General features: G+C 31.9%; 19 protein-coding genes and 1 pseudogene across 22 annotated transcripts; 7 read left to right on the top strand and 13 right to left on the bottom strand.

Moving 5' to 3' along the window:
• The first annotated feature begins 1,643 nt into the window (after window positions 1-1,643).
• LOC126657287 (uncharacterized) lies at window positions 1,644-2,933 on the top strand. Its single transcript, XM_056106485.1, has 2 exons — window positions 1,644-2,285; window positions 2,365-2,933. Exons 1-2 carry the CDS (start codon window positions 1,704-1,706, stop codon window positions 2,839-2,841), a joined length of 1,059 nt encoding a protein of 352 aa, XP_055962460.1. The 5' UTR covers window positions 1,644-1,703; the 3' UTR covers window positions 2,842-2,933.
• Window positions 2,934-9,339: 6,406 nt separating this feature from the next.
• LOC126655626 (ultraviolet-B receptor UVR8) lies at window positions 9,340-13,147 on the bottom strand. 2 transcript variants are annotated; one of them, XM_050349867.2, is made up of 7 exons: window positions 12,899-13,145; window positions 12,264-12,303; window positions 11,857-12,143; window positions 11,411-11,760; window positions 10,899-11,300; window positions 10,277-10,688; window positions 9,340-9,873 (listed from the first exon to the last, which is right to left on the bottom strand). In XM_050349867.2, the coding sequence occupies exons 3-7, from the start codon at window positions 12,085-12,087 to the stop codon at window positions 9,631-9,633; spliced, it is 1,638 nt and encodes a 545-aa protein (XP_050205824.1). In that variant the 5' UTR covers window positions 12,088-12,143; window positions 12,264-12,303; window positions 12,899-13,145; the 3' UTR covers window positions 9,340-9,630. The 2 variants fall into 2 exon arrangements, with proteins under 2 accessions (XP_050205824.1, XP_050205825.1); XM_050349868.2 differs by lacking the exon at window positions 9,340-9,873 and adding an exon at window positions 9,930-9,965 and having other exon boundaries at window positions 12,899-13,147.
• A 5,655-nt stretch (window positions 13,148-18,802) lies between these two features.
• LOC126655912 (ALBINO3-like protein 1, chloroplastic) lies at window positions 18,803-24,554 on the bottom strand. The gene is made up of 11 exons (XM_050350281.2): window positions 23,969-24,554; window positions 23,506-23,616; window positions 23,352-23,426; window positions 23,102-23,162; window positions 22,557-22,630; window positions 22,336-22,440; window positions 21,876-21,983; window positions 20,705-20,808; window positions 20,372-20,587; window positions 20,018-20,294; window positions 18,803-19,291 (listed from the first exon to the last, which is right to left on the bottom strand). The coding sequence occupies exons 1-11, from the start codon at window positions 24,326-24,328 to the stop codon at window positions 19,208-19,210; spliced, it is 1,575 nt and encodes a 524-aa protein (XP_050206238.1). The 5' UTR covers window positions 24,329-24,554; the 3' UTR covers window positions 18,803-19,207.
• Window positions 24,555-27,064: 2,510 nt separating this feature from the next.
• LOC126657475 (photosystem II core complex proteins psbY, chloroplastic) lies at window positions 27,065-27,927 on the top strand. Its single transcript, XM_050352169.1, has one exon. The coding sequence runs from the start codon at window positions 27,080-27,082 to the stop codon at window positions 27,821-27,823; it is 744 nt and encodes a 247-aa protein (XP_050208126.1). The 5' UTR covers window positions 27,065-27,079; the 3' UTR covers window positions 27,824-27,927.
• Window positions 27,928-30,160: 2,233 nt separating this feature from the next.
• Window positions 30,161-31,137, top strand: LOC126656236 (uncharacterized). Its single transcript, XM_050350749.2, has one exon. The coding sequence runs from the start codon at window positions 30,272-30,274 to the stop codon at window positions 31,001-31,003; it is 732 nt and encodes a 243-aa protein (XP_050206706.1). The 5' UTR covers window positions 30,161-30,271; the 3' UTR covers window positions 31,004-31,137.
• A 4,193-nt stretch (window positions 31,138-35,330) lies between these two features.
• On the bottom strand, window positions 35,331-40,587 carry LOC126655433 (uncharacterized). The gene is made up of 6 exons (XM_050349620.2): window positions 40,362-40,587; window positions 40,177-40,244; window positions 38,430-40,077; window positions 36,342-38,105; window positions 36,114-36,168; window positions 35,331-35,680 (listed from the first exon to the last, which is right to left on the bottom strand). The coding sequence occupies exons 1-6, from the start codon at window positions 40,474-40,476 to the stop codon at window positions 35,539-35,541; spliced, it is 3,792 nt and encodes a 1,263-aa protein (XP_050205577.1). The 5' UTR covers window positions 40,477-40,587; the 3' UTR covers window positions 35,331-35,538.
• Window positions 40,588-43,244: 2,657 nt separating this feature from the next.
• Window positions 43,245-46,482, bottom strand: LOC126656118 (very-long-chain 3-oxoacyl-CoA reductase 1-like). The gene is made up of 3 exons (XM_050350603.2): window positions 45,576-46,482; window positions 45,006-45,075; window positions 43,245-43,700 (listed from the first exon to the last, which is right to left on the bottom strand). The coding sequence occupies exons 1-3, from the start codon at window positions 46,211-46,213 to the stop codon at window positions 43,446-43,448; spliced, it is 963 nt and encodes a 320-aa protein (XP_050206560.1). The 5' UTR covers window positions 46,214-46,482; the 3' UTR covers window positions 43,245-43,445.
• A 2,724-nt stretch (window positions 46,483-49,206) lies between these two features.
• On the bottom strand, window positions 49,207-51,934 carry LOC126657617 (very-long-chain 3-oxoacyl-CoA reductase 1-like). Its single transcript, XM_050352326.1, has 3 exons — window positions 51,215-51,934; window positions 49,902-49,971; window positions 49,207-49,728 (listed from the first exon to the last, which is right to left on the bottom strand). Exons 1-3 carry the CDS (start codon window positions 51,832-51,834, stop codon window positions 49,462-49,464), a joined length of 957 nt encoding a protein of 318 aa, XP_050208283.1. The 5' UTR covers window positions 51,835-51,934; the 3' UTR covers window positions 49,207-49,461.
• Window positions 51,935-53,351: 1,417 nt separating this feature from the next.
• On the bottom strand, window positions 53,352-57,393 carry LOC126654814 (very-long-chain 3-oxoacyl-CoA reductase-like protein At1g24470). Its single transcript, XM_050348813.2, has 3 exons — window positions 56,705-57,393; window positions 54,839-54,908; window positions 53,352-53,778 (listed from the first exon to the last, which is right to left on the bottom strand). Exons 1-3 carry the CDS (start codon window positions 57,349-57,351, stop codon window positions 53,536-53,538), a joined length of 960 nt encoding a protein of 319 aa, XP_050204770.1. The 5' UTR covers window positions 57,352-57,393; the 3' UTR covers window positions 53,352-53,535.
• Window positions 57,394-60,705: 3,312 nt separating this feature from the next.
• On the bottom strand, window positions 60,706-64,653 carry LOC126656329 (regulator of G-protein signaling 1). Its single transcript, XM_050350874.2, has 11 exons — window positions 64,337-64,653; window positions 63,476-63,596; window positions 63,306-63,369; window positions 63,127-63,211; window positions 62,900-62,973; window positions 62,562-62,753; window positions 62,342-62,430; window positions 62,005-62,243; window positions 61,612-61,736; window positions 61,378-61,499; window positions 60,706-61,234 (listed from the first exon to the last, which is right to left on the bottom strand). Exons 1-11 carry the CDS (start codon window positions 64,417-64,419, stop codon window positions 61,010-61,012), a joined length of 1,419 nt encoding a protein of 472 aa, XP_050206831.1. The 5' UTR covers window positions 64,420-64,653; the 3' UTR covers window positions 60,706-61,009.
• Window positions 64,654-69,433: 4,780 nt separating this feature from the next.
• On the top strand, window positions 69,434-70,907 carry LOC126657286 (mitogen-activated protein kinase kinase 9-like; annotated as a pseudogene).
• Window positions 70,908-71,285: 378 nt separating this feature from the next.
• LOC126655940 (uncharacterized) lies at window positions 71,286-73,687 on the bottom strand. The gene is made up of 7 exons (XM_050350349.2): window positions 73,538-73,687; window positions 73,241-73,465; window positions 72,533-72,593; window positions 72,261-72,385; window positions 71,894-71,956; window positions 71,683-71,807; window positions 71,286-71,535 (listed from the first exon to the last, which is right to left on the bottom strand). Exons 1-7 carry the CDS (start codon window positions 73,625-73,627, stop codon window positions 71,391-71,393), a joined length of 834 nt encoding a protein of 277 aa, XP_050206306.1. The 5' UTR covers window positions 73,628-73,687; the 3' UTR covers window positions 71,286-71,390.
• Window positions 73,688-74,505: 818 nt separating this feature from the next.
• On the bottom strand, window positions 74,506-81,783 carry LOC126655928 (trans-Golgi network-localized SYP41-interacting protein 1). Its single transcript, XM_050350311.2, has 8 exons — window positions 81,525-81,783; window positions 81,189-81,350; window positions 77,286-81,116; window positions 76,414-77,203; window positions 75,685-76,337; window positions 75,092-75,239; window positions 74,919-75,000; window positions 74,506-74,827 (listed from the first exon to the last, which is right to left on the bottom strand). The coding sequence occupies exons 1-8, from the start codon at window positions 81,633-81,635 to the stop codon at window positions 74,725-74,727; spliced, it is 5,880 nt and encodes a 1,959-aa protein (XP_050206268.1). The 5' UTR covers window positions 81,636-81,783; the 3' UTR covers window positions 74,506-74,724.
• Window positions 81,784-89,201: 7,418 nt separating this feature from the next.
• LOC126655930 (uncharacterized) lies at window positions 89,202-92,201 on the top strand. The gene is made up of 2 exons (XM_050350313.2): window positions 89,202-91,154; window positions 91,458-92,201. The coding sequence occupies exons 1-2, from the start codon at window positions 89,253-89,255 to the stop codon at window positions 91,968-91,970; spliced, it is 2,415 nt and encodes an 804-aa protein (XP_050206270.1). The 5' UTR covers window positions 89,202-89,252; the 3' UTR covers window positions 91,971-92,201.
• A 1,072-nt stretch (window positions 92,202-93,273) lies between these two features.
• On the bottom strand, window positions 93,274-95,420 carry LOC126655942 (E3 ubiquitin-protein ligase AIRP2-like). 2 transcript variants are annotated; one of them, XM_050350354.2, is made up of 5 exons: window positions 95,190-95,420; window positions 94,349-94,511; window positions 94,172-94,241; window positions 93,834-94,059; window positions 93,274-93,721 (listed from the first exon to the last, which is right to left on the bottom strand). In XM_050350354.2, the coding sequence occupies exons 1-5, from the start codon at window positions 95,276-95,278 to the stop codon at window positions 93,511-93,513; spliced, it is 759 nt and encodes a 252-aa protein (XP_050206311.1). In that variant the 5' UTR covers window positions 95,279-95,420; the 3' UTR covers window positions 93,274-93,510. The 2 variants fall into 2 exon arrangements, with proteins under 2 accessions (XP_050206311.1, XP_050206312.1); XM_050350355.2 differs by having other exon boundaries at window positions 94,172-94,238; window positions 95,190-95,418.
• A 5,721-nt stretch (window positions 95,421-101,141) lies between these two features.
• Window positions 101,142-107,362, bottom strand: LOC126655929 (probable LRR receptor-like serine/threonine-protein kinase At1g67720). The gene is made up of 15 exons (XM_050350312.2): window positions 107,198-107,362; window positions 106,581-107,118; window positions 105,604-106,115; window positions 105,388-105,517; window positions 105,210-105,281; window positions 104,926-104,994; window positions 104,760-104,831; window positions 104,580-104,648; window positions 104,083-104,255; window positions 103,442-103,695; window positions 102,800-102,926; window positions 102,649-102,714; window positions 102,192-102,378; window positions 101,977-102,109; window positions 101,142-101,654 (listed from the first exon to the last, which is right to left on the bottom strand). Exons 1-15 carry the CDS (start codon window positions 107,268-107,270, stop codon window positions 101,328-101,330), a joined length of 2,802 nt encoding a protein of 933 aa, XP_050206269.1. The 5' UTR covers window positions 107,271-107,362; the 3' UTR covers window positions 101,142-101,327.
• A 5,020-nt stretch (window positions 107,363-112,382) lies between these two features.
• On the top strand, window positions 112,383-115,089 carry LOC126655941 (E3 ubiquitin-protein ligase AIRP2-like). Of its 2 annotated transcripts, none has more exons than XM_050350350.1 (5): window positions 112,383-112,741; window positions 113,471-113,633; window positions 113,709-113,775; window positions 113,873-114,107; window positions 114,412-115,089. In XM_050350350.1, the coding sequence occupies exons 1-5, from the start codon at window positions 112,650-112,652 to the stop codon at window positions 114,617-114,619; spliced, it is 765 nt and encodes a 254-aa protein (XP_050206307.1). In that variant the 5' UTR covers window positions 112,383-112,649; the 3' UTR covers window positions 114,620-115,089. The 2 variants fall into 2 exon arrangements, with proteins under 2 accessions (XP_050206307.1, XP_050206310.1); XM_050350353.2 differs by having other exon boundaries at window positions 112,658-112,741; window positions 113,476-113,633.
• A 10,255-nt stretch (window positions 115,090-125,344) lies between these two features.
• LOC126655934 (two-component response regulator ARR11) lies at window positions 125,345-129,493 on the top strand. Its single transcript, XM_050350341.2, has 5 exons — window positions 125,345-125,735; window positions 127,184-127,336; window positions 127,487-127,870; window positions 128,052-128,128; window positions 128,239-129,493. Exons 1-5 carry the CDS (start codon window positions 125,606-125,608, stop codon window positions 129,232-129,234), a joined length of 1,740 nt encoding a protein of 579 aa, XP_050206298.1. The 5' UTR covers window positions 125,345-125,605; the 3' UTR covers window positions 129,235-129,493.
• Window positions 129,494-129,676: 183 nt separating this feature from the next.
• LOC126655936 (protein WVD2-like 7) lies at window positions 129,677-133,381 on the bottom strand. The gene is made up of 8 exons (XM_050350343.2): window positions 132,722-133,381; window positions 131,632-132,222; window positions 131,271-131,552; window positions 131,101-131,162; window positions 130,938-131,012; window positions 130,495-130,597; window positions 130,337-130,408; window positions 129,677-130,246 (listed from the first exon to the last, which is right to left on the bottom strand). The coding sequence occupies exons 1-8, from the start codon at window positions 132,788-132,790 to the stop codon at window positions 130,028-130,030; spliced, it is 1,473 nt and encodes a 490-aa protein (XP_050206300.1). The 5' UTR covers window positions 132,791-133,381; the 3' UTR covers window positions 129,677-130,027.
• Window positions 133,382-134,518: 1,137 nt separating this feature from the next.
• On the bottom strand, window positions 134,519-135,852 carry LOC126655943 (small heat shock protein, chloroplastic-like). The gene is made up of 2 exons (XM_050350356.2): window positions 135,441-135,852; window positions 134,519-135,046 (listed from the first exon to the last, which is right to left on the bottom strand). The coding sequence occupies exons 1-2, from the start codon at window positions 135,703-135,705 to the stop codon at window positions 134,577-134,579; spliced, it is 735 nt and encodes a 244-aa protein (XP_050206313.1). The 5' UTR covers window positions 135,706-135,852; the 3' UTR covers window positions 134,519-134,576.
• Between the last annotated feature and the right edge of the window lie 4,102 nt (window positions 135,853-139,954).

The following is a 139,954-nucleotide window of genomic DNA, read 5'->3' as shown; positions in this document are numbered from 1 at the left end:
CTAGTAGAGTTGTATTAGGCAGGTGAATCCTACTTTGTAGGGATTCGGCCGTATCGTAGAGATTCTCCTGATTTGTCGGGATTTACCTTAATCTGATAAGAGTCCTATTTAGGAACGTCTTCCTAAATAGTCTTATCTTCCTAAAGTAGAGTTTATCCTTCCATATGTAGTGTTTGTGTCCAAATAGGACAAGATTTCCATATTTAGTCGTTTACCCGAATCCCGGGCCTGAGCGCTCTTGGCGGATCATGTGGGATTCGGTCTTTATTAGCGTGTTACCGAATCTTAGAGATTCGGCATCTCCTTCATACCTTTTCAGTCTTCAGGGGGAGTCCGGCGTCACCTGAGAGTAGATCTCCTGCAACTCGGCTCCATTATACTTACAGTAGGATTCGGTATCCATCATTAGCCCCCCCGCAAGTGAGCTGAAGTAGTTTGGCATTTATGCCTTAGTGGATTTTGGCTCTTTTGGAGCTGAGTTCTCTTATAAGGGCGAGTCGTTTTGTATTCCGGGCGAGTCGTTTCATATGTTTGTGGGTGACGTTTCTTCTTTAGTAAGATTCTGTGTTGCCACGTGTCGGCATTTAATGATTTCAACGGTTAATGATTCAAAAGCGTTTTGTATTTAATCTCTTTGTATTTCTTCTTTTCCCTCTTACTTACTTTTCGAATTTACTCTTATTTCTTGTAGCTTTTCCCTTTTCGTTCTTCGTTTGATCATTTGATTCTCCGTGACTTGTTTTCTCCAGATTTTTCAGGTATGTTTTCTTTCGTTGTTTGGATGTTAATATGGCTTTCTTCTTTGTATATATTCTTCATGGTTTATATTCTGGAAATTCCTTTTCTGTACTTGGTGTTCTTCGATGTGTTCTTCAACGTGTTCTTCAATATATTTTTTGTTTGATCCTTATTTTGTGTTTATGTTTGTGATTTCCTGTTCTAGGATGCCTCTTAGTCGAGTGGAAGATGCATGCGCTGCTATGGCTTTTACCCGATCAAAGCTTCGTAGGGATGAAGTCTTAGATATCTATTTTAAGTATAGTTTTCCTTTCGATTATAGGGTAATATTACTCGGTGCCGATATGGCTGCGTCCGATTCTCCGGGATCTTCTTGTAGGGCGGTTCTCTTCGAAGAGCAATTTGCTGCTGGTCTTAGGTTTCCTTTAGATTCATTTTTAGTAGAAGTGTGTAGGGATTTAAAGGTTGCTCTGGGGCAACTTTACCCTGGTACGATTAGAGTAGTGCTTGCCTTTTCGGAGGCATGTAGGCTCCGGGGCTGTGCCCCTTCTCTCAAAGTGTTATATCATTTTGTAGACTTTAGGAAGTGTGATGGCTGCTTCGTTTTCGCCCTTGGTAGAGAAGGGCGATCTCGTATTTATCTTCCTTGCCTAACCAGTCGCTGGCGGAGGCGTTTCTTTATTGTCTACCATAAATTTGCTTTTCTTCATTTTTCGGATGGTTTTTCTTCTCATCCAGTTCGGAGCTGTTCTTCTCCTTTAAGTTTATCCGAGTCAAAACTTGCTTTCGACATATCTTCCTGTAGTGTTGAATCGCGTCCTATTTTAGATGTCTTGGTCAATAGTCATCTTCGGCGTCGATGGCTTCCTTTGGAGGATCCTCCTCGAGGCTCTGCGGATCTTTGCTACTCTTTTGTTCAAGGTATATTAGTTTGCTTAAGTTCTTTTTAATGTTTCTTTTGTAGGATGTCTTCTTCTTCTGACGATTTCCTTTCCGGATTTCAAGTAGATTTGGACGTTCCGATGGGTGGTCCTGACGTTCCTATTGCCAACATTATTCCTGGCGACATTGACGTGGATGGGGCTCCTGTTGATGTTCCCATAGCTCCTGCCGAGATGGCGTTGCCTGAGATTATTATTGTAGATGATGATGATGGATCGGCTGATCCAGTAGGTGACGAGGCGGTTCCGTCACTACTTCCCCCTCTATCATCATCTATCGTCTCGGGGGGAGTTGGGGGTGTGGCCTCAGAGGGGCCTGTTGTTGCTGATTCGGGAGAGATTTCTCTAGGTCGAGACCCGGATTCTCCGTCTAGAAAAAGACGTCGAGTTGGCGATGGTTCTCCAACAAGGGAGAGTTTTCCTGGAAGCTCTTCTTCTGCTCCAGACTTGGTTCAGTGGGTCGAAGGTCAGGATCCTGCCAGTTTGCTGAATCCGAGAGTGCTAGCGGAATATATCCGGACTTTGGCGATTCCTGCTGATGTCACGTGGTTTTGTGGTAGGCCGGGTCAAGAGCTTTCCGATCTGGCTTGTTTTCATGGTTTCTCTGTAAGTGCTTTCTTTCTTGAATATTATATGTTTTTTGTATTCAATTGTTTCCTTATTTGTTTATTTTCGGTGCTTGTAGGCTCTTCAATCTGTTCTGGTATTGAACGACCGCCGACAGTGTGCCGAGGAGGAGGTTGAGCGTCTGTCCTCTCTTTTGGCGACTTCCGAGTCTGAAAGAGCCAAATTGAAGGCTTCTTTGGAAGAGCATGATTCCCTTCTGGCGCAGCTTAAGGCGCAGGATGCGATTAATGATCGCCAAGTTAAAGTGATCGAGAAGAAAACTGATGACTTGACTCAAGAGATTGAGGAGCTCATTCGAATCAATTCCCTCGTTGGTGGGGAGAGGGACAGTCTAAGATCGGAGGTTGAGAGTCTTCATATCCGTCTGCTAGATACGAAAGCTTTTTACTCTGCTTTGATAAGCGAGTATCGTCTTGCGATTGGGAGGAAGCTTCTAGAGCAAAATCCTGATATTGATCTTTCTGGGGTTAACGGGTTGGATCCCCAAGCCATCGCTCGTGATCTTCTTGTCAAGATGTCTAAAGACCGTGTCTAGTAGTTTATCTTTTGATTGTATTTGCTGATGTACTAATTTTGCTTTTTGTAATTCGCAATTTATGAATATATTTTCTTCGTGTTTCTTCGAAATGTGCTTTCGCCTTATTTTTATGTACTTGTCTTGCCTCGAGGGTTATTCTAAACCCTGTTCTTGGCGTTGCTTTTTGTAGAGTTAATCTAAACTCTTTTTTTTTTTTTTTGTTTCGAGTTAATCTAAACTCTTTTTTGGCGATTTGCCTTTTCTGAGTTAATCTAAACTCATTTTTAGCCTTTTGTGGCGATTTGCCTGGTTCGGCGATTTTGCTTTGAGTTAATTTAAACTCCTTTTCTTGGCTCTTAGCCTTTCGTGGCGATTTGCCTAGTTCGGCGATTTTGCCTTGAGTTAATTTAAACTCATTTTCTTGGCTTTTAGCTTTTCTTGAATTTGATCTTTAATTTATTTTTTCTTCTTTCGTCTTTGATTTAATCATTCGTGGCTGTTCTTGATTTTTATTTCTTTATTGGTTCGTCTGGCTAATCAGATGGTAGCGAAATTGAATTTTTATTGATAAAAAGATGGCATACAAAACATTAAAGATAGATTTGACGCCATCTGGTAAGACGGAAAGTCGTTACCGATGATGGGTCTTTTTTCATTCCTATTCTTCCTTCTTTTCGGTCTTGTTTTCTTGGAGATCCACCACTGACTCGTCATAGCACTTCTTGGCTATTCCTTGGTCTCCTCTCAGCGTCACTACTCCCTTTTCGGTTGGTACTTTCATTGCCAACGCTCTTATGCTGGTTACTGCTGCCGAATCATGGAGGAAAGGCCTTCCTAGGATGGCATTGTATGTCAGTTCCATGTCCACTATGTTGAATAGTGACATGATTTTCTTATTTATTCCTCTTTCTGGGCCGATTATTACTTCCAAGGTGACTGCTCCCAGTGGAGTGATGGAGGGGCCGCCGAGTCCTGATAGCGGAATTGGGACTCGGCGTAGCCTTGACGCTGTTCCTCCCAGCATTTTGTATGCTGCGTTTGTCATCAGGTTTACCGCGCTTCCTTCGTCGATTAGGATCCGCTCCATGTTCCAATTTTCAATGATGGTAGTCACTACCAAAGCATCGTTGTGGGGTGCTTTGACGTGTTCATAATCTTCTACATCGAAGATCACTGGCGGCATGTGAGTTTCTCGTATGTTCATTACTTCCTTCCTTTGCTTCCTCCTGATCGTGGAGCTGCTATGCCCTCCTCCGTTAATCATGTGTATGGTTCCCAGAATTTTGGATGGGCGCTCGTCTTCCTTTTCTTTCGGCTTGTCTTCTCTATTTCTTTTTTCTCCCTTGTCATTGCTCTTCTCTTTTCGGGCCACAAATTTCCTCAGCTCGCCTGTGTCGATCATTCTTTCGATCTCGACCTTCAAGTCCCTGCAGGTATCCGTTTCATGTCCGTAATCGTCGTGAAATTTGCAGTACTTTCTAGTGTCTCTTATCTCTGCTTTCATCTTTGGTGGCCATACCACGTTTTTGACGTTTTCTTTGATCCACATGAGGACATTGGTTCGGCTGGTGTTTAGCGGAGTGAAGTTATTCTCGTCATCTCTGGGATCGTATCTCGATTCATATCTTGTCTGGGGGGCGAATCGTCTGCTTTCTTCGGGTCTTCCTCTCCTGTCATCAGGTTTGGACTTGGTTTTTTCTCTGGATCTCTCTTTCGATTCTTTTCCTTTTGCTTCCTTTCCGCGAATCGCCCTTCGCCCTTCGTCTAACTCGAAGTATTTCTGGGCTATGCCCATTAGGTTCGAGAAAGTTGTGGGTTTATTGACTAGCAACTTGTCCACCAGCTTTCCGAATCGCGTCCCTTCTCGCAATGCTTCTGTCGCCATATCGACGTTCAGGTTGTCTATCTTCATAGCTTGCTTGTTGAATCGTTCGATGTAGCTCCGCAGGGTTTCTCCTTCTTCTTGGATGCAGGCTCTCAGGATACTGGTAGTGGTTTTAGCTGGGATGTTTGTGAGATATCTGTTAAGGAACTCTGTTGAAAGCGAAGCGAAGCTTTTGATCGAGCCCGGTTTTAATTTGTTATACCATCTCTGGGCTGTGCCCGTGAGTGTGGTAGGGAAAACCCTGCAGAGGATGGCGTCTGATACGCTGAGTAGCCCCATGGTCGCTGTGAACCTAGAGGTATGGTCTCGGGGGTCTCCTTCCCCATTGAAAATTGGCAGGATCGGCAACTTCATGCTGTGCGGGATAGTTTCCTCCATGATCTCGGGCGAGAGTGGTGATCCTTTCAACCTGAGGTCGTCTATATCCAATTCTTCAGATTTTAGTTTTTTGAGCGCTTTGGCGATCTTCTCTTCTAAATCTTCTTCCACCACATATGTGGCTTTGCTTTTTTGGGGTGTCTCTGACGATTCGCCCTCTCCTTCTTGGTGTTTTTTCTTAGTTTGCTCTTTCCCTGCATCTCTTTCCTGTCGCTTACTCCTTGGCGGGGCGTCTTCTTTTTCCTTCTCCCTTCGTTCGTCTCTTTTTGAATTCAGACCGCTCCGGGCGTCCTCCTGGTTGTGCTCGTTTCTGGGTGTCTCCGGTGATTCCTCGTTAGATTTGTCTCCGTTCGGACTTTCCTCGTTGCTGGTTCTATTTTCTCGCTGGTTTCTTGCTTCGTTTCTTTCTCCGTTCCCTCTGGTTCGGGGTTCCTTGCTTTTATTGTTTTCTGCCCTTGCCTCTCGTCGGCCTGGGTTTGCATTTTCTGTTCTTTCTCTTCTTCTGGGAGCTGTAGGGCTGAAGTTTTCCCTTAGGATTTTCATAGTTTCTTCGTGCCTGTCGTTTGTTCTTTTGGCTTCGCTAGCCAATCTGTCAAGATTTGCCTGTACAGATTCCAGTATCTTCTTCAGCATTTCGTTGTGTGAATCTTGTGCTGCTGCATTTGGTGCTCGTTCTTCAGTGCCTAGATTGAAAGCAATTGGGATGCTTCCTCTTATCGGATTAGTTTGGTACTGGGGTGTTGAGAAAGAGGGCCCTCCGGTGTTGCTTTTTTCCCCGGAGTTGTGAAGCCCATCTTCCGTCACGTTGATTATCTCCGGAGTGCTTTTTGGGTCCATTGGTTGTTTGTCTTTCAGGTTTACTCTTTCAGAAGTCATCTTCTTCAATGAGATTTGTTTTTGAGTTCAGAAAAGCTCCTTCTTTTGAAGTTTAGTTAAGCTTTTCCCACAGACGGCGCCAATTGATGGAGTCTGCCTTCTGAACCGGTGAGTGAACCTGCAAAACAGGGTAGAAGCTAACCGGACGGTGGTTGTCCGATTAACTCTCCGATGCTAAAGTCAGTTTAGAGCTTTGAGCAGCGTTTTGAGTATATGAATGTAATTGTGATTCTAGGCATACCTCGTGCTCCTTTTATAGTAGACGAATATACCTAGTAGAGTTGTATTAGGCAGGTGAATCCTACTTTGTAGGGATTCGGCCGTATCGTAGAGATTCTCCTGATTTGTCGGGATTTACCTTAATCTGATAAGAGTCCTATTTAGGAACGTCTTCCTAAATAGTCTTATCTTCCTAAAGTAGAGTTTATCCTTCCATATGTAGTGTTTGTGTCCAAATAGGACAAGATTTCCATATTTAGTCGTTTACCCGAATCCCGGGCCTGACGCGCTCTTGGCGGATCATGTGGGATTCGGTCTTTATTAGCGTGTTACCGAATCTTAGAGATTCGGCATCTCCTTCATACCTTTTCAGTCTTCAGGGGGAGTCCGGCGTCACCTGAGAGTAGATCTCCTGCAACTCGGCTCCATTATACTTACAGTAGGATTCGGTATCCATCAATAAGTATTTCAACTTTTTTTCATACTAAATTTTATGTTGACATGTTGTTGATTTGTTGTTGATTTATTGTTAACATTCTGTTGATAAGTATTTCAACTCTTTTTCATATTTAATTTTATGTTGACACGTTGTTGACATAATGTTGATAACATGTTGATTTTTCAATCATTGAAAGAAAAATAAAGTTTAGTCTTAATTTGTTGTGTTGATGAGCTGTTGAAATGCTATTGATAATATGTTGATTGTTTATGACTTAAATCAATCAATGTTCTCATTTTACAAACATCTTGACAAAATTAGCATTAATTGTTGATATCGTGTTGACATTATGTTGATAACTTGTTAATATGATAGTAGTAATTCTACTAAAAAACAACAAATGTACAAAATATTTAAAATAAATGAACCAGATAAAGAAATTATCAGAGTAAGCAATTAAAATAATATAAAAAAACAACAACAATAATTCAAATGAAAAAATAAAATTATTCTTACATATAAAAATAAAAATATATTAAATATACACCAACACAATAGTTCACAAAATATTAAAAGTTTATTTCACAGACAATATTATCTTATTTGTCAATGTTGAAATAAAAACAATCAGTTGATATCAACATAATATCAACATAAAATCAACAACGCTGTAACATTACAAAAATTCAGCAATCAATCATCATCAACAAATCGTTATGCAGAAAAAAAAACGCAGAAATGCAAAAAAATGCAGAAATAACAGAATTTTATTATATAAAATCACAAAATTATTCTATATAGGCTTAATTACTTAAAAACCACCCACCTTGAACTTTTTTTTCGTTTATACCCTGACCTAGGAAAAAGTTCATTTATACCCTGACGTATGTGTTTATGTTTCACCTCTACCCCGAGGCACTAAATTAACCTCTTTTTATTTAAAAAAAAGTTTAAAATAGTCCTTCATTTGGAGAAAAATCCATTTCTAATTAATCTCTAATTAGTTTAGGTTAGAAATGAAGAACTATTTTAAACTTTTTTCTTAATGAAAAGAGGTTAATTTAGTTCCTCGGGGTAGAGATGAAACATAAATACATACGTCAGGGTATAAATGAATTTTTTCCTAGGTCAGGGTATAAACGAAAAAAAAGTTCAAGGTGGGTGGTTTTTAAGTAATTAAGCCTTCTATATAACATGAAATAAGTATTAGATTCTTTAAAGATACTCTTTATACATGTTTAATGGTGAATAAACAGTAAAAGATAAACAAATTACAGATCTGAAAATGAAAAAAAAAATTTCAGATCTAAAATTAAAAAGATAAAAGAAAGATGGCGCGGCGAGAGAAAGGCACAACGACGGAGGCGAAACGGCGGAGGCGAAACGGCGAAGGCAGAGGCGGCAGAACGGCGGAGGCGAAACGGCGGAAGCGAAGGAGCAAAAATCGTGAAAATTCTCTTTCACAGCTCAAAAAAAATCGTGTAGAAGAATAATAATTGAGAGAAATAAGAAAAATCGTATAAAAGAAAAGAATTTAAAGTAGAAGTTATTAAAGTAAGAAAATGAGGTAGGTAAAGTAAAAATTTGGATTGGGCCGTATAAAAGAAAAGAGTGGCCGATTTCCTGTATTTCATATAAAAAGCCCAATTTAGAATGAGTTACTTACAGAATTTCTATCAGGCTTTGTATAGGCTAAGGGCCAAGGCTTAATGTCATGCTTTTAAGATCTGAACCAGACCAGTCAGTTTAACCGGTTCGATCGAAAATCCGGATTTCTGGTTTTGTTGGTCTTTAAAATTTTAAATATAGTTCAACCTCTTTAAATCCAAAAACTTATAAAAACTGAAAAAATTTAAAAAGATTAAACTACAAAAATTGTACAAAATCTAAAATAAAACTGATGAATTTGTTTAAACTCATTACTTAATTCACTTCTCAATTGCATTTAATTATCACTGTAAAAATTGGATTCAAATTCTGGAACATGAGCGAATCAATCTTACCCAGTGGCATTAGAATTCAAATTCTTTTCTGAGGCACTCATGAACAAACATTGAAATAGATTTCAATACTAATTAACTCATAGTGTTCGAAAGGTAAAACTGTCACATTGACTCTTTCTTAGATGAAGGCCACATTGACCTTTTCTTAGACGAATGCGAGACATCTAGAGATTCTTATATATATATATATATATATTATATCAAAATTGATAACGTATTAGGGGCAAAGCAACATCAAAAATTTGAAATTTAATTAAGTTAACATTAGAACAAATTACATTGAAGTCCCTGAAATATACCATAATTAACAGTTTAATACTTCTTGTTTCAAAAGTCTACTTAATGGTCCCTCGGTTTTAATTTCATTAACTAAAAGACTTCCGTTAATTTGAGGGACTAAATAATTCAACGAAACTAAAACCGAGGGACCAAATCATTTAAGAATGAGGTACCAAATCGTTTGATAATATTAAAAATGAGGGATCAAACCGTTCACGAAATAGAAAGTTAGGTACCAAATCGTTTGAAAGTAAATGTTAAAATTAGCTGAGAGGCCTAATAGTTAACAGAATTGAAACTGAAGGACCATTAAGTAAACTTTTAAAACAAGAAATACCAAACTGTTAATTATGGATACCTAACCTTAAAGTAATTTGCTCTTAACATTATAAGATTGGAAAAGGGCGGAAAAGCAGCAGTCAGTCTAGGTCAGAACATCAAACTAATAAAAATTAGCATAAATAAGTTATTAAAAAACCTTCACAAATGTTAAAAAACTATTAACAACTTAACTTGTTGAGAATCAAGCTCTAAACCTAGACATTTTTCTTTTAAATATTGAAATCATCTGCTGCAGCAGATAATAAGAGCTTGGATCCTTCACCACTACCTAAAAGCTTAAATCTTCACAAATGCTTTCTGATTCTGTTTCTTCTATGTACAATGCAAATCTAGACACCAACTGTAGAGTGTAATGCAAGTAACTTGGTATGCAAGTTAGCCTAAGGCTAACTTAGGTCAATATCGACCTTTTCCGGGTTCCCTCTTTCAGTTTGGTTGTTGACAAGTTCTATTCCGAGCTGTCCTTTGTCTCCGGCGCCGAATGCGTAAAGTTTTCCAGTTTCGGTAAGTGCAAATGTATGAGCATTCCAGTATATTGAATTTGTCAGACTCATCTGCACGACTCGCTCATTCACCTCTTTTAGTGATGTTACGAGTTGTGGACTCAGTACATTAGCATGCCTATTTCCCTGACGAAGAAACAAACACACTTTTTTATCAGTTTCTCTTGTTGTGCTCATGCCCCACCTATGTTGCACGCTCAAAGCTCAAACAGAAAACACTGAAACGAGAAACATTTCAACAGCAAAACGATATTGTTTATAAGAATTAGTTATAGATATAAGTTTTGGAATTTCATTATGTTTCTGAAAACGGAAATGGAACGCCCAAATGTTGGACTCAGACAGTTTTGTGCAATAGAGGCTTCAATAGATAGAAGGATAGCAAACTCATGTTAGAGGAAAGTATGTGATGCCAATATAGATTAGCTTAGTAGTTTTCACAAAATTAATGCATCAATTTTCTAATTTGATTTTGAAATTTTATAAAATACTCATTTAAGCCACCGAATTAGGCAGGAGAAAGCCAGACCTGTCCATCCGCATTAGCAGCAGCAGCAGCAGCAGCGGCAGCATTATTATGTCCAAGACTAGCTGATTCACCGCAACCAAATGAGTACACATCACCCTGATCAGAAACTACAAAGGTGGTGTAATCCCCTGTAGAAACATGTACAGCTTTAATATTACTCAACGCTTCCACCACCTGAGGAACCGTCTCACACTCTTCATTCCCGTGACCTAAGCATCCGTAACGTCCCCAACCCCATGTGCAAACCCGTCCATCACGCCCTACAACAGCTGCATGCCACGCACCAGCTGCCACCACAGTAGGCTGAAGGTTTAAATGTTGAAGTTGTTCTATTACTCGAGGATACTTCTCGTCAGTTCTCGACCCATGCCCCAGCTTCCCACCCAATCCGCAACCAACAGAGTATACGGTCCTGAAATGCATTAAAAGAAAAGAGTGTAGCATAGATCAGTAACAGCAATATTATCAATAATACTGAAAATGAATCCATAAAATAAAGTTGCCAACTTCTCCAAATTTTAAGATAAAATACTGCATTCATCAATGCAAACATTTTTTTCCTTCTATATTTTCCAATCTAACCGATAAACTTGTTTCAGTGTATAGAGATTAAGCAACTCACATGCCACTAGGTTGACAGGCAAGAGCAAGAAGGTAACAGTATCCAGCTGCAATCTGTACCACCGGAATATTTTCAAGTGCCCCCAACAAAGGATGAGGTTCCACGTCATTTGGCTCAGTCTGATGACCGAGTTTTCCATCACTGCCCCATGAAAATGTGTAAACCCTGCCTTCTCTGGAAAGTACAGCGGTGAAGAAATTTCCTATTGCAGCTTGCACAACAAATATATTTTTCAAAGACTCGACCAGTTGTGGAACTGTAACCAGTTTAGTTCCTTGAACTCCATACTCAGCTTCGCCGAATGAGTCTTTTCCAAAGGCATACACCCGTCCAGCATCACTAATTAGCATTGTTCTTCCGGGCCCAGCAGCTGCTTGAATAATTCGAATGCCTTGCAGGGATCTGCAACATAGCGAAGTTCCATTAACTTCACGACAAGACAAAGTATCTTCATTTGTGCTTTTTCCTGCATTCACAATATCCGTCTTAGGTAATGATCACAGAATAGCAACCTGATTTGTCGAGGTCGCCATTCCTCTTCAGTGGTTCCATGACCAAGTTGACCTGAGCTATTAGAGCCAAAAGTGTAAACCGCTCCCTTTGATGTCACAGCAATACTATGACCAGGTCCTGCTATAGCCTGAGATTTCTCCCTCCGAGAACACGCTTCTCCAGCCAGCAAAAATCTCAGGACTAGCTTCCACGAGCCCCCACATTTTTGTTTCAAATCTCGACGTTCTTCCAGAGTCATTGGCTTAAAAATGGCTCTCTGTATGCACATATCCAGAGCTGCAAGCTCTGCTATGGACAATTCATAATCAGGGGTAAAGTTTGCAGGCTGCCTAAAGAACGAACACGTCGCCTGCAATAGCCACATTCAAATCAAATCAGCAGCATTATCAATTCTAACAATAAAAACTCGTTTCATGATAAATGATAATGTCCAAAAGTAACTTGCCTCTAGACTTGCAAGATCTTGAGGATCCAAATTACTCGTAGTGAGTACATGAAGTACAATGGAAGGATTTGCAGCTAAGGGAAACTCTCCAGGAGTGGAGTCCCCGAAACAATGCCGTTGATTTCGCTGAAATGTTGGTACCGTAGCAGCAACAACAATGGTAGTAATGGGCTGGTCAGTTGCTATGTTATGGTATTGAATACTCGAGGTTCCACTCGTCGTGGCATCCATGGGCACTGCTATGCTATTGCAGTGCCCAAACTCGGCAGCGAAAATTAGCTAAGTTGCTGAATAGTTCATCCAAAAACAACAAATCAAATACTCGAAATCCGTCTCTATGATCATCTACTATAACTAACACCTATAACATTGCCACTAGTCTCAAGTTACAACTAATGTAAATATACCTTAAATTATGCACTAATCACCAAGCCTCCATTCTCAAACCTACAAGTGAAGACAACACACTCTCATAAAAACAAGAAAAACAAAATACACCAAAACAATTAAAATCATCAGAATTTAAGCTTGGCTAAAGCAAATTTAGATCATCCAATCAAATTGGACAACAAATGGCAATAAATTGAAACACCAAACTGATAAATAATCAACAAAATTTGGATATAAAATGAAACAATCTAACTTTGAACAGAAGAATACTATTCTTGGATTAAAGGATATTCCACAACTAAAAAGCAAACAATTCCAAAATCAAAAATATAAACTTCTGCTCAAAGAATACTTTTTTTTTTCCTTTTTGACCAAACCAAACATCAAAAACCATTGATCAAATCAAACCCAAGAAAACAGAGGAATATGAATATCACCAAACATTAAAAAAAAAACAAGAAAAATCTCATCTTTTCAAATACCCAGATCAAAATTCAACACATGATTAACAAAAAGTACACTTCTTGATCAAAAAAACCATTAAAAAAAACTAAAAAAATTCAACAAACATGGTTAAACAACTTGATCATCTCAATCTCATCAATTTATACATTAAGATCATGAAATTAATTATTTAAGGAGGGGAGATTACACAAAACAAAACCACAGGGTTGATCAAAGCCAATCTTCATGAGTTCTTGAGACCAAATAAATATAAAAAATTTGGATCAAAATTACAGAAACAGAGAGAGAAAAAGAAGAGGTGTCTGTGTATGCTTAGCTTTATAGCTATACGTTTTTGTGAAAAGATGAGGTGTCTTTCTCTTGAGTGTTAAAAGAGAGATTAAATTGTACTAAAATTTTATTTAAAATTTTTAAGATTAGAGAAGAGATTAGCGTAAGAGAGATGAAGTCTTGGACGTAAGTTTCATTAAATTTCTTCCTCTGGTTAACTTACCGTAGCTTGTGGTTCTACGATAACTAAGGCTATCAATTTCCTTTATCTTTTATTTTTAAAAATATAGTATAAGTTATTTGGTTTAATATTTTTTGTATGTAGCGATTTAAGCACGACATTTAAAATGTTGCATCATACATCTCATCTTTTCAGACGTGTATTAGCCCCTAGCTCCTTTCGGCGTCGTTTTGATACATATTTTAAACTTGTATATTTTTTTAAAAATGACTACGGACTACACAATGTCAATTGAAAAGTTAGAATGTGTCATGACACGTTTTAAACATTGTGTTTAAATATCTACAAATATAAAGGTCGGAATTTAATTTATAAGTAACTCAAAAATATATTGAATGTTAAATCAAAAAATATTATTGAATAAGTAAAAAATATGTATAATAATCCAACAAAGTAATTGTTAAATATAAATTGATTTTAATATCACTTTAATTTTGGTATTACAATAGCTTCAACAAATACTAAAAAATTGGGTGCGAAAGATTTCTGTTTTATGAAAAAGACTAGTATTTAAATTTTGAAAAGTTGATATTATATTTTCAAATATTTGTTCAAACTTTTTAAAATTCGAATGATATCAATGACTCTTAATTTTAAATTTAATCAAATCGATTAAATGATAATATATTAATAATTAATTAACATATGTATGGTTGTTGAAATGAAATGCATACAAATTACTATTCTATAATTTTTTTATTGAATTGTTATTATTTATTTGAATATAAACTAAAACAATGAATAATAGTTTCATACGAAATAACTATTATTTTATAAAACAAATATAATTTTCAAAGTTTAATTGATTGAGCTATAATTACAACTGATAATTATTATTGATATTTGATAGTTGGTCGTTGTATGAATTAACTATACTTTTCTTTATGTATTCTTCATTAATCATAATATGCAATACTTGAATAAAATTGCAATAAAAATCATGAATTTAAGGCGTTTTGCAATTCCAATTGAATTTTTCTTAACTCTGTATAATTTTTTTATCTAAAAGTTGCAAAATATTAGTAGCTTATATTTTCAATTATAACAATTAAAACTCGCGTTAAAATTATAAATGATGCTAAATTTCATAATTTATTGTGCAATTAATCATAATATTTACATTATACTTTCAGCAATAGATATTTAACTATCTTATATTCGTATTTTCAATAAAAATATTTTTGATTATAGAAATTTTCACTAGACTTTATTCACAGTATTTTATGTGAATATAATCAATCACATTATAACACATAAATAAAAATGATAGCAATCATGTAATTTAGTCACTTAAAACCTTTATACATTTAAAAATGTATTATAATATGATAATTATATTAGTTAAATTATTAGTTAAATAATTTAATAGAACTTAAGAATGAGTTTTAGAGGGGTAACTTAAGAATTGGTTACAACTATGAAAACTCCAACAAAACCTTGAAAGGTGCATTATTGTTTTTAAAATGCCATTTCAAGGCACTGTCGAAGGCTACAAATATGAGTAACAAAGCTTCCATGGGACCATATTTCCATTGAGGTTCATCATATTTCATTTCTTTTATCGACGCCACTGTGAGAGTTCGCCAAGATAATTAATGGCGGAATTAGAAAATAAAAGAGAGGTCGAAAGAGAAATAACCGAAGACTGTCTAATAAAAATATATAAAATAATTATAAATAATATTAAAAAGAGTAATTTAATATTTAAAGAGACGGTTCGTCCATCGTACTTTATAATTAAGTCCTTCGTAAATACCCATAAGTCTTTTTGTCATCAATAAATTAGCATACAAGTTGAAGGGGCAAATTGTCAATTTAGGGAACAATTAGCTTACAAGTTGAGTGTAACTAAAAGTATTGAAACTCAAGGATGATAAATAAAAGTACATAGATTTAATATTAAAAAATTAATATGTACATAATATATATTTTTTAAAAAATATTTTTATCTTTAGTAATTATTAATATATACGAACTGACACAAATTCAATTACACCAAGTTCGAATTTAAATTCGAGTGTGTTATAAAAGTTCGACCTCGAGTTCGAATGTGCTTGAATTTGGCATTTGAGCCATATGAGATCAAACTCAAATTTGACTAGATCAATAAGAAATGATTATTAAAAAAAAAAATCACATTTGATGTATTTAGTTTTTTTCCACATTAAAATTTAAAAGTCAATCAAATATATACACACATATTTTACAATGTAAATGTTAATATAAAAATAAATAAATAAATTTTTATTTATATAAGAGACTCGTTTAGACTCACAAGCTTCTTTAATTGATTTTTTTGCTAGAAATAAAACTCAAATAGCTCGAGCTCAAATCCGGTTCAAGTTTTTTAAGTCGATTTCAATTTTTCTTTTTGTGTTCATCTCAAGCTATTAGGAAATAGCCAGACTCATCTGCACCATATTGGTATTATGTGAAATACTAATATAGAATCTATCTAATTTTTTAAAATTGATTTAATTATGTCTATATGATGTTTTTTTTTTTTTAAAGTTGTCGATTGAGATGATACATGATTCAAAAAATAAGTTATAGAAATTTTCAGCGAGTTGGTCAAATTCAAATATATTTACTTTTATAAAGTTTAAATTAATTTTCAAAAAATTAAAAGGTTTGACTTTTTGGCACCAATAAACCAATTTATATTATTTATTTTTTAGATTTAAATATACTTAATTTTATAAAGTACAAAATGATTTAATAAATAATTTTATAAATAAATCAAATATCAACATATTTTTTTAAAAATTAATTTAACCAAACTTATCATCATCATCAGAGAAAATATTGGAAGTTGGTGTGAACTTGTTATCAATGTGCCATGAATTAATGGAACAAATGCAACTTTCCAAAGCTGGCATGTGTTCAAGTAAACAAATCTTTTATTACTGACTTCTTTGAAAGACATCATGCCTAAAAAACTATTACCTCTAAGTAGTTTATGTAATTCAAATAACATAATTAAAACATTTCTAATGATTTTAGAGATGTAATTACAAGTTTACTCATTCAAGGGTTGTGGCTAATTTGTCCTCATCCTCAAACCAGGGGCGGATTCAGGGGGGGGTCGAAGAGGGTCGTCTGACCCTCTTCGCCGAAAAAAATAAAAAAAAAACAATTTTTTCGTATAGGGGCGGTTATAACCGCCCCTAAAAACCGCCCCTATAAGTGATAGGGGGTGGTTTTTGCTCTTGTAGGGGCGGTTAAAACCGCCCCTACAAATAATAATTATTAATTTTTTACTGTTTTTACCCTTATTTTATATCTCTAAGTGACCGAACTCAAAAATTTCGACCCTCCTGACTTGGACTTCTGGTTCCGCCCCTGCCTCAAACTAATTACTTATTTAAATTCATAATGAAAAATAAGTTTTCATTTTAAAAAATATAATTGATAATAAATTAATTAATTGCACAAATACATGTTGTTTCTCAATTGGTCCAAACAATATAAATATTGGTAATGGCCTATCTTTGGGACTTTGAAACAATAATAAAAGATTGGCTATGGAGTCAGTCTCATCATACATTATTTGCAATATTTGTGATTTTTCCATTAAATAAACTAGGCTTGAAATGGACTAGGCTCATGTGCTTCCATATAAAACTTTGTATTTGATTTATTTTGTGGCGAAATTTAAAAAAAATATTTAGAATATGTATATCGATAAATAATATTGTAGACACTCATTCTTAAACACTTGAATAAAAAATGACGTTAAAGAGTTTTATGATGATACCAAAAAATAAATCCTACTTAATTTATTTTTTGACGAAATTAAAAAGAAAATACTTAATATATGTATATCGATAAATAATATCAAAATAAATATTTATTGGAAAACTACAATTGCTCTTAAATTTTTTGACACTATCTGCCGTCGTCAGACAACGCCTGCTGCTGTCATATCATTACTATCTCGTTTTTCAGTAAAATTATGAATTAAATATGAAAAATTAAAAATATCACTTTAAAGTGATAAAATAGGAAATATAATTTTTCAAACATCTTATACTACCATCCAAATTATTAGGCCTAACAATTAAGTCAGTAATTTATATCACTTTAATATCTCACTAATCACAAGTTTAGTTAAAAGACAATATTTATTAAAAAAATTCCAACAAGATGATAAGAGAGAATAGTTTCATTGGATTCCATTTCTTTTCTAACGAGCCATAGCTCAGATAATGCCATGACCCAATTTGCCAATATTTTAATTGGTGGCTTATAATTATCAATTTTAAAATTAAATTTCATAAATTTGCAAACTCTAATGAGAAATTGTTCAGACATATTTAAAGTATCAATACCAGGTAATGATTTTCCATTAATAATTAAGTAGTAGTAACAAATAAACCAAGCATAATCATTAATCAAGTATGTGTTCCAACAATTGAAGAACAAAAGTACAATTCAGATCTCAGTTTTAAAATTCTTTGTAAATTAGTCCCATTATTGCAGACAAAGGAAACAACACATATGATCAATTTTTTATTTTATTTTAAATTAGACTCTAAAATCATTTTTTGAGTTTAAACGTCTAAAAAAAGAAGAATCACCAATCAACAAAGACACCATCCATGTGTCGGGTAGGCAGATTTTCCCAAAATTTGTAAGCAAAATATGCATTTCTTATTACTATTAGGTAAAATACTAGTATTAAATTCGATTTAACTCGACTCAATTATATGTATATAATCTTTAAAAATAAGATTGATATTGTAAATAAATAATACCTATAAGAAAATTTGATCAAAACTCGATTAGACTAGCGAGTCTATCAGAAAATAAACTTATCATTATAAAATATTTATTACATATACAATTATATATATAATTTTATTTTTTTGAATTATTTCTTAAATGTATAAATGCGTGTTAATATATTATTATTTCAAAAAGGGCTAATACCATAAAAATTCACCAACTTTATACGTTTTCTCAATCTAATCACGTTCTTTAAAACTTCTCATAAAAATACACCAATTTTTTTTTTCAAATTCATTCACGGTGCTGACGTGTCACTCATTCATTCATTGGTTAAAAATGTCACGTCAGCACCGTGTAGGAATTTAGAAAAAATAAATAAAAATTGGTAATATTTTTATGAATTTTTTAAAAAACATGTAAACTTGGTAAATTTTTATTTACCCTTTTTAAAACGGTCTAGGTTTCAAATGCCTGTATAAATGCGCATTAATATATAGTAACATATATACATAATTCTATTTATTATTTCTTGACCATTTCTTAACTTTTTTTGAAACTTAAAAGAGGTTTCTTGTAAGAGGATCTTAAAGTCATGATCCTTGGATGATTATTAACCTTATAATTAGAACTAAAAATTAAAAAATAAATTAAGATTGAAAATTTTAAAAGATAAGGATATAAATAAAATGAAATCGAAATGGGATAATATATTTGAATGGTTAAACCTTATTATTTTACTAGTCAGTCCAGTAATGGAGTTTGAACTTTTTGGACTTTAATTTCGGCTCTCACTTTAATCAATTGAATCAACATACAGATGCTACTTAAAATATTACGAGTTGCAACGTGTACGCCAAGAAATTCCAGGTATTTTCATCTGTGCAAAATTCTCTGTATAATATAACAATATTTGAAACTTTTGCATTATAAAATAAATATATTTGAGTCACAAATTGTGACATTGGCTCACTAGCAATTCATTATATTTTTCGGAAACTTTTACTGCCTATCAGCTTCTCGAGATTTAAGAGAATATGTAACAGCCATTGATACGAATGTAACAGCCATTGATACGAACAAATACCGACCTGATTTATAATTCATACTTGGCATTCGTGAAGGTTGTTTGCGCTTGTACGCTTTCTGGGCTAAAACGCTGACAAAGGTTGCTCTCCGCAGTCAACGTAACAGATATGTGTTCATGCCGGTTAAGTCTTGTTAACTTGGAATAAAAGTAATCACTACACCATGTATTCACTCTCTTCTGACTTGATGTGTTTCTTCTTCAGTAAGTTTGCTGTCTGTTGTAGTCAAACTACCATGAACTTCAACTTTTACCTGATGGTTATAATTGGCAATATGCCACAAGTAGTAAAAAAATGAGTAAGAGAAACTTTTTGATATTATATTAAACAAAATTATAAACATATACTGCAAGGTATCTAATCTAAAGAAAGAAGGAAAAAGTTCGGAGAAATCTCAGTGACCTATAATTTTATGGTTAATGAAAAGTAGCCTATGTTACACGAGAAATTTATCGAATCCTACATTTCACCATTTCATTTCCGTTTCTGAAAACGCTTCGTGAGAGACTAAAATTTTATATCTATAACCTATTTTCTAAACTATCTTCCGTTTCAATTTTTTACTGTTTTCACGTCAACATAGCAACTAACTAGTGTAAAGAAAGAACTTGCGACTTATGAATACATGATATGTGCAGTGCATGATACCACCTATATTTACTGAAATTTATTCAAAAAAAAAAAAACATTTTAATACACCCAAGATGCAATTTTTACCAATAGCGAAGAAACTGAGCTTCCTGTTGTGTGTTTATGTTTATGTCTCACAACACCACCATATGGATATTCAAGAAAAAGAAGACTCTAATTAGTTTTACCTTCTCACCAACCAATTAACAGAAGAACAGAACAAAAAAGTTGCAAATATCTATGCATAAAGCAAAGCAAGATTTACGAATTCAAAGTGCAGTAGAAGATTTCTGACAAAAAGGCTTCTAAAAATACGAAGGTCATGCCTGTTCAAGATCCAAGGATATACCTTTGGTTTATTTTCATAGGACCGCTCTTCATCCCTCTCAGAGGCCTCCTCAGGACTAGAAACTTCACCATTTACAATATCTTCGGTGGTGGACGAATCATGAACAGCTCTCGCGGACCTTTCATCAACTATGCCAGGAGTGGTAGGTATACTAGTTCCGTTCTCCCTCTCTGACACATTTTGTAGACTACCATTTGCTGCAGTCCCTTCAGCGTTCCTCTTCTCTTCTTCTCTTTGTTGTTTTCTTCTAGCCTCTTGCTCCTTTAGCTGTTTAAATCTGAAGAAATGGATTAATTTAGAACAAAAACAACAGCGATTGGTGGGAAATAAGGCAAATTGGTTACAGTGAAGAACCTTTCACCAGGACGCGATCCTTCTGGAGTCGAAATTTCAACTTGCACAGCCTTAGTTTCTATAGCATCTGATACGACAACAGACTTCTTCGTAGACTCTAATTCAGAGAGAGACTTCTGAACACGAAGTTGGTCTCCTTGGCTTACAGGATTTTTTGCACCCCCCAACTTTTGAAGCCATATTTGTTGTGCTGAGCTCAATATGTTATTTGTTAACCTGCAAGATATTAAGAAAGTTATAGAAAATTATAGGGAGAAAAATAATGTCGAAAACAGATTCTCTAAGAGTCTCAAAGAATATGTTGCTATAATAGAAGGCGTTGCATCATCTTACCAGTAGAGGCTTAAACCAGAGGGAACTGAAAGAGCAAAATAACCAATCATTAATGGAAGGAACTGTGTTATAGCTTGAGAACTCTTCATGTTTGGGTCATTACTCTGCAAGTGATAACATGTTTTAATAGATGAACAATAAATGAGTTATGGCACTATCATATTATAAAGGCTTATCCCCTTAAAAACCCCTCACCTTTTACCCCCAATTCGTTTTCACCCTCACATTGCAAAACCACCAAATATACCCAAATTACGACCTTTCACTTTCAATTGCACCCTCAAGCATTAAATTGATCTCTTTTCACTTCAAAAAATAGGTTTATTTTTGTTTTAAATAAACTTTTAAGTCCTATTTTAAAATATATGCTAAAATAAGTATTGATTTGAACATTTTTCAAGTGAAAAGAGGTCAATTTGATACTTGAGGGTGCAATTGAAAGTGAAAGGTCGTAATTTGGATATATTTGGTGGTTTTACAACGTGAGGGTGCAAACGAATTGGGGATAAAAGGTGGGGGGATTTTAAGGGGATAAGCCTATTATAAATACCAAAAATTACACCACTATCCAAACTTCTCAAGCGAAAAAAAAAAAGACTCAAACACCAGTTACACCACAGCCTTTAAATGATATGTCTATTTCTTCCTAAAAATGTTAGGAGTCCTTAGGATTTAGCTAGTAGGTTGGACATGTACCGTACAAATTCCTTAATACAGACAAAAGAAACATGGCAGTCAAGACACAGTGGCTTGATCGTATGTAGAGAATGTTCTGTTTTCATGTCAATGTTGACACCACTTTCTTGGATTTTATATTAAAAAGAAAAAATAAAGAGAATAAAGGAATGAAAATGTATCTTTCTTAGGTATAGTTCTCATGATAATATTAACTCGAGTCACATAGGAAAGCAGACAGCAAAAATCTTTGGACATATCACTGATGGTTGTACTACATTTACTGTGAATGAACACAGTTGGGTATTACCAGGAAATAAATTGCGTAAAAGGTGAGAATTCATGGCCTTGGGTGATGTAAGGCACATATCCCTAAATAGAGCACAACTGGAAGAATATGGTGTTTTCAACTCGGTAAATTATCTGGTGCAGCAATCAAGTAAGCTATGTAGTTTAAATGTTTACACTCAAATTCTACACTTGGAAAATTACTGACCTGTGATGATTGCATAATTTGGACGGAGACGTATTGCGAGACAACCAGCAACACAGGTAAGACAAGGTATGCAAAGGTATCAGACCATCCAAGCGGTGGATGTCCATCCTGAGGAGAAGGCAAAAAAGCAACCAAACATGAATTATATATGTCCACATAGAAAAATATCATTGGAATAAAAAGTTTAAGAGAAGGGGAAGTCTGGAAGAAAGAACCACAATTGACATAGTAGAGATATCTAAACAAAGAATTGAAAATAGAGATAACAAACAAAAAAAACAGACGATGCAAACTGCAGGACACATTGGGATAAACAAATTTGGTTACATGCAAACATCGCTGGTTCAGCTTCTCCTTATAGTTTATCGCAACATGGAGCTTGCACAATGACCATGTAATCTTTACAGATTTCATATTTCTACCATAGAGAAACAGTTCATAATCTTAACAAGGCACTCACAACGAAAGGGAAAAGCCAAGAAACGCCGCCGCCGCTTTGACGAGCAGCAATAGTAGTTGGACCAGCAAGGGAGGGTATCCAAAAGAAGCCTTCAGTAAGAAGTCCCTAGTATCAGAAACAGAGAATCATTTAGAAGGTGGAAATAAACAAATAAAAAATAATACCGTAAAGCCAAAAACAAAAGAAATTAAACATAAATGAGAAAATAACGTGAATGCTACCTCATCTGCTACATTTGAAAGGGCTCTATATAGTCCAATCCATACAGGTATTGTAGCAAGAGTGGGCAAGCAACCTAGCAAAAAAAGTTTAAAGATATAAAGGAGAGTGCAACAAGATAGAAGAGCTTAAGATCACGTGGTTCAGCAAGTATATACTTATTATATAAATTGTAGTAAATGAAAAAACTGGCATTAGCTCCCTATAAGAGAGTTTTCTGTTATGCCTAAGGTCTGTCTTTTTTGGTATAAAAGAGGAGGCAAAAGCCTAATGAGTCTTTTAGGTGGGCTCATGCCATCAAAAACTTGAAACCATCTAAAATAAGATTTTCTTACACGAACAGTTGCTTATGCAACGAAGAGAGCCAAAAATTATATGAACATAAATTATAAAAGCTTCATTTGTCTATCAAGTAACCAATATTATTATTCGCACAAATGACTAATGGAACTTGAAGAGACTCAATTCAACTCGGCAAAAGCCAAGGTGATGTCTCTGCAACTTACATCATCCATTGAAATTGAAAATGACCACGCAACAGAAATACCTGCAAACGGGTTTATGCCAGCTACTTTATATAAACGTGCTGTCTCCAGCTGAATTTTCTCCTGCCAGCGAAAACATGTATTGAACTTTGTCAATTAAATGGAACAAGCTCAAAAGCTAGAACTGCTACTAGTTTCATACCAACTCAACCTAACAAGGTATAATTCATAACTTACATCCAAAAATCAATAGAGTACTGAACTTGATTCATCTAAAATCAAGCCAAAAGGAAAAGAAAAAAAAACAATTACCTGATCTCCCGCGTAGCGTTTCTGAATAGCTTTTATCTGGGGCTGTATAGACCGCATTGCCATTCCAGATTCTACCTGTGGAAAACAAATTTTCAAAAGAAACACAAAACCTATAGAAAAGAATTCACAATTTCACTTGAATATAAACGCAAACCTGCTTCTTAGTCAAAGGAAAAGTGGCAGCTTTAACTAGAATAGTTAACAGAATAATTGCAAATCCATAAGCATATGGAACATGTAATCTAGTCAACCCACTCTCCAAAACCTGAAACAGAATTAAAAAACACAAACTCTTACAACTCATCAAGCAATAAAAACTAAAAAAATAAATTAAAATCTATGTAGCACAGACACTTTATACAACCAAACATGTCCCGTTTCAGAAACGTTAACACTTTAGACGTTTTAGACACGAAACTTCAATTTTCACAATCAACTTGCCCCTTTTCAAAAATGTTTTGGACCCTTGACGTTTTAACATTCCGGACACGTTTCAAATAAGAAACTTCAATTTTCACAAATAAAGTGTCCCGTTTCGGAAACACGAAATTTCATATACATATAAAAACTTTAAAATAACACCATTTCGCGTGTCCCAGTGTCCGTAAAATCGTTACCTTTAACACAGTTTCCATGTAATTGGCAATACCAGAAAACCAATCATTATTAGTCTGCTTAGTAGTAGTATCAATTGCATCAGAATTAGCAACAGCAGCATCAGCAATAGTGTAAAAAACACTCTCAGCTTTACTAAACAAATCTTGAATCAACCCTTCATCCGGTTCAGGAAAAAACCCAGGTTTGAACCCAAAACGAGCAACACAACCCGACCCACGAAGAAATGGCTTGTGGATAGTTGAAAAGTAACTGAATTTAGGCCTTAGAAGAAGTGGGTTAACGGTATTATTGACATTAATTCTGTTGTAAGAAGGTGAGAGGATGAGGTTTGGTAAAGAAGATGATAGAGAAGTAACCATTTCTGAATATATTTTTTCTGTTGCTGTTAAACAATAAAATTGAACAAACCCTAGAATTTGGAATTGTTCTGAGTGTTCGTTAGCGTAACAGTGTTTGCTTAATTGAGTGATTGTTGGTCCTGATTGAGTGGAAATTGGAGAAGAAACAAGAAATTGAGAGTTCTTCTGTGTTTGTGATTTGAGATAATTTGGGGGGTGGATGACGAATTTGACCTACTCTACTTTTTTTTTTATCAACTCTAAAAAAAAAACATGATTTTATTATCACGTGGCCGTTTGATAGTCTAAAACCCAAAAAGGAACAAAGGGTCATTTCAACCCCTCATGTTGGCACTAAATATTAAAAATGTCAATAGTAGGAAAATCGGATAAAACAATTTACAACTATAGCAAACCGTTTTAAAAACTTTCCTCTGACACAAAAAGAAATCGAGTTTCATAATAAGTCATAATTTACTCTACTTAATTATAATTAAATTCTAATTAACTAAATTAAAATAGACCTTTTTAGACTTTTTAATGATTAAAACAAATTAGATTAGGACCATTTTGTGGTTTTCGATTAATTATAATTAAACTCTAATTAATCTCGATTAAAACAATAATAAATATAATTAAATTATAATTAAACTTACTTATCCATAAATTTAATTAAACTCCCTTTAACTAATCCTAATTTTATATCTAGTTAAATTCACTCTCTTTTCATCCCTAACCGCCAACCGTCGGCAGCAGTTGTCTGGGTACTAACCTAGATGAAGAAGGTGGTAGATTTTTTATTTTTGATAGTGGACGACAGCAAAAAAAATAGTTGAGAGGAGGAGAAACGAGGGTTGTGAAGGAAGATTTAATAGAAAAAGTATAATAATACTTTTAATATTTTTGAAACAATTGATGTGATATTAAAACTTTTAAAATTATAAAAGAATAATTGATGATTATAATTTTTAAGTGTTAGTTTGAAGAATAAAATAAATTTAAAGAGCCTTTTTCATTTTAGTTTTTATACTAATTGGAGAGTGTGACGAGAGTGGAGAAGGACGTCGGAAGAGAGTATTTGAAACGGTTTGCCATAGTTGTAGGGTTTTTTTGTCCAATTGTTCTCCTATTAACCTTTTTAATACTTGGTGTCAATATGGGGGTTGAAATGATCCTTTGTTCCATAAAAGGAATATCCAGTCTATGATGTTTTGGACAGGAAGCTATTTGCCTAATTGTACTCTTCTGAGTCTGCTATGTCATTACTAGTTATAAAATGGTTGAAATATCAATTTATTGTGATTAATTTTAATATTAATTTTTTACTAATTAATCTCTAAAATTTGTCAATCTAAAAATACTGTTACATATTGAACTTACAATGATTATTCAAAAAAATTAGATATATTCATGTGTCTAGATATCCCGCTTAGCCGCCCATGCCTGTTCTTTTACCTAAACTTGAACAATATATTTCATCTTCAGTTCGGTTCGAGCTGAAATTCGTAAAAGTCTGAATAGGGGAAATTAGACTTTTATTTTTATATAACTGTTCATATAAACTTGAAAAAATTCGGTAGGAACCCATATTTATATAGTGTAAGGGTCGGTTTTTAATCGCAAATATAAAATCTCAAATGAAATTCGAGTTAGACTTGAACTTACATTAAAAATTACAAAATCCGGCTGGTCCAGCCAAAACCCGACCCATAAAAAGATCCATGTAGTATGTACAATTTGGAAGAGGCTCTAACTTGGGCTGCCATCTTCCACTAGGATGCTAGCTAGGCCTCTCTATAGGCTGTAGCATTTTCCAAACTTTGAACCCAATTGGGCTGCTATCTCATAGCCTAAATCGATGGGCTCTCATGTGCAAAAGACTACTAGAAAAATAGCTAAAAATAGTTCAATTTTTTTTTATCATAGGTAAAGATCAATTACTATAATTTCTAAGTTAGTATGTTCGTAGTACAATTTTTTTGGATTAACCACCGGAAATCCTCCATATTAACAATCCATGAACACATATAGGTCTCAATTAGGCCATCCAAATTAGAGTTTATAATATTAAACACGAAAAAATTACGCCGCGTATGTTTTTTTTTAAATTTTTTTTCAACATTATGACTTTTTGCTATTGCAGAAATATATTTTTTAATTTTCTTTTATAAAAAAATCATCTATCAATAATCTATTAAAAAAAATTAGAATGTATTTTTATAAACATTTAGTTGAAATAGATATTTTTGTAAAAAGCCTATTAACATCGATAATCATCCAAGATTAACAATCTTAGTTAAAGATTAGATGAGCTCAACCAAATAATTGAAGCCATTGAACTACTTTTTCCCATATGATACCATTTAATTAAGGCTTAGTAGCGTAAAAAAAATCACAAATTTTAACGTGTTTTGCAAATTTAACACAAACTTTTAATTTTGGTAAATTAATACATTAATTTTTGATTTTTTGCAATTTTAGCACCGATCAATTTTCTTTTAGAAAAATAGAGAAAAATGATGATGTGTGTACCTGAATAACCACTGTTCCAGCGTTCACAACAGTATTTGTCTGACGGAAAATTGCTCGGTGCTAAAATTGCAAAAAAAATCAAAAGTTGATGTATTAATTTGTTAAAATTGAAAGTTTATATTAAATTTACAAAACACGCTGAAATTTATGATTGTTTACGCCATAAAGCATTTAATTAACGCTAAGGAATGAACTTTAGTTGAAATAACATGATAAGAAATTGGAGGTAGGGTATGAAATATGAGGTCCAAAAACCTTACCATTTCCAATATTTGGATAAGAGAGAAATCTAGTAACATAATTCCATTGGACCTCATTCACTTCACCATCTTTTTGTCTTACCAATTTCTCAAACTCTCACTCACAATCCAAGAAAATCAAGCTCTAAACAAATCAACAATCAAGAAAAACATGGCAGCAACAATGGCCACAATGGCAATTCTCAACACTAAATGCTTAACCAACAGAAACATCAACAACAAACAATCCCCACCCACAAAACCAGTCTCCCTCGCCCCATTAATCAAACCGCTCAAACTCGACCAAACCCAAGTTCTAACCGGCACAGCAATGGCCGGAGCAATCTTCTCTACTCTAAGCTCATGTGATCCAGCTTTTGCAGCTCAACAGCTAGCGGACATCGCCGAGGGTGACAACCGTGGACTAGCGCTTCTTCTACCGTTGATTCCGGCCATTGCATGGGTTCTATATAACATACTTCAACCGGCACTTAACCAGATAAACAAAATGAGACAGACTAAGGGTGTCATCGTTGGGCTCGGGCTCGGCGGGTTGGCCGCCACGGGGATGATGGCGGCGGCACCGGAGGCGTCCGCGGTTGAGCAGATTGCGGTGGTTGGTGAGGCGGTGAGTGATAATAGGGGTCAGCTTTTGTTGATTGTTGTAACGCCCGCGATTCTTTGGGTTCTTTATAATATTCTACAACCGGCTTTGAACCAAATCAATAAGATGAGATCTGGATGATTTATTTGTGAGTGATATAATCGAATTTGGTGTGATTGATTATGGTAGAAATTTACTTGTAATTGCACCTTACTATGGTAATTAAATGAAACTCTTTATTTTGATGTGTTGATTTTTGTAATGTAATTTTTAATTTTTGATTTTGTTTTATGCATGTAAGTTTATATGTGGTTGTAGATATCCTATCATCCGTAAAATACTGTAGTCGAAAAATCAGAAAACGCATCCGAATATTTTAATTGTGGTTGCATATATCCTAATTGAATTTATAAGTTTATTGCAAATCTATATATCATGTAAGAATTAGTTCAAAGTACCATGATCCATACAAGAGATTTAGATGTAATGTGAAAATGCAAACTAGAGTTTCATAAAATTTTAGATAGACAAGTGATATTTAGCCTATCTTTTTTAACTCATTTCATTGTATTGCTTTAAGTGACAGTAAAAGAGTGAGAGAATTAATTTTTTATTTTGAGAAGAGAAGAATGATTATATAATACTAATAAATATGTCAAATAATTTTATATAATAAGATTATAATAATATTATAATAATGTTATAGTAAAATTATTAATTTTTAAATACTGAAAGTAAAAATATAAAATTGGAAAAACGTAAAGTGCTTTGTTTTTCTTTTCCATGTTAAGGTAAAAATACAAATATTTTTATTTTTTAGGTAAATATATAAACTTCCAAATGTAAAATTGATAAATATTGTCGACATTAAGATGAGTTTTTGAATTTTTTTCCAATACGGTTATGAGTAACACGCCAGCAATTGATGGTTATTTCTAACTTGTTGAACGGAAGGGGTAATTTGTTTTATTTTCAAACAAAGAGGTGTAATTGTTTTCAAAATAGTTAATTTAAGGTTAAGATATATTTCAGTGAAAACTACGAGTGCTTTTGTGTACTTTTTGCCAACACAATTTTGTTTTTTCTGTTAATTAATAATTCAATGAAACAATACCTAAAATGATATAAAAAGGAATATACCTCACAGTTTTTAGGATGCAAACATTAACAATACCTCACATTTTAAATTATTTTCTACCAATTTATACAATTTATCCTCCATTTCTAAAAGGGAGTAGAATTAGAATAAGAATGAGGAATATAAAATGTAAATGGGAAGCATTCTTAAAAGCTAATCCACTCAAATAGCAACTGTGATTTGGATATGTTCTCATTGACTTTTTGTAATTGCTCAATTAAGCTTTTTCTTTTCTTTTTATTGTGAGGTGGTCTTATTAATCACTTGTTTATCATTTTTAAAATAAAGTAATTAATCTTTTCTTTGCAATTGCACCAACTTAAACTTTATCAATCCTTATCGATTTCTTTTTCCAAACCAGGTTTACTCTAATCTATGCACATAAAATAATCAATCTAATCCATAAAACTATCATGCATTAATTTAACTGTGTTGCCTTTTTTTTAATAATTAATTTCAAATCCGAACTGAAATTATACTTAATTTTTTTAGGTAAAATAATTTCATTAATGCTTACTTTATAGAATAAAATATTTTATATTTCAGATTATAAAAATATAGTGGATTTAAATTGAAGATTGTGTTGCAATTTGCAAATAGATATATTTAAATTGGGAGTCGAATATAATTATTGTAAATATTGACGGATCACATTATCACATAGTTTTTTTTTAAATATATTTTGTTTGGTTAAAAATATATTTATTATTTTGGCTAAAATTATATTGCCTTTTCTAATACTAAATTTTATCTTCAATATTAATTAAATTACAACTACTTTTTAGCCTTATTATTGACTAGAAAATTTTAATTTGGAATATGAGTATTTATGAATTTTCATATTTTCTATGATAATTTAGTATAGATACATTAGAAATTATCATACGTACATAGCTATATTTCGTTGTAGTTTGTATATCTTTCAATTAAGATTTTTTTTATGATTATTTTGTTTTGTACAAAATTAATCTTATTTTGTTTAATTATCATGGTCGGATGAAGTTTTATCACATTCATCCAATGGCAAAACACATAAAGTAAGCTAAAAATAAAATAATGATTGCCTTTTCCTTTAAATTATTTTTATGCATTTATGCATAGAGTTTCTAATCTTACCTTTTATTTAAAACAACCCCCCAATATTAATATATTAGCATTGCAATTACCGTCATCTAACTCCAAAAACATTACTACTATATTGATTATACAATTGGTATATCTCATAACAAACAACACTACCTAGTTTCACTCCACGTGGCACATAAACCTACCACATGTCGTTCCACCATTGGCTCAACAAAACAAAGTGTCCCCTATTTTTCTCCACTTGTACTTCCATGCAATCAAATTCAAACCCAATACCCAAATTTCCTCTCTTTCTCTCTCTACAAAACTCAATTCTAGAGAGAGAAACCCTACATTTCATGCAAAACACAAAATATTAAGACATTATGAAACCAACAAAACCACCAATTCTCAAATATTTTCTCATATCCCTTTTCTTTTTCCTCCCATTTCTTCTCTTTTTCTACAAAACCACCACCCCACCACCGCACAACCACCGTGATCCCACCGCCGGTTTAACAATCCGACCAGGCTACAAAACCTACGAATCATACATACAACGTCAACTAAACAAAACCCTAAATCCAAAACTAAGACAAACTTGGCTCACACGTGACTGGGATCGTAAAGTTACCGTTTTCACACAATTTTTCCAAGATTTCAAACAGAAAAAACTTCTTTTTAACGACTCAAAATCTTTAAGCATCGGAGCGCGCGTCGGACAAGAAGTTGAAGCTCTAAAACGCGCCGGAGTTCTCGACGCCGTCGGTATTGATCTTGTGCCGTACCCACCGTTGGTTATTAAAGGTGACTTTCATCATCAACCGTTCGATGATGAGACTTTTGATTTTGAGTTTTCGAATGTGTTTGATCATGCTTTGTATCCACGTAAATTTGTCCGTGAGATTGAACGGACGTTGAGGCCCGGTGGAGTCTGTGTTTTACACGTGGCGGTTGATAGACGGTCTGATAAATACTCTGCTAATGATTTGTTTAGCGTTGAACCGTTGATCGAGTTGTTTGAGAATTCGGAGCTGGTTTATGTCCGGAAAGTTGACGGGTTCGGGTTGGATACGGAGGTCGTGTTTAGAAAGAAGAAGAAGAAAGGTGGAGGGTGATACATTTAACGGTCCAAATTTTATTTTCATTTTTTGATACATTATAGTTTTAATTTGTGATATTTAGTAAAATAGTTAAATCATTTACGTGTATTATGATTAATGTTAAATTTGGTGGATTATATCTTTTTTAATTTAAATATTTAAATGAAAATTGACTCTTCCCCACATTGTTAAAATAATCAACAAAATGTGATAATCAAAGTTTTAAACTTTATAGCATTTGTATAATTGTATTTATGTAAATAACTAATTATTTTTAAAGATCTACGTACACATATGTTATTATTAAATGAAAGTTGAATCTGGTATTTCAACAATCGAACTGCTATGCTATTGATTTACGGCTTAACTGTTTCAACTCGTACATGAAACAAAAACACATTTATACAATATTAATAATATCAAATAACTAGATAATTTTAAAATTTAAATATATATACATAATATTACAATTAGCGAATGAATTGAAAATTAATAAATAGATCATATTCTAGTAAATAAAAATCAAATGATTTTTAGGTTTAGCTGATTCAATAATTTCAATTTTTTAAATTTTTTATTTACACTACCACATAAGTCACTTTCAGCAACACTAGAAAAGCAACACATTCAATACCGTTGCAATAGTATATATAAGGCAACACAAATGTTACAGTTAAAAACTGTTGCAAAGAAATTAATAAAATTCAAAAAATTACAATATAAGACAACACATATAGAAAACTATTGCATCAGCTTTAGAAAATGCAATAATTTGACTGAATCCAGCAACATTTTTAAACTGTTGCATTTTATTATTTCATACCAAATTATATTTTTAATTATATTTTAAAATCCTAATAAATAATAAACTACTCACTATTGTAATAAAATTTTAAAATCAGGTAAAGTTTCATCGATATTTTCTGATTTTGATAAGTAAATATTATGATAATTTTTTCATAATGCATCACCAATATTTTTTGATATAAAATTGCTGAATTAATCTAAGAAAATATAACAGTCTAAATAAATATAGCAACGCTTGTCATATTACTGTCTTAGCTTAAATACATAATTTTTCTTAAAAAATGGACACATATTTCAACTTACTGTATTAATTTATGGTTATTATAGATAACACTCATAAAGTTTTCAATATCATGCTTTTAAAGTTATAGCAGAGTCGCAAATCGAGTCGCAATGATTCTTAGTAAACGTTAATTTTCTCCAATCTTTTTATAGATTCTAAAATTATCGGGAATAGATTTGCAAGTTTTATTTTGTGCTCTCCTTTTCTCTCTTCTAGGGTTTCAGCAGCAGCAACAACCGTCATCCACCTCCTCCGCCTTTGCCGCTGTGAAATTATCATCGCTGTCGTACTTCAACTGAGCAGGTGATTCAGCTCTCGCGGTTGCCGATCATCTAAACTCAACTATTTTTTTTTTATTGCAGAGTCTTGATGCTCTGCTGAGGAGGAAGGTCCATTGCAATTCCAACACCGGTTTCGCTGCTCTTAGAAGGTGAGCTTGATTTCTCAAGAACAATTATATCACATGCGGATGAAATTCCCGTTAGGCTTCCTTCTATCATTAATTATATATAATTTTTAGGTTTTAATTATTTGATTTTCATTTCAATTTTGATATTGAATACGATTTCGATCTCTGGTGAGTTTTACAATTATATTCTTATTTTTTATTTAAATTGCAACGCTTTTATTTGTATTACAATAGTATAAAAAAACTGTTGCAATAGCTATCAAAACCTATTGCAGCGGCCGCAAATGTAGCGGATTGAAAAGCGTTGCAGTAGACCTAAGGCATCAGTTTTTGTACATACAGCAACACTTGTTCAGTGTTACTGAAAGTGACTTATGTGGTAGTGTTAGAAAAGATTGAAATATATATTTAATTTTTTAAGGAAGAACCAAATTGACCTGAAATCAAATTTGCGATCAAACTGACTGAATCGACAAATCTGATTAAGTTTTTTTTTTCCAAAGATTGCTGGATCAATTAAAAAGAATATTTCAGCGTTATAATTGATAGTGTAAATAATGCTCTTTGAGCCTTAGAAATTTGAGGATTTAATTGAATGAAAAAAATGAACAATTACATTTCTGAAAGTGCTCAAAATATGTAGATAAGCTTGCAAAAGTTGAAAAACTAGAGTCAAATCAAGAATATAAGTATGTCAAGTTGATTCAACAACATAACATCATCAAGTGGAAAGCATCATTAAATTTTTGACAATCAAGAAATTTGTTAATTGCAGGAAATGGAATTTGGAATCCAAGAAGGTTGGAATTTGCCACAGTAAAGGCACAAATGAAAAGAACGGATTTGAGGAAATAAAACAATTACCTAGGCTAGAGAAATTCTTAAATAAATCCAGTCTACCGCGTTATTCGTATACTAAATTAAATATATTGTAATACTTTATTAAAATAATATTAAAATTATAATAAATGTATTCAGATTTTAATGATGATATTATAATTTTGCAATCATTTTATTTTAATAAAGTATTATAATGTGATTGGTTTAATTTATGGATAACGTGATAGACTCATCTATCTAAGAGTTTCTCGCTAGGCTGTTATGCACTTCTAATGGGTCCCAAAGAATTAGGAATTACGTATAACAAATTTATAAGAGTTTTAAGTGAGATTAACGTAAAGCAAACGGAATAAAGTATAACTAGTTTGCCTCGTATGAGCAGAAGACACTAGTTTTCTGTTTCTGGCTTTTGCCAGCTCTTCTGTTAACAAAAAAAAAAAGAGTGGATGAATTAAAAGTTGGAATTTAAGATATATACTTTTGGAGGTGGATTTGACGAATTAAATGATGCCACGTAAGGAGGGACAATGAAGGTGGTATAAAATGCAGGATTAAATAGCATTTTCCTTATTTTATTTTAGTTTAGTTATGAAATTTAAAATTTTTTTAGTTATCATATTTTAATTTTTTTTCATGAGAAATTTTTTCAGTAAAAAATACTTATATGGCAGCTGAATTTTGCCACATGACAATCGGATTTTGTTTTGTTTTTGTTTTTTGAAAATTTGTTATGTTTTTGTAATTTCATTTTAGAGTAGATTTTTAGGTAAAGTTATGCATATATGACAAATTTTAAACAAAGAAAATTCGGCTTCCGTAAGCATTTTTGGTCGGAAAATCTCATGTTGGAAAAGATAATAATGTAAAGTATGATAACTAAATAAAAATAAATAAACTTTAGTAACAAAAATAAAATAAAATGCAATATAGACATTCTCAAAATCAATTATCAATAAACTAAATTCATTTAACTATTTAGAATTTTGACACAAAAAATTTGACATCATAGAGAACTTATGAAATGAATTTTTGGCATAGAAAGGTCAAATTTTATATTAATAAAATCAGTCGAAGATTCTAATTGATAGAAATAAATTATTATTTAATTGCTTAACTTATTTTTTTAATCCAAAAACAAATAATAAATATATTAAAATTTATTATTCTATAAATACTTATTACTATAAAACAAAAATACAATCTAATAGATTAATTTATTTTAAATAAATAATTATTATATACTTGTATACTTATATATATATATATATATATATATATATATATATATATATATATATATATATATAAACTAAACTAAAATGAAAATAAATCAATTAAATTCAACTCTTTCTATATTATTAAGTTTTTTTCTCAAAGGCTATATTATTAAGTTGATTTATTAAAAGATACATCATTTATTATAAAAAGGCTTAATGGCGTAAAAAAATCATAAACTTTAGCGTGTTTTGCAAATTTAACATAAACTTTCAATTTTGGCAAATTAATACACAAACTTTTGATTTTTTGCAATTTTAGCACCGATCAATTTTTCTTCAAAAAAAATAGAGAAAAATGATGATGTGGACGTCGGAATACTGGTTATTCCGGTGTACACATCAGTATTTTTTTGAAGGAAAATTGATCGGTGCTAAAATTGCCAAAAATCAAAAGTTTGTGTATTAATTTGCCAAAATTGAAAGTTTATGTTAAATTTGCAAAACACGCTTAAGTTTGTGATTTTTTACGCAATTAAGCCTTATAAAAATTGTAAACTTTTTATTACAAATTCATTTTTACGATTTTTTGCTAAAGTTTCATTTTTTTTAACTTTTTTATGAAAAATCATTTCACAAGACTACGTATGATGTCGGATAAAGTTCAAAACAACACAATGACACATTAGTGTCAAAGTTCAAAACAACATATTAGTTAAATGAACTTATCCCAAATAAATTATAATCTAATGGCTAAACATATTAATTACATTCATTCTTACTCAGATCTCGGAAAAAAAAAACATTCACTTCAGTTTCGATACGTAGTTTTCTGTGTGATGAATCATTAGGTATACACAAACCGATAAAACTAATGAAATAGAACCATTAAGGGCTATTAACAAAAATTTGCAACATCACATAATGCCCAAAAAAGATCCAACAAAAGAGAAGTCCTGGATATATATAGACTCAAACAAGTAAAATTACAAGATGATCAAGGGTTCGCTTGACTATCAGGGACAACTTCAGCAGCTTGGCTTTCCGTCTCCTCCAGTTGCGAAAGGGTAGCCGTTATCTTAGCCTTCTTGTATCTGCTTGAACTTCTAAGAATTGCATCCAATGCCATACCTGAAATCCTGTTTTCATCAAAAGAAAGATCCAAGTTTAGAGAAAGACAGACTGATTTCACCAAAATCGAATTACTCTCTCTCTTTTACTGAACCAACTGAATTAACCAAAGCCAAATTAACCGAGTTAAAAACAGACTGATTTAAGCAAAATCGAATTACTTTCTCTCTTTAACTGAATCAACTGAATTAACCAAAGCCAAATTAACCGAGTTCTTAAAAAACAAACTTGAAATGATCGAATTAGTTGGTTAATTTGGTTTAAGCTATTTTTTCCCTAATGGAAGCAGAATGAAGTTGAACATCCAAAAGAAATTAGCATATGCACTTGGTTTTTCTTCTACTATTTAGAAGCTAATAAATAAGAGGCACCTAAAATCTAAATAGATACTGGTGTTAATTAATAATAAGAAACAAAATCTTCCGTCTCTGCCTCACTTACAATGGCATCGTTGGAGTTTTTCCACCTTCATGCTTCCGTTTCCAGCTGTTCAACCCTGATGCAAATTTCAATTGAAACAAAAGCTCAGAGCACATTGTCATCGCGAACAACAAGATGACTAAAATGAAACAAATTAATATTAATGCTGCAGATTCAATCATTTGTAATCCGTTCACATGTGAATGCTTTCCTTGAAGAAAAAATAATAAAAGAATTTCAGGGATTTACCATTTTGAGTTAAGTTAGATTCTGCATTACTTTCTCCATCTGAGTAGTCAGAAGACAATGATTTATCTGATGGAGTTCTTGTGCTATCTGAATTATCATCTTTATTTGAAAAAGCCTCATCATCTTTCTTCAATATTGAACCAGATACTCCTGTTAAGCTATCCTTGTGTTGTGCATTATTCACAACTTCCCCAGTCGAAGTTCTTTTGCTATTCATGCGATTGTTGTCTTCATTGGGAGTCCCGTTGACTCTTTTACTTAGAGGACTTGCGTCTTTTGAACTTTCCAAGCTAGGATTTAATGCAGCTCTTTTACTATTTGCATGAGAAATGGTACTGGATGGCTTGACAGCAACAGATTGTCTAGCTTTATCAGACTTGCTAAATGGTGGAGTTTTTACCACGCCGTCAGAAACTTTTGAAGGCCTTGCTTCAACCTTATAACTCTCATTTAAACTCTGTGAGCTTTGCAAATCAAGTGAAGTACTGTGAGAATTGGGATCAAGCTTCTTTTTCTTCTTCTTAGCTTTAATCTTACCATCTACTTCCTTAGCTTTAGTTGCGCTATCAGCCAGCACCTCACCAGAACTAACATTTTCGTGGTTATGTTGGCCAGGCACAAAATAATTTTTAAAGTTGATCTCATTGCTTTCAGTTTCCAGATTATCATCTGCATGGCCATTTTCAGAGGGATTCTTATTGACCACAGCTTCAAGACCCTCATTGTTGCTTTTCATTTTATGTTGTTGATCATTAGATGAATATTCTGCCTCCCTTGTGTTATTATCAGCCGATGGCGCAGAAACAATATTACCAGTGTTATTTTTCGATTCTGGAAGGTTGGAAATCCGCTTCTTCTTAATTTTCTTTTTTGATTTTCCATCCATGTTTTCACCACTAACTTCAACTTGTCCGAACTGCTTCACTGAGTCCACTGCATTCTGTATATGTTGTTGATCATTAGATGAATTTTCTGCCTGCCTTGTGTTATTATCAGCTGATGGCGCAGAAACAACATTACCAGCAACCTTGGTGTCATTTTCCCATTCTGGAAGATTGGAAATCCGCTTCTTCTTAGTTTTCTTTTTTGACTTTCCGTCCATGTTTTGACCACTAACTTCAACTTGTCCAACCTGCTGCACTGATTCCACTGTATTCTGTATGATATCATCGATTTCCTTTGCAGTAACCAAAAGAGATGCACTTGTTTCCATTTCTGATACTACTTTCCCCCCTTTCATAGGTACATTATTTTCGCCTTTATTAAGGTTGCCGCCATTGTTATTTACATTGGAATCATGAGGCTCCATGGGAGATGTGCCACTACCGTCATTGTGTTCTACAACAGATACAGATGGTTTTTCGCTCAACTCGTTTGTCTTTTTGGATTTCTTTCTTTTCTTTGATGATTTTAAAGGAGACATAATTTCACCAGCTTCAGCCAATTTAGGACTGACAAGTACTTTAGCTGCTGAGGCTAAGTCATCCAGGACAGGTGAAATGTTCAGCGCTAAATTTTGTTCTTCAACTCCATTCTTGTGATTAACAGCTGCATTTTGATCATCTCCGAGGATATCATTCTCATTCCTGGAAATCTCAACTGCTTTCTCTGTGTTATCAGATTCTCTGACTTCAAGATGTACTGCATTAGTGGAAGGGCAATCTTCTGAAACTTTCATACTTTTGGAATCTGATTTAACTGCTAATCTAGAGGCATCGCATCTACTATCCACATTGCTAGCATCTAGGTTGCCGAGATCAGTATCTACACATGATTACATGAGCATCAGAAAACTGTTTTCAAGTCCTCTATTTGCTTTCTTTATCAACTAGGGGAAGAGGTAGAAAAGAAAAAGAAAATACTGAAAGGAAGAAAATACTAAGGCTATGTTCGGTTCTCGGAATATAATACATATGGGATTACTCTACAAAAGTTGCAGAATAGTAATTCCAGAGAATTACCAATACTTATTTAAATATCAGTCAAAGCACGGAATAACAATTATATTCCTTAACGATTCTATGAACCAAACATAGCCTTAAAGAGAGAAACAATTACATACAGATTTGTAGGCCAAATATCACTCACCTTGATTAAATGTATCTGTTGGTTTCTTCTTTTTCTTCTTCCCATTGCTTGAACCTGCAGACAGCAAATGAACATCCTCTGGAATTTCAGTTGAACTGCTCAAACTGGGATTTCTATTGTCCTGTTTGGCCAGTAGAGAATGCTCAGAGGCTGCCAATGGCTCAACCATTTCCTTATTTGATTCAGCAATCAAAGCTCCATTGTTCTTCAATGGATCTTCTTTACCATCTTTTCGCTCTTTAACTTTACGTCTTTTCTTTGTCACAGGCTCTGATTGCATATTATCTTCAACTAATTTATCACATTGAGTATTAATGTCACTTCTTAATTTCTCACTTTTAAGTTCGACATGCTTTTCTAACACAGCAGTCACTTCAGCACTTGCAACGACAGTCTCTTGCACTACACCACTTGACTCGTCAATATTACTTCTATCATCCTGTTTGCCCAGTAGAGAATGCTCAGAGGCGTCCAGTAGCTCAACCATCTCCTTATTTGATTCAGCAATCAAAGCTCCATTGTTCTTCAATGAATCTTCTTTACCATCTTTGCGCTTTTTAATTTTACGTTTTTTCTTTGCTACAGGCTCTGATTGCATATTATCTTCAACTGATTTATCACATTGCGTGTTAACATCACTTCCCAATTTATCACTTTCAAGTTCGACATGCTTTTCTAACACAGCGGTCACTTCAGCACTTGCAACTGCAGTCTCTTGCACTACAACATTTGACCCGTCAATATTATTTTTATCGTACTGTTTGGGCTGTAGAGAATGCTCAGAGGCTGCCAGTAGCTCAACCATATCCTCATTTGGTTCAGCAATCAAAGCTCCATTGCTTTTCAATAAACCTTCCTTACCATCTTTGTGCTTTTTAATTTTACGCTTTTTCTTCGCCATAGGTTCAGATTGCAAATTTTCTTCAACTGATTTATCACATTGCATATTAACATCACTTCTCAATTTATCACTTTCAAGTTCGACAGGCTTTTCTAACACAACAGTCCCTTCAGTACTTGCAACAGCAGTCTCTTGCACTGCACCACTTGAGTCACCAATAGTATTTCTATTTTCGGTTGCTTCATCACATGAAACCACAGACACAACAATCTCTTGCTGTGATACATTTTTATCAGAATCAGGTACTAAAGCATCCTCTTTCAAACCAAGGTCATTCTTAGCATATTTAACTTTCTTTTCACTCTTACGTTTTTTCTTAGTACGAGATCTAGAATCTAAACCTATTTCCGCCGGTGCATCACCCTGCACATCATCACTAATCTCATCCCTAGCATTCCTTTTCCTACCTCCAATAGGACCCTCAATTTCATTTTCCTTATCACAATTATCGACATCCAAAGGTTTAACATTGCCATTGTTTCCGCCGCTACATTCAACACCAATCTCCACAATCTCTAAACCACGGTTTCCATGAACAACATCCAAATCCGAACTTAACCGGTCATCAAAAAACGAAATTGCTTTCAGTTTCAAAGGGCGGTTATAACCAACATCATCAACATCATGCTCCTCCTTTACACTACTAGAAACATCAGCTGTTACAAACCAACATTTATCTATGCCATGAAAAACACTCGTTGCCAGCATTTTATCCGATAATTGATAAAAACAACCTTTTCTCTTCACCTAAAGTTCAAAAACATATACATCAAGAAAATGACAGAAAATTGTAAAAATGAAAACTAATCATAAAATTTAACCTAACAAAAGCACAAAACAATTTACCTTCAATGCATGGATTTTTATATCCCCAAATTTAGGAAAACCCGATGAATGTTCTTGAATTATTCTCTCTGCATAATTAACACGAAATTAACATTTAAATATAATTAATCAGAGTCAATTTTCAAACTGAAAACTAAAAACTTGAGCGTAAGATTACAGAATTAACAGAAATTATTAGAAATTACCTTTAAGATCGGAAACGGTGTCGGACGGGGAGATGAAGGTGGCGAAATGAGTGTTGAGGCTTGTGTCGATGAAAACGGAACAACACGACGTCGTTTCACTTTCCGGCTTCCCCATTCTATAGATATTGGTAACGCTGTTATTAGGGTTTTAGATTCAGGGTTTAGTTTCTTTTCTTTTTATTGTATTTCCATGGCGGCAGTGTGTGGTTATGAGAGGGAATGTGAAAAGATAAACTTATGAAACGACACCGCTGCGGTTTTACTTTTTACATCATACTAATATTTATTAAATAGTAGAAAATAATCTTATATTTGAAAAATATTTAGTAGAATTTACTTAAATTAAATGGCACTTTATATTTAATAAAGTCTTAGAAAATTAACTAATAACTTTCTATATTACAAAACCTTAATTATTTATATTATTTATTATATGTTTTTTATTTTATATCACTCAATTTTATTTATGTATTAATTAGTATTAAGATTCTTTTATTTTTAATACTACTATTTAATAATATAAGCATTTAAATTAATTACTAAACATATATTTTGTATAATATATTCATTATTAATTGATTCTGATACTTTGCCAATTAGATTAACAATAAAAAGAGGTTATTATAAATAAACTCTTAAGTAAGTTATAGATCTATTGAAATTAAATTCCTAATTAATTTTATCTCTCTTTATTAGAATTAGAAATATCATACTTTTTAATATTTATAAATATTTGTTATATTTAAATTACATAAATAACCTGGACAAGAAAGATATTATAAAAGATTACCAAATTTTATATTTTACTTAAAAATGGATACTAACTTACGTGACGTATGAGTCGATTGCTCACAAAAGGAATTTTCTTTACATATTCTAATTCAAATGGTCACATCAAATCGAAACATATCTTTTAAATTAAAAAATTAAAGTTTAGCGACTTTTAGAAAACTAGTTTTGCACTACGTGCTACGCACGTGGCTCGTAATGTGACTTGTCATTTTAATTAAATTTGATATAATTATATCAATTTAATATATTTATAACCAACATTAGTCAGAATTGTTAAAAATAAATAATATTTATTAATTTATTATTCGTTGAAATTAATTGATTTTAATAATATTTATTTATAATTTATAGTACCATATATTTTACATATACCTAACATTAAATTAGTTATACTTTTTTTGAATTATAAATTATTTTTATGAAATGGAATTCAATTCCTTATTTACACAGAACTCTATTTTTAATAATGAAATAATTATATTTTAATTTTATTCTTAATTAGTAGTCTGGAGTAATAGCTATTAAATTTTATTTTAGATTATTAATTAATGAATAAATTTAAAAGAATTCTTAGGAAAAGGGATTATAATTTTTAATTCCGTAAATCAATTTAGTCACGATGATTTTATACTTAGGGGGTGTTTGGTTCAGCTTTTTGGTGGAGCTTTTAGCTTTTGCTTTTCAAAAAGCTCCACCAAAGCGTTTGGTGAGAAATTTTTCAGAGCTTTTAGGAGCTTTTTGAACCTCCAACAGCTGCTGTTTGAAAAGCTCCATTTTGGAGCTTTTTGCCAACAGCTGCTAGCTGTTTCATTATTTAGACAAAATTACCCCTATTAGAATATATCGTTTTTTTATATATAAAATTATTTAATTTATTTTTAAATACTCTAATCATTTATAAATTATATAAAATTATTTTATTTATATTAAAACAAATATAATTTAATAACTTTTTAAAAAATTTATTATAAATTTATCAAAAAAATGTCTAAATAAATTTAAACTAAATATTGCTTCTTATAAAAAAATAATTATTAATACTTTTAATAAATAATATATGATATAATATATTCATAATTTAATAAATAAAAACAAAAATTATGCCCTTTACAGTCATTTTATATATAAACAATTACAGCTAATTAAATCTTACCAAACACTTATGGTCTATCAGCTATCAGCTAACAACCAACAGCGAACAGCTATCAGCAACAGCTAACACCCACCAGCTACAAGAAACAGCTGAACCAAACAGGCCCTTATACATAATTTTACATAAAAACAATTGCAAAAAATCGTTATAAAATCTTTAAACTCCTGGTCAACTTCAAGTTAAATTTCAATTGACTTCAAATTAAACTCTTTATTTATAAAAGACATTTAGTTGTAAGAAATTTTAAACTCAAAATTAAACACCACCTTATATATTCATATAAAATATTAAACGTCAAATAAAACATACTACTTAATCATATGTTTCCTATGCAAATAACAACTTTTAAATTAATATTTTTTTAATAATTCAATTATATCAAAATAAAACTCTACCTAAGAAAGTGGCAAATTAATTTCTTTATATGATTATAAATAATAGGTATATATAACAAGGATGAGCTTTAATGGAGTGCAATTAGTATTTAGTAGTATTTACTTGTGCCACACAAGATTGATGATGCCGAGGAATATATTTTTTAGATCCTGGAGAATTGAGAAAGGAGGGCAAGAAACCTTCTTTTTTTAGGAGGAGCATTTGTAGAAAATAAATAGAAAACGTAGTGAATTAAAATCAAATTCACAATCTCCTTATTCTAACAGTATTTTATTCTTTATTAATTACTAATTTAATTAGGATAAGTAATGACCATAAAACCAATTATTAATATAAATTTTAAAGGATTATTTCGTAAATTTGCCTGTCCCCCCCATCCGTGCTTTTATATATAGTATAGATAAATAAAGGTTCGGCACCATTTATGGAGTTGCTTTATTCTCACACATGTTTCTAACAAATGAAGAATGAATGATCTCCATGAAGTTTGGAGACATACAAAAAGCATGAATAGTAAGAATTTGTTAAAGAAACAACAATCATTACTGAAATTAGGCCTATCTTATGCATGTAGTCTCAAGATTTAAACAATTTTATCACAAATTTCACATAATCTGCAACTTTTCGCCAACATGCAAAAGGGCTACAAAAGATGAAAAATAAGATGCTAAAATGCTAAAAATCTTGCAAGAAAGATGATGAAAAAGATTAAATTAAAGCAACAGTTTCGGAATCCTAATAGTTTACTCCTTTTTCCTAGAATCTTTCTGTTGTCCTCTCTTTCGGATCCCGAGGCAAAACTTAAATCGCCAAGCATCGAAAGCAGATTCCGGCAATAAGGATACCAAGCCCCATAGAAGGGAATGGGGCCAGTAAGGTGTGCAGCGTGGTTCATAGCCTATCCAGCGTAAACCTGCCCGCGCATACCCATCTGTAGATGGAACGAAGAACGAAGATCTCTTTATTGATGCCATCTTTGTGGCGACATAGAGCGGAACCTAGATCAAACAAATTTCAATCCGTTAGCAGAAGATTTATGGTGCTTAAACCCAACTTATGATAATACCACAAATCAGTGCTTTGGATAATTACCCACATCAACAAACTACACATAAGAAACAATGCACATAACTTTTGTTTATATAGCACAGAAATGGAAACATCAAAACGAAAACGCCGAAATGAAAAACAGCGAATAATATTTTTTACAAGAATGGATAATAAATATAGAGTTTCGGAGTTTCAAAGCATCTTAGAAAACGTAATGAAGAGCTGAAATATACGATTCGAGAAGTTTCTGTAAAACGTAGACCTTTATATCAATGTCCTTTTCAGAGTAAAATTTGTCTGGTGAAATTGTCAACCAAATTACATGCAAGTGGATAAAGAAGTCAAATAAGTTAACAACCACAAGTCATTTTGTAGGACCAATAATTTTTTCAAACACTCAAACCATTACTGAAACACAATAAGCAATGCGTGTATGAAGGAATTATTTAAGTTGTGCAACATACATATCTTGTGAATATATCATGCATTGACTAATTACAAATGATAAAAGATATCCTCTAGCTAACAACCACTTTATTTATAGCAATTCCAGTCGTTCGTGCATTGCAATAGCGTAACGAAAAATTTCACTCTAAAAGTTCCTAATAAGAAAATAATTTTGATTAGGCCAACTTTCTCTTGTTACTAAAGAAACATATGTTGGGTTCAAACAGAGAAAAGGTAAGATATTCACCACCTATGGCAAGTTATGTTCCACAGAAATGAAAACGTTGGTACAAAAACTATTGAAACGGAAAATGGTAAAATTAATTTTTTTCTTCACTTTAATGAGTTATAAATGTAAACCGAGTTTCACAATCGTTTTCAAAAACGGAAACGAAATGCTAAAACCTAAGTCTCGACAAGTTTCTGTACAATATAGACGGCAAGTTATTCTTAGAATTTGGAAGCACACAAAACTGCCTATTTCTATCAACCAATGGTTCAAGCAGTTGACATCTAATCTATCGAGGTTATCTTTCAACAGAGATCGATCCTACTAATAATTTCTATTTATTGCATCATCATTTTGCACGAAACAATGCTATTTTCTCCAACATCTTTGGCACGCAGAACATATTATTATCTGCTTCTCTAAATAATGATGTGATTTTGTTTCAAAATTCCCATGTAAACAGCAAATATGAACACTCAGTTAGATATTAACTCAGCTAACCCATAACATCTTATCACTTCCACCCAAATTTTATTCCAATGCTAAAAGGATAACTATATTTCAGAATTAAGATTACCTGACATTGCACGTCAATCCCACTGTTCTTGTATTCAACATAAAGGCATCTAGAGAACTGATCAATATACCTGATAACAACCAAAACAAAATGAATCATCTTAGAACATCAAAAAAGAAACAACATTACAGTTAGGTAGCACAGACACTTCATTCAATCAATGTGTCCCGTCTCAGAGACGTGCCGGACACTTGAAGTTTCCGAAACGTGCAAGACGCTTGAGTTCTCCCGGAATCGTGCAGGACACTTGAGGTCCCGGAATCGTGCAGGACACTTGAGGTCCCGGAAACGTGCCGGACACTTTACCGTTCGGGAAACGTGCCGGACACTTGACATTCCGGAAACGTGCCGGACACTTGACGTTCCGGAAACGTGCCGGACACTTGATGTTTTGGACACGGAATTTCATTTTTTACATCGGAAACGTGTCAAATACTAGACATTTCGGACACGGAACTTTTACGTCGGAAATCTAAAAATAATCCCGTATTCCCGTGCTACCTAGAATCAAACTCTCAATGAAATCCCTCAAATATCACGAAAAACGAACAACTAAACTGAATGGCTTACGCTTTTGTAGCAGCATAAACAGCATAAAGAGGATCGGAAGGAATAACAATAGCAGCACCAGACCCAATATTAACAACCGCTCCCTTCTTCCTCTTCAACATACCCGGCAAAACAGCTCGAGTAACCTTAGTAGTTCCCTCAACATTAACCTTAATCAAATTCCTCAACAAACCCTCATCAACTTCATGAAAGAATCTCGCATAAGGATACGAAACCCCGACATTATTAATCAAAACACCAACATCTAACTCCCCAATTGTCTCCTTAATCCTCTCAACACCCTCATCAATCTCCCCACTAAAATCAACCACAACTGATTTAATCTGGACATTCCCATGTTTAGACATAATCGAATCAGACACATCTTTAAGCTTGTCCGGATTCCGACCGACTAGAACCAAATTCAAACCCTTTTTAGCCAATTGGAAAGCGAAAGCTTTGCCAATACCGTCGGTTGGACCGGTTATAAGAGCCCAAGATCCGTATTTCTTCAGATTCTTGGCGGGTCTGAGGAAATTAACGTAGACCCAGTTGAGTAAAGTGAAGAAGAGTTTCAAAAGTTGTAATGAACCTAAAGAAAACAGTACGAGAAACCATACGGGTTGAGATTTAAGATTGTCGAAAAAACAGAGCTCCATTTTAATTTTTGAGATGTTGGTTTTGGGTGGGAGGATTAAGTAAAAGAAGCCAATAAATATGAAGTGAAAACAGAGGATGAGATTTGAGAAAGGTCGGCAGAGACAGTTGAGAGATGGGATTAAATAATTAAAATGGATCTGAAAGAGAAATGGTAGCTAAGTAGATGAGCTGAAAACCACCTTATTTAACTACTAAATTGATGACTGGCAGCCATTTATAGCACAACGTGAGGGCATCCCTCTCTGCTCTGCTGATTTCTATTTTCATAGTCTTATTTTACTGTGGAGATGCTCTCCTAAATTAAATAAAGTCTAAAATTAAAACCGTATTCATATAGCCATTTAATATTGGCTTAATTACTTAAAAACCACTCACCTTGAACTTTTTTTTTCGTTTATACCCTTACCTAGGAAAACATTCATTTATATCCTGACGTATGTATTTATGTTTCACCTCTACCCCGAGACACTAAGTTAACCTCTTTTCATTAAGAAAAAAGTTTAAAATAGTTCTTCATTTTTAACCTAAACTAATTAGAGATTAATTAGAAATGAATTTTTTTCTAAATAAAGGACTAATTAAACTTTTTTTTAAATGAAAAGAGATTAATTTAGTGCCTCGGAGTAGCGGTAAAATATAAACGCATACGTCAGAGTATAAATGAACTTTTTCCTAGGTCAGGGTATAAACGAAAAAAAAATTCAAGGTGGGTGGTTTTTAAATAATTAAACCTTTAATATTTGAAATTAAAATTTTAGCTCCACAAAAAAATTGATAAGTATGAAAGAATAAAAACATCTCATTGTATATCAAAAAATTATTAATAATTTATTTTGTCTTTTCTTTTGACATGTTTTAGATTATGTTAATAGTTTTAGTTATTTTTTTTAGTAAATACTTCAATAGATGGAATTTTTTTCTCTATTTGCTTTAATGTTAAAAGTTTTTTTTTGTCCTGGCCAAAGTTTTTTTGATTTTTTATTTACTGTGAAGATTTTTTTGGTCCAATCAAGATCTTTTTGAAGTTTTTTTAGTTTACATGTCAAAAATTTCATAATTTAATTAAAAAAATTTAACTAAAGAAAAGAATGAAGATTTTTTTTATCAATGTTTAGTTTGATGTTTTGTTTAATATTTAGTTTGATAATTGTTGATGCTATATTTGTCTTTTGGATTCCTCTTGTAGACGGTTTTGAAAAGTATAGAACTTCAATGGATAACTGACTATGGATCTAGTCGAATGAGATAAAAGTCAAAACACTCGCACTAACATAATGTTGTTCATCGTTATGCTCCGAAATGACACTTAGGGTCCGTTTGGTTCAAGGTTGGGAATGGGAATCGGAATGGGAATGGGAATGGGAAGGAATGGGAATGGGAATGATTGTTTTCATTTTTTGTTTGGTTCAAATTAGTGTAGGAATGGGAATGAATAAAGTTTAATAAAAAAATTATTTATTATTTATTAAAAAATACTTTTTTTATTTTTTTTAAATATTTTTTTATATAAAAAAATAAAAATATTTTAAAAAAAATTAAAAAATATTTAAAAAAAATTAAAAAATTATTTTAAAAAAAAATTTAAAAAAATTTTAAAACAATAAAAAATTATTTTCGAAAAAATAAAAAAAATATTTTCGAATTTAAAAAAATTATTTTTAAAAAAAATTAAAAAATTATTTTTAAAAAAAATTAAAAATTATTTTAAAAAAAAAATTATTTAAAAAATATTAAAAAAATAATTTTAAAAAATATAAAAAAACGTTTTTTTTATTATTTTAAGTATAATTTTTTTAAATAAATATTTTAAAATAATTTTTTTAATAATTATATATTTATTATTTATTATTAAAATATTTGTAAAATTTTGATTCCCATTCCCAAAAGTTCATTCCCATGGGGTAAGGGGGGAATGGGTGATTCCCATTGAGGGGGTAATCACATTCCCATTCCCTAGTACAATTTGACAAAACAAACATAAACAATGGGAATCATTCCCATACCCATTCCCATTCCCCCCTTTTTATGGCGAACCAAACGGCCCCTTAATTCTTTTTATTCCGATTAATTATTTATTTGTATTCACAATTATTTTTTAGATTTAAAATTTAAAGATCATATATTTACATTTTGTTATATGACTTTTATATTATAATTTAATCTATTTCAGTGAATTTTATCAGAATTCAAATAAAAAAAGTATACTAGCCTTATAACACAAAGAATATATTAAAAATATATAGATTTTAAATTCTAGTCTACATACAGATTAGATTGTTATTTTAAACTAAATCATATTAAAGTTATTTTAATTTAATAAAATAATTTAAAGAAATTGGTTTGAAAATCCAATTTTAATTTCAATTTTTGATGTACTTTCAACAAATAGTTGACCAAAATAATAAATAGTCAGACTTTAAAATGATATTATATTAATTAGTATCTATATAAACATGTAATTTTATTTAGAGCAAATTACTTTAAGGCCCCTCACGTTTGTCATAATTCACAGTTTGGTACATCTTGTTTGAAAATCAAACGATTTGGTACCACAGTTTTGAGTTTTTAAACTATAAGGCCCTTCTGTTAGTTCCGTCAATAATTCGATATTTACTTTCAAAAGATTTGGTACCTCAGTTTCAATTACGCAAACGATTTGATACCTCACATTTAATTATTTTAACGATTTGGTACCTCATTTTCAAACGTTTGCAAATGATTTGGTACCTCACGTTTCATTCCGTTAAAGATTTGGTACCTATATTTAACAGAAGAGCCTTATACTTTATAAAATCAAAACTGAGGTACCAAATCGTTTGATTTTCAAACAAGAGATACCAAACTGTGAATTATGACAAACATGAGGGACCTTAGAATAATTTGCTCTTTAATCATAAAGTAGTCTATATATATATATATATATATATATATATATATATATATATTAATATGTATTAATTTAAGTAATTTTAGCTCAAAATAAAAATCAAACTGAATTAAAAATTGATACTTTATATAAATATTTGATGCTATTTTATTTTTCATTCTACTTTATTTCACATCAGGTACAAAATAATTTCTTTGAGACCTACTATAGGAGTATAGATATGATCAACCATTAAGATTGCATGATCAATCTTGGAAACCAGATAGCTGTAAATACCAATATTTTTTTCATCAACTTCACTTGCTAACATAAGGTAGTATTTGCAGAAACCCTAAAGCACATTCCACCCTGCCACTGTGATTACATGTTCTCTGTTTTAGCTCTTCTTTGTTCCTTCTCCATGGCCTTCTTGCGCAGACCGAGATAGTACCGGAAAAGAGACCGATCTATTAGACTTTCCGGCAATGCTTGCAATATCAACCACTGCACAGAATGTGACCAAAAGGGTGTGCATAATTTCTCATACCCAATCCATCTTAGGCTTGCTTTTGCATACATCTTAGGGGACGCGACAAACAAATTAGATTTCCTCATCCTTGTCATTTTCGTCGCCACAAATAGCGGAATCTGGAAAAAACGGAAAAGATATTGTATCAGCAAAAATCCTGTCAAAGGGAAACACTACTTCTAGTGTTTGCTATTAGGGGCATGCACCAATTTTTTTGTTTTCAAAACCGAACATAACCAAAATTTGTCAACTTGGTTAGGTTTTTGCACACTTCTATAGAGTAGAGCTTTACCTGACACTGAATGTCAATTCCCTGCTGCTTGTACTCTAAATTGATGCATTTTGAGAACATTGCTAGGTACCTGATACAAATATGGTAAAAGCATACATTCATTATTCCAATTCCAAACTCATCCATGTTGAAATGAAGACCACTTTGATCTCCATTGGCCTAATCGTTAAGTGTAAAGGTTCAAATCTTTTGCTATAAAATGCGTTTAAAAGGGAAAATGCTACCGGAAAGAGTAGAAGGACAGATGGAAATAACCGGTGACTGGTGGCTAGAGGGCGGCTATCTACTGTATCCCCTTGGTTTTGCCCGTATGAGTATGTGTATGTTCATACACTTATCAATTAAATCAATAAATGAAGCATTTTCTTCCTGATCTGGCTTGGTAAATATATTAAGCAACCCAGAGGAACAAAAAAAAAAGGCTGATTTCTAACACAGTGAAACCCCCTATTTCTCATGTATGTATACTATACTACCTTCTCCGGCTCAAAATTGATCACCGGTTAAACCAAGGTGGTTGCAACCACATAGCACACAGGCTAGGACCACTGGCTAAAGAATGAAATGAACTCGTTGAAGTGAAGATAGGATTGGAGCTGGAAGCGAAAAAGACTACTTAAAAACAGCTACCTAACTTGATCAACACAATTTTAGGGTGTGCATTCGGTTCAAACTGAACCTAAACAAATTTACAAGAATGTAACGAAAATTAAACCAAACCAAACCAATAGGTTCGGTTGATTATTTTTAGTTCGATTCAAATTCAATTTCGTTTGGCATGCACTAAAACTTAACTAAATGTCCAAAACCAAATTAAACCGGAAAACCAAAATACTTTTATAATGTCAAACACAACAAAACCAAATTTAGTACTTCAATTTAGTTCAATTTTTGCACACTCCTATTTTTAATAATGGTTGAACAATAATTCATTTCTCTCAATATGAATCTAAATCGGATTAATTGCAAATTAATACACGAACTTTACTCTATTAGAACACAAACTTTGAAATTTGGCAATTACCACGCCAATTTTCATTTTTTTGGCAAATTGGTACAGACCAATCATGCAACAACCACGGTATACTAATTTGCCAAAAAATGAAAGTTGATGTAATAATTATCAAATTTTAAAGTTCGTATTTTAATTACAAATTAGGATAAAGTTCGTGTATTAATTTGTAATTAACCCATCTAAACCAGTACTAATAAACAACATTTTAACTAAAAGGGTATAATCGTTAACAAAATTTTAAGGGTATAATTGTTAACAAAACTTTAACTAAAAGGGTATAATTGAACAGAAAACATACGCTTTAGTAGCAGCATAAATCGCATTCAACGGATAGCTAGGAATAATCACAGACGAACCCGACCCGATATTAACAATTGCACCCTTCTTCTTCCTCAACATCGCCGGAATCACCCCTCTGGTAACCCAAGTCGCCGCCTCCGAATTAACCCTAATCACACTCTCCATCAACTCCAAATCCACCTCATGAAAAAATCTCCCATACGGGTACGCTAATCCCGCATTATTAATCAAAATCCCAATGTCCAACCCTTCAATCCCAGTTTTAATCGCATTTTCAATCTCTTCTCCGCTCGTTTTCGCAAGATCAAGAACGATTGTTTTGATTAGGGTTTGATTATATTTTTCTTGAATTTCGGTTGTGGTGGACTCAAGTTTTGTCGGGTTTCGACCCACTAAAATTAAATTGAGACCCGTTGATGCCAGTTCGAATGCGAGGGCTTTGCCGATCCCGTCGGTGGAACCGGTGACGATTGCCCAGGATCCGTATTGTTTTTTGAGATTCTTGGGCGGTCTCAAGAACATGACCCAGACCCATTTCAAGAATGTGAAGATTTGTTTGGTTACGGAGATGAAACCTAGGGAAGTTGCAGCTACTAAGAAGAAATATTGAAGCTCCATTGGAGTGAGAAATGTGTGAGTTTAATTAGCAAGTCAATGAGCAAATCAATTTCTTTTAATACTATTTGGAATTTTGGATTAACCAATTTTAAGGTCCCTTAATTTTATGGATTTTATTTATCCGGTCCTTAAATTATTTTAATATTTTTTATTCTTATCTTGTCTTTCAACTTAGCGAAACGAATTTTCAAGTCCCTGAATGATAAAAACGATGTTGTTTCGTTATTTTCGAAAATGCAAACTGATGCAAATTTTTCGCTAAATTTAAAGACCAGATAAAAATAAAAAATAATTTAAAGACCAGATAAACAAAACAAGTATAATTTAAAAACCTGAAAATGAGTTTTTTCTTAATATTTCAGCGTCTCATGATAAATTTAAGCTAATGATTGTAACAATTTAAAAATTAATAATTATTTTTATTTTATTTTATTAATTGTCCGTATTGATACTCATTTTTAGTGTCTTCAATAAATATACATGTATTTCATTTTATTTGTATAATATTAAAAACCTTTTAAAGTTAGTAACTTTTAATTCATTGAATCACATGATAAATAAATAATTTTATTATTTGACTATAAATAATATCATCTTAATTTTAAAATTAGACTAAATTTATGAAAATAAAAGACTTTGTTAAATTATAAAAATAAAAGTCCAAATTATTAATATATGGGAGGGACTGCCCAATTATTATTTACTGCATCACTTAACAATAGGGTGTAATCGAGTCAGCGTTAAGTTAAAATATCACTGAGCTCGATTCGACTTGAATGTAAAATCTAAAGCTCGAAATTCGATTCAAATTCTATCGAACTTTATTTTAGAAGTTTAATTTCAAATAATTAGAATGTTTATAACCAGAGTTCGAATTCATGAAAATAATTGAAATTTAAGTTCGACTCAATTTAATTACCTGCATAAATTTAAATAAAATTTTAAAATATTAATAAAGATATTATTAAAAATCTATAAAATAACAAAAGGTAAAAAATGTAAGAATATAAAACAATAATTTTTTAATTAAATCTTGATTAGATATATGAACTTATCAAACTAGCGCATGATGCGGTCAGGTATAATATACTCAACTTCTTCTTTAGTAAGTAGGTTCACTTACAACATCTGGTGCTGCCCTCGCGGGTACGTTCCTCTCTGGGTCGGTCTGCTCTAATAGAAGTGAACGGACTCACATGGAAAATCGGATGAGTTTTCGCCGAGCTAATCGCTTTAGTCTATAGTCTATCTTTCCTATCCGCTTCTCGCTATTTTAATTTAAACTCGACTCAATAAGTGACTCGAGTTTATAAAAACAAATTTAAAGAAAAAAATAAGTGCACTTTCTTTTAAAGTTGCATGCAATTAAGGCAGAAAAAGATGCGCAGCATCTTGCAATAATGTGGGAAACGTGAATGTACATGTAAGTTTGTTGACAGCCTAATCCCCGAAGAAAAGGTGATTTGTATTAACACCAATCAGTTAAACTATATCATAACGAATATAAAACATATAAATACAATAATTTAATGTTTATTTAAATAGCTCAAATATATTTAGTTCAGCTTCAGCTTGATATTCGTAGGTTTAACTTAGGCTTTCAAATATATGTACATAACATAATACATGATGCAAAGCACAAACAAAGCATCTAGCTAGCTAGGGCAAGCCAAATGATTTTTTTTTTTCTAATTCTAATTTCTAAATGGTGGAATTTCTTCGGGCGAGGCCGATGGAGAGACGCCACGAATCAAGAAGAGACTCGGGAAGAAGACGGGCGAAGAACCATTGAAGAGAATGAGGCCAGTAAGGAGTGCACCTTGGTTCATAGCCTATGTGATGAATTGCAGCTTTTGCATAATCTTGAGGTGATGCTATAAACAAGGACGATCTTTCTATCGATGCTACTCTTGATGTCATGTTCGTAACAACGTATAGCGGCACCTGATCCATTCTTGTAACCCATCAGTATATATAATTCTCGATAATTTTTTATCTAGGTCGGATTTATAAAAGACGTATATGATCGACCAATTAAATTTTATATCCTTTTTAATTGATTGGATCGTGCAATTTTTATGAATCCAGAACCCGGTTTGAATAAGATCTCCTTATAATTCTCACCACTCAGTATTTCATTTTTCTATCTAGATCTGATTTATATTCAATCAGATGTTAAAAAAAGGAAATTAAAGCTTATGAAAATTTATGTAAAAAAATTAATGTTTAGTTGGTTAAGTCCATGCACCAATATATCTATGTAAATTTAAGGCCAAACCCATATAGAGGTCCCTGTACTTTACACTTTTTTTCTGTAGGTCCTTATACTTCATTTTTGTATTATCTGGTCCCTCTATTTACCTATTTTTAATTTTCAGGTCCTTTGTAAGTTTTTTCCAGTCCCTCTACGTACAATTTTTGTTTCCTCCAGTCCCTCTACTTACAATTTTTGTTTTCTCCAGCCACACAAAAAGACCAGAAAAAACTCATGAAGGACTTGAAAATCAAAAATAGATAAGTAGAGGGACCAAATAATAAAAAAATGAAGTATAAGGACCTACGGAAAAAAAAGTGTAAAGTACAGGGACCTCTATATGAGTTAAGCCTAAATTTAATTACTAAAATCTTTCATTATAATGAGTTGCTTTCTTTTCTTTATCATTAGCTTTTTAAAATGTATATAAATAAATCTAGTTCGATCACTTTCTGAATCAAGATAGTGAATATTTTGAAAGAGTTGTAAATAAAGAATCAGTATGAACAATGGCATATTCCGAAAATTTTATCGAGAGAACGAACTATAATGAAAAATTTAATCAATAATTTCATACTAATCAGGGAGCTAGGAATTTATAACTAAAACTACTTTTTAAGAAATTTGCGTTTTCAATCAATTCCGACCAGAGCGGGCGCATGAGCCCGAGTACGAGTGACTCCACCACTGGGTACAGATAAGAAGATTAAACAATATATAAAATGGATGGAAATAGCAAAATATATATACCTGGCATTGTACATCAATCCCACAGCTTTTGTATTCCACATACAAACATCTTGATAGTTGATCGATATATCTGCATTATTACAAGTAAATTTGAAAGAAAAAGAGGTAAAAAGGTTATAATATGCATTTTATAACTGTAAAATTTAGATTTAAAATTTTACAAAATGGTTAATGAACTATAGTCTTTTTATAAAACGGTTGAATTTTAAAAGTTACAAAACGGATATCGAACTACTCTTTTTACAGTTACTAAATTGTAAAAACTTATAAAATAATAATCGAACTATGACTTTTTGTATAAAATGGTTACTAACTTGCTGATGTAGACACCGACTTATTGATGTGGACAAGAAAAAAATGTACGGTCAAGCAACAAGCCGATAACCTTTTTATAAAAGAAATAATAGTTCACTAACTGTTTTGCAAAAAATTATAGTCCGGTAACCATTTTATAATTGGATAATTGTTTTATAAAAAAATTGTAGTTCGATAATAATTTTATAACTTTTCTAATAGTTCGGTAATTATTTTATAAAAATTCGATAATTTATAACCGTAAAGATATTTAATCCGTAAATTTAAAATGTCTTTCTTCTCTCTTTTATAATCGTGATTATCCATGAATTATTATTTAACGCATTTTTAACAATATATATAAAGAGTAATTTTCTTTTATTGTATGCATTTTTGAAACACATATATAAGCTTAACCATTCAAAACTACTCAATTTTTTGATTTTTTTTTTATTTGTGGCCTAAATATCAAAAATATTAAATATTTTTTAATAATTAAGCCCGGATATGTGTATATGTATAGTACATTATACTATATTTTTTTAACTTAAAGTATTTTTTATTTAATTCATATGGAATAAATCTAGGCAATATTAAAGATAAAGGCGCGAAACTATCTGAACACTGGAAACAGGTAAATTAATTACGAATAAAGGGTCAACGCGCTCCCTGAACTTGTGACACGGGGTCATCTAACTCAATTTATATTTTTTTGAACAAATAACCCCAAAACTCTTCATTTTTGGGTCAAATAACCTCATAATTTATATTTTTATTTAAAAAAACAGATTTAGGATAATTTTATCACAACAATTAGGGAAGTATCTAATTACTTTTTTGCATTACTCACCTTCGATTTGTATTTTACGCGTTTTAAAAATATAATTATGGATTATTTGACCCGAAAATGAAGAGTTTTTGGGTTATTTGTTTAAAAAAGTACAAATTGGATTATATGGTCACATGACACAAGTTTAGAAAGTGCGTTGAGCCTTTGTTCAACTAATTACTGAAAAGTATAAGTGTGCAATAATAAAGAATTTAATTTTTTGAAGTGCATGTAATGTTATTGGGGTTAGTTTCATCAGCTACAGGCATTTAATATGAGTCCATCATCGCCTTGAAATTTGTTATTCCCTTTTCCCAAAACATACTGATTTTTAGTCCAACATTTAGAAATCCATGTTTCTTATTTCATACATCAATTATTAATATGCTAAAGTCCAAGGCTGAACTCAAATTTCATCAAAATGTGTAGACTATAGTACTAGTCGAATTTTATTTTTGAGTTGCATGTAATGTTTTTTTTCTTTCTAAAATAAGGATTATATATAATCGGAAAGGAAGAGCATTTAATTATGAGTTGTGACATATTAAATTAAAAAAAGAACAACTAGAATAAAAAAAAATATAATGACTAGTGATTAAGAGCAATTAAATACGATCCCATTGAAAAATAAAATAAAATAATTATAATGTAAAAAAAGCATATAGTTTAATAACTTCGATTATTTTACCTTATTTGAACACTAATGATTAAGAGCAATTAGAAGTAATTAAATGAATACTTACGCTTTGGTAGCAGCATAAATAGTGTAGAGAGGATGAGAAGGTACAACAATGGAAGCTCCTGATCCAATATTCACAATGGCGCCTTTTTTCCGTTCGATCATTCCTCCCACAACCGTTCTCGTAACCCTACTCGTCCCTTCCAAATTCACCCTAACAATACTCATCCAAATCTCCTCATCCACCTCATCGAAAAACCTCGCTTCCGGGTACGTAATCCCGACATTATTAATCAAAACACCAACATCAACGCCTTTCGTAGCCTCCTCAATCATTTCTTGAACTTTACGCAACTGATCTTCGCTTGAAAAATCAAGACTCAGAATCTTGATCTTTGTGGTTTGGAAATTTTCTTGAATCTCTTTTGAGACTGTCTTGAGTTTCTTGATGTTTCTGCTTACTAGTATTAGGTTAAGGCCTTGTTTGGCTAGTTCGTATGCAAATGCTTTGCCTATACCGTCTGTTGCGCCTGTAATTAGCGCCCATGATCCGTAGCTTTGTTTGAGGTTTTTTGGTTTTCTGAGAAATGATTTGTAGAACCATTTGAGAAGATTTAGAGAGAAGCTGAGGAGTTTGAGAAATCCAAGAAAGCAGACAAGAACAAACCCTAATGGTTGGGTTTTAAGGTGGCCGATGAATGTTGAGAGCATTTTTTTAGTGTTTTCAGTCCAAAATCAAAGCTCTCTTTTATGGATATATATATATCGTTATTTCTCAAAATATATAAACAATTAAGTCTTTTTTTAATTATATTCATACATTGGCATATGTATGTGTTTGTTTGTAAATTACATATAAGGTCTGGCGTATTATGAATTAAAGAAAAGATAAATTAATGTATCCATAAAATGAAATCAATACATGAATCTTAAATAAAAATATTAAATTAATCAATTTGGTTTAATAATTTTATAGTTCACGTTTAATAATTTTAAAATATTTTTACGAAGAATTAATCATTTTTAAATACCATAGTTTTTTTTATAATAATACAAAAGAGTTGATTTCATAAAAAAAAAAAGAATTGATAAAATTATTTGAATATAGTTGACATAAATTATATTTTTTTGGATCAAATTAACTAGTATAAAATCTATAGCGATATATTTGTTAATTTTATTGTAATTTACGTATCGATCTAGATTTAATCATCCATAATAAAACAGTAAGCTCCAAGAATACACATAACATGAATTAACATTACAGGAGGGAGTAGAAATTGCATGATTTCACATACTATCTACTTTTTTTTTTTTAAATCACCAAATCTCATTAAATCGAATACGAAACAGTTATATTTGTAAGAAATTCGAAATAATTTGAAAACTAAATCCGATGACCTGACATGGAACAAATAACATGCTGCGTGATTCGCAGATCTTACTTACGAAAATAAAAATAACTAACAAATTTATCAATGAGTTATAACTCAAACGATATATGCGCCAAATAACAAACTACTAGATTGTGGGTTCGATTCCTCCTATAAACGCTCTCTTTTTCCGATTATGAAAAAATAAAACTAATAAATTTATGATATTCTCATGCACTAGAAAGTTTCATGATCATTATCACATGGTCCCATAAATATGCCTACCACAATATCGTGGTCACCGTTAGGTATTCATGAGTCCACCTTCTTTCTATATTTCCCTTTCCACCATACTTACCAAAAAGTTCAAGAGAACCACTTATTGAGTAATTGATTCTGGACTCACTGTATTTTTAACATTTTAAATTTGATTATCAAATTTTAAAGCATAACAAATTGATTAGCGTATTATTTTTTTAGTGATTCAAGCATGTTTTTAATGAAGTCCGGCCAAATTGTGTTTGATGGCCGCCGGTTTGTTCTTCCTCTCACTTTCTCATCAACCATACTAACTGAAAACACTTCACAATTCACACCTCTTTTACCATGTCACTTTTCAATTCTTCCAACTTTCAAATTTACAAGTGAAATTTGAGTGTCACAATGGAATAAATTGGCCGAATTTCATTAGAAAATACCGGAGTCATTAAAAATATAGTAAGGACCCAATTTATTATGTTCTGAAATTCGATAATCAAAGTATAATTATTTCCAGAATCAACCTCTACTTATTAGTTAGTAGTTTGATGATCGAAAATAACTAAAAACAATCGTTTAATATTTTAAAAAAATTAAAATAATATGAAAAATAAATAAAACTCAGATATTAAAATAATATATATATATATATATATATATTTTTAGGATATTAGTAGTATAAATTAAAAGAAGCATACGCATCCACTTAAGTATATCTAGATTTTGAATCTTGCGAATATATACATTAGAAAAATTGTACTCTCTTGGATCTATCTTTACGAATACTGCTATATATATTCTTATTACCGCATCTCGTTTTATGTCAGTCGACAAAAATACATTGTTACGATTAATTGTCAGTGCTTATGATATATTGGGTTAATGAAATTTTTTGCATTTCAAAATAAGTAATTATAAAGTAAAATTTTAAAGTTTTTAATAAGAATCAAAATAAAAATAACTTTTTAAATATATTTACTGAATTCTGGTCCCTATGCGTCATAATTAGGAGTGAGCCAAGGACAAAGTGGCTGGCAAATGTATGGGTATCAATACTATCTTTTAATCATTTTTCTACCATAAAATAAAATAAAGGGAGCAAATTCATTTTACCTAAGTAGCACGGAATACTTTAATGAGAACCCGAAATAGATATGAAATTGGAACTAGAAAATGCCAATTTTAAAAAAAATGAAAGAAACATAACGTTTTAGATAATGTTTTTGTAAATTTCAATTCTTCATACAAATCCTCAACAAACTCCTCTCAAACTTTAATTCATAGAAGCTTGATTTTGAAGGCGGCGGAGCGGTGGTTTCCGGCCTTAAGCCGATTCATCATTCCATCGTTCTAATGTCTATATTTTTCTATTATAGTTTGCTTTAATAAGTTGCTCCATTTTTGGGATCAATTTGTTCTTTTCATGTGTTTTATGATGTCTTTTCATGATTTCACTTTGTGTTGTTTGAGTCAATCTTTAATTCGTTCAAGACCGTTCAGTATATATTCGAACTTCAGCTTCAAGTTTTTAAAATAAATCGAGATTGTGGTCTAATCATTAAAGTGTATTTGAAATGAAACAAGTTAAAGATGGAAATACTGGAATGTAAATGGTATTCATAAATTATTAACACTTGAATTCTTTTAATATTTCACCGTCAAATTTTTATTCTCAGATTCTCTATTCTTGTTTTGATTTGATTCAAATGGATCAATTTCTAGATTTATTTTATATATTTTATAATAATTGCTTTATAATATAGTTAGATTTTTATTTCAAAATATTTTATCCTTTAAATAAAAAAGAATTCTTTATATAAGACATTTTTCTAACCTTCTTCATGTTACCATCTAACACTTAAATGTGAGTGTGACTCATTTGAAATAAGACAGAAACGAAATAGTAATTTTTTTATGCAGTGATCGCGCCTTCACCTTCGATGGTGGAGACGTCATGTACGACGATAACGCCGTCAATAAGTGACAGTTCCGTCATCCTCGGTAACAGTGCCGTTATCCTTGGTAACAATGCCATAGTATTTTTTCGGAAGCAGTCGACAAAAGCGGTAGTTACGCCAGTGGTTCGGGTGCATGGAAGACATCAATTCAAATGCAAAAAATACAAAAAAAAAAAAAATTAATTAATAAAAACTAAATTAGGAAGAAGAGGGTGGAAAAATGCTAACAAAAATTATAAATATAAAATTGATAAATATTTTAAATATTAAAATTATTTTTAAACTTTTTTCTTATAAGGTTATGAGTGGCACATCAGCCATTAACATTAATTTGTAACATTGATATACGGAAGGATTTAATTGTTCAGTTTTGAAATAAACAAAATTTAATTATGCTAAAAAAAGTAAAGATTTATGTGTACTTTTGGAAAAACTAAGGAGTTTTTTTATACCTTTTGCCTAAAGTAAATATTGGCTAGCCTCACTAAAATATATGTTATGATAAAGTAGGTAGTAATGCAACAATTCACATTTTTCTTCTCTACAGGCTTGAACACAACAAAGAGTTGCACTGATTAATGACTAACAAATGGTTGAATCATATGAATGCTATAGATGCATTTATTTCCTATCTTAACTTTGCCACCTTTCGATCTTCTTTTCCGAGCGCATCTCATCGTTCCGTCAGTACATCACAGGTCCATTATGCATCATTTCGTATATTTGATCTGTCATGGTCAGTCTCTGAACTAAATTTGCAGTAAACCAGCACAACAGCATTCATAATTCTCGATTTGTCGCGTCGGTGCCGTCGTTATTATTCAAACGGATGCTCTTTACATGAGGTTCTTGGTAAAATGGATCATCGGATCCGTGAACTGAGCTCAATCTCGGAGAGAAGTTCCAGCCGGCCATCTGTTCCAGGTCATGACCGTTGGTTCTTATTCTGGCTTCGTCTTTGAATTTGATGAAATACGTGGATGACCAGTAATCTTTTGCCAGATTCTTCAGAGGAAAAAACGTCAAGTTCAGTAGAATTTTTCAGATAGACTTTGTCCACCACGTCATCCGTGGACACAACAAATGATAATGTAACATATCAGCATGTACAATCCAAACAAAAGGAAATCTGAAAACATTGGACTCACCGTCTTCATCAGCTGCAGCAACTCATTAATTGCCTTATTAAATAGATCAGCATCTGCTAAATCAGTGGTAGATAATATTTCTTGCCGGGTTCGATAAGATATATTCACCTCCATTTCTGCACCTATTTAATAGAGAATAAAAAATCATGAGAACTATCAAATTCAATTCCATACGAATTCCTCTTCTTTCAACCGGAGGTTATTAACTCGATTTAAACAATTAATATCACAAACCTGCAACTATATATTTCTCAATGATATGTCGTGCCATGTAGATCCTTCTTACAGTGTCATCCTGATGAATTTTTCCGCGTTCGTGCACTTCGTTATAGAAATGAATGCTCTCCCCAGCCAAACAGCTGCAATTGAGATAAAAACATAAACACTATAATATTTCAGTCTTCAATGATTAAGTCTTCTTTCTTATATCATTTGAATCCCCATCCATATATCTTTGACCTCCAAATTGTTCCACGGAAAAAAAAAGTAAAATATTAAAGAAATATCCGAGGCCTTATAGTTATATGCATTTAAAAGAAATACCATGACTATCAAGTTTAAAAAATTCCAATGTTTCTTAAGTAAGCCAAGTATAATTCTATCAACTATACTAGAAAGGAGAAACACCTGTCTGCAAAGGCCATAAAAGATTGCCGAAATCTTTTGTTTGTAAGCAGCTTGTCCAATGGTTCGTTAGGATCTATCACTACGGCAGGGTCTCTTTGCACCAGAAGCCCACTCTCGGGTATACCCAGAGCCTGACCCATTGTTGCAAACTCTAGAGGATCCCTTTTCCTCAAACTAATTTGTGAAAGCAAAGGTTGCGAACTCGATATAGAGAAGAAAGCGAGCACAAGGATACTTGCCTGTGGAGTATACCTGAGAAGTGTTAGCAATATGCATAAGCTGAAGACAAACTATCTACATATGACGGAAAAAGAAGGAGCCAAAGAGAAAAACATACTGAAACTAAAAGCAAAAATCTGGAGACAACTTGAAGCCATGCAATCTCGTCGTGAACTTCATTCATAACATACGCAACAACCCATACTCCTGGAAGTAGATAAGAGCACGAGTTAAAAGGTAAAAGCCACGGAGGGCATATTATTACTTTTATTCATCAACTGTACTACTAGTGATAAAAACTATTATAATTCCGTGTAATAACTGAGATGGAGTTATACCGATACATGATGCTGAGACAACTATTCCCTTCCAGAGGTCTTTGAGTTCGTCAAACCTAAACTCTATGTGCCGAATAGATGCTGTAATTCCGATTAAACCAGAAACATAAGATGTATGAAGGCACAAAACAGGAACGATCCACCGAGTCCCCATGTGGCATCGAGTATTCAGAGGTTGCTTGACATGGATCACTACAAAGGGGTCAGATGATCTTTGTTAGAAATTAGCAGTTACAAAAGAAAGAGAGAGTGCATATGCGTGAAAATAAGACAGCAAAAAAATTTGTTTTGACGCATTGCATTAAGTTGCAAGTAATTTATTTTTGCAAAAATCTTACATGCAGCCACAGCAATCCATGGCGAGAGAATTAGCGGAAGAAAAATATAAGTTTTAACTGGTGGTAACCGCCTCCTGTTTGTCAATATCAAATAGTTAGTGCCAATATTTATAGGCAGATCAATATATAATTAGATCAAAAGATAGTAACAAAATTAGTACTCAATGGCAAGTTTCAACAAATTCTATACTTAAATTTGCACTGTAAAGCTTACACCTTAGACTCACTTGACAAATATGTAATACAGTTGGAAAGCCTGTGTTATGCGACAGCTCAGCAGCAAACCGAATCCAATTGGACCTTCAAACCAGACTGCCAAAGAAGCCGTATATTTGATAAAAGAAATAGAAATTTAACATAAAATGTATCTTCACATGTCTATGTATTATTGAAAGCAGTAAATAACCTGCCCAAACATAGCAAGATTGCCACCAATACCGCTTTTCGAATTTCACTAAATTGGAAGACATCTACACGAAAGATCAGAGAAAACATGGTTTAATATAATGCAAGGAGTGCACACGTTGAATTTTTGGTGTATGAAACTAGTAATTCATAACCAAGCAGGCTACTTACCACAATTGATAATAAAAGGTTGATGCTACCGACAATTTGAAGCAGAGGAATCCAGAATCCACTGCCATTGATACGCGGAACCTTGTGCGCCAGAAAGGGGTAAATTGACCAGGATAGAAGCCTGATAAGAGGGCATCACTCAGTAGACGCGAACAGAGGTTATGTTTTGTAGAGTTAAACCTTTTATTATACAAAATAAATCCAAACAACAACAAATTAAGATAATAGATAGTAGGAAAAAATGCATGATATCTGAGAAGGGAATTGATGATATTCATCATCATCAGAGGCAAAACTACCCTAAGGCTAGTTTACGCTTCGGCCTGAGCTGACAAAGAGGTATGGTTTGTAGTGAATTCGGAGCTACAGGGAGGTCAGAGGTAAATTAAAAGTTAAGCCCAAGCTAAAAAGAAATCCTGATCCGCTACTAATCATCATGATGATCCTCAACAATGTCATGTTCATGGAAACTTAAGTTGAAATTGACTGTCCTACATTAACTTCCACATATACAATTAAAACTAGCAGCAAGTTACCAGTGAGCTATAGCTTAAACCGTATAAGCGTTGGCAGTAAACTGCAAGGTGGTGGGTTCAATTTCTCCCACGAGCGCTCCCCCATCCCACACCGATTATCAAAAGAAAATGACATTTACAAAATCTAAACCGTCTAGTTCATTATCACATAACACCAATCCCCACAAACAAACAAACAAATAAAAAAAATCAACCATCTTTAGCAAAACAAACTAAATGAAAAAAGATTCATCATTAGAACAAAATTACAGGTACCCATCAACAAGAAACCCAGCAGCTATAAAAATAACAAATTCATATACACAAAAAAGAAAAACAAACCCACAAAATAATGGAAATAATGGCTATAGAAATAGCAATGTAATCACTGGGGCAGCCTCCTTGCACTGCACAGCTTGAGCCTGCCATTTCTCTTGCATTTACTGTTTATCTGATAAATTGTTTGAATTTGAACTCCCAAGCAGAAGCAGCTTTTATTGACATGAATTACCAGTTTTTGTTGATACCCATTTGATCTGATAAGAAGTTTGACCAATTGGGATTGTTTTTGAAGCATAAAGGAAAAGTCTTTGAGAGTTTAAGAACTAGTTCGATTAGGGTGTTCATGTTTTTTGTTTTGTCTGAAGAAAACTAATGAGTGCAAAAGTGAGATTATTTGGTGTCTTAATTTGACCCGAATAAACAGTAAATTGACTAAATTTGAGCATAATTAAACCTCCTTTTAAACCTCCAGCATTTTAAAATCGAACAAATAAACCATTTGTTGGAAAATATACGTACCCATATCTTTCTGTCGCGACGTGCATTTCGTGTCATTGCTCGTCGTCCTACTTCTATTTATCTCGATATAATCAAATGGATTCAAGTACCTGAAGAGCATATTTACCGAAACAAATACAATTACCTCTAGGGGTGGACAAAAACAGGTCAAATTGATTAACCGAACCGAACCGAAAAATCAAATCAGAAATTATGGTTAACAGGTCCAATAATTTAGATTTAGATTTAGATTTAGATTTTGATTTTTTATGGTTAATGGTTTAGGTTTTGGTTTTGGAATTTTAAAACCGCGGTTAACCGGTTTATAAATAATATAAATATAAATATATATATATATATATAAACACATTAATACATTTTTAATGATTAAAATAAAATATATTTTATAATTTATACATATAAAAATTATAAACACAAAAAAATCTATATCTTCTTTTTGTTTATTAGAAAAATTAAATTAAATAAAAATTAAAGTATTATTATTAGACTATATTTAAAATTTTACCTATAAATTTTATCTTTTTATATCTAATTTTTCTAATGATTATATGGTTAAAAACCGGTAAATCAAACCCTTTTAAATGGTTAACCGATTTAATGGTTAACCGTTTAAAATTTTAGGTTAAGGTTTTTAATTTTAAAAATCGTACTATTATAGACCGGTTTACAAATTATCTCCATAGACCGGTTAACCGGTTCATGCCCACCCCTAATTATCTCGAAAAATTATTCCTTTCATTCTTCCTCGATATTGTTTACTGAATCGGGTTCTTTTGAGAAACGGGACATGCAACTTCATTAAAGCATATGATATATAACTCTAAGAAGCACGGAAACTTCAATGAAGTTGCGTGTCCCGTTTCAGAAACGTTTCGGAAACCGGAAACTCATAAGGAAACATTTCGGGCCGTTTCTGTAAATAAAAAAATATGATTATAAAATAAATCTAAAAAAATTTCAATTTTTTTTAAAAAAATCAATTATCCATAATTTTTATTGTTTACTTTATCTACAACAAAACTTTTGTTCTTATTTTTGTTGGGTTGAATTATGTTTGATTTATTTTATTAATTGACATAAATATATAATTAAAATTTATTATATGTAATATTATATAATTTTTAATATTATAAATAAATCCCTATATTTTTATTATTTACACGTTTTTCCCACGTTTCGTGTCCTTTATTTTTAAAAATTTGTCGTTTTCCCGTGTCCGTTTCGTGTCATTTCCGTTTCCCGTTTCCGTTTACGTGCTACCTAGTTTTCGGGTTATAGTTGATGTTTGTTTATCAATTCCATCTCTACTACAGAACTGGACATGAGAATTATTTTATATATGACAGTTAAAAGAGTCGGATATATTAAATAGAAAATTGAAAACAACCTAATATTTTTAATAATTTTCAAACCAATCCTCAAATGTCTAAAAAATTTAAATCAAAAATCCAATTAACTTTTTTTTCATCTTAGTTACACAATTTTTTTTTAAAAAAAGAATTGGCAAACCCACAGCTGCGTATGAGCTGCTCAAATGCTGAGCTTTGTCTCAGAGAAGATTTTTGTATGGGCTTCGTCTTAGGTGGAGTCAGTGGTTGCAAAGATGGGTAGAAGTAGGGGTAGCTAGAAATCGAAATTAAGGTAGGCAAAATTTAACTTTTTATTTATAATAAACAAAATGTAATTTTTTATAAAATTAAGGAGGTCAATATGTACTAATTTTCTATATAACATGACATGTTTTAAAAAAAATTACTTAAAAATTTTGTATATTTAAAAAAATAAGAGGGGCAAATGCCCCTCTTAAGCAAGTGGCTCCGCCACTGGGTAGAAGTGGTGGAGAAGATGAATAAACTTCAATAATTAGGTGATGTGATACTAAACAGGCGAGGAAAAAAATTCCTCTCGTTCGTAAATAGGTTTTTCTTCTTTTTTGAAATATTTTAATTATTGGTGTTTAAAGAAAAAAGAGGGAGAAAAAATGTTTAAAAATTCATAAATATAAAATTTGTAAATATTTTAAATTTTAAAATCCTCTTCGAACCTTTTTGCTATAAAGTCACGAGCGTCGCATCATCAATTGACTGTAGTTTATAGCATCTATGGGTAAAAAAAATTAATTATTCTATTTGAAACATGAAAGTTTAATTGTAGCTAAAATTAATGTAAGAGCTGATCTGTATTATTAAAAAATTAAATTTCTTTTTGCTTTTTTGCTTTATAATTATTAATGGCTTAATCTTACTTACACGGGTTCTTTAATTTTCTGATTATTGTTTAATTATTTTTGATGAAAAAGAAAAGGCATATTTCCGGCGGGATCCAACTACATCTACCGTTATCATTCAAAGCACCTGCAAATCGCTTCTCTCCCATTGAAGAATTGGCCAACTTTCCGGCAGGATCCAACTACAATCTGCTCCGGCGAGTTTTGCACCTTTTACTTAAAATTATTATGTATACACACACATCGTTTTACCATTTTAAATGTGTTCAATTTTTATTGTCAAGAATTAAAATCTATCTTTATTGATTTATTAAGTTTCAGAGAGCTAAAAAATAGCGGTGTAAATTAATTTAGCTAAATACATATAAAAAAATAATTATAGATAATTCAAAAAAATGAATTATTGACGGTAAAATGCTTTTTTCGCCATTTTAAAGTGTTTAATTTTTTTGTCAAAAATTGAAGACTGCATTCTCTATTGATTTATTAAGTATCAGAGAAATGAAAAAATAACAGTTTAAATTGATTAAGGTAGCTAACTAATACATATGAACATTCTCTAAGAATTGAATATATTTGTCTCAATTTGTAAAATTAGCGAACTAGAATATTCAAAATTGTTAAAATTGTGCATATAAATAAGCATTTTACCATTATTAATACTATATAATAATTTAATCTTTTATTACTTGTGTTTTTTTATGAATTATTACTTGTGATGTTATAATATATAATTAGTGAAATCTATTTTTTTATAAAAAAATAAATTGAGAAATTTATTAAAATAATTTCGTTAGATTATAAATTCATTAGATGCTAAATTAGATTAATTAAAATTTTCCGATTGATCAGTAGATATATGAAAACCCACTAATTATCACAGCTATGTTTTTTGTATTACCTCTGCCCCATTTAGAAAGTTCCTTTATTGTTTTTCATACATATTTACCCTTATTAATTGTACTTTAAAATTGTATACGTCATTAATTATCTTACAAGTGTGTTTAATTATTAAAATAAAATAAATAGTACTCCTCCCGGAAAGTTTAAGTTAAAAAAACAGACAATGGAACTTTTTAAGTGAAAAAAAAATAACAAAAAAACTTTCTAAATATGACGGAGGAATCTTTATTTTGAGAGTGAAACTTCTTAAACTCTTGTATGCGGTTTGCTTATCTACCGCCTGAACGTATTAGGAATATAATAATTAATGAACTGTATAATCATAATTAAATTCACAAATTATATACGTATTTATATATTCTTTTCCATCAAAAAATCATTAATTAACTGGTCACTATTAAAGTTTATGATCACTTCAAATCCACCTCTGTAACTAAGTAATATAAAATCTACCAACAAAGGGTCAATTAACCCCTTCAACTTGGCATGAAATATCAAATAAGTCATTTCTACCGTTTTTGGATCAAACAGACCCGCAATTTTACAAAATCGTACAAATCGCTCCCTCCCTAAGAGAGTGTAATGCACTATATGGTTTTGAAGGGAAAATAGTCCAAAATTGTACCCAATAATTTTTTTCATTTTCTAATTTAATACTTAATGTATTTTAAATTTCAATTTTACCCTTTATATTTTAGAACTTTAAAACCCAATTTTTTTTTAAACTAAAATTAAGGGGCTTTTTTCCTCCTTTTTGAACCCATTTCTCGCCGGAAACTGAGGAGCAGCAGCTCCTCTTTTTTCCGGCGAGGGGCTAAAATACGAGGAGCAAAGCTCCTCGTTTTTGGAGGAGCAAAGCTCCTCGTTTTTCCGGCGAGGAGGAGCTGGCGAGGAGCAGCAGCTCCTCCCGGAAAAACGAGGAGCAGAGCTCCTCCAAAAACATTACTATATGTGTAATCTTTATGAGTTGTAGGATGAGTGTTTAATTTAACATTTTAATTAGTATTAATTAAGATTAATTAGGATTAATTTTTTTTAATTAGATAATCCACTCTCTTTTTTTTTGTCAGAAGGGTGAATTTGAGCCGGTTTTGCTAAGTTGCGGGTTGAAGTGATCCGGTTTTACTAAGTTGCGGGTTAAATTATACTAAAATCGTCTAAAATGACTTATTTGATATTTCGTGTCAAATTGGGGGGGGTGAATTGATCCTTTGTTCTAAAATCTACTAATGAAAGTAAAATTTAGATCTACTGTCATTTTTGGACCAATCAAATCTAAAAAATTTTTATTATAAGATAGCAGAATCTATAATTATTGATAAGCATAACATATCTTTCCTTAATAAAACAATAGAATTTGGAAATTGTTACAGCTTTAGATTTACGCATGCATTTAATTACATGCACCTAAAACCCTAACCCTAAACTATATAATATTATAGTTTCTTCACTTAAACCTCACTTCAAAGCTGCAAAAACCCTAAACCCTAAACAAGGTATTTCTTAGTAAATCTCAATCTTCGTTCAGTTCATTGTTCTTCTTTATTTAGATTAGCAATATGGATAAAAGTGAAACCTGTTTACGAGTTTCTTCACTTTCATCCAAAATCCTGAAACCAAATAATATTATTAAACCTAAACGAAGAACAAATCTCAGTATCTCCCTTCAAGAAGTTCTCAAAGTTGAGTCCAAGTTCTTGCCGATTTCTAGCAACAATTATGGTGGCATGGCTCAAGAAGATTTGGAAGAATTATGTGTTCTTGGGCGTGGAAATTACGGGGTCGTTTACAAGGTACGACACCGTTCAACTTCAGAAATTTACGCATTAAAAGTCATTCAAGAAGATATCGCGATGAACTCTACTACATCCAACCCTACTCCATCACAAGAGATAGAAATCTTAACGGGTTCCGATTCTCCTTTTCTCACCAAATGCTACGGAGTTTTCGACCGTAAAGTTGGCGAAAAAGCGATTCTGATGGAGTATATGGAAGCCGGAACGGTCGAAACCCTACTCAGAAATCATGGTCCTTTCCCAGAATATATTCTCGGCCATATTGCTTACCAGGTTCTGAACGGCCTTAGTTATCTCCATGCACGTAACATAGCCCATTTGGATATCAAGCCTGCAAATCTTCTGGTTAATAAGGATCTGAAGGTTAAAATTAGTGATTTTGGGATTAGCAAAATTATCGACAAAAATGCAGATTGTGAGTACCTTGGGAGCCAAGGAACGTACGCTTATATGAGTCCTGAAGGTTAGATTCAGGGACCTTTGGGTTAGGGTTTCCGTTTGGGGGCGATGTATGGTCTTTAGGTGTTAGTTTGTTGGAGTTATGTGTAGGGCATTTTCCATTCTTTCAGGCTGATCAGAAACCTAATATGGTGGAGATTGTGATGAAGGTTTGTTATGGAGAGTTAGATGAATTCTTGCCGGAGAAAGCGTCGGACGAGTTTTCGAGTTTTCTCAGGTGTTGCTTGGAGAAAGATCCTAGTAAGAGATGGTCTTGTTCTCAGTTGCTGACTCATCCTTTCATTTGCATGGACAGAGATCCAATTCCTTGTACTTCGCTGGATTTATTAATTTCATAGATATATAAGGTTTTTTCATGTAATAGTTAACTGACTTTATATGTTATATAATGTACATTACATTAAAGTTATGAATTGATTATTCAGTTGAATTAATTATTGTTTACTTCTGCATAAAGTTTAATTAGTGTTTATAAATGTTAAATTAAGTCAACTTCTTAGTCTGTTTGTTGAATTGAAAGAATGCTTATTATATGCAAAGTTCTTGACATGAAAATGTGAATTCTGATTGGTCAAGTTTTTGTTTTTTTTTTTCATATCATTTTGATGTAAATGAATCAGCTTCATTGTTTGTTTGACATGTTTGTCATGTTTTATGTTTTCAGTTTGGAATTTGATGGCTCACTTGAAAATTCTGATGCTCTTAAAGAAAGTGGATCTCGGAAACGCTAATCTTTTATTTCCGGCATTTTTGAATCGACGAATAATGCATTTTGTTCAAATGAATTCCACAAACTGGTACCGTTTTATAAAAAAATTATAGTTTGATAACCATTTTCCAACTTTTATAATTTGGTGACTATTTTGTAAAAAAATCTATAACACGGTAACTATTTCGTAACTTCATTTTTTTAAATTCGGTAACTATTGTATAAAAAGGTTATAGTTCGGTAACCGGAAAAAATTCACACCAAACTAGTTTCTTCAACATTATACTTTAATAGAAGTCAAGGATATGATCTTCTCTAAATAATTTGCTTTGTTAAAAAAATAATTTTTTCTCTAAATATCTTCTCTTAATAATTTTTTATATGAATATGTTAAAAAAAATTAAGTTTTGAAGTATCGGAAGCGTTTTCAGAAATGGAAATAAAAGGTACATGGTCGCTTTATCAAATTTAGGATTTAACAAGTTTTCGTACAATATAAATATATCTACTCTAATGACTTCGAAGACTTCGATGTGCTGCGCCATAATATACCTCCAACCAGATTGTTCAATGCATGAGAAGCCATCGGCACAGTGATGCTTGATGATGCAATGGCGGCATAGCCATAAGCAAGTCCAACAAATGTTGCCCTGAGACAATGTCAAGCAAGAGAGACGACTTTAGTTCAATGTCGAAATATAGGATTTGGTCTCGATAAGTTTCCGTGCGACATAATGCATACTCAATGACACAATTACGAAAACGAAGTTGTGCATTTGTTACGGAAAGATGAAAACCAGATAGCAAACGAGTAGTTCCGTCCATTCCCCAAGTGCAGAATGCCGAATACAGCAGCAACTGCTAAGGCGCTCTTCCAATCCATTCCGAAAAGCGGTAGCAATGCGCCACGGAATAGAAGTTCCTGGATATTCATGCATTTAGTTCGATGTTCATCGTGAATTAGTACTTCTTTTTCTTTCTGAAAGGAACTTTTGATGATACACTTACCTCACTAATGCCAGGCAAAAAAGAAACTACAGCATAATCCAAAGGTTCAAGTGATGTGAGCACCTAATCCAAAAACGAAATCTTAGTCATTGTCAATGTCAATTCAAGACATCAAACCGACGAATTCAGTTTAGTTCGGTTTGACATTATAAAAAAATGGTCTTTCAGTGTGGTTGGTAATTTGTTTTACAAGAAAATCAACTATAGATCAGTTTTGGTACAAACCGAACTAAACTTGAAAAAACAAATGAACCGACTTGTTCGGTTCAGTTTGAAATTTAAATCCTCGTAAAATTCAGTTTGGTTCAGTTCGAAACGGAATGCACACCCCCTTCAGTAACAGAGGCAGAAAACTTAGGAGAGGTACCTGCTGATTGGCAGCTTCTGAAGATTCCGCAAAATCGGGCCATGTCTTCAGCAACAAGTAACGAGACGACGATATCAAAATAACCAATCCTATAATCAATTCAAGATGCCAATTCTCCAAACCAACTATAAACAAAATAACCAATCCTATGATTAATATTTAGCTTTGGAAATAAAAGATTTATGAATTTCATTCAATCAATTGTTAAAAAAATAAACTACTTAACAATCAATTGGCAGTAAAAAGGAAAAAAAACAAGTAAAAAATTATACATGAAATCTCTGCAGAGCAATCAAGAATTGGCAGTCCTTCCACTGATGCAACATGTGATACCTGGAAATTACAAGAAACCAACAAAGTATTCTCAAAAACTTCTTTACTTCTGCTCTAATTAGGATTGTGCATTCAGTTCAAACCGAGCCAAATTTTCCCTCTTTTCTAAAACAGACTGAAATTTCGACGAAGTGTAATATTTCAAACCGAATTGAACAAAACCGGTCATTCGGTTGGTTTTACAATTCACTTTGTTTTTTCGTTTTCGGTCGGTTTATGCACACCCCTATTCTAAGTAAACATGGAAACTTCATTCAATCAGGATTTTTCATTTGAGAAACTTGGCGTCTCGGATACTAAACTTCAATTTTAACATTAAAAACCTTAAAATAACACCGTTTTGCTATATATCCGTATCTAAGTATCCCGTTTTCCGTATCCGGGTCCGTACTAAAAAAAACAACAGTGAAGCTAAAACTGTCTTTAATTCTGTTGAGACTTGAACGTGACATGAACATGATTAATCACAATTAAAAAACCCATCACACAACTGCATTTATCTCAAAATCATAACCCTAAATCATGAATTCAGTCACTAAATCAAGATTTTACAACTCATAATAAAAATTTGCAGTGAACACAATAAACTTCAAGAAAAGATTGTATATTAATTAACACACTAAACAGTGACAAAAAGAAGAACATACCTGTCTAATCAAGAATCCCAAAGCAGCAAGTAACCCAGAAGTGACAGTACATGCCTGAAGAACAGCATTTCTTGAAGCTATAATCACTGATTTCTCACTAATTCTATCTTCTTCATTTCTTGAACTCTCATCACCACCACTTTTCTTTAAAGAAATTCCATGGTTTTGCAGTTTTTTAACTGATTTCTGCTGCTTTGCAAAGGCCCTTGTGCACAGTTTATACTCCTGTAAAGATTAAACCAGTAAAAAATGTATATGTTTTGGAAGGAAGAGATAAGAAATGGATATTTTAGTTACCTTAATTGAGTAATTAGCAGGCTTAATCTTGTTTAAATGAGTGATACCAATCAGTTTCTTGGAGCAGCAGTTAAGAGTAAGCAAAGACATAGCCAGATCCTAACAGATTAAGAGGTGGTTTCATTTTTTTTGCTCTCTAAAATCACTGGGCTGTTGCCACGTGGATAGTTAAGCCACCTTTGGTTGGAGAATACTTATATATATATATATCTATACTATATATAAAAGCACGGATGGGGGACAGGCAAATTTACTGAATAATCCTTTTCAGTTTACTACTAAATAAAGGTTTTATAGTCATTAACTAATTAATTATTTAATTAATCACTATTGTAATTAAAGTCCTAATTAGAATAGGTAGCTAAATTATCTCCAATTTAGTTTTTAGTATGTTACAAATAACTAAATTGTCTTCAAATTAGTAGGAATACCTATCTTTTAGTTTGATTGAACTATAAAATTAAAATATTGTATTTGGTCAATATATTATTATTTAAATTTCTATCTTATTATTTTTAAAGATATTAATAATAAAATAAAATTAATTATTTAATTATGGTTATTATAAAACCAAAAAAAGAATAAATTCAATATGGAAAAAAATTCAATAACCAAATATATTATATTTACTTTTACAAAAATTCTTAACTAATTTAATATTAATTATAAATAAAAAATTGACGAGTTACGTTACGAGCCACGTGCATAGCACGTAATGCGAAACTAGTATATATATATATATATATATATATATATATATATATATATATATATATATATATATATATATATATATATATATATATATATTATGACTATTTCTTATACGATGAGTTTGAAATTTACCAAATTGGGTTAAATAACCCCGTGTCATTGGTGCGTTAACCCTTTATTCATATATTTATTATAGATTTTTCCTTTTTTTCCCGAAGATGTCAGAATTATAATTGAATAAATACAAATAAAAGTAAAAAAAATATGTCTAAAAAGAACTATGTATTATTTGAGGTTACAATTCTCTGAACCCTAAAAGTTGATTACAGAGAATCCATGAGGGTAAGACTGCATATAAACAACATATTTGGGACTGGGAGGAAGAAAAGAATGTGGAAAAGAAAAAAAATATCTATGACACAAGGTACAAGAATTGCTGCCAGTTTGATTTAGAGATGTAATTGTCCCACTTTTCATAATATGGTTCCTAAAATCCATAGATGCAACAGTAGACAATAGACAATAACTCCCAGTCTCGCTCTCGGTCGACTCATTAGAACTCGACCACCCGAAACCCTGCATATGTCAAAACAGAGCCAGCTTAGTTTCAAGTTGAATAGTGTATCAAATTCCAAGCTTATGTTTAAGTGGATTGTAAGAACGTTACCATATTCCGTCAACTCGATCTGCAACTGATTTCCCTTGCTTGGGAATCAGACCTGATGTGTTGAGAGACTTGAACACATGACCTGTCAAAGAGACGGGGAAAAAACAATGAAAACTTGTGTTCTGAAACTGAAAGAGAGTAATTTGGATATGAAAAATCCCCACAACGCAAACCTTTATCATCATCAGTTTCTATATTGTTGATCAGACTAGCAGATTCTGAATCCACATTCAGAACAAGATGGTCAGTCGACCCTTTCCGCATGGTTCGCAATTGAGCAGCGGAGGCAACTGGAGATATCCCATTCTTTCCAACTGAATCCTACATGAGAATCAAAACAATAATTTAACAGATGCAGTTCATCTATATTCAGCATAGTTAAGAAACAATGTTTAAAACACATGGCAACCAGCTGTGCACAATATTGTTTGATAAGTTTCATGTATCTTTGCCACACCCAAAAACATGCTATGACTCCTTGAAAGTGGGTTAAGCTTCAAGTCTTAGTAACTCTCAATGTCTCGACAGTGCTGACAAGGTGTCTAGTGTTACCCTTGCAGCAGACAAAAAAATTAGATATGCACAAGATCCAGTAAAAATAACTATGCTTATAATGAGGAAAAAAAATTGACATCGTTGTATGCAAGAAAAAACTATCAAACAACCGCACATGGTGACATAATGGTTCGCATAAAATGAACCCAAGCAACACTAACTGATGCAATTTTATAAAGGGAAAAATGCCCAAGCCAAAAGCATAATTTACCACATCTTCAATTTCAGATATCTCTGAGCTAGTAGGCAGTGGAGGTGCTTCAAAGATGCTTCTTTCCTGAACAACCTCTGGTGGAACAGTTTTACTTCCAAATGAATCTTCAAGCAATTTAACCTTGGTTGACAAATCATCTATGATTTTCTGGCTCCCAAGCAACCTTGAGCCAAGTTCTTGAGTTTGGAGTTTTGAACTTTTAGCTTCCCAAGTCAAGGCCGTGATCTGTTTTTCTACTTGCGGCAAAAGTCTCTGCACATTAGTAGATTTTTGGTCTCCGACAATTTCACTACCGCCCAAAGTATTGAGGATTTTCTCCAAACCCAATGTTATCTCAGACATTTCAGTCTTTATCTTTTCATAATCTTGCTTGTTTTCAGTGAGAAATTCAATCTCCTCCTTTAGATGTTCAGTTTCAAGAACCTGCATCGAGAGATTTGATTGTAGCTTCTCTTTGTCATGGGATAATGTAATCATTTGATGATGCAACTCAGGTACACTATCAATAATGTAAAATAGCTTTTGTACGCCAACAGGATTCTGGAACTTAATATCCTCAACTTCTGACTCTATAAAAGGAATTTCAACCTTCCTTATCTTATCAAGGAGAGTTTTCAATTCAGATGGCGACATAATAACATCGTCTTGTTCTGGAACAACAAACAATAGTCAGCCAGGAAACAAGTAAGCTCAAAGATTAAACAACATAATGACAAAAGTATTCACCTCGTTCTTCCATCGTGAAATTTTTATGCACAAGCTCATCTTTCTCTTTCAAATTCTCCTCTAAGGCTTCAACTTTTGCCTCTAGCTCAGAAACTCTACTCTGAATCTTATCCCTTTTGTCTATGGCATATTCATAAGCTGCTTTACTTTCTCTTAATTTCTCTTGCAAATCTTCAATTGTGAAAGCTGCCACATTGCTTGAGCTCTCATATAGTTTAGCGACAGCGTGAACCTTTTGTGTAGCCAATAACAACTTCTCTGCCATATTGTCATATCTGCTTCCATGGTCCATGTCATCAACAACAACTTCAGTTACTTCCGGATTAGTACTATGATTCAACTTTGCAAGCTCAGGAATAGAGTTCAGGTCCATGAGACTGTTCTTGGTCTCAAACTGCAATTTGTTTATGGCTTTGGTACAAGCAGACAATAAAACTCTACAATCTTTTTCTAACACGTCAATTCTTTCATCTTGTTCCCATTTATTTATTTCTATATTCTTCATTTTCTGGTCCACGGAATCAATGTGCTCAAAGATATTACTTACTGCATCATCGGTTTCCCTTAGTTTTATTAACAGAGCTTCAATAAACTCATCTATGAAGGTAGAGAAGCCTTCAAAATTGCCTGCAAGATTTGCGTTTTGCAATTGGAACCCCTCAATAGTTTTCTTAAAAAGCTTGGAAATGTTGTCAATATCTGCAACATTCAAATCGCCATCATCCATTTGTATGTCCACAGTGTTACCAATGTCATGAAGGAAAGGTTTTGTAGTCACGAGCAAATCTTCCTAGAATAAGAGAAACTGCTATGAGAGGAAAGCCAAATAGAAGCTCAACAGAAGTATCAGCACAACAGAATAATGATTTTACCTCAGTGTTAGAGTGATTTGGCAGGACTACTGAACTTTTGTCAACAAAACGGGCCTTTATTTCTCTCAAAATTAGGTCCATCTTTCTGAGCTTCTCCATTTCCTTTTCAAAATGTTGCCTGACCATGGATGGCAGACTCTCGTTTCTAATGAGCATTTGAAGGTCGCCAAGCTGATGGATGAGTTCAGTGGACCTACTTTCTATTCTGCCATTGGTTCCAGCTAATTCATCCATGCATGCCTTCAATCTGGACTCAAGTGCAAAGATTTCCTGCTCAGCAATTCTTTTTTCGCCTTCAAGCACAGAAATCTTGTTTCCTGCCTTTGTCAAAGTATCTTCCAGTGATTTCATGGTTGCAGCGGTATCCGCCAACTTACTAGTCTGTGACTCAGCTTCTTCTTTGAGCTTGTCTAGTTCATTCTCCAAATCAGTTCTTTCTGCCCGGAAACAAATGTTTTGTTCAGAAAGCAGAGAAACATTTTCCTCTGCATGAGAAAGTGCATCTTCAAGAGACTGTATAGACTCATAAGCCTCTTTCAGCTTCTCAGTTTGAATAGCAACTTCTTCTCGCATTTTCTGCAGTTCAGTCTCTGAAGCAGCTTTACTCGCTTGAGCATCTTCCAGTTGCTTCATAGTTAGAGAGGCTTGTGACTCGGCTTCTTCTTTTAGCTTCTTTAGCTCATTTTCCAGATCAGTTCTTTCAACCTGGAAATGACTGTTTTGTTTAGAAAGCAAAGAGACATTGGCCTCAGCCTGAGAGAGTGAATCTTCAAGAGATTTTAAAGTTATATTAGCTTCTGTCAGCTTCTCCGTTTGAACAGCAACTTCATCTCTCAATTTCTCTACCTCATCCTCCATCGAAGCTCTGCTCAGTTGAGCATCTTCCAGTTGATTCATAGTCAAAACTGTATCTGCCAGCCCACTGCCATGGGACTCGGCTTCTTCTTTTAGCTTCTTCAGTTCATTATCCAAATCAGTTCTTCCAACCTGCAGATGATTGTTTTGTTCAGAGAGCAACGAAACATTGGCCTCTGCCTGAGATAATGCATCTTCAAGAGACTTTATATTTCTATAAGCCTCTGACAGCTTCTCAGTTTGAACAGCAACCTCCTCTCTCACTTTCTCTAGTTCAGCTTCTGTCGCAGCTTTGCTCAGCTGAGACTCTTCTCTTTCTTTTACAATCAAAGAAATGTTATTTTCTGCAACATACAATGCATCTTCAAGAGACTTTCTAGTTTCACAAGCCTCATTAAAGTTGTTGGTTTGAGCATGAGCTTCTTCTTTTACCTTTTGCAAGTCCTCCTCGACATTTTCCTTAGCAATTTCTATTCCCCGCTTCTCTTCCGTCAGTTGAGATATGTGGCTCTCGGCCACTATCAGTCCATCTTCCAATGACTTTATACTTTCTTGTGCTTCGGCTAATTTACTAGCCACAATGGCCATTTCTTCCTTGACTCCACCCAACTCTCCCTCAGCACAAGACTTGGCACTCTGGCATTCATTAATGTAGCGTGCAAGCCAGTTCACTTTTTCTACGGGGTCTGTAAAAACTGAATCAGTAGGAAGAACAATACGATCAACTGATTCAATCACCCCATGTAACATGTTGTTGCTCTCCAGTAAGAATTGCTCAACTTGATTTTGTTGACTTTTTGCATCTAGTAGCTTAGCCTCTAACACTGGGACTTGTTCTAGATAAGCAGACAATTTACTTATCTGATCCATGTGCTCAGTAGCTGCAGATTCTTGCTTCTGTAGTACCAGTTTCAGCTTCTGAATTTCTGAATTTTTTTCATCCAGAGTAAGTTTCAAGTTTTCCCGATCCTGAAACAATCCTTTACCTTTCTTTATTGCCAAGGACAATTTCTCCTTTAACAGAGCAAATTTCTCTTCTGCTCGCTCAAGATTTTTCTGTAGAGAATCTTTTTCCTCCTTCAGTTCAGCTAGTTCTGTGGATGCCGCTCTTAAGTTATTAGAGAGATTGTTTACTTCTGATCTCGCCAGCAAATCTTCTTCTAGGAGTTTCTTAGAGAGAACCAATTCTTGATCCTTCACAAACAAGAGACTCTGCATTCTTTCAAAAACATCAGCATCAGCAGAAGATAAATTAAAAGAAGTACTACTTTGTTCTTTTATCTTCGCGAAGCATCTCTCAATGAGCATAGCCACGTCAGAAACAGTCTCTTCCATTCCAGAACCCTCCAACAACAGCCTTACCATCTGATCCTTCTCCCATAAAGCTTTGCATGCTTCTTGAGAAATTGCTTCATACTTAAGCGCTAGCTCAGCCTGCTCTGATTTAATATATTCCTTTTCTTGTAATTCTGCTACAAGAGTACCACTTAACTGGTCAATCACCTTATGCCCAACAGCCTGTACTCTAGCAATCTCATACTGCAGCTTATGTATTTCATCTTTTTCCTGTTTAACTGAATCCTTAAGCCAACTAATCCGAGTTTCCAAATCAGATGATGAAGCAGTTTCAGGAAGATCAATCAAAGATAAAGCATCTTTCAATCTGTGGAATTCCAGCAAATTACTCTTAAGTGCATCTCTCTCCTCCAAAATCCATTTGAGCCTCTGCACTGCATCCATCGATTGACATTCAGCTGGTGCATTGATCTCTGAAAATATTTCTTCAAGACTGATGAGAATTTTATTTCTTTGTGAAATCATTTCCTGCAATGATTTGACCAAATTTGCAAGCCCTTTCAGCCTCGCAATCACATCCATTGACTCTATTTCTTCTGATACACTAGTCTGAGACAAAATTTCTTCAAAATTTTGGAGAAGTGCATTCTTTTCCAGAACTGTTTTCTCCAGTGATGCAACCTGATTTACAAGCCATCTAAATTTCTCTGTAATTTCCACCGATTGAAGTTCCTCAGGTACACTGGTTTGAGATAAAGCTTCCACACAGCTTTCAAGAACTGCACTCTTTTGTGTAAGTGCTTCTTGTAATGATGCAACCAAATTTTCACATTTGGCCAGCTCCGCCCTGCATAACTCAGCAGCCTCGTCAGCATTCGACTTCTCTTTCAATTGAACCAAACATTTCTCGAGCTCGCTTGTTTGCTCAGCCAGCGAGAGCTTTAGTGAATCCCGCTGCTGAACCAGAGCCTTCCCTTTTGTCACAGCCATACCAAGCTTTTCTTTGGCGTTAGCACACCTTACCTTTTCCTGCTCAAGTGCCACCTTTACCTTCTCAAATTCTGAGTTCACAGTCTCGGCCATTGCTTTCTCCTTCTCGACTTCCTCAACCAATTTCCGATTCACATCCTCTAGATAGTTTATTTTCCCCAGCATCTCTGCTTTTGCTTTCGCGATCTCCTGCAACTCACTACGAGCAACAGCAAAAACTGATGGATACCCAAACTCCTCATGCGGCCCAACACTGAATCCACCCTCTATCAAACACAGCCTGAGTTGATCAACTTCGTAAAGAAACCATTTATACTGTTCCACCAACATAGAAGTACTTCTTTCAACATGAGCAACTTTCCCAACAACAGAATAATCCAACAACTCCTCTTGATTAACCACCATGCTAAGAACACCCATCATCCTATCAGCAACAATATCAACACTCTGCTCCACCTGAACCTTCAAATTAAGCTCTTCAATCTGTCGTTGAAGCTCCCTTATCGTGTTCTCGCTATGCAACTTGTGTTCTAATGAAACTTTAACATACCGAGAACACTCACTCAGCATCTCCCTCAGCAAACCACTGCCAACGCCGCCCACCAACACTTCTGAATTCTCACCATTACTCAAAAACTTAAGCTCATGGAGCAGATTAGCAACTTCCACGGAAAAATCCTCTTGCTCTTCCTACAAAATTAAACCCCCATTAAACAAGATTTCATTTAAATCAATAATCATTAATCAAGAAAACAAACCAACCTTGTAATCTTCAGAAACAGTTACTTCAATATTATTATCTAGGGTAACCTCATTATCAGTATTATTATCCATTTCTTGAGACTGAGTCTCTTCAATATCATCAGTTGCATCAAGAAACATATCTTCTTTACTCTCCACATGAGAATTAGCCTCTTCTGATCCCTGCAATTCAATTAATCACTTAAAAACATTACGAAAGACACGAATTATTCGACATTTCAAGAAATTAAATAAACATATGCAAAACATCAATTAATTACTTAAAAACATTACAAAAAACACGAATTATTCGACATTCAATAAATTAAATAAACATATTCATACATCAAAATCTACCTGATTAACGTCAAGAACAGGTTCAATTTTTTTTGTTTCTGGTTCTTCTTCTTCTTGAAGATGATCTCCATTTTGGAGTGCTTCGTCCTCTAAATGATTACTATCTGACATTTTAATCAATCATAACACGGAAAACAAGAAGGAAATGGATCTGCAAAGCACAAAAAGAAACCCTAGACCTTGAATTAAGAAAGTTTTTGTATAGTATTAGGGATTTTGACTTTTTTAGAAAGTGATGACTGACGTTGAAAAGAAAAATATTAAATAATAACAAAATCTAATAAATCATAGTAAAACAAAATCTAATAATTCATAGTGAAACCTATAATAACAAACTACCTAAATTTTATTTTCGGTCATTAAACTCCTTGAGTTTTAATTATAGTCGGTAAACCCTTTTTATCTATTTGAATCTAACGCTGTTAAACATTGCTGATGAGGCATTTAAAAAAAATAGAACAAAGGGTCAACGCGCCCCCTAAACTTGTGTCACGGGGTCATCTAACCCAATTTATACTTTTTTGAGCAAATAACCCTAAAACTCTTCATTTTCGGGTCAAGTAACCCCATAATTGTATTTTTAAAACGCGTAAAATACAAATCGGAGGTAAGGGATGCAAAAAAGTAATTGGATACTTCCCTAATTGTTGCGACATAATTATCCTAAATCTGTTTTTTAAAATAAATATATAAATTATGGGGTTATTTGACCTAAAAATGAAGAATTTTGGGGTTAGTTGCTCAAAAAAGTATAAATTGGGCTAGATGACCCCGTGCCACAAGTTCAGGGGGCGCGTTGACCCTTTGTTCAAAAAAAATACGTACACAAGTTTAAGGGGCGTATTGACCCTTTATTCCTTGAGATATCATCAAAATATTTTAAAAACTTCGAATACCCAAAATAACCTTAAAACCTAAATTTTAAAACATAACTAAAATAAAAGTTCCTTAAATATAATTAAATAAAAAAATCAACCACCCTCTACTCCTCCAACTGTCGCCGCCTCCACCGTCATCCGCCACTACGGTCACTATCCTCCTTCTTAGAGGAAGTATCCATCTAGATTCGTCCTTAAAGGAAGAACCCATGCATCAGCGTTCATCCTCTAAAAAGACGCACCATACGGTTCTAAGTCTTCTTCAGAGGACAAACCAGACACAATTCGTCCTCTAAAGAGGACAAACCAGTTCGGCTGAGGTTTGGAGACTGCTAGTGAGGATGGCGGTGACCGATAGAAGGGTGACGGTCGGAGTGGGGCAAGTGGATGGGTAGGAAAATTTTAAGTTTTTTTTTTTTAAGTTTATTTTGGATATTTTAAATGTTTCATTGACTTGTCAGATGGTGTGAAGCTAATCGTATATGTATTATTATTTCTAAAGTGTCACATCAGCAATATTTAACGACGTTACACTTTAAATGGACGAAAAAGATTTACTTACCACAAAATCAAAATCTAGGAGGTTCATTGATCAAAAATAAATTTAGTGAATTTGTTGTGAGAGGGTTCAAAAATCAGGGGTCATAGGCGATTGTTAGTCGATAATAGGATGATTGAGTCGTAAATAATCAACGATGATTTTAGGGTTTGATCGAACGGCAAAGACGTTAGAAGAGTGTAAACTTTACATTTTTTTTAAATTCATCAAATTTTATTAAATCCGTGGAGAAAAATTGGAGTCGGCAAGAGTCATGGAAGAAGGGATAAATTTTATCTTAATAAAAGAAAATCCCTTGAAAAGTTATATCTGACTGAAAAAATGAAAGTCCAATCTTTCAAACTGGATAACCCAAATAAAGATCGTCTAGGAATATCATTGACATAAACAAATGCCCCATCTTTACAAGAGAAGGAGCAAAAATGCCTGAAGACATTCATCGAAGGAGCTTCTGAAGCTCACAAGACTCTAAAAAGGAAACAAGGCTCCAGACATCATAGGAAGGAAGTTGCCCTAGTGGAATACCTTACTCATGACAAACATTAAAAATAAAAGAGTCTATAGGAAATCTAAGCCCATCAACGAGATGTTCCTCGAATAAAATAATCTCGTTCGGCGAACCGGAGTAATAATGAGCCCTAAAGAGGGCACCAGATTTCTTAATCTTATACCTTATTGGAAAATCATACTTGGCATGGATATCAAGAATTTGTTTGTCCGAGAGAAAACAACGAATATAATCCATGACATCTATCAAAAAATGAAAAGGCCATTTTGAAATTTCAAGGGGGGAAATGAGAATAAACAATAAAATCGAAAAGCTTCAAAGGACTAGTAAATCAAAATCACCAAAATAGATAAAAGAAAAGGCAAACTCAAAGAAGCTTCAAAAATACGAAGAAATCTAAATATAAACAAGAAAATTAAAGATAAAATCGCAAAACTAAAAACAACGAAATACCTAGAAAGAAGGAATAACAGATCGAATGAAAGAAAAGGAGCAACACAGAAGCGAGAAATCTTAAAGTTCAAGGATAAATCAAAAATTTCAGTTTAGGGAAAGAAAGCTTGAAAGAAGAAGAAAAAGAACAAATAGTAAAGCACGATCCTTAAAACAGAATGATTCTGGTTAAAAAAATCAAAGGGTTGAAACCTTGCAACGTGCACGTATGCATCTTACATAAAGGACACGTGCCCATCGTTGACACCTGTCAAAATATGTGAGCCATATCGCTAACCATGTTAAAATAATAGAAATGATAGGGAATTTAAAGAGATTCGTTGAGAATCTAAAAAAACTCGTTGAATAAAGATAAAAATCCTAAGCAAAGCTAAACCTCAAATTAGGAATAAATATCCAAAACATTAGCTTACTTGCAGGGAAGCTAATGATAGAAACTCATTTCTACATACCAAAATGATGAGTCGAGTCCGAGGGGATTACTCGAAGTAAACCTCAGGACTCGCAAAAAAATAAAAAGTCAAGACGAGATCAACATAGATAAACCATTACTGACGAGTCCGAGTCCTATAAGATTCGTCCGCTTAGAACAAAGTCCATACGATTTCGCCCAAAGAAATAATGACCGATCTCCTAGAACTCGGCAAATAAAGACTACTAAGATCTTGATGCGAATCCCATTCAGAGATCTAAAATCCAAAGTCAACTATAATATCGAAGATTACGAAGATTCTAAAAGACTCTAATCTACTATAAGAACAAGGAGTACATTCCAATTTGAAATCATTTTCCTATTGAAGAGTGCTATCTCATTTAGGGGTCATATTCCTATTTGAATTCGTATCACAAATAGGAATCACAATTCTTCCGAAAAGAAATCCTTTCCTATTTGAATTCTATAAGATACTCCCTCACTACTATATAAGGAGTTTGAGGTATACATGTATGTGCACATTAATTCAATTTACTCAATACTCTCTTAAACTCAATATTGATTTAAAGTGCTCATCGGACAACCATCGTCCGATCAGCAATCTAACTCTTATTTTACAGGTTAATTCGTTGAATAGACAAACTCCATCACTTATATATTTATCAATAATGTATTAAGCCATATTGACAAACACGACATAGCACATATTTTAAATTGTATCATAAACGAATTGAATGAGTGCGCATGTCAATCGAATTGACATACTTTAACTCAAATCATAAATGGTTCGACCTATTTATGACACAAATATGTTTAATCTCAACTATATCGTGTTGTATTGTTATGTGAATCATAAAAATATGTCTTAATCCATTTTGATACTTCTATTTTTTATATTTTTAACGCTTAATCATTTAAGAATATTTCACCTTTTTAATTTTTTTTCTTATGATTCTACCTTTTAAATTTTCAATTTTATTTTATTTCTCAATTTTTAATTTCAGTTATAGTCATTTGTTTAAATTGAAGTGGATAAATTTTTTAGAGCTAATATGATTTTAATACCAAACCTCGGTTTTTATCAGTTATAATCAATTTCAAATCGTCAGGATTAACCCATTTTAGAATATTAAGAACCTTTTCTAACCATTTTTTGAATTTACCCTAAGTTATTGCATGCAGAATTATGGCTAGAAAATGTTCTGAATATTCTAAAGTGGGCTAATGCTAACGATTTCGAAAATTTTGGTTATAATTGACAAAATCCACAAAAATTTAGTATTAAAATAAGATTAGCCCAAAATTTAAATATACCTTTCATGTTGGCTCATGTTTGAATTTTTTTACGATAAAAACGCAGATTGAAACAATTAAAAGCGTAATGTAATGATACATTTGAGTTTTTTCCAGTTCAATTTGAACAAATGCTATAATTAAAATTGAAAATTGAGAAATAGATTAAAATAAAAAAATAAAAAAAGATGGGTCATAAACAAAAAAATCAAAAAAGTGATTTTTTCTATTCTCTTTTTTAATATCTTCCGGTTTTTTTTAGTCGAACATTACATATATATATTGTTTTTATTTTCAATTTATACATTTCTTCATACATTTTAAAGAACATCTAAATATTTCATCACTATGATTAGTTGTTTTTTTTTTTCCAAAGATAGATCTATTGATGAATATAACAATACAAGAGTGAAAGTCATATGACAATAATTTTTTATATGATCTTTCAAGATTAAGCAACCAATAAAAGGCAACAAACGTGATACAAGCAAAATTAAAAAGAAGTCTAATCATGGATCCCGCAAACTTAACACAACGATAAACTGTCGGACGGGGAGTTCGACTTTCTTCTTCCGATGAGACAGAAAATCCGCTTGAACCGTTGAAGCGTAGTATTTTTGCCAACCAACTATCTTCATCATCTAAATCTATAAAGTTAAAAGTCACAAACCTCCCAATTTTTAGATCTACAAAAACTTGACTTTGAAGAACGATCAAACACTAAAAATTCTTTGTAGATCTAAAAAATCAAAGCAAAAGAGGTGGTAAAGACCTTTAAATTTATTACAACATGATAAAATCAAAAATAACCCACTTAAAATTAAAAATTTTAACAAAGATTTATTGAAATAAAGAGTAGATCTATACTACTTAGTAATACGGGCGGAGAGAAAATGATTTTTTAAAGGTTATCTTCTCCCACCCTCAAAAAGATGGAGAAAATGAAAGTTCTTTTCTAAAGAGAAGTGAGAGCACAAAAATATTAGAGAGGGATTTAGGTATGGATGCACTTTTGCTCATGCAACATATTTAATGGATGAAATAGATTTTTTATTCAAAAACTATAAATTTCATATTCCAAAAATGATTAGTTGTTGACTTGTGTCAACTTTGGAATATCCATATCTCAATTTTCCTACACATTGACAATTAATATGTTAGTTGTGTTAATATTTGTACAATTTCGCATTGTGTCAAATTTGGTGTCGTCTTACCACCACCGCCCTGGCTGCGGTGGCAACGCCTCACGTTTTTAGGATAGACGGTGGAGGTGGGGGGTTGGTCCGGTAGCATCACCACCTGCCATCAATTTCTCAAATAATACAAACATTACTAATTAAGTAGGATTTTTCATATTTTGTCATCTAACTAAATTTTATATTTTACGAAATGTATTAAATCTTCGTGAGAATTTTAATAAAGAAAACCGACTCTGAATTAAAAAAAAAATTGACATACAAAAAGGATTAACAACCAAAGGAAAAAAGAGCAATTCAAAAGAAAAACTGATATTTTTGATTTAGGCTTAAAAGCATCCATAGTGTCTAATTTTCACTTTTTATCACGGCCGTCTTTAGACTTTAATTTCCGTTTAAAACGCTATGATTTAAAAAAGAAATAAACTTTTTCCGTTCAATTTTTATCTAACATCGTTAATATCCGGTCACGTGGCACTTAAAAAGAAAATAAAAAATATATACAAATTAGTTCCACCTTATCTAACATGTCATAAAAAATACTATAATTTTTTTTAAAAACACAAAAAAAATCTAAAAAATAAACCTTCAAAATACAGTCGCCTAGCTAGTCCATCGCCACCACCTCCGCCGCCTGAGCCCACCGCCGCCGCTATCACATTCGCCGTACAAACCCACTCCCCTCACCACCGCCTCAGCCCACTCCCATCTGAATCAGTTTGTCTTCAGATGAACCAAGTTGAGTTCGTCTGAAGATGAAGACGTTTGTTCAAACTGATCTGGATTCGTTTGAAGATGAACATAATCATCAGGATCTTCACCATCTGCAACTGGCAAGGGGCGGGAGTGGATTCAAGAGGCAAAGATGATGGCGGCGGTAGCGACAATAGACAGCAATGGTGGTTTTGATTTTGAAGTGGCGGTAGTTCTTTTAAAATTCATAGATTTTACTAAATCGATGAATTTTAAATTTAGGCCTAATCACTCAAAACCTCTCATTTTTAGCCCTTTTTGCAATTAGACCCTGACGTAGGAATTCCTCCAATTCTACTTAATTTGCCTTTTTGTGTTTTAATTGTATCCAAAGTTTTAAATTGACCACTTTTCACTTGGATAAAAGTCTAAAATAAATCTTTATTTTAACCTATTTTCTAATTAGACCCTAATGTTATTTATAATACAAAAAAACCTTATTTTTCACTAAATTCACTAAATAATAATAATTTTTTTGTTCAAAATATATTAATTATCAATAATTTTTTAAAATCAAAAACCGTAAAAAATAATATCCTTTACACAAAACAAAATCAATTTTAAAAACAGTAATAAATATTTAATTTAACACAAATAAATATTATTATTTCATAGAATCCACCTCCGCTCTTTAAACTTATTCTCTTATTTATATCCTTTTTTTGTTGATTTTGTATTTTACATACTGTTTAAAAACATAATGTACATTAGTATATTTGTTTTCTGCTCCACTTTTATTACTAATCGTTTTAATAAACTATTACTTCATTTGTCCCGTTTAGGATATATATATGAACTAGAAAGACTGTAATTAATTTTCTTTTTGTTTTGATCTTATAAATTATGTTTACAGTTATAATCTAGAAAGAAAAAAGAGTTAAAAAATATTACATACAAAAATGAAATACTTTTTTTTAACGGAAAGAGAGGGAGAATAATTTTTACGAAGTTATCATCATAGCTTAATAGTATTTTATTTTGTATCAAGGAGGATATAAAATTTAAAAGGTACTTACAGTAATAGTCGCTTTAACAGTTTGACTCATTTACTTTGAAAATTCTATTTAGTAATTACTTATTTATAAATTGTATAAAAAAATTCAAAAATAAAGAAAAGATTAAAAAGAAATCTCAACAAATAAAGTGACGTTTTGAAATACTAAAACACTAAAAAAGGAAAAGAAACGACCTTTAAAATTTAAAAAGAAAAGATATTTTAGTTTTATATTTAAAAAATAACAATGTGATATATATACAAATACGAATTAGAGCAATAAATTGAGTTTAAATAAGAATGTTTTAATAAATATATTCCTTAGAAAATCAAATAGGTTTTTTTTTTCAAAGAAAATCAAATAGGTTGCATGAAGCAACGTAATATACTACTACAAATTAGGGTTTAATGCATGCATTTTCCTACAGTAAAGGGTTAATCTCCAAATGCTGAAACATTGTCCAAGGATTATTTATTTCTATAATTTGTGAGGTCAATTCATATCAACTTTTAAAGCCATGAATACCTTCAATCTCCTATAACTATGGAGTTTTCATTTCCTAATTATGGAACAAATAAATCATATATAAATCCACCAAATTCTTCAAATATAATCATCAATCCAAAATAATAGTAAACAACAAAACAAAACAAAAAAAAAATGAGGAAATTCGAGTGTTTATTCCTTTGTATTACATCATTTGTAATATGCTTATCAACTTTCAGTTCTGTGTCATATGCTCATAACAAGCCAGTTTATGATCCTCATAACTGTTCTTGTTTAGCTTCAACTGGTCAGAGCCCGTCTTCTTCGACTGGTAAGCAAGGCTCGTCGTTTGATTTCAGCAGTCAGACGCATCAGAAAGAAGCCTCTGGCGGTCAGAGTAGTCAGCAGAATTCTGAACAGAATAGCAAACAGAGTTCGGAACAGAACAGCAAACAGAGTTCTTCCTCCTCGAAAAACAACCAGGAGAAGCAAAATGATACTTCTGTAGGGGGGAAAATTGATTATTCAGGAGTTCCGAGCAGTAAAAATGATACTGCTAATGCTCCTGTCCAGGAAAATCAGAAAGATAACACCACTTCATCAACATCTGCTAATTCTACCGACACTTCAACTAGTTCGGGCCACGCAACTGGTGGCGGACAGGGAAGTGGAGGTGGAAGCGGAGGCGGACAAGGCAGTGGAGTCGGAGGCGGACAAGGTAGCGTAACCGTAGGTGGAGGTGTATCCGGAGGCAGACAAGGTAGCGCAACCGGAGGCGGACAAGGTAGCGCAACCGTAGACGGACAAGGTAGCGCAACCGGTGGCGGGCAAGGTAGCGCAACCGGAGGCGGGCAAGGTAGCGCAACCGGAGGCGGGCAAGGTAGCGCAACCGGAGGCGGGCAAGGTAGCGCAACCGGAGGCGGGCAAGGTAGCGCAACCGGAGGCGGACAAGGTAGCGCAACCGGAAGCGGACAAGGTAGCGCAACCGGAGGTGGACAGGTAGGCGGACAAGGTAGCGCAACCGGAGGTGGACAGGGTAGCGCAACCGGAGGAGGACAAGGTGGCGGACAAGGAGGCGGACAGGGTGACGTACAGGGTCACGGACAAGGTGGCGTACAAGGTGGTGGACAAGGAGGCGGACAAGGTGGATTCGGAGGCAAATTCGGAAGCGGAATCGGAAGCGGAATCGGAGGCGGAATCGGAAGCGGAATTGGAAGCGGATTCAAAATCGGATGGGGAGGCGGATTCAAATCCGGATGGGGAATCGGAGGCAAAGGCGGAGCCGGAGGGGGAGCCGGAGGCGAAGGCGGAGCCGGAGGGGGAGGGGGAGCCGGAGGCGAAGGCGGAGCCGGAGGGGGAGCAGGAGGCGAAGGCGGAGGCGGAGGCAAACTCGGAGGTGGACTCGGAGGCGGAGTGGGAGGCGGATTCGGGGGCGGAGGCGGATTCGGGGGCGGAGTCGGAGGCGCAGGCGGAGCCGGCGGTGGAGTCGGAGGCGCAGGCGGAGTCGGAGGCGGAGGATCCTATAGCAAATCATTCTCCAAGGTTTTTGCATTTGGTGATTCATTTACTGATACAGGAAATGCAGCTTCTATGGAAGGTTTTAAATCATTCCTTGGAATATTCAAAAAGTTCTATGGTTCGTCCACTAACTTAGCCGGCCATAGACTAAGCAATGGTCGAATTCTCCTTGATTTCCTCTGCGACGATCTCGGGTTGCCTCCGATTCAGGCATATAAGGAAGGAGGTGCTGCGAACTTCAATTCTGGTGCAAACTTTGCAATAGCAGGATCAACTTGTCTCTCAAGTGATTTTTTCTCTAATCACGGACTCCCTCTCAACTTTTGGTGGAAAGCAAAACCTGAAAGTGTGTTGAGTCAAGTTGATTGGTTTAACAGATTTATGCTAAATTCGGGCTGTAAAGGTAAAACTGAAGCTGAATGCAAAGCTCAGTTAGCAGACTCACTCTTCTGGGTTGGTGCTGTTGGTTTTAGCGACTATGCTCGAATTTTCGGTGCCGCTATTAATGGACGATCATTGACCGAAACTTCCGTCGATCACACCTGCAAAATGCTAAAGGTAAGAAACCAGTACATAAACAAAAATAAAAATGCTGAAACGATGTTTTCCGAGTTTTTGAAAGTTCCCAGAAATGAAATATGAAATGCTGAAATGTAAAACTCGTCAAATTTCAAATAGTTTCAGAAATTTAGAAAGCTTCAGGAAATGAAAACGAAACAATGAAACTTAAAACTTGACAAAATTCAAAAAGTTTCAGAATTTCAGAAAGTTTACAGAATTAAAAATGAAACGCTGAAACGTAAAGTTTGTCCAATATCTGTGTTACTTCTTAATGCATGCTAAATGTCCTTTTTTTTACAGTCAATGCTGGATAGAGGTGCAAAGTACATAGTTGTTCAGGGGCTACCACCAGTAGGCTGTTGCCCGGTACAAATGATGATGAATCCGTCGAAAGATCGCGATAGTTCAGGATGCTCGTCTGGAATAAACTCAATTGTACAAGCTCACAACGATCTCTTAAAGAAGAAAGTAGCCGAATTCAGCGGACAATACAACGGTTGTGTAATATCATATGCAGATACCTGGGGAGCATACAAGCAAGTATTAGCAAACTACAAAAAGTACAACTTCCAAGAGCCATTCAAGGCATGTTGTGGAACTGGAGGAGGAGGATTCAACTTCGATTTACAGGCTATGTGCGGATCCACCGGTTCTACCGCCTGTAACAATCCTCAGAATTTCATCAGCTGGGACGGAATTCACTTCACTGAAGCTATGCATAAGGTACTTGCAAATATGTTCTTCAAAGAAGGCTTCTGCACTCCATCATTTGATTCAATGGTTAAAGCTAAATTGGCTGCCAAAGCTGGTTAAGGCTTTAAATCAGGTTTGATTAGTACTAAACCAATAAAAGAGGCTTACATATGCTATTTTGATTGCTTCAATAGCTATGTTAAATGGAGCCCTGGTGGTTGATTTATAGAGTTTCAACTGTAAGATTTTTGTTTAATTTCTGCAAATAGAGGAATTTATGTAATACCGGAGGTTTATCTCCGTTGTATAGGTTATCGATCAATTGATTGAATAAAATTTACCATTGTTATATATTGTATTTGAAGTATTGTGTTGTTTTGCATAATTTTGATTGTCAAATCTGAATTTTTCAGCATAAGCTTGTGTGAAAATAAAAAAGGGAAAAACCTGTAGGACTAATAACTTATAGGTCATAAGCCTAGGATAGCATGATACTATCTTAGACTTATGACTAGGGACGGGCATTCGGTTGATTCAGATAAAACCAAACTGTATTTTCCCTACTGACTAATTAAATTATTATAGATTTTTAACCGAAACGACACTAATTTTCAAATTAACCGAAACCGAATTAGCCAAATTAACCAAAACCAAATTAACCAAATTATCGAAGTTTAAAAATTCAATACTGAACCGACCGAATAAGTCGGTTAATTTAGTTAATTCGGTTAAATATATAAAAATATAAAAATGAAAAATATTCAGTTAACTTGGTTAGCCAAAAAAAAAATTAAATTCCTGATCGTAACCAAATCAAAAACATTCATGGAACTGATGTACCGATTAGGATTTTGGTTCAGTAAGATTAACTCAGTTTCAGCTAATATAAATGAGACTGAAGTACTAGTTTGCACGCAGCAGGCAGCTAACTATATTGCACATAAATGACAATATTTAACAAAAAGCACAAAACAGAGAATATATTTTTTTTTTTGAGAAAAAGTTATAAATATAAAATTTTGAAGTTTCAAAAGTATTTTTCTAAACAAAAATAAAATACCCAAACGTAGGATTCGATGAGTTTCCATACAACATTCGAGTACTAGAAAATGTTCAAAGAATGCAGCATTAAGAATACAGAGTAATTACACTAGAAATACCATTTTTAAATCATACTCAACCAAACTCTCACACAAATCCTGCATATCGAGTGGATAAAGGCTAGATTGGCCGATATAAGGCAACCTGAACTCATGCTAGACTCTTTTCAAATGAACACCATTGTTATAGCTCAAAAGCAGAAAACAATATGGTTTTTGCTTACCAAAGTGCACATAAACCTCTAGCCCTAAGTCCCAAGTCATCTAATGTGCAAATGTAATAAGTTCATAAGCTTGAGGTTAGATTATGTGGGAAACGAACCTTTACGAGAATGCAAGTTTGAAATTTGATTATGAGAGCACTGTCATATGGAAACTCAGACAAGCACGAGATGCCATCGATCCTTTTTTTGTTGCCGTGCGCATCACAGACGAATGTGCTTACCAGACTGTTATTTACGTAATTACATGTGATGGAGATAAATGTGCTTACCATACTAATATTTACATTTGATGGTTGGCTTTTGCTAACTGTACATTGATCCTCTTATGCACTTCATTTACATGAGATACTCGTAATACACTAAGAAAAGAGCATCTGGATAGTATTTTGGCAAGCTATTGATATAGAGGTAGAACCGCAACAAATCCTCCTTGGTAATTGTTTTTGGATCGACTACGTCATTGTTACAAGTGAGCACCCACAGGTCTTCCGAGTTAACTCTCTTTAAGCTACCGCGGCAAAAGGGGCAAGATTCGGACCTCGTGTTCCTGTAGTTGACAAGGAAAATCAGAGTCAGCGCAGCAAAACGGTAACTCTATTCTACATCAACTCTTCCTAATAAGCAGGATGTTAAAAAAAAGACTTGACATCTGTGGTTACCAATTGCGGTAGCATTTGATGCACATTGCATGGCAACAATTAGGCAGGACCACTTTTGTGCAGGGCTCCAAGCAAATTCCGCATTCATCTTCTCTCTCCAATTCGATATTTGCAAGCTTATAATCTCCTTCCACCTTCTTTTTTGCTGAAATCTCCACTCCCAAATTAACACCCTCTAACTCTTCCAAATTACTATGAAGCCGTTGAAGAGACGGTAATATAACACCTACATTTTGGTTTTCATAAAAATATAAATAGATTCAAAGAAAGCACACACGCAATAACTATTGAAGCAGACAATCTTAACTCTATCAGAATAGAAAATGCATCTTACATACCGTAGAATTCCTTAATTGTTGCTTTTCTTCCGTGCGTAGGTAAGTTTGGTCTGCCATCAGAATATACCTGCTTCACATCATCAAAGAGTAAGGAATACGAAATGCACAAGTTATTTACAACAAGTAATTAAAAAAACCATCACTTTCGGAATCAATAAGCTAAAAAGTAAAGCCAACCTTATATACAAATATGTGAAACAGATTCAAATATCTTGGAAGCAGACATATCCAAGATAAATCTATCCGTTGCAGCAAAAAAAGCAAGATGGGAGTCCATTGATTATAAACTAGTTTCATCTGAAGACGCGCGCCACGCTTTCCTCTAGGAATTTCACCGGCCCTAACGAACCATGGTTCAAATCAAACAGCAAATTAGTTCAAACAATTCACATTGTAATCAACTATATTAGACTTAAAGCTCACAATACTAACCGCTAAAAAGCTCCCAACCAATTCACATTCTAAAATTAGCCAAAGCAATGCCACTTAAGCTAAAATTGTTTAGGCATAAAAAGTAACATCATCAAGATAAAACATGTTTCCATATATATATACAAATATTCAAACACACACAAATTTGCAGTTTTTGTTTATGTTCAACTACAACTACCCACCTTCTAAATATAATCAAAATTTAAAACTTGCACAAACCAACTCAAAATCCAACATAAAAAAAAATTCACCCTCATGATCAAGCTAGTCCATTTTATTATAAAAAAGAATTTGATCATCAATACCAAAAAAACAAGAGAAAACCAATGAGCTATTGCTCAAAAATGGTATAAGCGTCGGACAACGTTCATTCTGCTAAAGTCGTGAGTTCAATACCTCATACAACCGCTCCTCTTTACCAATTACCAAAAAACAAGAAAAAACCAATAAGCTATTGCTCAAAAATGGTATAAGCGTCCGACAATGTTCTGCTAAAGCCGTGAATTCAATTTCTCCCATAAACGCTCTTTTTACTTATTACCAAAAATGAAAAACCCGAAAAGAAATTTCTGATCTTTTTACTTACAAAGCATTAGCAAGTTGAATATCAGCCTCTAAAACCTTGAGAGAATCTTGATAAGAAGAGTGACCCAGTTGCAGATACATAATTTCCATAACCACCCACTAAAACAAACACAGAAAGGAATTAAAATAGGTAACTGGGTGTTTGGTTTTCTGGTGTATCAACAAAGAAAAAAACCTAATCCACCACCAAAAGGCACTAAAATATACCACAAAGAAGATGAAAAAAAGTTCATAAAATTAAAAAAGCTTTGCTTTTTTGGGCGGCTATGATAAAGACTGGTTTTTTAAAATAATATATGGTGGGGTCATATCATAAAAGAAAGAATAAATAGAAGAGGTATGTAAAAAACAAATTTCAAATTTTTATTTTTTTTAGCGATTTAATTTTAACGAGATATAATACATCATTTTTTAATTTTTATAATTTATAATCCAAACTGTTTTTCGGTAATTTTATACATACGTGATAATTATATTAAATACATGTATTGGTATATTAAATTCAACGTTTTAAAAAAATTTAAATGAAATGCTAACCTTTCGTATTTTTATATTTTATAGCTAAAAAATAAAATAAAACTATCAAAAAATTAATTAGAGCTATAAATTATAAAAATGATAAAAATTAAAATTTATTTTATAATATTTTAAATGTTGAAATTAAATCGTAATAAAAATAAAATAATAAAATTTGTTTTAGCAATACATTAAATAAAAAGAATTCATAGAAGGTAATACGTGTAATTGTATGACGACGATGATCAATGATAGTGGTGAAGTGAGTGCCATCTCTCTTTGTTGTGCTGAGGATCCTTTTTATTAATTCATTTTGTTCTTATCTATAATTTTTTGGTATTATATTTCCTTTTCACATTCTTTTCCTCTTATTACAAGTTACCCATAATTGTTCTTCCTATTATACACATGTGGATTTGAGGAAATTACACTCTTTATGTTTTCTTAATTTTCTTTTTGTAAAAATATATTTTAATATTTTATTGTTGTAAAATTATCTTTTTTAACTCCTAATAAAAATATGCTCTTTTCTTTTCTATATATCAGTTAATAATCTATCAATGATCTACCAATAATATACCAATGATCTACCAAAACGATAATTTTTTGATAAAAACAATTAGAGCATATTTTTATAAATATTTAACTAAAATAGATATTTTTATAGAAAAACCTATAAATTTGGACATCATGTTGATTTTAACTCCTTATCTCTTTGTTAATGATTTTTTCAATTATAAGGATGGGATACAATTTATGTTAATATTTAAATTATATTTATTACTATAAGGAAAAAAGTTATATGTTTTATATTAAAGTTGTATATGCATCAACTTTTAAAATTATGTTATTATATTTCTTTAATAATTCTCAGTTTTTTTTTATAAAAAATTAAATTAGTACGTGAAATTTAAATAATAGACGAAAAAGGAAATTTTATACATGTACATAAATAAATCATATTTGTCATTTCCTTATAACAAATTTGCTTAGGAAGCCCCTATTTCAAAAAGTTATTTTCTAGTCTCTTTATTTGCTAAATTTCGCTTTTTGTACTTCTTTTCATTTTTCTTCTAAACACAAAAAAAAGGAATTAAAAACCAAAATTTGGTAATTACAGAGAATAAGATAATTTTTTTCAAAAAAATGAGTTTTTTTTAATAAAAATAATTAAATTTTAGGATGGATTTTGTCTAATTGTTGATTACTTATTATTCCATCTTCCTGAAAAGTATGAAAATTGAATATTTTAGGTGTGTACAAAGTCATAGTCATTATAGTTTAAGTTGGCTAATAATTTTGTGGTTGATGATTATTTAATTGGCTTTGTGAACTGGGAGACAGTTAGGTTCTTGATAAATTAATCCTTAATAATGGAGCTAATAATATTATCCATAACCACAATTAAATAACCACTTGTTTACTCTTCTTCTGATACCAAACGTGTGATTTAATTAATACAAACATTATTACAGATTTAGAAGATCATAGTTGTGAGATAGCATTAATAAAAAAATCAATACGTATTTAGTAAGATAACATTATTCTTTCTATTGTATTATTCTCAATTTGTCCCACTTATTACAAAATCATGTACACAACCTAAATTAAATAGTTTTAATTCGCAATTTAAATGGTAAACGAATGGTTTCAAAAAATAAAAATAGTAAACCAATGAGTTATAATTTTAATGATATAAACGCTGGACAACAAACTGTTAAGTCGATGGTTCAATTTTTTCCAACATGTACATTACTTATGAGATTTATCCATAAGTAGAAGATTCTCGGCTCTGATATTTATCGTTGAACCTTTAAAAATTTATATCATTAATTTAGCATTTTTTTATTTATTTTGAATTTAATTTTTATTTTCTTTTTTTTATCGATCGGAGTTACAACTGAATCGTACTTATCATGTATCAAATAATACTACAAGTCCTAAATTATACATTTGGTTATTTATTTCTCAGTCATACAAAAAAATGATAAAAGTGTTTTCCAATTAAGTGTAATTGCATAAAAATCATGAATTTTAAATGTTTTACAGTTCTAACATAAATTTTTAATTTTGATAATGTCAAACACCAATTTTCACATTTTTACAATTTCAAAAACAAAGCAATTTTTCGTTAAAATTTTACTGATGTGGACATCGGAACAGTATATATGCCGGTGTCATGTCAGCATTTATTTTCAAAAAATTGATCTATGTTTTGAATTGAAAAAATAGTTTATGCTTTAAAATTGTCAAAATTAAATTTTTTAATTAAAAATTTAAAATACGCTAAACTTAGTGATTTTTTAAAACAATCAAAATTTTCAATTAATTACATATCTTTGATTTGATTTCAATTATTGATATAATTAATTCGAATCCAAGTATAATAACAACCCTAAAATTAATAAACTAAACTACTCCGTTTGATTGAACCACCTAACAATCTGGCAGGAGCATCTAAGAAACCCTAGGCACCCATTAATTTGGAGAACATCATTATTAAATAGCAATATATGATTGATTAATATATAGGAAAAGAAGAATATTAGGTTGTCAAGTCTAAGTTTGTTGCCCCTTATTTATTTCCTATGTCATGACTATTATCAAACAACAAATTAAATAAGGCAAAATTTATATAGAGACCCCTCTATTTTATCAGTTTTATTTGAAAGGGCCATATCTCAAAGTTGTTTACATTTGGATCCCTGTATTTGTCAAAATTCTGATTTTCAGGTCTTTTTAAAGGACTGGAGAAACAAAAAAATTGCTGGTAGAGAGACTGGAAAAAACTAAAAAAGATATGAAAATTAAAAATTACTATATAAATAGAGGGACCAGAATAATAAAAAATAATATAAGAGTTTTTTAAATAAAAATAATATAATACAAAGGTCTTAAATGAATTTAGCCATCAAATAATTCTTATCATCTAGATTAACAACAAAAATAGGAAGCCCATGTTGACTTCCGCTTAAATAAGGACCACTTGATTTCAAATAAATAAATTGGTAAGATCAAAGTTTTAGGTATATGATTATGGGGTAATTGATTTGGGTATCCAAATTACTCTTTCTTTCTTTTCAATTTTAATGACTACATATTCATACTTTTAATTTTAATTATTACTCCATCCGTTTTGAAATATTTGTCGCTTTAGAGGAAAAAATTTGTTTCATAATACTTGTCATTTTAGAATACCAAAAAAGCATTTATTGATATTTTTCCACATATATCCTTCATTTATTCATTGAAATAATATAAAAATACAAATAAAGAATCATAGTAATTAATATTAACAAGTTTTAAGAAGGGTTAATTTAGTAAAAATACATACAAATTTTGATATTTTTATTGCTTTCTTAATTTATGTGAAAATGGCTAAAACGACAGCTATTTTAAAATGGAGGGAGTATTATTTTTTCAAATGAGGTAGTGGCCTAAATGCGAAAACCAGATTTTAACATATCAGAATTTACTAGTTTTATCTTGAAAGCTTTTCACACATAATTTACGCATAAGGAAAATAAAATGGTACAAATTGATAATTTATGAAACATTTTTCCTAATTAAATAAATTAATTCAAACACCATCTACTTCATATCCGCAAATATAGTTTATTAGTGGAAACATATTATTTAAATTTTGACTTTTTTATATTCTAATTAATATTTTAAACATTAAACCGATAACGATTTTGTGTATTCAGTAGTTCACGGTCCAACTAATCTAATCAACTGTTTGAATAAAATTAAAATATATACATATTTATAAGATCCTCTTAGAATAATAGAAAAATAGAATTAAATTTTAAATATGAACTTTTATCTACACTATATATAAAAGCACGGATAGGGGAGGGGGGACATACACTTTTACTAAAAAGCCCTTATTAATTGATTATATAATTAAAGGTTTTATAGTATACAAATTATATATAGCTAAATATAAAATAAAAATAATTGTTTGATTTATATAGAATTCTATTGTATTAAGGAAAGTATTAAACTTAGCATTCATAAGGAAATTAAGATATTTGATTTTTGTTTCTGAAAGAGTAAGCTATTATAAAGTTTATAGAATTCTATTCCAATAAGTAAAACATTTACTACTATTTGGTATGGAGACCGAATATATAAAGACTACTATTCAAAATTATGGTAATGTTTTTAAGTTCAGCCGCATTTGATTATTGTAATATAATTAATTTAAAAATTATGTACGTTATTGTTAATTTGCTAATTCAGTTTGAAGTAATATTTTGTGAGTGTGCTTCACCGTGGTGGTACAAAAACTTGCTCCTATTTTTCAGCTTTCATCTTATTTTCCTATTTTATTACTAATTCATTATTTCAGTAGCACCTGCTCTCAATTTATTTGACCACATTTGAATCTCCACCAAATACAGTAAATATCAAAATTAATACATCATATCTACTTTGTTTTTTTATGGACGATTTATTTTAACGTAATCAATTTTAATTTACTTCTGACCTCATCGAAATTATTTTGATTTAATTTATTATTTTGGGTTGAATGGGTTAAGAATCGGAAAGTTTTTTGTTGATATTATTTTATCTTTTACAAACCAAAACAAAGAAATAAAAATGTATTATTGGACCTTATGAAATTGATCTATAACACTAACATAGTTAAATACTTCTAATATAATAATATAATTAATGAATTTAAAAAAAAATCGACTACTTTAATTAATAGTCATAGACTTATAATCCAACTCATAAAATATTTTCTAATTCAATAAATACTCAACCTAATTTAATACAATAAAAAATTATTGTAATTAATATAATAAATATAACTCGACTCATAAGATATTTCTTAATCTAATAAAACTCTAACTAATTTAATATTAATTATAAATACAACATATTAATATAATTATAATAGATTTCGTTAATATATAAATTAATGAGTTATATGAGTGTAATTATAATAAATTATAAATTAACAAATCACGTTACGAGTCACATGAAGAATATTTGTCTTTTTTGAGGAGTTTTAGTGCATAATTTACAAAAATGAAGTATTTGCACTCAAACACCTAAATATTCAATCACTAATTTGTTGAAGTTTAATTAGATAAATTGAGGTATTATATTTATTTATAATAAAAATTAACTAATTTACATTGATTATAAATAAAATAAATTGACATAATTATACTGAATTTAATTAATATATAAATTGAGGAGTCACATTACGAGCCACGTGCGTAGCACGTAATGCAAAACTAGTATTCTAAAAAATAAGTTATAATTAAATTTATAAAAATCAATCGGTTTTTATGGTTCAACCAGTTTATTGATTTACCTATTTATAGAGATTTCTTTTTCTTCAGTTCAACGCGGTTAAATTATATTTATAATTTTTAAGAGAAGCGTGCAGTCAAATTAATTGAATGAATCGGTCCGTCTCTTAATAACAAAAAAATCTAAATTGATTACATTCATGTATACATCATGTAACGTCATAGTTTAAATCCCAACATATTCCCCAAAATTCTTGATGTACCAATAAGAAATTATATAAAAAAAATGGAAATCAACAAGATCAACAAGGGTGATTCTGCTAATTAAAATTATTCAGGTAGTGGAAAATTGATTATCTGGGAGCTGGGGCTAAGGAACCATTAGATAAATCAGGACTCTGAATATCAAGAAAGCTTGTGAGTAAAGTTTTTCTTGAAGATTGTCCTTTGGAGCTGCTGCTACCGCTAAGTTTTTCGGTTCCTTCGGTTACTTTTTCAATCTTGATAGCTTCTTGTATTGCCATTATCACTTCGTGCATTCTTGGCCTAGAAGTTGCTCGTTGTTCGACACATTGAATCGCTACTTCAGCTACTCTCCAAATCGATTCTATTTTCGCGTTTCCGATCACAAATTCGTCCACAATGCTTATTACATCGCCTTTTCGAATCAATGCCCTTGCCTACAAGATAACATATCATGTCGATTAGTCCGTGATGATAACAACATTTAGTATATCTGGATGAAAAATACTCGTTCTAGAGGGTGTAATCGAGTTGAGTCAGGTTAAAGCACAGTCAAGATCTAGTTTGACTTGATTTACAATTCAAATTTTCTAACTCGATTCAAATTCAATTGAGTTTTATTTAGAAGTTCAAGTTCGACCTCGGTAAAAATAATTGAGAATCAAACTCGACTCGACTTGATTATCTTTATATTGAACTATGTTGATAAGCTAAATGACGGGATGCTTTTAAAAAAATGGAAACTTCAAGCATACACACCCAATGCACAATGTTCAATTCAGCTCCAAAATCCTCTGCTGATACCGGCCTTTTACCGGAGATCAATTCGAGAAGAACAACTCCGAAACTGTAGACATCGCTTTTTTCAGTCAACTGCTGATTAGCATAGTACCTGTTATATCGATTTGTCAATCACATACAACAAGAAATTAACAAGTAATTAAGTATGCAAAAACCTGACAAATTTAGCTTACTCAGGATCCAAATAACCGACTGTTCCTCGCGCTACGCTTGAAATGTGAGTCAGATCGTCTTCAGTTTGTCTCGAGAGCCCGAAATCCGAAACTTTTGCTCTCATATTGATGTCTAGAAGAATGTTGCTTGTTTTTACGTCACGGTGTATGATACTGGGGTTGCATCCAGTATGCAGATATTCAAGTCCTGCAAAACATCTAAACTCATGTTCTGAAAATTGACACATTTGGTCTAATTGATACATAAAAATTAATTTTTGTGTTAACTAGCAATTGCGTCTATGTTCAAGGGAAAATTAATGGGTAATTGATCTTGAGGGTACTTAAATTTTTGTTTTATTTTTTTTATTTACCTAACTTTAAATTTTATTTTTGGTTATCATACTTTATTTAAGGTTTTTCGGCCAAAATATTTATATGGCAGCTAGATTTTGTCACGTGGTGTTTAAGTTCTAACCTTTCGCGGCATCTTCAGCAATTTGTAGTCGAGCTAGCCAATCCAATCGTTTCTTGTTGTCTAATCCTAATAGAGATCACAAAATTTGATTTCAATTAAAAATGATAACATCAATAGAAAACAAATTTGAGAGAGATTAATTTATGCAGACCATGAATGTGATCTCGTAAAGTTCCGTTATGCATATATTCGTAAACAAGAATGCGTCGGTCTTCTTCTTCGCAGAATCCGATTAATGGAACCAAGTTTCTGTGATGAATTCTCGACAACAGGGAAACCTGCAGGAGATCTTAGTAATGTCATACACGGACTATTTTTTTTTTTCCAATTCAGAACACTGAATAATTTTCCGATAAAAAAATGTTGGTGTGGATGCTAGAACAAAGGATTTTCTGGTGTCCACGTCGGCATTTTCTATTAAAAAAATTATTCAGTGTTCTACTTTATATAAAATCAATGGTTTGTGTCTAATATTTTCAAAATTGAAAGTTCATATTATAATCACAGCACGCTAAAGATTGTGATTTAATTTACAGTTAATCATTCTTTATAAATATATAGTAGTATAAAAAAAATAAAGTAGATTAACTAAATCTTGATTAGACTCAAGAGCTTGTGTAACCTAGTGTCTTGCTGCTCGAATTAACTCAACAGCTGACTCGAGCAGCTCAAACTCGAGCTCGACTCAAACATTAAACAGTTAATGTTGAATGTTTTTCAACTCAATCCAATCCCGGGTAGGTCGCGAGTTAGCTCGAGTATATGTAGTTGTTCATATGAATAAGACATTTACCTCAGTCACAAACTGTTGTGTTAAATGAGTACATGAATCGGCCATTATTTTGACAGCAATTTCTTTCCCATCTTTCATTTGTCCATAAAAAACACTCCCAAAACTTCCTCTCCCAATTTTCTTGGAAAAGCTATTAGTAGCTTCTTCAAGCTCGGAAAATGTAATATAGTACGAAACACTTTCATCCATCAGATGCCAACCCCGAGCCATCGAATTACCAGTCGAAGGTTTCGTACTAGAACGCATAGAATTTCCTGCACAACATAATGTATGTAAGGAAACTGCAGAGTACACTGCAAAATAAGTAAAAAGAAGGGGTAATTTTAAATAAATTTATACACTATATTTTTTTTTTTTAATTTGATTACGAACTTTTAGTCATTTATAAACAGGAAGTTGCATTTTTTCTCAATTCAATACATATGCTGACGTGACATCCACTCATTGACGTGAATTTACTAAGGTGGAAGTCATTTTTGGCAGTCACGTCAACATATTATGACCTCGTGTATCGAATTAAGACAAAATATAACTTACTGCATACAATTGATACATTTCAAGATTCGTGATTAAATTGAAAAAACATGTATAGTTTATTAATTTAATTAACATTAATCCTAACAAAATCAAGTTATAAGTACCTTTGTCATTGATTTTCTGATGATTAGTCTTCTTTTTAACTCTATGAAGATATACTAAAGTTCCGAACAGAAGAAGTAATAGGATTGCAAGTATGCCAATTGAGGTTCCGAGAATCAACTTGAAATGCATCTTTTTAGGTACCTCTTTATGTAGTCCCGGATTATCCCCGTAGCTGCAACATAAGCATATAGATCGTTTGTCTCATACCATTATATCGGAATGACAAAACTAAAAACGATGAAATAATACTTTTTACAAGAAATATATTATAAATTTAAAGTTTCGGAGTGTCAAAAGCATTTCCGGAGAAGGAAATGGAATGCTGAAACATAGGACGTGACACGTCTTTGTGCAATATAGGCTACAAATATAAAATTTTGGAGTTTTAGAAGCATTTTCGGAAATAGAAACGAATGTCGTCAAAAAATAGCACTCAGACAAGTTTTTATGCAAAGTTTGTATTGTAGATGAAGATGTAACATAGGAACATACTCACTTAATTTTTACTTTCCCAGTTAGCAATGCTGGTGGTAATTTCCCAGTGAAGGAGTTGTTCTGTATATACCTGTCACAGTTGTTTAGGCAGACTTATTTTTGGTATATGATCAGATATTCGATAAAGTACGAACTGCAAATCTGTTTTTCGTCTAAGAATTAAAACCGAAGTGGTACTTACAGTTCCTGTAAGTTTGGCAGATTACCAAGGTACTTAGGTAATGAACCAGACAGTTTATTGTTCTCGAGATGCCTGCATTCGCATTTAACATAGCAGAAAACAGGTCAGTCGGTTACTTTTTGTTGTAAGAAAGAAAAAATACAGCATTATTAAGTATAGAACTTACACAATTTTCAAATTAATTAGATTGCTTATATCTGGTAGCTGTCCTGTCAGGAAGTTATCGTTCAACCACCTAAGAAATTGTAACGGAACATGATCGATATGGATCAACAAGTATAAACTATGCTACACGAAAACAGAAACGCTGAAATGGACAACAGAGGAATTATATTTTTATAAGAATAAGTTATAAATGTAAAGTTTCGGAGTTTTATAAGCATTTTAGGACCGAAACTTAAAATCCACAAGTTTCCGTGCATCAAATAGTATAAGCATAGATATACTTACAGCTCTGATAATTCCTCCATGTTATTAATCTCTGGTGGAATCTCCCCTTCCAAATTCTTTCTTGACAATGCACTATTTATCAGATTAGTTCAATTCAATTATAGTACTTTTTCAAAAATCAATCAAGATTTTTATTAAAATGGCTTGAAATGTTAATAACTAAATAAATAGAACTAACATTTTTGTGATTCTTGGTGAAGATTTAAAGCTGCAATTCACCCAATTCCACTCTACTGGGACGCAAGGATCACCTCCGTTCATCGAAGAATCTCCGGTGGACATGGAACGAAAGAAATTCAGAACACTCACTGCCAATAGTACAGTTGAATCCATAGTTATTCATATGCAAGTACATTCTTTCACATACATGTTTTATAGAAGCTCATGATCTTACCATCTTGGATATTAGTCTTCGTCTCAATCTTCAGATACTTACTAATCTCGATTGCATTTAATAGCGGTCCTCGAGTAGAGTCACGGGTTTTAACAAACGAAAACGACATAACGAAATCCAAAGTCACATTCATATAACTTGGCTCATACAGTCTGTGACTCCCATTTGCATTTTCTGCAATGTTTACAACTGCATTGCTATAGTCATAGATGTATGGTGTTGCCAGTTTAAATTTTCTAGTCTCGTTTGATTCTAACTCTTCGATTTCTGCAAAATACGCATAAGCGCGAGCATTCGCAGGAAAATCTTCGAGGTTCAGTCTGTAGCTAAGCATTCCTTCCGTGCCAACAACAGCTGTTTGCATAACTTTGACAGGAGGGTATTCTCTTGTCTGAATATCTATATTCTCTGAGGTATTGATTCTAACTGTTCCCGAAGCCACCCCTACTAGAAAATTTTGTCTCTTTACTAAATCTGAATCCCAAATTCTGTCGTAGGGGTCATCCGGGTACCTGCAAAAATAATATCATCTATGCAGCACGGAAACAAAAACGCTGAAATAGAAAATGCCGAAACGGGAACCATTTTACAAGAATAAGTTATAGGGGTATTTTCTATTAAAACCCCAATCTTTCATCTTATTAGCGATTGAAGCTCGTCATATGAAAATTGGCATCCCCGCCTCACCTTTCATATTTTTTACACTTTTTGACCCAAAGCATTCTTGTTTAACCAAATGTCTTTTGTACCAGTTTTTAATGAATGAAACGACACTAGATAATATGACGTGAGGCCAATTTCAAATGTCATGCTTACATCGCTAAAAAGATGCAATATTGGACTTCTATTTGCAAATAACCTAATTTATAAATATAGAGTTTCGTAGTTTTAGAACAAAATATCAAAACTAGGACTCGAAAAGTTTCCGTGCAACATAGAGTAGCATCAATCTACGAATTTCATTTATACGAGCTTACCTTATTTCATTTTCATCCGGTGCACCAAAATTGACTCTAGCAGCTAACTTCAAGAAGAAACTACCTTCATAATCAGTTGCATACATAGAAAGATTGAGAGGTCTAAGCTCGAGAGTAGACATAAATGGATAGCCAGTCGTAGCGCAACACACGCAAACATCGATAGAGCTCGAAGGAGCCCTAATGATCATTTCTTTAACATAAACTCTTGATCCTTCCAATACTGTCACAGTTGACCACTTAGTTGCATCCAAGTAAAGATCAAATTTTGGAAATGAATCTTCATTTTCCAAGCTACCATATTGAAATGTTGCACGAACAATGTACCGCCTTCTCTCTTTCGTCGAAAGATTGTAGCAATACTTGTTGCTATCTATCGGAAAGTCTCGTCGTTGTCGATATTGTATAGAGTTTGCATTTGGATCCTTTACTTCTACTGATTTTCCATTGCTCATCATACCAATATCCGAAATCCATTCTAGCCCGGTTTTTGGATCGGTATAATTACTTGTACTTCCACAGTCTATACTAATAAATTCTGCATATATGGACAGAACATAACATATTTGAGCAACTTAATCAAGAACAGAATAAAAAGAAAATCAAGAATCACATACCTGTAACTTGACACACAACAGAAGAACCAAAGAAAAGAAAAATAAGAAGAAACAAATGAGAATTTAAAGCCATTCAAGAACAAGATTGACAAATTAATCTTTTTGATATATATATGAAATTATTTGTTGTATAGTTTTGTATGTATTTTCATTTGATTGATGATAAAAACAGAATTTTGCTACTATATGTCAAATTCAGCATCTAAAAATATCCACTATACTACTTGCTTTTTCACTTTAAATACTCTTTTGCTTTTAAATTTTTAATATTTTGGTTTTGTTTTTTTAATTGATGGATTAGTTTGTGCAATGTTCATTCACAGGTTGCATATTTTTTTAATTTAAATTTGGAATCTGCTTTTTCCCAAAGAAAATAAAAGATTTTCATGTAATTTTACTTTATTTCTTTTGGAAAAGAGGTGTATGCATGACACTAGAAAACCTAGATATAAAGTGAGAAGAGAATATCAACTTTATAAGTTGTTTATCTTTTTGTCCAAAAGCAGAAAATGAAGCAGCTTAGCAAAACAAACTATGGAGTGGACCAGTTCATAACAAATTTTTTTCTTATTTGTAAATAAAAGCTCAATCTTTTATATTTTTTAGCAATTTAAGCACGATATTTGAAAATTGTTTTATGCTTGTATTTTTCTAAAATTTGTCATTTCGGCATAATTTCAATTCAATGAGGAGTTTTTCGGTCAAATTATGCATGCATGTCATTTTTTTATGCAAAAAAAGTAAAATTAGGCTAGCATGTGTATTTTCTGCCGGTAAACCTCCCATTTAATTGTAATTAAAGTTTAGTAATCAAATGAAAAAAAGACATCAAAGTTTAGTAATCTAAATGAGAAATTAAAGTTTAGTCACTAAAATGAAATATAGCTATAGTTTGGATACTTATTTCTAGTGTCTATTATCCTAAAATTCAATAAATAATCCTTTTAAAAAATTATTTCAATTTTTTAATCAGTTCTGATCAATCTCTCCCAATCTATAAACCAACTATGAGCTAAATATGCTGAGACCTTTATTGTTATAGTTTTACTTGAATTCATTCCTAACATCTTACATTCCTGATTTTTCACTTAATATTAAATATTTATTAATCGAATTTATAAATGGATTTTAAGATAAATTAATGTACAATTTACAATAAACACTCCATTCATCACTAATGTATGACCTTTCTAGCAAAATCAATATCATCTAATTTGTTACAATATCAAGACTCACATTTATAGTATGAAAAGTAATTTTTAAAGCTTACAAGTCTTACATGAGTATTATCATGAACAAAGTTAAATTTTATAATTCTGTTAAATAAGTAAAACTCCATAATTATTTGTTTTTTTTTAAATGTTAATTTTGAATTAAAAAAGTTACTTTTGCTATAAATAGATTATTAAATTGAGAAGAAATGAAGCACATGATATAGGGATAAAATAATTAGGGGATTAAGAAAGAAACATTGGCCATGCAAAAAGCATCAGTATTCAGTAAAGAAGGAGAAAGAGACAGCATTATCACTAAAACACTACTTAATTATACATTACTTTAATTTACTTTTGCTTTACAAAACACAAAATCTACTTTTATGTCCCTATGGATCAACTTGTCTTGGCTTTGCTATTATATGTTTTCAGTGCATTTTTTATTTTTACCCTGTTAAATAATTATCTTAAATAGTTCTCCAATTGATATATTAGGTGTTCTATTTTAATGATATGTTCATTTATGAAATATTTTTTATTTAAAAGTTATCTTTTTAATTATTTTAATTCACATTTTATTTTTAGAAAAATGGGATGTACACACACACACACACACACACACACACACACACACATATATATATATATATATATATATAATTTATTAAATTTTTTAAAACAATCATATAGAATTTTACAAAAATATTGGATTAGAGGGAGTATATTATTTTATATATTGAATATTGTATATAAAATTAAAATTATTTTGAATATTGTGTGGTAAATATTATCAGGGGCGGATCTGCCCTTAGGCTAGGGTAGGCTTCAGCCAGGGCTGCTGCTGGAGAATCAAAGAGTTAGATGAGGTCCGGTCGGAGATCAATGGTTCACTACTACTGCACTGTAAAATACGTCTTTCCATTTTAGCCCGGGCTGAGAAGGAACACAATCCATGTTTCAATCTGCATTCCCTTTTTAAAGTATTAAGGACCAAACTTTTGTTAAAACAATCTCAGCCTCTCATCTACATAAAATGGCCCATGTTTGTTAAAATCAACTACTGTTTTATTTGATGATCCATGAATTTCACATGAACCGGGTCTAGGTTAGAATCTCCCGATTATTTTTATAACTTTCTCTTAATTTTCCAAAACTTTTCTAATTCTCATTTGTTAGCAAATTTTTAGTTTAGTTAATTTTTAAAAATCTCAAAATTTATTCATTATTTTCACAATTTGTTAAATTTCAAAATCTAAATATTTTAATTTCCAATTTTTTAAACTTAAAGTAAAATCTTCAAATAATAATTAGTGATTCTAATAATTTCCTAAATTTATTCTTTCAAATTATTTAGTGTATAAATTTTGGGTAATTTTTTTTATATAGTTTATCGATAAAAAATAATTTAGTTTAACAATTTGCATAATAATATCCTAACCTCTAATTTTTTACCTCTAACAATTTTTCAATTTTTTTCTCTTTTAAAATTGCATGTCAAATAGCCCTGGCTGAAAAAAAATCCTTGATCCGCCGCGCTGAATATTATATTGTCAAATATTATGAGATAGAGATAGTATTTGTTGATGATGCTTTTCTCAATCAAGATCAGTATGGTCCCCCATTTCAATGCTAATTGATTTATCATGAATTAATTAAATAGATTCAAAAAAATGAACTAATTAATAGAACATTATACAAAAACTTGCCAATTTCTAGATAAAATCATGGTTTCAGCTCATAAAAAATAACAATTGTATGTTATTTTTTGAACAAAAGATAAATTCATCCTCCCAATTTGATACGAAGTATATTGTTAGAAAACTCAATCAAAAAATCTTCTCCTCCAATCGCACTTCCATACGCGATATACACGCTCCATTAAGAAATGGAGAATTTTTTTAAATAATCTTTAAATTTATTTGACTTTTTAAATTAGCATTTACTATTAATTTTCAATATTTAAAAATTAAAATATCGTATAATTTTAAATAAAAAATATAGAGATTTTTTTACGGTTTTTTTTTTCATTTTCTTTTTTATTGGTCAGTGTCGCATCTCTTCTTCTTCATCCATCACCACCACACTTTTCTATTCAATTATGGCTGTCATCGTTCTCAATCCAGTTGCCGCCTCACTGCTCCCAACCCCAGTCGTTGCCTCGTCGTCCTTAATTCCATCATTTTATCCACCACATAGCCTCTAGATTAAAAAATTGTCTGCTTGGTTTAAGGACAAGAAACGATGATGCTCATTTTATCCACCACATAGCCTCTAGACGAACAACGTTACAACGGACAATGAACAGTAGAGGCAGCAAATGGCATTTGGAGTTAAAAACTAAGTTTTAGTAAGAATTAAATTATTAGGATTAATGAGGATTAATAAAACTATTACGTGCTAAATTAAGGAGGTGAATTGATTATTTGTTGGTCATTTTTTAGCAGAAAGTGGAATTTATGTCAAATATTGCATTCTTAACATTAGTCTAACCTTAATGCGGCACTGATATTAGAGGATGTCATAACAGAGAATCATTTCACCCCATGAATTTGGCACGGAATATCAAAAAAGTCATTTTGGAGACTTCTAGACCAAACAGATTTACAACTTGGTAAATCGTATCAAAACTTTCAAAGAGAGTGGGTATAACCATCCCCTCCCCTAAGTTATGTAAAACCAGATCAATTCACCCCTCCATTCTCATCCAAAACCGTTCCATTCTGACCGCCAATACCGACCACTGCCACCGGATAAAAGTTATGGCAGCCACCACTGAAGAGCAAACCCATTCTTCACCGGTGAAGAGGAGCAAACCCATCTATATAAGGAGGAGTAGACCCAGATAGGTCTGCTCTTCACCGTGGCTGCCGTAATTTTTTTCCGGAGACGTTGGTCGGTAGCGGCATATCAGTGATATGGAGGGATTAAAGAAGTATAATATAATGTCTTTTCTGATGTTTAGTGTCAAATTCAGAAGGTAAAATGATATCATGTGAACGAGAAGCAAAATTGTACATTGTCCGCACACCCCTTTCATGATTTCATACTTTTTTGGAGTGGCTTGTAAAGTGTAATTGCCAAGACTTTCAAAACTTGGGCTTTTCATGTTCTTGGCCCATATCTTCTTTAAATTAACTTTTAATGTTGTAGGATAACAAATGATTAATGGATAATAAAAGACTTAAGCAAAAATTTACCTTCCAATTTGGAAGCGATAATGAATTAACATATATTTTAAATTTATTATCAATTAGTCATAAGTTTGATTTTTTTATCGATGTTTCGCATTTTAGCATTAATAATTATTATCGGAATATCCAACATGCAACGAAATCAAATATACAAATGGGATAAATAGATAAAAAAAATCTAATTTACAATTAAATTAACAATAAAATTAAAACATGTACTAATTAACCATTATTTACAAGTTTTACAAGTTGAAAAAAAAGCTTACTGCTTAAGTCGAAAATAAAATAACCAAGTAATTAAGAAAGAGGATACAAAGCAAATTTGTTTATGGGTCGGGTCTGGACGAGCTTAATCGGGTTTGATTTTTATTAAGGCAAACACAAGCCCAGCCCGAATTCGGTTCGGCCTTTATATATACTATCTAGGTCTGACTCTAATACATTATTTTTACGGATTCGGGCCGGATTTAGACGAGCCTACATTGATTTTTTATAATATTAAAAGTCTAAAACCATTCATAAAAAAATGGGTTTCATTCGGGTTTGGACTGGATGCTAGACAAAAAAATTGATGTCCAAATCCGGATCTATGCAGACAGACTGAGTATCTAAATCCATGAATAGGTCTAATATAAAATAAAAGAAGTCAACAATGAAATAATTGCAAACACAGATTAGCAGCCATTTTAGATCACACTAATAGATATTTAAGTATTATTTTTAATAATTTAATTACTAATTAACAATGATGAAGGCTGAGACAAGTAAAATAAACATCTGAATTAGGCAAACAAAACAAGGCATCCCTTTCTTTTCTTCAACTATTCAAGAAAAAAGAGTTCAACACCAAGCTAAGCTTCATCTTTCTAAACTTTTATCTTTCCCTAACCAAAACAAAAAAAGTTTCAATCTTTATTTTCTAAACATTCTCTCAAACAAAACCCAAAAAAAGTAAAATCTTTACAATTTAGCCCTTTTCTTTTCATAATTCTCTCTATTGTCTCCTATTTTGTTATCAAAACTATAACATATAATAAAGTCATATAAATGTGGCAAAAACAGCCAAATTGTAATAACTCATCATCCTTTAGAGAGTCTCTTAAAGTTCTTGAAGCTGATGTACAACATGCTAATACCCTGTAAGTTCTTCATTTTTCTCTGTTTTTTTTGTCTTAATTCTGTGAAAAAGTTTTGTTTTTGATTAACTTTGATGCAGTAATTCTGTTATTTTCCTGTTTATGTTATCTGGGTATGTGTAATTTATCCAGTTTGTGGTAGGTAAAGTTGTACTTGTAATGAACAAAAATATAAAAAAAAGTTGGTAAAGTTTGAAAATTGGGAAATTTCTGAAAATATGAGGTGTAAATTTGAAGGAACAATAGAAAAGTTGGTGAGTTTCGATATGCATTTTTGGTTTCTTTATATAGTTGACTTCAATTATGCTTTCTTGATGCTGTTATGTTGAAATGTTAACTGGCAGTGGCACTTGTTCACCGGCGGAACCAGGATTTTTTTGCAGCCCGAACTTAACCTCCATTGAATTTACTACAAATTTACTGATATTTTTAAAAAAATTGCCTTTACTTTTTAAAAAAATTTGGTCCCGGCCTGGGCTGGAGCCTACCCTCGCCTTAGGGTAGTTCCGCCCCTTTACGTGTTCATCTATGTTGTACAGAAACCACCAGAAACTTCTCGGGTGCTACATTTTGGTGTTTCCTTTCTATTTCTGAAAATGTTGAAACTCTATTTTTATAATCTATTCTTGTAAAATGTCATTTCCGCGTTTTTCGTTTTGGTATTTCTCTTTTGCTGTTTCTGTGCTACATAGGTGTTCATCTCTTAAGTGGGGTGCTGGGTTGGATTTGTAGGGCAGCTGCTATCCCGGGAGATTATGGCGGGGATCGCGTGCAAATGAAAATATCTTATAGCCCTCTTGCCCCATTCATTCTATTTTTGGTTGAATGGATGGATTATAGTTGTACAGATGCACTCCCTAGTTATTTAGGCCTTCTTCACATCCTTGTCTACAAGGTCAGTTTGATGGTTGATATATACAATCGTCTCCGGATTTGCATCTTATAACCAAAAATAAGCTCGGTTATTCAGGTTTATGTTGATGGAATGCCAACATTGTCATCTAAGGATAGGAGGGCCACTCTAAGAGAATTTTACGGTCTGTTCCTCGAAAGAATTATCATAATAACTTGTTTTTGCGATCTTTATTCGTTTTTCTTGGTTTTTAAATGCATTCAGTTGTACCATTCTTGCAGCTACTATATATCCTTCACTTAGACTGCTTGAAGGAGAGTTTACTGAATTTGGAGATAACCCTAGTAAAAGCCAAGGGACTGAAGTATGGAGCAGAAAGAGAGTGGACGATAAGAGGAAGCGATCTGATCATGAATTCGAGAGAGATGATGAATGTGGAATATGTATGGAAGATAGCGCAAGGATGGTCCTCCCTAACTGTGGGCACTCCTTGTGCATTAGCTGCTTTCGCGACTGGTACCTTCTTTTCTAAAATCTTTCTTTGGTATGTTCGTTAAAAAAACACTTGTATATATGCATGTTAAGCTAGCACGGAGATGGATATGCTGAAACGAGAATCACCAAAGTGAAAAATAGAAAAACGACACTTTTTTAAATAAAAATAGGTTATAAATGTAGCGTTTTGGAGTTTCAAAAGTATTTCTGGAATGAAAATGAGACACCGAAACCTGAACTTAGTTGTCGCGCAACATAGATACTAAGTAATGACCAGCTACTATTCCGATTTGTATTCTTTCAAATGTATGTGCATTTTTGACAGGAACACGAGATCTCAGTCCTGCCCTTTTTGTCGAGGCAGCCTTAAGAGAACTAACTCTTTAGATTTATGGGTTCTCATTAACAACAGTGATAAAATCGACACGGTTACTCTTGCAAGAGAGAACCTGAGGCGTTTCTACATTTACATTGAGAAACTGCCTCTTTTGATGCCCGAGACTCACGCCATTCTGTTGGATTACATGATCTGACGTACAGAGTAAGAATGTAATCAACCGTAGTTATCGCTAACCACCCATTGTTGTTTGTACATAGAGCATAATGTCGATAGTGCTCGATCCCATCCGATGTGGCTGGTTGAGCAGATGTTTCATGTTAGCTGTATATAATAACTTAATGATAAGCAGGCGATTCTCGTCAGAGACACGGAGTTGCTGGCACAAAAGAAAACACTAAGCACCCGCAGGAAGCGAGTGCTGTAAATGAAAGAAAGATGATAGATAATATATGATTGGCATTCAACTCGGCTTTTTGAACCCGAGTGTCGGAATGGAATTATCTGGAAACTTGCGTGATCGAGTTTCTGCTTACTGTCTAATGTTAAATGATGAATATTGTGAATTAAATGTATTTCTATGATATACTTAAATTACGACACTATCTCTACTGAAGTGTCATTGTAATGTTGCTATTTTATATGATTAAAGGGTTCATTTAGTCACATCTCTTGTTTGGTTGGACTAAGGAAACAATGGCTGCATTTGACTGTAACATAATAAGGATAAAGGTTAAATTACGAACTTTAGCTGATTTGCAATTATAATAGAAATTTTGAAACTTGGCAACATCAATCACTAATTTTTTTTTGGCAAAATAGAACACCAAGTTAAGAAAAACGGATACGTGGATATTATAATATATAGCCACGTCAGCACTTTTCTTATTACATGATTGGTCGGCGTTTTAATTTGCCAAAAAATGAAAGTTCGTAATTGACATTGTCAGGTTTTAAGATTCGTATTGTGATTGTAATTATGCTAAATTTCGTGATTTAATTTGCAATTAACCCTAAGGATAACCAGTTTACATATGCTTGCTTAAACATCACGTTTTATATCAAATCAGTACAAATGCATTCTTAATAACTGCAACTCCTTCTGATATGGCTTAACAAAAAAAATTAAATTTCAGAAAAACTGCTTATACTATGATTTCATTATGGTTTAATGAAAGTTCTCATGTAAAAAAAAAAAAAAAAAAAACTAATTATGGTGGAGAATTTGAAGTGATGCACAAGTTGCAGCAACCTTTTGTTTAAGTTTGCTTATGGACAAGGCTTTAGTTTGCCAGTTTGAAACAGAACAAAATAGAAGAGCTGGGCCAATTATGCTTAACACAGATATGGATCCCAAGAGGCTTTATAGATGATATAGTCAAACCTTTTATATTTAATATTTAATAAATTAATAATTTTTGAAAAATTAAAGTAATTTCATATTAAATTAGAGGAAAATTTGTAAGCAAAATAAAATATAAGTAATAGGTAAATTTTATGTACTTTTTTATTAAAAGCTCTTTTATGTTATGTTTCTTTATAATTCCTTTTTATTTGAAAATTAATTATATTGCTTGCATTATTTTATTAATTATTTTTAATTGTAAATATGCCAAAAATGGAAAGAACAATTTGGAACTAAAGTTCATACTAGAGACACCCCATTAATGGAAGCAATATTCCAATAACAAATTGATCAATGCTTATATATTACATTATTATTTACCATATGCTTTATGTGGTGGGAATAAATTTTAGAAATTTTATGAATATATCTATAAATAATAAATTTATGTGAAATGTATTTAACAATTTAATTAGAATTTTATTTTATTGATTTTTGAAAATTTAATGATATTAATTCATTTGTAATTAAAATTTAAGCAAGTGGAAGGATAGTTTTATTTCATTTTAAAAAAAATAGTAAAAAGTAAAAACCACAGTTTTGTTTTTGGAAGAATAGGCAGCTAAATATCAATAATCAAGCACCTGAAGGGTAATACTTAACGATTTTTTTTTATTTTCAGCAAATTTGGCGGCCAGTGAAAAATACCAAAATGTTCAACAAAGTGAAATTCAAGTCTCTATAAAATCTGGTGGCAATCCGACACCCATAAATTACACGTATAATAGCCAAATTAAAAACGGTATTCTTGTAAATATTAAATTTCAATTTTTTTTTGGTAATTTTGCAAATTTAATTTTTTTTATCTGAAATATCATGTGTTTTTATATTAAACGATATGGTTTTTTTTATTTAAAAATCAACGAATTAGCAATTTCATAAATTAATTATTTTTGAGAAATTAAATTTGTTCTATATTATATGTTGATAATTAATAAATTTCCATATTTTTTTTCAATCTATTGATTATTAGAGCAACTTATATAAAGAAAATTAAAATATAATTAATATGTACGGAAAAATATTTTTTTATTAAAAGATTTTTTTAAGTTTGTTTTTTAACTTCCTTTTTATTTGAAAATTAACTATACTACTTGTATTATTATATTAATTTAGTATTAAATATATGAAAGAAAAATGTGCCAAAAATGGAAAGAACAATTTGGGCTAAAGTTCAAGCTAGAGACACCCCATTCAAGGAAGCAATATTCCAATAACAAATTGCCCAATGCTTAATACTATTTACCATATGATTTGTTTGATGGGAATAAATTTTACAAATTATATGAATTAATCAATTAATAAATACTACTTATGTGTAGTAATATTTAACAATTTTATTATAATTAATTTTTGAAATTTTAAAATTTACTCATATTTAATATTTAATATTGAACAAATGGAAGGAGAATTTTAGTCCATTTAGAACAAATAATAAAAATTTAACAATAAAAATAAAATCCATAAAGGTAGGCAGGTAAATATCAATAATCAAGCATCATAGGAAAAGCATTAAGGGGAGAGAATTAAGTTAAAATATATTCTTTTTATATAAATATAAACAAAAATAATTAAAATAATATAAATAAAAGACAAAACCCACTTAAGTGAAGTTGCATGGAGTTCATCCTTTCAAAATTTGCTAGTCATCAATCATGCTCATCCTCTCTTTCATTTATTAAAAATTATATATAATTCTCTTTGACATAAAGTTGGTTTTAGTGGGCATTTTCCTTTTCGAGCCATTGAGTTTTTATTTTTTAAATCCCTTTTTTCTCCTACCCCACTCTCTAAAAGGATACCCTTTAAATTAATTATCATACTTTATGATGGATTAAAAAAATACCCAACTTAATCATTAATATCAAATCATCATCTAATTAGAACTCAATAATTAGCAAATTAATTGCATTTTACAATTAGTCCAATGAATTTTAGGATAAAAAGTGTTAAGAATCCACTATTTAAGTCCAATAAGTACTAAAGTTTGTTAATATAATATATATAAAAAGGTTTAATGATTCAAAATATTCAATATGTTTGCCTTCCTTTATCAATTATAAATAATTTTATTAATTGTATTAATTACAATTTGAACTAAGTTTTTAATTTAAATTATAATTAATTCTAAGTTAAATTAGTTGAATTTAATTTTGTTTACATGCCAAATATTGAGTGATTGTTTTTTTTTTCAATTTAATTAAATAAATTTGCTTCAACAATTTTTCATTCAACAACTTCCATCTGAGTACAATTATGTTTTACTATTTTAATTCAATTTTTTTTACTATAACTGAAATAAAATCCTTTAAATTAAGCTATAGTTAATAAAATTATTATTTTTATTAATATGCATAAAAACGTTAATTATTTAATTTTTTTATTACATCTGAAGCATTTTATACTTAAAAGTAGATTCTCGAGTGGTCAATTATTGGTTCAATAATTTTTGTTTTACTGAAAACAAATATTAATAATAATAAGAATGGGATTAAAATAATGTTTGCTTAATTAAGAAGATGCCACCTTATCAGCACAACAAGAAATGGAGCAAATGGCACTTTGGTGACCTCAAATCTTTCTTTTGTCTATCATGGCCTCTATGAACGATATAGATTAATTAGCACTAATTAGATTAATGAACTAATTAATCTCTCATTTCTTTCACATTGAAAGCACTTGAAAAGATTGATTATCATTAATTTTTCCTCCAATGATGAGATAACATGATTTTATGCCTTTTGTTTTAGAATTATTCCTTTTATTATGAGCTTACTTGTCGCCTGTTTATAGATTTTTTAGTACAATAAAAGAAGCAATTTAAAATGAAACTTTTAGATTTAAATAATACAGTTTTATCAGTAAATTATATATTAAACGTGATTATAATTATGAACATAATATGATTTTATTAAGTAACTAATCTACAATTAAAAGACAAAATTTAATATATATAATTAATAATGAAAAATAAAATATTATATTAGTTTTAGGAAGGATAAATTAACTTAATATAATAAGTTGTCTCTTTTACAACATAAAAAAATATTAATCGGTTAAAAATATCCAATATGTTTTATGGAATAAATATTTAAAAAAATATAAACAATTACCATTTTGTGAATTGAGTTTATTAATAAGATCTGTTTGATTAACTGTTGCTAATAGTTGATAATTGATAATTGGTAGCTGGCTATTTGATACACTTTCTGATTAGATGTTTACATTAATATTTCAAATGACTATAAAAAAGTATCATTATTTTTTAATATATATTGTATATATAAATAAATTAGATTGTATCTTATATGAAAAATTTAATAATTCTTTTAAATATAAAATTAATTAATTATAACTGCTATAATATAATTTATATATATTTTTTTTAAAATATAGATTATCACAAAGTAAAAACTATTTACATCGCAATTTTAAATATAGAAATATTAGTGTTCGTTTACAATTTATATATCATTTATAAATCCTGTCATTATGATTGAACGACGCCGCAGCTGACACTTATAGCATTCCATTTTTTCATATTCAAGCCTTTTTCTCATAAATTTCCAAATAATTCCACCTTTGCTTCTACCAGGGTTTACATTCAAAACCTTTCGAGGTTTTGGACCTCGCCTTTGGCCATTAGGCTAAGAGTTCATTTTAATATATTTTAACTAGATTTATATATTGTAAAATAATACTATTTTGTCTATAATCTTAGTGAGTATTTGGTTAACTTATTTTGGTGGTCAAATATAAGGTTTTTAGACTCGCAACCTCCATTTAGGTGCTTGGTAAGGCTATACAATCATTAATTAGTTTTTTTAGCCTCAAACAACTATTGATAATAATAGCTTCATTTTAAAGGTTTTTTCCCAACATAAGATAGCTATTTTAACTTTATTAAAGATTTAAACAAAAACACACATGTTAAATATAATTATATTAAAAAGGTATAAATTAATTTTTGTTGAGAATATGTATAAATTAATTAAAATATATGCATATTATATAAAATTAAAATTAGTATATTATAGTAGTTATAATTTATTACATAAATTAACAAAAAATCTTATCAAAATTCTTATATAAAAAATTTTCTAAAATATTTTGTTCTTATAAATAAATAAATTTTTTAAGTATAATTTATTAAATATCAAAAATATTAAATATCAAAACTAGAATAATTTTTTTATATAGCATTTAACATATCAACAACTAATCAAATTTTACCAAATACATATTATGTATCACTTATCAATTATTAACAATGACTATCATCTATCAACTACGAAAAACCATTAAAACATACATTCTCATTATTATTATTTTAACAGAGATATACAAAGAAACATACTACACTACTATACTATTACAATATAAACTATACATATACTACTATTTATAATTATGTGCAAATCCGCCATGCACGTTATTTACACCATGTTGACGTTTCTGACGCTGCTCCCAGAGATGGATGCACCTTGTTAATGGTGGGGTCCATGGACCCCACCTTTTTTTTTTGAAAGAAAAAAGTTTACCTGTGTATATATAGTTATTAAACCCTTAATATACGTTATATCTACAAATTTTAATCAAAATTATTTTGGGAGTAATTTTTCATACATTGTTTTGTTAAATTAGATTATAAAGTAATAAATTATTAAATAAATCATTCATAATTTGACTATTAAACAATTCAGTACTTTTGTTTTTTGCAAACTGAGATAAAACAACAAAAAAAAACTTAATTTTTAAAAGAAATATACAATATAAATTATTAAATTTGAATTAATATTCTAAACAATTGAAGTATAAATTTATTTAAAATCTTAATATCTATTAAGATATAAAATATAAATATAAAAATTACATTTGTTTCTATATTGTTTTTTGTTTATTAATATTAAATCTCAAAATCATATATTTTTTAATTATTTAATCTAAATACTTAATTGTGTTAAGATATTATAAAAAATAACTTAACAATTTCTTAATTATCTGATTCGGGACATAAACAAATTTATAATTGCGATACAATTGATAGCATTATATATTATTTTGGTTAAAAAGTATAAATTTAATAGTATGAATAACAATATAAGTATTAAATATTTTTATAAAAATACATCGAAAACAATTATAAAAAATATTATTTTGATAAAATTTAATTATAAATATATTAATATTTAGCATATATATGGACCCCACCATCTAAAGTTTCTGGATCCGCCACTGGCTGCTCCAATACCTTCAATAATTCTTCAAATGTGTGCTCCCTCTTGTTCACATGAAGGATAGCACCCAATACCTCTTGGTCTTATGTCTCACTCCTTAGCGCCAATTAGGGGTGGGCAAAAAAACCGGTCAAACCGATTAACCGAACCGAAACCGGAAACCCGAACCGGAAAATGTGGTTAACCGGTCCAACGGTTTAGGTTTAGGTTTTGATTTTTAGTTTTCATGGTTAATGGTTTAGGTTTAGGTTTTGGATTTCTAAAAACCGTGGTTAATCGGTTAACCGGTTTATATATATATTCATATATTTTTAATAATTAATAAGATATATTTTATGATCTGTAAAATAATATGGATTTTATAATATACACAATAAAATCTAATTATAAAAATATATTGACATATATTTTATTTAAGAATATTTATATATTTTAGGAGAATTTATATATGAAAATATTTTAATAGAAATTTGTTTTCCTTATTAAAATATTTACTTAACAGAAATAGGAATATTTAAGTATATAAATAGTAGAAAGTGGACGTGAACAACACCACAAACAATTCAAAAAATACAAACCTAGCTTTAATATTACTCATAAATTATTTATAAATAATAATAGTTTTAAATATTTGCATTGACTTAACTATTTATAAGATAGTTTAGATTTATATTTTTAATATAATTTGAATTTCTATAGTTTTTTTTTTGTTTGCTAAAAAATCAAATAGAATTAAAATTTTATCTTTTTTGTCTTTAATTTTTCTAATGGTTATATGGTTAAAAACCGTAAAACCGAAAAACCGAACCGTTTTTTATGGTTAACCGATTTACCGGTTAACCGTTTAAAATTTTAGGTTTAAGTTTTTAATTTTAAAAACCGTATTACAATGGACCGGTTTACAAATTGCCCTCATGGACCGGTTAACCGGTCCATGCCCACCCCTAGCGCCAATTGTGCTAGGAGGTCATTGGCATACATTCTTTAAAACAAACTTTAAAAATATTTTTATTTTATTAGTTGTTAAAGACTCAAAAATCTGACATCTACTTATTGTTTCCCCTTATCAATAGGTGCGGAATCAGGCTATATGCCTGAACGGGCATCCGCCACCGCAGATTTATTTATTTATTTTTAACAAAAATATCCTGCAATTTTTTATTTTTCAAATATTGTTATTTTTATATATTTTGTCTTCTCAAAAAAGATTTTATATAATTTCGTCTTCTCATTTTATAAAAGCTAGTTCCGCCCTACTTATCAAAATGCCGAATAAAATACCACATAAGCAATGCATATTGGAACGACTGCGAATGTCATTTGATTTGATTGATGGCAAGTTTTGTGTATTCCATCAATAAAAATGAAACAAAAAGGATGCAGAAACATGAAATTGAGATGATTAAGATTGATTAATTAATTAATTAGAATGCCACTTCTTAATTGAACTCCTAATTAACCAACTTTCAATTGGATAAAAGAGAGTATCAACCACACCCCAATGAGGAATAGACAACAAAAATTATCAGTTAATTTTCCACTTAGGACTAAGATAATTAGTAATTGGAATTGTATTGATGAAGTTTTTTTATTTTGGGAGTCCAAACACTTGTCTAGTAGGGAGAGAATTTGAAGACTTTGAGTCTTTTTATAATTGGAAGCATTATATTAAATTAATTATATATAATGTATATAATTAATCAAGAACCTTAATCTAGCTTTCAAGTACATAAAGATAGTTTAAATTATGGGGAATTATTGAGAATCAAAAAGGTTTCATTCTCCCACTATAATTAATTTAGTGTTCTTTTCTTTTTCACCCTCAACATTTTATAGAGGAAGAAGGTTTGTGTATGGACTATAGACTACTAATATGCTTTCTATCCCACAATATATAGTAAAATTTATTTCAAAATTATAATTATTTTTTTATTTTGATTTAAATAAATATTTACATTAATTTTCCAAGTGGCAGAAATAAAATATTTAGCGTAAATTTTTTAATTGCAAGAAAATAATTTCAGTTAATATATATATTTATAGAGAGAGAGAGAGGGAGAGAGAGAGATAATTTTTACATTATAAATCCCAATACTTTACTATTTTAGCAATTTAATCTCATTTAAAATTTTGCACCACACATCCCAACCTTTCAATTCTTTGGGATTCAATAGTCTCTTTTTGGTGTCGTTATATACAAAACACCGCCATTTTATATTTTTATATTTGGTAAAAATGACTATAGATTATAAAATGCCAAATATTTGAAAGATTGGGATGTGCGATACAAACTTTAAAAGATGAAATTAAATCGCTAAAAAAAATAAAACTGTAGAATTTAATAACCATATATCATCAAATAAAATAATATTTATGCAAATATTTTTCCTATTTTGATGGTCCATTTAAAAAAATTGTTAAAGCTTTTAAGAGATGTGTACAATATGCATGATAAAATAAAAGAAAAAAATACAAGGATAAAAGATTGTCGTGAGCCTGCTTGTAAATTATATAAACCAAATTTGGCAATATTATGGTCGAAGTGATGAGGATATCAATTTTCGGTTCAACTGGTTGAAAAAACTACACCTGAAAGATTAATTTTAAAAATGTGTCATGATGTACTCTTCCAGCATGGTTCCCTTTCGTGTATGAGGTATACACAGAAGCAACAAGATCATGGCTGCAATGCTTATAAGAAAAAGAATTGAATTCCGAACTTATAGCTTTAGAGTAAATTCCACTGCTTGCACTGCTTGTAAATTCATGGTCCGTCATCAAATGATGTGAGAAAAAAAATCGAACAATCACGAAATTACAGAGAAATTAAGGTTTTTAGTTCGAAGAATTAAGAATATCGGTTTAGAGACAAATTGGGAAATTAGGTTTTAGAACGAAGCGATTTTGATTTGGGGAATTTGTTGTTTTCAGAAAAAAGAAAATTTTGAAGAGAAAAGAAAATGGTAGCGTTTTGATAATTGCTGTGTCTTCAATGAAACGCCGCCGTCTGGGTTATGACATGCTGCAACGAGTAGGAGATCCGGCGTGTCGCGTAGGATTGGAATCACCGGAATTACGAGCTGGCCTAAGATATAAAAAAAATGAAAAGGTTGGGCTAATATTTGACACGTTTTTAAAGTTAGACTTGAATCCAAAAAAAAAAAAAACGCTAGAGTTATGCTTTTTAATAAAATTAACCCTTTAATTTAACTAGGCCATTCCCCATCATATGACATGTAAATAGAATGCATTTTGTACATATAAATTTTAGCGATCATAACCATTAATTTATATTTTTCTCTTATTTAATTTTTGTCTACTTATTTCTGACTAAGTAAATTAATTAAAAAATGAAATATAAAAGATAAAATTATTTAATTTATTTAGATTTTAAAAAAATTGGTAAACACGAATAAAAAAAGGTAAATAGCTAGAGTCTCTCACTAAGAAGCACGAAAATTTTGATGAAGTTGCGTGTCCCGTTTCAGAAACGTTTCGAAAACCGGAATCTCTCAGAAACTCGCGGAAACTCATAAGAAAACATTTCGGGCCGTTTTCATAAATAAAAAAAATATGTAGTTATAAAAAAATCTAAAAAATTGTCAACAAATAATTTTCTTAAATCAATTACCCACAACTTGTAATGTTTACTTTATCTATAATAAAACTTATCTTCTTATTTTTATTGGATTGAATTATATTTGATTTATTTTATTAATTGACATAAATATATAATTAAAATTTAATATATATAACATTTTATAATTTCTTATATTATAAATATATCTCTATATTTTTATTATTTACACGTTTCTCCCACGTTTCGTGTCCTTTATTTTAAAAAAATTCCATTTTCCCGTGTCCGTTGCGTGTAGGTTCCATTTCCGTGCTACCTAAAGTATAATTTTCTGATAGTATACGAATAAAATGATGCAATGGTTGTATTATCTCCCTCCGGTACATAATATTTGTCACATTTGAAAAATTGTTTTGGTTCATAATATTTGTCATGTTATAATATTAAGAGAGCATTAATTGCTATTTTTCCATATTTGCCCCCATTAGTTTATTGAAAGAATACAATAAACAAATAAAAATGGTAGTTATAAATATAAACAAGTTTTAATGTAGGGTTAATTTAGTAAAATATTTATAAATTAAGACATATTAATTACTTTTTTAATTGTTGTATCAAAGTTAAATACGAGAAATATTATCAACCGGGGGGAGTATTAATTTCCACTAAAAAAACATGTTTATAATAAGAGAGAGGAACACTGAAACTGTTGTGAAAACTGAAGCAGTGGTTTAACTGTTCATTTTCAAACATTCCGGGTAACCACTTCAGCCTGTTTTCCCGTACCTAGAGCTTAGCCGGCGCCAAAATATTCGCAGCACTTTTTTATTTTCTTCCCAAACTAAAACCAAATTAAAACCCCATTTAATTAACACCCTTATCGTTTCTTGATTACTGCACTCTAACTCGCCTCACTCTGTTCTTGAAATTCTTGTTTTTTTTAGTCTCGGAAAACCTTCAGCCATGATTGAGAATGGTTTTTCTTCACCTCGTAGTGATAATTTTCCTGCTGGTCTTCGTGTTCTTGTGGTTGATGATGATCCTACTTGGTTGAAAATTCTTGAAAAGATGCTCAAGAAATGCTCTTATGAAGGTTTTTCTTTGATTCTTTGAGCTTAAAACTGTTGATTGTGAACTTAGTTTTGGTTTCTTGGGTGGTTTTCTTGAAAAATGCATTGAAGTTTTGAGTTTTTTTTGTTGCTTTTTGTGCCATTGAAATTATATTTATGCATGATGAAGGTGATATGAACCTGCAAGACAGGAATTTTCTTTTTGGTATTTGTAGATTATTTAGTTAATTTGTGGGTTTGTTTTGGTTAAATTATGTTCATTCATTGGAAAGTTCAAATAGTGATTTGCTATAAGGAATGTTGCAGAAGTTGGAAAATTTGTGAATTGTTGGTTTATTTGAGTAATTTTGATTGTTCCTATCAAGTTATATGTTTGATTTACTTCACATGAATCTATAGACAATTTTGAAGGTTTAATGAGGTGGAAGTTTTGATGATTAAACTATTATAGTCTAAAGATTAGGTATTTTCTATTACCCGGAATAGAATGGTTGGAACGCGAAATAAATACATGGAGTAATCGAGTATTGTTCGCTGAAGATTTTTGGATGTTACTAGGGTTGAGATGTGAGATTAGTTTTCGTGACGGAATCTTACAAATTCTGATCTGGACCTTCTTGCGTAAGCAGCGTAAATGTGTTATGTGTTGTAGTACTTTATGAAGATTTTCCCTTCAGTTTAAGTTTCTTCAGCAGCCAATAAATTTTAATCGGAAGGATGATTATAGAAGAAGTTTAATTGGATGAATCTGTCGAATGTGAGTTGAATGACTTGTTTTTCCTTCTGGTCCAATTTGGACTTGTTTGATGATGCATTAATTTGAAAGCAGCTGAAGTACTCTTGTAGGAAACAAACAGACTCGAGTAGAAAAGTATTGGAAATTTGAGGACTTAGTCTCAGCGTAACTTGATTCCTTTTGACTCGTGAATTATATCAACGCATAAGATGATTGAAACTGGGATTTGCTTTTACAGAAGCAGTTTCAAGATTGGCACAGGTTTTTTTGGCAGGGCACTAAGTCAGGTTTAGAAATTCATAGCAAAATAAGCTCCGCAAGTGATTGCGCATTCTTGAGGCATCATGCAGTTCCAATTATGGACCTAGAAAGACGATGACGCAAAAGAGAGATGTTTTAGTATGATTGTGATGCAATTGCTGCAAGGAATGTTAATTTATAAGAACTTACTGAGTGCATATTAAATGTTAGCTTCATTTATGATAGAACTCTTGGATATTTGACACTGATATTGATGCATGTAAGACTGCTAACGAACAGCGGAGCATATTAGCCATACCCTGACAATTTATTACTGTTGGTTTTCGTAAATTTCATGTTTTGTAGTAACTTGTTCTGGTAAAAGATTGCGTTTTGCATGATGCCTTTTATCTGTCGATTTAGCTTTTGCTTCTAACGTGCATTAGTTGCGCTCTGCCTTTGACATTTCCCTTCTGGAATGGTTTTGTTTTTCAGTGACTACTTGCGGATTAGCAAGAGATGCGTTGAACCTCCTTCGCGAGAGGAAAAATGGATACGACATTGTGATAAGTGATGTTAATATGCCTGACATGGACGGTTTTAAGCTTCTTGAGCATGTCGGACTTGAGATGGATCTTCCAGTAATAAGTAAGTTCTTCGCCTAATTTAGCATGCCTGATAAGTGATGTTAACATGCCTGACATGTGAACTTTCATTTTAATCCCAATTTTTTCTTGTTTTGTGTCTCATATGTATTAAAAGCATGCTTCTGACCGATGTATTTAACTCACTTCACAGTGATGTCTGTTGACGGAGAAACAAGTCGAGTAATGAAAGGTGTTGAGCATGGAGCATGTGATTATCTTCTTAAGCCAATCAGAATGAAAGAGCTTAAAAATATATGGCAGCATGTTCTCAGAAAGAAGATACATGAGGTGAGAGACATTGAGATTCTTGAAGGAATGGACAGTATGCCAATGACTAGAATCGGATTTGATCACTCCGAAGATGGGCATTTATTTTATGGAGACGATCTGACTTCAGTCAAGAAAAGAAAAGACATCGAAAACAAGCATGATGACAAAGAGGGTGAAAATTCATCCACTAAAAAAGCCAGAGTTGTTTGGTCTGTAGATCTTCATCAGAAATTTGTCAAAGCTGTAAATCTGATTGGGTTTGATAGTAAGTGTTTATGTTTCTGATTTCAAAAGTCAAAGTACTTGATATTTTCATGAAGGTTGTGGATCTGCATATAGTATATGAACTACGTTGACATATGTTTGCCACTTACATGATTTTCAATGAAATATCCCGTCTTTATTGTGCTTCTATGAATCCATGACATGTTATATCTGTTTTGCAGAAGTTGGCCCGAAGAAAATACTTGACCTGATGAACGTGCCATGGTTGACGAGAGAAAATGTTGCAAGCCACTTGCAGGTATTCCTTGGGAATAATTGAAAGACATTCACAGCCTTCCATTTTGTTTATATTCAAATTCTCAGAGGTATTTTGACATTTTCTAATCTGAAAAGTTCTCATTTATGCAGAAATATCGTCTCTATTTGAGTAGATTGCAGAAAGATAATGACACGAAAACTTCTGTTGGTGGGATAAAGCATTCAGACTCACCTTTAGGAGATTCCGCCTTTAGTTTTAGTACTCAGAACTCGATCAACTTGCAGAAAAATGACATTTCAAATGATAGCTATGGATATTCCACCGGTAACTTATTTGTCCATAATTCAGAGCCTAGAAGCCGTGAAATTGAGAGAAAAGGAATTGCTTCGAAGAATACTGCAGAAAACAGAAGAGCTATAACTGTTGACGTTCCAGATCCTTGTAAGCGTAGGAGCTTGCAAATGGAATTTCGTCCCGCTTTTACATCTCCGAGATCTGAAGTAAACTTTACAGCAGTTGATTCAAACTTCCCAACACAGTACCCTTGGTGTGAGATTCCACAGATAAAACAAGAACCGAAGCCTCTTCATTTAGACGACGGGTTCAGGCAGCTACCATTGCCTGGTCCACCGCTGCACATTCAAGCTAAATACCCACAGCCAGCGCAAGCCATTATTTCTTGTTCTTCTATAACTGACATAGTTAAGCCGGTGTACGACGAGTGCAGGAGGAATGCCAATCATGAAAGTAGAGCAAGGAGGGAAATTGACACCAGCCATATTCAGACAAAAGCTTATACACCAAGTCGTCAAGCTTTCGAGCCTATATCTACTAGCACATCAAGCATAAAGAATCAAGGATTTCCGAAGGGCATATCGAGCTCAGAATCAGTACAAAAAGGTTTAAATTGGGGAATGTCACCTTTGCCAACGATGGATGACAGCTTTCAGCCCTGCTGGGTTGAAAATGACTGCTACACTACTAATGTTGGACTCCAAAACGTCGAGTTTCCGGAGAATTATGAACCCGGGCTCATTGCTGATGTTCCGTTAAGCCTGTATGACGCCTTAAGGTTCGACTACGAGACTACTCCGTATGACCCAGCGGAGTATTCTCTAATGGAGCAAGGATTGTTCATAGCATGAAGTTTCATGGAAATTCATCATTTCCTATTTATTTTGGATGACCAATCTATAGAATTGTCTTTGAATTCTATGGATTGAGACATTGTTTTGGTCTTCAGCCATGGCCTCAGATGCTGAAACATGTATAATAGGGGTGATGACAAATATTAAGCATAATAAGTTTTGCTTCGTCGGGCTTCTCTAACATGCCGTTACCTTCTTTAGTGTTACAACTCTTATAATTTCCCGGAAATTTTGTAAGTAAATTGCCTTCTAGCTACTCCAGGTTAAATTTCGTTTGGTTCCATCCAACATCATACTGAAATAAAAACAAAATTCCAATTCGATTTTGAAATTTAATTGAATTTGATTTTAAAAAAAGAAGTTAAATTTGATTAAAAAATAAAAACAAAATTCCAATTCAGTTTGAATCAATGAATAAGTATGTGCCTTGGGAAAGAAGTAATCCTGAACATACTGATGGCATCAAATAATGATTCAAAATTGCAAGCAGACATTTAAAAATGCCTAATACATTCTGCTATATCTCCATAACTACTAAACATTGACTTCGTAGCTATCTATAATATGGTTAAAGGACTAAAGGATTTTGCTGGATGTGGAAAGCAATCCTCCAACAGAAACCACCAACTCCCCCATCTCTAATTTGAATCCCACTGCCGTTTCATGTTTATTTGTCTTCTCCGTAGTGTGTACTTACAAAGGCGAATCTGCACAATGACGGACTTTGTATCAATTCGACACCATGTCCAACTGAATGCTTCCAAGAAAAACCATCTCCACCGGAGTTCAGTCAGTGCTGGATATTCGGAGAGGCATTCTCATGTGCTTTCTTCTTCTTTGGTAGTGAAGTAACCGAACGAGTTAAGCTTAGATTGCCTTTGGATACAATGCGCTTGGAGCTTTCAGGATTGATGGGAGGCCTCCGAGGAAGTGGAACGCTCGTTTCCATTGCTGTTATGGAAGAGGGCTTTCTTCCAAGTTTTGGTGACCGAGGTCGTGTTAATGGAATCTACAATACATTATGGATGTAAATTATAATGAACACAAAGGTAATGTTTGCTAATGCGTGAACATTATGAAAAAGGTTATGGAATTCGACCTTAGATTTGATTTGCATGTGTTTTTTCTCTGCTTCCTTTACATTGTTTTTCTCTTCAAGCTTCTGAAAGAACTGTCAAAATGAATAAAAACAGACTATTCAAAGCCATTGAATACACAGAGGGAGTAAATGAAATGAAATATTGTTTTCAATCTTGCCTCTCTACGTTTTGCAGCTCTTTCTTCACTCCTGAAGCTAAATGGAGAAGATATACTTGGAGATCGGATTTTGCTTTCACTTGAAGTTGAAGATCTTGTGCGACTGCCAATTTAGTTTTTGATAATTAGATCATACGAGATATTGTCCTTCTATGTAACATTTGATAGTTTTTCGAGCTCAAAATAGAAATGAGAATGCACATGCACCAAAAGCTCTTGAGATGAGATGTATAGCCTAATAATCAAAATAACTTTTTATAACTCTTTGTAAGGTAAATGAAAAGTGCGACATCAACACGATATCTTTTAAGCATAGTATATAGTTGCCAATAATCTATTCACAAATGAGTATGTGCTTGTTGTTTGATCAATTAACAAAATATTTCATGTTTCCACTGATATGAGCCATCATGAGAGTTAAGTTAGGAAATGAAGTTACTTACTCCCCAGAGAGGACCTGCAATATCCCGCCCGCTGTTGTTCCTGCAGAGACTGACTTATTGAGCAATGACCTAGTTCTGTCACAGTAAATATTGGATGTCAGTGAAAGAAACATTTACAACAAGCCAACTAATACAAATTTAGAGTGATGGGGAGGCAGTGAACCGTGTATCTTCTGATGGCCGATTGATTGAAGGAAGAAGCTTTGATATCCCAAAAACAGACGCCTACAATTTAAAAATAGAAGTTAGAATGTGCTAGAAAATAACTCAGAATTGAATTTGTGCGTTATACGACAGCAACAGCGAAATAAATAGCACTGCAGAACAGAATACCCTTGTTGGATTTTTTGGTATAGATGAACTCTCTTTTGACACTCTTGCAGAACTTTTACCGGATTCTCCAGAGGGACGGTCCAAATTTAGTGACATGTGAACAGATCTAGAAGCTGATCTCTTTCTGTCAATCAAGTCTCCCAGGGACTTCTTACTATTGGCATTAGCATTTGTTCCGACTTTTAGCTGTTTGGAAGATCTAACCTGACTTGACAATTTTGACGACGGATTCAACTGTCTGTTATTATTCGGTAAAGATGCATTCTCCTTTTTAGCAGATTCCTGATCAAAATGGTGACAGAATAGAGTCAGAATGATGTAATATGTAAGAACAAGGCATGCGATAGACAATCTAATCTACCTTATGAGGCATTTTCTCTTCTGCTGAGGCCACAATCTTGTCATACTCATCAGAATTATCAAGATCCCTTGAATTCTCAACCTGAGTAGGTCTTTCCACCTCGGCATTTTCTTGCACTTCCTCTTCAGTGCTTACAGTTGCGCGTTGTGTATTGTTCTCTTCACTATCGGGATAAACTAGGTTTCCATCAAGAGAACGAGTTAGCTCAGGAATAACCTTTTCTTGTTGTTCATCAATGACAGGATAGTTAGTTGTTTCCGATGGCACTGAATCAATACAGGAATCATTTAGAGTTTTCTCTAGAGTCTCTACGCATAGAATACTATTCGCGGTGATTTCTACTTGAGGGACATCGTTAACCGTAATATTTGCTTGCTCAAGCACGGCTGCTGCTTTCATGGCAGCTCTCTTTTTATAATGAGCTTCAAAATAAGCTTTCTTCTGAGCAACAGAACCTGCCTTGGAAAACTGCTCAACTTCTTCTAAATACCGATTGTGAGAGAAAGTTGACCACTTTTCCCAAGCTAAAGATTCCGACATAAATCTCCCAAACGATATCGATTCTGTTAGAGCTCGAAGAGGATGATCACCCTGTTTTAAACATGTTTACATGGTACCTTAGCTAATGAAATTCAGACAACAACAATATAAACACATAATCAAAGAAGCTCAACAATGCTATAAATATAATCCATACATCCCCAAGTTTTGTTTCTTATCACTACAATCTTAAAGAAATTAAAGGAAACTATAAAGAAACACAAAGGTCGTTGATCTATGTTGCATGAAAACTTCTCGGGCTCTCAGTTTCGGAGTTTTGTTTCTGTTATCGAAAACTCGAAAACTTTGAAAACTCGAATTTTTGTTTTCTTTGCTGTTTTTCATTTCAGCAATTTGCAATTGAGCTTCCATTTATGTGCTACATATTTGATAAGGATTAGAAAACCAGCCATTTGATAAATCGAAAAACATTCACAAAATTTGCTTAGAATCCTTAATTTCTCCATTTCAACTACACATGTTCCAAGATTTTCTGAGTAACCAAACAGACCATTCAATATATAAAGCAAGAAATTAGTGAAAAACTGACCTCTTTGGGTTCACGAGAAGCACTAGATGGGTGAGAAAATGATCTCATAAGACAAGTTGGTTCTTCCATTAATCCTCTTCACTCGCTGTAACTCGCTCACTCGCTCACTCTTTAACTTGCAAATTTTGAATCTTTAAACTCAAAGGCTCAATAGGGTACAATTATTGTTCTTTACACCAAAAACAAAAACCCTTTTCAATTCACTTACTTCTGTGTAAACCCTTCTGTTCAATTTTACTAATTCTCTATATTCAAAGATTCTTCAGTAACTGTAACTCGCTCACTCACTCACTCAGTCACTCACTCACTCACTGACTCAGTCACTCTTACTTTAACTTGCAAATTTTGAATCTTTAAACTCAAAGGCTCAAAAGGGTACAATTAAAGATGGATCTTTGGGGTTTTTTTTTACGAAGAAAAATTGATTGAAAAATTTGAAATGATGGGATCTGAAATCTTGAAATTTTAGGGTTCCATGTGGGTTAAAGGTTCTCTAACGTCTAGTTTTTTTGTTCTTGATTTGTATTGGAATAAAATAGAAGAAGACTTTATTAAATTCTAAATTAGCTAAAAATAATTACATTTATGGAATGGCTTTCGTCCGCCATTAATTTGAATTTGAAAGAGAAAAAAGCAGACAATATTTGTCATGTAATAGCGGTTTAGCAACGGCTATGTTGCCTGCAAATTGTTAATGTTAGTATTACATTTACATATATACACATTTGTCAAGCCTTAATTTAGTGGACCTTCCTAAAACGTAAATTAATTGAAGATAGTAATGTACAAAATCATTTAACATAGCTTAAAGTTACAAGTTAGATACTCCCTCCGTCCCGTTTAATAAGTGACATATTGCAATTTTTTTATCCCATTTAAAAAGGCCAATTCATGATTTTATGTCATTTTATAAGAAATTCTCTTTTATACCCTCATTTTCTCTTTATATAATTAAAGCTAATACTCTACAAATTACAAGACAATAATTAATAGGGAAAAATAAGAAAAGTCAAGAGTAATTATTATTTTCTTAATCTACGTGCATAAAGTCCACGTTCCTTCTTAAATTAGACGGAGGGAGTATTTTTATTAGCCCCTTAACTCAAGAATAATAATTTTTGACTCTTAATATTATATTTTGATGCAAGTAATGCTAGCCCGAGTGGCTAGTTAAATATTTCAATTGCATTTCTGAAATCTCTGTTTCGAGTCAGTATAATCAATAACAACTAATGCAATCAAATTTGTTTAAAAAAATATATTGAATTTTTATAAAATACGTCTTATAAATTTAGATCCGAATTATCAATTGCGTTAGACACCAAACGGTTAAATCGTGGTTTTGATTCCTCCCCCAAACACATCCTAATTATCAAAAAATAAAATAAAATAAAATTCGGATTATTATTTTTTCATATAATATTTTCCGTTAACTTTTATGTTTTACATAAATAAATCTTCTCATAAATAAATATTTCAGTTCAACAAGAGAAAAGTATTTTTTCAAAACATTTTTTTATAGAAAAAGAGTAGTTCACATGACCTACACCCATAGAGATTATAACAATGAATTCTAAAATAAACTAAATAATACGTAATATAATAAATTACCCATTATTAAAACTAAATGTTAAAAATACATTTAATTTTTTATCCATCCAAAATCTTCAATTTCATTCATTTTTCTATTTATTCTTCTTCGTAGGCAATAATAATAACGCAAGTGATCAATTAATAGAACTGAACAAATTCAAAATAAACAGGCTAGAAAGTAGAATAAATACTAATCAAATTCAATTGATAAAACTTTATTTTTCATCCATCAATTAACTACTAATAATATTAATTTGATCTATCACTCAACATTAATATCAAGAATCTTGGCAAAACTAGTAGCTTTAGGTATACTAATATACAAAACACCATCTCTAACCTCAGCTTTAATCTTCTCAAACTGAATATTCTCCGGCAAAGCAATTCTACTACTATACTTCCCATAGCTTTTAGCAGACCACTCTTCGTCGTCGTCTTCGTCTTGTTTTTCGACCTTTTTCTCGGCTTTAAGAACCAACATTTTGTCTTCAACCCATATTTTAACATCTTGTTTGGTCATTCCAGGCATGTCGAACCGCAATTTGTACTCATTTTCGGCTTCTTTTATCTCCCATGGCGTTCGTCCTCTTCCGAACCCGTTTCGTTGATTCATCGGAGATGGCGATGAGGTGGACCAGTTAGTTGAGTATGTGAATGGATCTTCCATTATTCTTTCCATTGTTTCCATCATTTGTTCTACTGTTCTTGCTGTTGGAAACCTGTCCCATAACCCTGTAAAATGTTCATATAAGGATTCGTAAGTTAGGGGGGTTATAGCAGGGGCCGAGCCAGAAATAAATTTTAAAAAACTCGGACTCGCGAATTTTCTCAACTCAACTCAATTATCTTATAAATATTTAAAATAATTCTTATAAAAAATAAAAATATTCTTATATATAAAAAATATTAAAAATAAATTAAATTAAACTCGATTAAATTCGTGGATTTATCGAGCCAGATATTTTAAAGCTGGACGACTTATTAATAAAACCAAGAAGCTCGGCTTAATATTAATCGAGTTGATTTTAAGTTTTTTTTTCGTGTCTATCCCGAAATTTAGCTCGACTCTGTTATACTCCTAAGCTACAGAACCGATTAACGGGCAGTAATTATTCAAGAAATATACCTACTGGTGAAACAGGAGCAACTCTTTTCTTGGGTTGACTCGGCTGTTGTTGATTGGCATTAGGTCTTTGAAGATGATCAAGATTGTCTCTGCTCTCTGCTGCTGCCGCCATAGCTTTAGTGCTTGAAATTCTTCTCGTATGAGGAAAATTATAGATTACTCCATTGGTTTTCAAGAAACTAACCGGGTTGTTTCTTGATCGAGTTGAGTTGGTTCTTGACAGTAGAGGAAGAGAAAGACTAAAATTGGAGACAGATTGTGACATTTTTTATGTATAATTTAAGAAGAAGAAATATTTTTTTGAATCTTTTGGATTGAAGAGATGGACAGAGAAGTGGGAGATTGATGGGTATATAAAGAATGGTGTGGACATTTCTGGAGAATAAGATGATGGTTTTTTCTGGAAATCTCCAGAAATATTTCTTGCAGCAGGGATGAGGTTATTTTTGTCCATTTGCTATGTTTTGATGTAATGGGCCTTGAGGTTGGGACTTGGGCTTTCTTCTTCCTCATGATCAAGCTCTACCAAAATGGCATCTTCTTACATCTAAAAGTATTATAAAAATATATATTTATTTAATATATATATATATATATATATATATATATATATATGTTAAAAATAAATTAAATTTGTAGAGCATTTTTGTAAGAACTATAATTTTAACACATGTTTTTAAAGATGTGCCGACGTCCAATGTTGACCGTTAGAGAGAACTTGTTCAATTTAGAAAGAATAATTTTCTAAAAATAATTTAATTTGAATTTAAGTTTTATAATCAATTTATGATTTTATAAGGTGGTTTTGGTCTTTTTAAAAACATTAAAGGTCAAATTGCAGAAATGCGCGTTTAAAATTGGAGTCAAATATTATTTTTTGAATTAAATTGCAGAATTAAAATGTCTGTTTGTCAATTTTGGATTTTCAAAATAGTATCAAAAATATATTCTTTTCTTTTCTTATATTATTTTATTAATTACCTCATTATTTTTTTTACCTTACTTAATTGATCATTTAATTATTTAATTAATTTGAAATAAAATTATATTTTTTAAATAGACAAAAGAAACATACGAGAATTTGTTTGTTATGCTTACAAATTTAAAAAAGGAAAAACAAAGGATAATTTCACCCCCTCAAGGGGGCACGAAATATCAAAAAATTTAATAGAAAAACCGGACAAAAAATCCAGACCTTTATCGAACCGGGTGAAAACATTCTTCTAACAAAACAAGAATGTGGATTATGTAATTAACTCTAATTAACCTTAATTAAATCCTAATTATCCCTAATTAATTAAAATTATTCCAAATTAACCCTAATCATCCTTAATTAACCCTAATTAACTAAAAATAACTCTCAAAACCCATTCGCTGGGGTTGGTAATCTTGATTGTATGGCTAATTTCTTTTTATTGTATGGTTAATCTTGGATTTACCCATTCTCTGAGGTTGATTTTTATGGAGATATGTTACCAGGTATTTCTCAGTTTTTTAACTATTTCTAAGTTATGGCCTTGACCTTTCCTTGTAATAAACAAATACGGGTTTCAAAAGATTTCTTTACTTTCAGTTTATTTTTGTTTTATTTTAAATTTATTAAACAATAAATTTACTATTAATTTACTATGGATTTATATTGGACATTATAAACTTTATAAATATTTGCATTTACGTTTTAGTTAATGTTCTTAAACAATAAAGACTTTTTTTTTGTCGAAAAACAATAAAGACTTAGTAAAACTATCTTTTGCTTAGTTTACTATCATTATTATACTGTTAGTGTCCTTTTAGTATGATAACTTTTAATGAGTTGTTATACATAGTTTACTAAAAAACTAAGTTTACTACTAGTTTACTAAAAAATAAAGTTTAATATTAGTTTATTCTTAGCTTACTTTTAGTATTATACAACTTTAGTAAACTAATGTTTTTAGGTTTATTTTAGTTTACTATATCACTATTATAAACCCTTAGTAAACTAAGTTTAATTTTGTAGCTTTTAATCTTTCAAGTATAGTTTAGCATAAGTTGACGAGTCATGTTAAGTCATGTTAAGAGCACAGTATTATTTATAAATTGACGAGTTATGTTAAGAGCCACGTGCGAAGCACGTAATGCAAATCTAGTTTTATTAACAGTCTTAATTCTACTCATAATGTATTTTCTTATCCAATAAAAACTCTAACTAATTCAAGACTAATTACAAATAAAGCAAAATATTATTTATAAAAAATTTAATCCAACTAATAAGATATTTTTTAATTCAATATTTTTTAACTAATTCTATATTAATTAAAAAAAAATTTCATTGGTATAATTGTAATAAGTTTAATTAATATAACAAATTATAAGGAAATATTATTGACGCTAATTAATTTTAATAATTAATAAATTATTAAATTGAAGTATCCTATTTATTTCTAACAAAAATTCAATTTATTTAATATTGATTATAATACACTGTTATAATTATCATAAATTCAATTAATATATGATCTGACGAGTCATGTTACAAGCTATATGCGTAAAACGTGATGCGAAACTAGTAATTTATGCTAAGAACATTTGCACAATATTGCTAAATCTGTGGCATATTGCATGAATGTGAAGTGAGTTTGAAGATGCATAATAGTTAAATTAGAGAAGATGATAAATTGTATTTGTGGTGATGTGGCAAAAACACACGGCATCGAAGTCAGGTGCGTAATATTAAATTAGTGGCTTACTCTGGTGCGTCATGTAAGCGTAAACACATAATTTTTTTTGCTTTGGCGACCTTCCGGTATAACAAAAGGCATAAATGAGGGGTAATTGATTCTGATTATCACTGAATTTTCTAATTTTTTTTATTTCGGTCACTAAATTATTATTTTTTCCGTTTGATCATTAAACTTTGATTTTTTGTTCATTTTAGTATCTCCGGCAAAAAATGCTCAGGTGGCATCCGGAAATTGACATATGGCAACCAAATTTTACTAGTTTTACTTTGAAAATCTATCACATATACATAATTTTATTTTAAAAATGAGTTTTCAAATCAAATTATGCATATATTGTTAGTGATATGCACTAGGTCAATCATGTTTGACCATGTTTTGACTTTATCATTTTATTATTTATTGATTGGCAGTTTTTATCATTTTATATTAATGATTAAAATACTTGAATGGTTAATTCTTTCTAAGGTCATCGAGTATGTGACTTGATAGTAGAACCCTTAGGTTTAATAAAAGAATTATATACCATCTATCCCTAGTCTTAATAGAACATTGAGACTAGTATGATGTTGACTGATGATTATGTTTTACTAATCATGTATATGAGATATTAAGTCAAATCATAGGTGCTATTTGAGAAATAAGGCACTGGATGACCCACTGTGAGAATACTACATAGATCACTGTCATAAGTAATTCTCATTACAGTTCTATTAGTATAATCCTTTGACCTTGAAATCATCATGGATTTCTACATAGCTATTTCATATTTTGATACAGTCTTACATTATCTTTAACAGGATAATGGAATAGATTGTCATTGGATATGAAAGTAACTATGTGAGAAATGTGAGTGACTGAGAAGGAATTTGTCCCTCATTTATTTGAGTAAGATATCTATGGGCCCCTTGAAGAAGATAGACTGAAGTAAATGCATGGCCATGCTAATTGATAAGAAGTTATCATTTTCAGTCTACTTAGAGTCAAGAAACTAATGATTGAATGTTATAAGGATGACATAACTATGCCTTATATTCAATCTGGATATCGAGAGATAAAGGGATTAAAATATTATTGTAAATGGTTAAATCGGATTATCGATATTCATATAACTTGGGTAGTCATAATGTCTTGCTAGAGGCCACTTATGACTTGTGGGCTGAAATAGGGATTTCGAGCCTACTGCCAACGTTATATGAACCTACAGGGTCGCACACTAAGAACAGGCCCAAAATAGTTATGGGTTGTACCCAATGTAATTAAGTGATTAATTATATATATATATATATAATTCGTAATATATATATATTAATAAATATATATATTAATTCGAAATTTAAGGATAAGTGTTTTCCTTAATTTATTATTTTTGGAAGATAATAAATATAGTAATTAATATATATGGATAATTATCAAAAAGGAGTTTTTGATAAACATAAACTTGTAGAATTGCAATGAGATTGAAATTCGAATTTGTCTCAAACCCTAGTGTTATTTATCACTATAAATACTCATTAAGCAGTTGGTTTGAGAATCACGAAATTCATTATTCACTAAATCACTAAAATTCGAAATTGCTTGTGAAGCAATAGTGCTAGCACACAAGCACTAGTTTTGGCTAAGGTCTGTTCGTGTGGATACTCGTAGAGGACGCGTTCTTTTGGAGGCGTTTCTGATCCGAGGCCAGGTATCACCAAAGTGAACCACCTCCTTCCTTCCTACATTGCTGTTGAATTCGACATACAAGTAAGTAATTGTTCTGTTTAATTCGAATTACATGGATCTTGGTTTGGG

Source organism: Mercurialis annua, linkage group LG7 (assembly GCF_937616625.2).
Source record: "Mercurialis annua linkage group LG7, ddMerAnnu1.2, whole genome shotgun sequence".
Classification (NCBI taxonomy): Eukaryota; Viridiplantae; Streptophyta; class Magnoliopsida; order Malpighiales; family Euphorbiaceae; genus Mercurialis; species Mercurialis annua.
This window is presented reverse-complemented; position numbering and strand designations above follow the sequence as displayed.

Bases quoted from the DNA above. Each gene is read 5' to 3' on its own strand.
- LOC126657287 (XM_056106485.1), top strand. From the start codon at position 1,704: ATGTCTTCTTCTTCTGACGATTTCCTTTCCGGATTTCAAGTAGATTTG. The intron at 2,286-2,364 runs GTAAGTGCTTTC...CGGTGCTTGTAG, and splicing joins CTTGTTTTCATGGTTTCTCT to GCTCTTCAATCTGTTCTGGT.
- LOC126655626 (XM_050349867.2), bottom strand. From the start codon at position 12,087: ATGGATGCCACGACGAGTGGAACCTCGAGTATTCAATACCATAACATA. The intron at 11,761-11,856 runs GCAAGTTACTTT...TGGCTATTGCAG, and splicing joins AAGATCTTGCAAGTCTAGAG to GCGACGTGTTCGTTCTTTAG. The intron at 10,689-10,898 runs GTGAGTTGCTTA...AATGCATTTCAG, and splicing joins GCCTGTCAACCTAGTGGCAT to GACCGTATACTCTGTTGGTT.
- LOC126655912 (XM_050350281.2), bottom strand. From the start codon at position 24,328: ATGGTTACTTCTCTATCATCTTCTTTACCAAACCTCATCCTCTCACCT. The intron at 21,984-22,335 runs GTGAGTGCCTTG...CCTTCTCCTCAG, and splicing joins CTTGGCTTTTCCCTTTCGTT to GATGGACATCCACCGCTTGG. The intron at 20,295-20,371 runs GTTCTTCACTGT...CCATTTCTTCAG, and splicing joins GGATCGCGTCCTGGTGAAAG to ATTTAAACAGCTAAAGGAGC.
- LOC126657475 (XM_050352169.1), top strand. From the start codon at position 27,080: ATGAGGTCCAAAAACCTTACCATTTCCAATATTTGGATAAGAGAGAAA.
- LOC126656236 (XM_050350749.2), top strand. From the start codon at position 30,272: ATGAAACCAACAAAACCACCAATTCTCAAATATTTTCTCATATCCCTT.
- LOC126655433 (XM_050349620.2), bottom strand. From the start codon at position 40,476: ATGGGGAAGCCGGAAAGTGAAACGACGTCGTGTTGTTCCGTTTTCATC. The intron at 40,078-40,176 runs GTAAATTGTTTT...TTTGAACTTTAG, and splicing joins TAAAAATCCATGCATTGAAG to GTGAAGAGAAAAGGTTGTTT. The intron at 35,681-36,113 runs GTAAGTGAGGCA...TGATGAAAACAG, and splicing joins AAAACTCCAACGATGCCATT to GATTTCAGGTATGGCATTGG.
- LOC126656118 (XM_050350603.2), bottom strand. From the start codon at position 46,213: ATGGAGCTCTGTTTTTTCGACAATCTTAAATCTCAACCCGTATGGTTT. The intron at 45,076-45,575 runs GTAAGCCATTCA...GGTTGTTATCAG, and splicing joins GTTTATGCTGCTACAAAAGC to GTATATTGATCAGTTCTCTA. The intron at 43,701-45,005 runs GTAATCTTAATT...TGTTTGATCTAG, and splicing joins GGATTGACGTGCAATGTCAG to GTTCCGCTCTATGTCGCCAC.
- LOC126657617 (XM_050352326.1), bottom strand. From the start codon at position 51,834: ATGGAGCTTCAATATTTCTTCTTAGTAGCTGCAACTTCCCTAGGTTTC. The intron at 49,972-51,214 runs GTATGTTTTCTG...TATTTGTATCAG, and splicing joins ATTTATGCTGCTACTAAAGC to GTACCTAGCAATGTTCTCAA. The intron at 49,729-49,901 runs GTAAAGCTCTAC...CGTTTTTTCCAG, and splicing joins GAATTGACATTCAGTGTCAG to ATTCCGCTATTTGTGGCGAC.
- LOC126654814 (XM_050348813.2), bottom strand. From the start codon at position 57,351: ATGCTCTCAACATTCATCGGCCACCTTAAAACCCAACCATTAGGGTTT. The intron at 54,909-56,704 runs GTAAGTATTCAT...GTAATAATGCAG, and splicing joins ATTTATGCTGCTACCAAAGC to ATATATCGATCAACTATCAA. The intron at 53,779-54,838 runs GTATATATATTT...AGAATGGATCAG, and splicing joins GGATTGATGTACAATGCCAG to GTGCCGCTATACGTTGTTAC.
- LOC126656329 (XM_050350874.2), bottom strand. From the start codon at position 64,419: ATGGCAGGCTCAAGCTGTGCAGTGCAAGGAGGCTGCCCCAGTGATTAC. The intron at 62,244-62,341 runs GTATGTTTTTCT...TATACTCCACAG, and splicing joins GATTTTTGCTTTTAGTTTCA to GCAAGTATCCTTGTGCTCGC. The intron at 61,500-61,611 runs GTTTGTGATATT...TCTATTAAATAG, and splicing joins TGAGAAATATATAGTTGCAG to GTGCAGAAATGGAGGTGAAT.
- LOC126655940 (XM_050350349.2), bottom strand. From the start codon at position 73,627: ATGTCTTTGCTTACTCTTAACTGCTGCTCCAAGAAACTGATTGGTATC. The intron at 73,466-73,537 runs GTAACTAAAATA...TAATCTTTACAG, and splicing joins CTGCTAATTACTCAATTAAG to GAGTATAAACTGTGCACAAG. The intron at 72,386-72,532 runs GTATAATTTTTT...TTTTGTTTATAG, and splicing joins TTGCTCTGCAGAGATTTCAT to TTGGTTTGGAGAATTGGCAT.
- LOC126655928 (XM_050350311.2), bottom strand. From the start codon at position 81,635: ATGTCAGATAGTAATCATTTAGAGGACGAAGCACTCCAAAATGGAGAT. The intron at 81,351-81,524 runs GTAGATTTTGAT...ATTGAATTGCAG, and splicing joins CTGTTCTTGACGTTAATCAG to GGATCAGAAGAGGCTAATTC. The intron at 76,338-76,413 runs GTGAATACTTTT...TTGTTGTTCCAG, and splicing joins TTTCACGATGGAAGAACGAG to AACAAGACGATGTTATTATG.
- LOC126655930 (XM_050350313.2), top strand. From the start codon at position 89,253: ATGAGGAAATTCGAGTGTTTATTCCTTTGTATTACATCATTTGTAATA. The intron at 91,155-91,457 runs GTAAGAAACCAG...TTTTTTTTACAG, and splicing joins ACACCTGCAAAATGCTAAAG to TCAATGCTGGATAGAGGTGC.
- LOC126655942 (XM_050350354.2), bottom strand. From the start codon at position 95,278: ATGGAAATTATGTATCTGCAACTGGGTCACTCTTCTTATCAAGATTCT. The intron at 94,060-94,171 runs GTATGTAAGATG...ACCAAAATGTAG, and splicing joins AACAATTAAGGAATTCTACG to GTGTTATATTACCGTCTCTT. The intron at 93,722-93,833 runs GTAACCACAGAT...TGTCAACTACAG, and splicing joins ATCAAATGCTACCGCAATTG to GAACACGAGGTCCGAATCTT.
- LOC126655929 (XM_050350312.2), bottom strand. From the start codon at position 107,270: ATGGCTTTAAATTCTCATTTGTTTCTTCTTATTTTTCTTTTCTTTGGT. The intron at 102,110-102,191 runs GTAAGCTAAATT...TCGATATAACAG, and splicing joins GTCGGTTATTTGGATCCTGA to GTACTATGCTAATCAGCAGT. The intron at 101,655-101,976 runs GTGTGTATGCTT...GTTATCTTGTAG, and splicing joins AATTGAACATTGTGCATTGG to GCAAGGGCATTGATTCGAAA.
- LOC126655941 (XM_050350350.1), top strand. From the start codon at position 112,650: ATGTGGCAAAAACAGCCAAATTGTAATAACTCATCATCCTTTAGAGAG. The intron at 112,742-113,470 runs GTAAGTTCTTCA...TTGGATTTGTAG, and splicing joins GTACAACATGCTAATACCCT to GGCAGCTGCTATCCCGGGAG. The intron at 114,108-114,411 runs GTACCTTCTTTT...CATTTTTGACAG, and splicing joins ATTAGCTGCTTTCGCGACTG to GAACACGAGATCTCAGTCCT.
- LOC126655934 (XM_050350341.2), top strand. From the start codon at position 125,606: ATGATTGAGAATGGTTTTTCTTCACCTCGTAGTGATAATTTTCCTGCT. The intron at 127,337-127,486 runs GTAAGTTCTTCG...CTCACTTCACAG, and splicing joins GATGGATCTTCCAGTAATAA to TGATGTCTGTTGACGGAGAA. The intron at 127,871-128,051 runs GTAAGTGTTTAT...TCTGTTTTGCAG, and splicing joins AAATCTGATTGGGTTTGATA to AAGTTGGCCCGAAGAAAATA.
- LOC126655936 (XM_050350343.2), bottom strand. From the start codon at position 132,790: ATGGAAGAACCAACTTGTCTTATGAGATCATTTTCTCACCCATCTAGT. The intron at 132,223-132,721 runs GTCAGTTTTTCA...TGTTTAAAACAG, and splicing joins CTTCTCGTGAACCCAAAGAG to GGTGATCATCCTCTTCGAGC. The intron at 131,013-131,100 runs GTTCACTGCCTC...TTACTGTGACAG, and splicing joins CGGCCATCAGAAGATACACG to AACTAGGTCATTGCTCAATA.
- LOC126655943 (XM_050350356.2), bottom strand. From the start codon at position 135,705: ATGTCACAATCTGTCTCCAATTTTAGTCTTTCTCTTCCTCTACTGTCA. The intron at 135,047-135,440 runs GTATATTTCTTG...AACATTTTACAG, and splicing joins TGCTCCTGTTTCACCAGTAG to GGTTATGGGACAGGTTTCCA.